The sequence below is a fragment of the Nomascus leucogenys genome, chromosome 2 (assembly GCF_006542625.1).
Source record: "Nomascus leucogenys isolate Asia chromosome 2, Asia_NLE_v1, whole genome shotgun sequence".
In the NCBI taxonomy this organism is placed as follows: Eukaryota; Metazoa; Chordata; class Mammalia; order Primates; family Hylobatidae; genus Nomascus; species Nomascus leucogenys.
In genome coordinates this window covers 82079485-82223663 of record NC_044382.1, presented here as the reverse complement: position 1 = coordinate 82223663, position 144179 = coordinate 82079485, and the positions used below count along the sequence as shown (strand labels likewise).

Here is a 144179-nt window from a genome sequence, read left to right as displayed (position 1 = left end):
AAAAAGGCAGGGGTTGCAATCCTAGTCTCTGATAAAATAGACTTTAAACCAACAAAGATCAAAAGAGACAAAGAAGGCCATTACATAATGGTAAAGGGATCAATTCATCAAGAAGAGCTAACTATCCTAAATATATATGCACCCAACACAGGAGCACCCAGATTCATAAAGCAAGTCCTGAGTGACCTACTAAGGGACTTAAACTCCCACACAATAATAATGGGAGATTTTAACACCCCACTGTCAGCATTAGACAGATCAACGAGACAGAAAGTTAACAAGGATACCCAGGAATTGAACTCAGCTCTACATAAAGTGGACCTAATAGACATCTACAGAACTCTCCACCCCAAGTCAACAGAATATACATTTTTTTCAGCACCACACCACACCTATTCCAAAATTGACCACATAGTTGGAAGTAAAGCTCTCCTCAGCAAATGTAAAAGAACAGAAATTATAACAAACTGTCTCTCAGACCACAGTGCAATCAAACTAGAACTCAGGATTAAGAAACTCACTCAAAACTGCTCTACTACATGGAAACTGAACAACCTGCTCCTGAATGACTATTGGGTACATAATGAAATGAAGGCAGAAATAAAGATGTTCTTTGAAACCAACGAGAACAAAGACACAACATACCAGAATCTCTGGGACACATTCAAAGCAGTGTGTAGAGGGAAATTTATAGCACTAAATGCCCACAAGAGAAAGCAGGAAAGATCCAAAATTGACTCCCTAACATCACAATTAAAAGAACTAGAAAAGCAAGAGCAAACACATTCAAAAGCTAGCAGAAGGCTAGAAATAACTAAAATCAGAGCAGAACTGAAGGAAATAGAGACACAAAAAACCCTTCAAAAAATTAATGAATCCAGGAGCTGGTTTTTTGAAAAGATCAACAAAATTGATGGACCGCTAGCAAGACTAATAAAGAAGAAAAGAGAGAAGAATCAAATAGATGCAATAAAAAACGAAAAAGGGGATATCACCACCGATCCCACAGAAATACAATCTACCATCAGAGAATACTACAAACACCTCTATGCAAATAAACTAGAAAATCTAGAAGAAATGGATAAATTCCTCGACAAATACACCCTCCCAAGACTAAACCAGGAAGAAGTTGAATCTCTGAATAGACCAATAACAGGTTCTGAAATTGTGGCAATAATCAATAGCTTACCAACCAAAAAGAGTCCAGGACCTGATGGATTCACAGCCGAATTCTACCAGAGGTACAAGGAGGAACTGGTACCATTCCTTCTGAAACTATTCCAATCGATAGAAAAAGAGGGAATCCTCCCTAACACATTTTATGAAGCCAGCATCGTCCTGATACCAAAACCTGGCAGAGACATAACCAAAAAAGAGAATTTCAGACCAATATCCTTGATGAACATTGATGCAAAAATCCTCAATAAAATACTGGCAAACCGAATCCAGCAGCACATCAAAAAGCTTATCCACCATGATCAAGTGGGCTTCATCCCTGGGATGCAAGGCTGGTTCAACATACGCAAATCAATAAATGTAATCCAACATATAAACAGAACCAAAGACAAAAACCACATGATTATCTCAATAGATGCAGAAAAGGCCTTTGACAAAATTCAACAACCCTTCATGCTAAAAACTCTCAATAAATTAGGTATTGATGGGACGTATCTCAAAATAATAAGAGCTATCTATGACAAACCCACAGCCAATATCATACTGAATGGGCAAAAACTGGAAGCATTCCCTCTGAAAACTGGCACAAGAGAGGGATGCCCTCTCTCACCGCTCCTGTTCAACATAGTGCTGGAAGTTCTGGCCAGAGCAATCAGGCAGGAGAAGGAAATAAAGGGTATTCAATTAGGAAAAGAGGAAGTCAAATTGTCCCTTTTTGCAGATGACATGATTGTATATCTAGAAAACCCCATTTTCTCAGCCCAAAATCTCCTTAAGCTGATTAGCAACTTCAGCGAAGTCTCAGGATACAAAATTAATGTACAAAAATCACAAGCATTCTTGTACACCAATAACAGACAAACAGAGAGCCAAATCATGAGTGAACTCCCATTCACAATTGCTTCAAAGAGAATAAAATACCTAGGAATCCAACTTACAAGGGATGTGAAGGACCTCTTCAAGGAGAACTACAAACCACTGCTCAATGAAATAAAAGAGGATACAAACAAATGAAAGAACATTCCATGCTCATGGGTTGGAAGAATCAATATCGTGAAAATGGCCATACTGCCCAAGGTAATTTATAGATTCAATGCCATCCCCATCAAGCTACCAATGACTTTCTTCACAGAATTGGAAAAAACTACTTTAAAGTTCATATGGAACCAAAAAAGAGCCCGCATCGCCAAGTCAATCCTAAGCCAAAAGAACAAAGCTGGAGGCATCACGCTACCTGACTTTAAACTATACTACAAGGCTACAGTAACCAAAACAGCATGGTACTGGTACCACAACAGAGACATAGATCAATGGAACAGAACAGAGCCCTCAGAAATGATGCCGCATAGCTACAACTATCTGATCTTTGACAAACCTGACAAAAACAAGAAATGGGGAAAGGATTCCCTATTTAATAAATGGTGCTGGGAAAACTGGCTAGCCATATGTAGAAAGCTGCAACTGGATCCCTTCCTTACACCTTATACAAAAATTAATTCAAGATGGATTAAAGACTTATATGTTAGACCTAAAACCATTAAAATCCTACAAGAAAACCTAGGCAATACCATTCAGGACATAGGCGTGGGCAAGGACTTCATGTCTAAAACACCAAAAGCAATGGCAACAAAAGCCAAAATCGACAAATGGGATCTCATTAAACTAAAGAGCTTCTGCACAGCAAAAGAAACTATCATCAGAATGAACAGGCAACCTACAGAATGGGAGAAAATTTTTGCAACCTACTCATCTGACAAAGGGCTAATATCCAGAATCTATAATGAACTCAAACAAATTTACAAGAAAAAAACAAACAACCCCATCAAAAAGTGGGCAGAGGACATGAACAGACACTTCTCAAAAGAAGACATTTATGCAGCCAGAAAACACATGAAGAAATGCTCATCATCACTGGCCATCAGAGAAATGCAAATCAAAACCACAGTGAGATACCATCTCACACCAGTTAGAATGGCCATCATTAAAAAATCAGGAAACAACAGGTGCTGGAGAGGATGTGGAGAAATAGGAACACTTTTACACTGTTGGTGGGACTGTAAACTAGTTCAACCATTGTGGAAGTCAGTGTGGCGATTCCTCAGGGATCTCAACTAGAAATACCATTTGACCCAGCCATCCCATTACTGGGTATATACCCAAAGGACTATAAATCATGCTGCTATAAAGACACATGCACACGTATGTTTATTGAGGCACTATTCACAATAGCAAAGAGTTGGAACCAACCCAAATGTCCAACAACGATAGACTGGATTAAGAAAATGTGGCACATATACACCATGGAATACTATGCAGCCATAAAAAATGATGAGTTCGTGTCCTTTGTAGGGACATGGATGAAACTGGAAAACATCATTCTCAGTAAACTATCGCAAGGACAAAAAACCAAACACCGCATGTTCTCACTCATAGGTGGGAATTGAACAATGAGAACTCATGGACACAGGAAGGGGAACATCACACTCCGGGGACTGTTGTGGGGTGGGGGGAGGGGGGAGGGACAGCATTAGGAGATACACCTAATGCTAAATGACGAGTTAATGGGTGCAGCAAACCAACATGGCACATGGATACATATGTAACAAACCTGCACATTGTGCACATGTACCCTAAAACCCTAAAGTATAATAAAAAAAAAAAAAAAAAAAAAAAAAAAAAGGTCGGGCACGGTGGCTCATGCCTGTAATCTTAGCACTTTGGGAAGCCGAGACGGGTGGATCACTTGAGGTCAGGAATTCGAGACCAGCCTGGCCAACACAGCAAAACTTCGTCTCTGCTAAAAATACAAAAATTAGCCAGGCATGGTGTCTCATGCCTGTAATTCCAGCTACTTGGGAGGCTGAGGCAGGATACTCGCTTGAACCCGGGAGGTGAATGTTGCAGTAAGCCAAGATCGCACCACTGCACTCCAGCGTAGGTGACAGAGTGAGACTCTGTCTCATAAAAAAAGAAACATTAATTTTTAGTATTCCTGCAAGAGAGGGGTTAATAGTATAGACTCCAAAGTCAAACAGAACTCCATTCTATCACTGAGAACCCTCTCCCTAAACCTCATTTTATGTCTCTATTAAATGGGAAGAATAATATTGCTTACTTTACAGGGTTGTCATGAAACTGAAATAGGTAAAACATGAAAGACACTTAAAACAGTGCCTAATAAGTGCTTAATTCTGTTTTTCCCTCCAGAACTCAGCATATCAGAAGCCCCCAATTAAGCCTTGTCCTTCCAACTGACACTTCATACCTCTCCCACCATCATCTCCCAGTGCACCTGGGTCACTTGCTGGGGCCAGGATAGGAAATCCCAGATACAAACTCTCCCTCCAAGGATATTTTTTACCCCACCAGAGCTCTCCACTGCTCCAGGAGAAGAAACAAAGGATTGGGTCTGAGAGCTGGGTGAGATTACATTTATCTAAGAAGCTTCCAAATGAAAACTAGCATTTGTACTTATTGCATTTCACCTCCAAATTTGATTACATTTCTCTCCTGCTGTAAATCTGCCTTTCCTTCTGCCAAGTTATTATTAAATCCAGGACAGAATTGGTGGAGTGATACGTAAAATTTCCATCTTGGCTTTGACATTCCAGGAAGTTACAAACCAATTACAGCTGCTGAGCCTCAGGCCTTGATGAATCACAGAGCACAGCAAGGGATGGAGGAGGCCACAGTGGGGACGGGAGGGAGATAGTGAGGTGGGAATCAAAGGTCAATTAAAATAAAACAGTCAATTTTAATTTGAATGTCTTGCTTATATTCACATCCCATTCCCATAAGTGGAAAAGCAAATGAAGCTTATTCATTTGTGTGGGCATGGTGTGCGTGTGTGTGTGTGTGTGTGTGTGTGTGTGTGTGTGTGGACAATAAAGGCTTTGGAAATGGCTTCAGAGTCCCAGAGATTTGAAATTTGAAATGTCCCAGGGAGAAAACATGCAATCTGGTGACCTGCCCAAATGTCAGGGTAGCTGCCTAAACAAAGAGTCATCAGCATTAGCCTTGGGGCATGTGGGTCTAAATGACACCAGTTCTAGCTTTGGGAGTTGGATCTCTGTGTTTGAGCCCTCACTTCATCACTTAATATGAGGAATTTCTCTGTGCCTGTATTTCCTCATTGGTAAAATGAGGACAATAATACCTTTCCCTGTTGATTATTTTAAAGATTAAGATAACTAATACAGCTAAGGTGTCAAGCACGACGCCGCACAAGGCAAGCGACGTTATTTCCTTTCTCCAAGGAAATAACCGTCAGTGGGTCCCAAGTCCAACCAAATGAGCTCAAATGCTACAGTCTGACTAGACCTTGATGTACTGTATACTTTCCTAATGGTGGCTTAGGTTCCAAGACAGTTGGTTTTCTTTTCCTTCATGTGAACTTCTTTTCCCTGGCCCTCTCCTAAGGGCAAATCGTTGGTTAGATTCAGCACCGTGGACAGCAGAGATGCTGCCAGCCAAGGTATCAGAGTTCCATTCACGGACCCTCATCCTGTGGCCCCTTCCTGTTAGCTCATGGCTCAGACATCCTGTGAGCTGTACAGTTGATTTGGTGTTAGGTTGCAGTCTTAATCTCTGACTTTCATCAGTATGGGAAATTTACTTTCTTTTTTCTTTTTTTCTTTTCTTTTTTTTTTTTTTAGACAGAGTCTCACTCTGTCACAAGACGCACATGGGGAGAGCTCAAGAAAAGCCCTAGCTGAGGAGGAGGTGATGGTGTTAGCCTGGGATTGAAGAGAGAAGAAGGCAGAAAAACAATACCCATACATAATACACTTCTGCCAAACAGTAATCAACACCTGCTAGTTCATCTTCAAGGTTTGGTTCCTGGGAACACCTGCTCCTCTTTTCCTTGAGCATCTGATGTTGTCCTTGAAAGAAGAATGCCAGCCTCCCAGGGAGGAGCAGAGACACCAACAAAGAGCTGGCAGAAGTCACCCAGCTGGCCCTCTCTCCTACTGTCAGCCCTGGGCCTTTGTTTGCGAGGGCCAACCCACAGGCTGCTTTCTCCCTCTCCCTACCGCTGGGACCCCCTCTGCAGGAGTCCCTGGTACTCATGTTTTTTGAGGAATCCAGCCTCACTTTGCCACATACACTGAGTGATCAGGTGAGGACTCCAAGCCAGCAAAGGGGAAATCAGAGGGCCCCCTCCCCCCCCCATCTCCCTCCTGGACTTCTGCCCAGGTCTCTCTGTGTCTGCCAGTAGTGCTCCCAGGTCTGGACTAGGTCACACTTGAAGGAAGTTTTCTCATTTGTCTCTGTATCTGTGGTTTTCAAAGTGTGGTCCTGGGATTTGCAGCATTACCTGGGAGGTTTTTAGAAATGCAAATTCTTCTTGAAAAAATTTTTTGTTTCCCTGGGTTATTGGGGAAAAGGTGGTATTTGGTTACATGAGTAGGTTCTTTTGTGGTGGTTTATGAGATTTTGGTGCACCCATCACCCAAGCAGTATATACTGCACTGATTTGTAGTCTTTTATCCCTCACCCCCTTCCCACCCTTTCCCCCTGAGTCCCCAAAGTCCATTGCATCATTCTTTGCCTTTGCATCCTCATAGCTTAGCCCTGACTTACGTGTGAGAATACATGATGTTTGGTTTTCCATTCCTGAGTTATTTCACTCAGAATAATAGTCTCCAATCTTGGGCTCCATCCCAGACCTACTAAAACAGAAATTCCAGAGATGAGGACCAGCAATCTGTTTGAACAAGACCTTCAGGTGATTTCGATGCACACCATATGGAATTGTTCTATTGTTCACCCCAGTTGGTAGATGCCTGGATTAGTTCCATTTTTTTTCTTACGACAGCAAAAAGTCTGTATTGAACATTCTTTCAGGTACACCTTCATGGACCCATACAAGTATTTCTACATGACACATTCTTTAAAAATGATTTACTAGGACAAATGATGTACCTACTTAAATGTTCATAGATATGCCAGATGGACTTCCTAAAAGGTTGCACCAATTTGCATTCCCACCACAGAGAATGAAGGGGTGCATGTCCCCACAGCCTTTCCAGCTTCAATTAAGTATATCAGATGTTTTCACTTTCTGTTCCAATTTGAGAGGTGAAAATTATGTCTCGTTTTGATTTGCACTTCTTTAAGAGTGAAATTGAGCATATTTTCCTATATTTATTAGCCATTTTAGCATAGTACTTTTTTGGTTGTCTCTATTTTCAGCAATCAATAAGTATGACTTGCATAACTTTTTTTAAAAAAAGAAAAAATATGCTAGTCCCCTCTTTTCTGCAAAGTACAGTCTTATGAAGGTGCCAGTGCAGGGTCAAGTGTGGGGTGACCAACCATAGTGATTTGCCCAACATGGAGGGGTTTCTACGGACATAGGACCTTCAGTGCTAAAACCGAGAAAGTCCAAAGCAAACCACAATGAGTTGGTCACCTAGGTGGGTAACTTGCTCAGAGTGTCACACAGAAAATCAGCAGCCAGCCTGAGGGGAGGTTCCCAAATCCCTGATCCCCTGCCCAGGGCTCCTTCTCCTCCAGGCATCTCTCAGGGAGAAACAAAAATGGAGACACAGAGGAGTTGGGTGACATGACTTGTGAATCTCTCCCAACTAGACAAGAAGCTCCTTTCGCTCATTTACCTCTTTAGCCCAGTGTTGATCACAGAGCCTGGCAAAGAGTTGGTAGATAGATTTACACTAAAGGTATTATCACAGTGTTGAGGAAGGGGAAGAGAGGCAGTACCGCAGTATCCACAAAATCACAATCTGCACACAATCAGGATCCATCTCATGACTTTTGCAGGGAAATGCAGTTGAATGGCCATGGGCTTTGGGAGGACAGACTTATCTCTAATCATCCCAGTCTCATCACTTACAAGCTGTCTAACCTTGGAAAACTGCTCTTCCCAGTACTTAGTTTTCTCCTAAGATGGGACCAATAATATCTACATCTTAGCAGAATGGTTAGGACATGAAGCAGACACAAGGAAGAGATGATGAAGAGGGCACGTCATTCTTTCTCTCAAGGATAGGAGAATGAGCGCCTGGAGTGGCTCAGCCAGTTGCCACAAGACAACAAGTGGCCTCTGCTTCAGGGCTCCACACAAAAGAGCTTAGCCAAGGTCTCCTACTGGAGGATAAAATATAGTCCAGTCTCTCCTCACCAAGGAAGGCTCCCTGGCACAAGGCTGAATGTGCCTGGAGAAAGAGGTACGTTTTCTTTCTGGAAGGAGCCATTTCACTGCCAAACTGAACAGCTGTGGGAATGTGTCTACCCAGAAGGAGCACATTTTTGCAAATTCACACAAAGCACCAAGCCCTGACCTATATTAGCCCCATGTATCGGAGCCCCTCTGATCTCTCCTATCCCTTGGAACACAAAGGAAATATTTCCCTTCTGAGGACCCCAGCGCCAGGCCAGGCTCACCCTGACAGGTCATTTGAAGAGCAGAATCTTTTGCTCATTATGAATAATAAATCATTTGCAGAATAGGAAGTTGCCTCAATGCTGGCATGAGGTCACTGGGAATCACTACAGGAGGCAGAAGGGCTGCCTGTTAAGGAGGGAGCTGGCCATCAAGGATTCAGGTGAGCCTCCAGCACAGCTATATGCACAAGCTGAGGTTCAGGATCCAGACGCTGAAGCATCTTCGCCCTGGTTTGGCCATGTGTGTTTACAGACCATCAGGAGCCCAGCTGCGGATCTCAGGGAGGTCTTTGTGCAGAATACCAATCCTCCTGGCAGCCAGCCTTTGCTCAATTAAGAGAAAAAGAAAAGATGACTGCTAAATGTTCAGTTTACTTCCTTCACTACAAATATCCAACCCAAGGGAGAGGGTAATCTAATATATTCTGAGATGATTTAAACTCATTTAAATAAAAAAAAATTCTGCAGCAGTGAGCTGCACAGAGAATGGGGGTTTGATGACTCCACAGAACACGCTGAAAATGTGGCTCAGAAAAGAGAGAAAACCAACAGAGGTAACTTAAAATCTGACCACTCAACCAGCTAGCTGACCGACTCAACAGACAGGCAAGCCCAGACCAGGAGTAAGCCACAATGCTGTGTGAAGCCAGGATGGATGGTTTTTATTTCTGTTGTCAATGTTCAACCTGAATAAATTATCCTGGAGGAGGGAGAGCTGCAATCAATTAAACCAAAATAATGTGCTGATAAAAGAGCTATGTGATAATAAAAATTAAGTACATTTATTTGGGTGTTGCCCAAATGTTTCACACCCTGTACTCAAGGCACAGGCGCCTCATCTGTCACATCTAGGCAGATGTAATTCATGCATTCCCTCTGTTGCCATCGGATACAAAATATCTTATTCTTCAGCATGCACACCACTCATCCAGAGACCATCCAGAGATGGCACCTGCACACGCAGATCCCCCACACTCACTGACACATGCAAGCTCATCCATTCACCCACCTCAGAACTCCACATATACCAATGGTCAACCATCTGTGCTAACAAGATTGTGAAATATTCTGCAGCTCTAGTGGTGTCAACTCTCACTCCTCAGGAGGGTTCTATCCCCCGTGATCTCTGTGATGCTGGGTCCAGGTCACCACAACACAAGGGCGGCTCTGTTCTGCTCAAGCTGTAAGGTCGCTGCCGACTCCTGGGGCCCCAGGGTGCTCATCTGCAAGTAGGTGCCCGTGTTCTATCCCAGACCACTGGGGACCCAAGAAAGACCCACACCTACCTCTGTACTCTGGAAATCCTGCTTGTTCTGTTCCTTAAATCAGAGGATCATTAACACAAGAGGTAACCAAGAGCCAGCCTGGTGATATAAACAAGAGCAGCTGGCCAGGGGGGCTCAGGTGGGTGTAGACCCTAGCCCCACTTCAAGAAGGCAGTTGCTGCTCAAGCCCTAGGTAACGAAAAGCTACGGTATTTCCAAATCAACCCACCCATTATTAAAATGCTGTCTAGTAATTGAAGACCAGCCTGGCCAACATGGCAAAACCCCGTCTCTACTAAAAAAACAAAAATTACCTGGGTGTGGTGGCGGGTGTCTGTAATCCCAGTTACTCACAAGGCTGAGGCAGGAGACTCGCTTGAACCCGGGAGGCGGAGGTTGCAGTGAGCTGAGATCGCACCACTGCACTCCAGCCTGAGCGACAAGAGGGATACTCTTGTCATAGCCACAGCAATATCTCTGATGGAGTATTTTCCACACATGACAATTGTCTTGGACCTAAGCACAGAAATCTGCTAACCTGTGCTCTTTTCTAATTTTTCTTTTTCTCTACTCTTGTGGTCCTCCCTGCCTTCACACAGTGGTCTCAGCCTCCCTGCTGCCTGTACAAAAGATGTCCTGAGGAAACCCTGCGCCACTGCAAAGCAGAATTTCCCACTAGTTGTTTGAATGACACTGGCACCAAGGGAAATACTGCTTATCTAGCCATATAAGCAGAAAACTCTGTACTCCCCAAAGAGATGATACCTAAGCACAGAAAAGAGCCAAAGCTTTGCTGGCCGGGTGCATTGGCTCACACTTGTAATCCTAGCACTTTGGGAGGCCAAGGTGGCTGGATCACTTGAGGTCAGGCGTTCGAGACCAGCCTAGCCAACATGGTGAAACCCAGACTCTAATAAAAATACAAAAATTAGCCAGGCGTGGTGGTGGGTGCCTGTATTCCCAGCTACTTGGGAAGCTGAGGCAGGAGAATCACTTGAACCTGGGAGGTTGCAGTGAGTTGAGATCGCGCCACTGCAGTCTAGCCTGCGTGACAGAGTGAGACTCCATTCCCCTTCCCTGCCCAAAAAGAGCCAAAGCTTTACAACAGACTCACCTGATTTTGAATCCTAGTTCAGCTATTTGCCACCTATGCAATCTTGGGCAAGTTACTTAACATCTCTGGACTTGGTTTCCTTACAGGATGAAATCAGGCTATTGCTATTGATCTAACTGAATTGGAATGGGGTGCTTCATTCATTCCACAAATATTTATTGAGGATCTACTATGTGCCAGGAACTATTCTAGGTACTGGGAATACAATGGTGAGCCAGTGTTAAAATACCTGCTTCCCTGGGACTCACTGGCCAGTAGGTTGGGTAAGATATAATATTTATAAAGAGCTACCACGGTGCCTGGAAGACAGCAACACTCAGTAGTTTTCTGTTCTCTTCTGTCTTGCTCTCTCTCTTTGCTGGTTGACAAGACGTTAGCACTGGGGTTAGGGCTATTCATCTCCCTGCCAAGCCTTTGCCGAACAGTTTTTCACTCCCAGCTCACAGCTCGTTTGACCTTGCTGCACCCTATATTATACTCCCAGACATTTGTCAAGAGCCTACAATCTTCTATCGATCCTCTCTCACTGCATACATAAGGAATAAAAGGACTGTGTAGATTCGGCTATTAGTTCAGCTGCTATAGAAAAGGGATGCAGAATAACAGTGGCTTTAAAGGTTAGAAATTAATTTCTCTGTCATAAAAAGTCTGGACAGGCAGTCCGTGGTTGGTGTGGTGGCTGCTACTTCCGTCTTGTCGCTCTGCCCGTCTCACCAAGTGACTTCCTTCTTGTGACCCAAGATGGCTGCTTCAGGTCCTACCATCACATCTACCTCCTGGCCAGGAGAAAAGGAAAAGAGGAAGTGGGGAGGGTATGCTGCTCTCCCTGTCAGGTCATAAGTCAGAAGATGCACCCAACATATGGACATAAAGATGGAAACAATAGACATGGGGGGATGCAAGAGTGGAGAGGGAGTGAGAGGGGCAAGGGTTGAAAAATTACCTATTGGGGCCAGGTGTGGTGGCTCATGCCTATAATCCCAGCACTTTGGGAGGCCAAAATGGGCTGATTGTTTGAATCCAGGAGTTTGAGACCAGTCTGGGCAACATGACAAAACCCTGTCTCCACTAAAAGTACAAAAAATTAGCCAGGCACACACCTGTAGACCCAGCTACTCGGAAGGCTGAGGTGGGAGAATCACTTGAGCCTGAGAGGTTGAGGCAGCAGTGAGCCAAGATTGCACCACTGCACTCCAGCCTGGGAAATTGGAGTAAGACCTTGTCTCAAAAAAAAAAAAAATTACCTATTGGGTACTATGCTCATTTCCTGGGTGACAAGTTCAATTATACGCCAAAACTGAGCAACACACAACATACCTTTGTAACCAACCTGGACAAATATCCCTGGAATCTGAAATAAAAGTTGAAAAAAATTGGAAAAACAAATAAAAATATGTACCTACTGCTTATTCCCACATCCCACTGGTTAGAATTTAGATACATGGCTACATTCAGCTAGCTGCAAGAGAGTCAGAGAAATGGAGTCTTTAGCTGGGAGCCATGTGCCTTTCAGACCCACTGCAGGGACATTTGGCTATTTGTCTCTGCATTAACCTTCAGAGTGTTATAGATGTTTGTGAATGATGGGTCTTTTCATGTCTTGTAAGATTTGGTGGTTGTCATCTACTGGAACAACTTTTCACATATTTGCAATGAAGAGGGTATAAAAAAGAGCTTGGAAAGATGGGGGACTTTCTAAGGGAGGCAGCCTTCCTGAGTTCCAAAAATCCTTATAGGGTGGCATTTGCTTTGGTGAATCCCCAAGGTTCACAGTCCAGTTCTCAGCTGATTAGGCTGATATGTTGTCTATCCCCTCACAAAGCATTCACTTCTCTGAGGTGGACTCACATGAAACTGAGGCTGCTGTGTAAACTATAATTCCAAAGTATTTGTTTACAATGAGAAATACAATTGCTTACTCAATCCCAATGGTCAGCACATTCTTGGCTATGGAGAAAACCACATGGGGAGGCAAATTATAATCAACAGTTTGCTTACTACAAATAAAGCTAGCTTGGCATGGTGTCACATGCCTGTAATCCCAGCTATTCAGGAGGCTGAGGCAGGAGGATCACTTCAGTCCAGGAGTTTGAGACCAGCCTGGGCAAAATAGCGAGGCTTCATCTCAAAAATAAAAAAAAACTGAACAAAATGAGCTTGATTAACCTCAAATATGGTGGCCACAATGAGTTTGGCCAGAACTCAGGACCTCTGACTTCTTGTTCTGCTGCTGAAGATTACCATGGGTTCTCAAGGGAAAGGATGTTCTAGGCAAAATCATACTGTTTTTCTACCAAAAGGCATTTGTCCCAAATATAAACCTTATGCCCCATTCTAGGGACATGCCAAAGTCCTACTCCAAAGGACGTGACTGTGAGTCTTCTTCCCTGGTTCCTTCCCCCTGTGTTTACTCCTTGATCTTGTGGAAGAACATGGCAATGCACTGTTCAAATCCCCCTTAGAGAGAAAACACACAGCCCAGCATCAAGGAGTGCAAATAACTGACAGCCTCCATCTGGCAGCAACTTCAGGATGCTCAGCTTGTGAACCAAGGCATAATCTTCTTGGGGTGGACCCTGGCTAGTGACTGAGCAAGATGGAGTACTAGGACCTGGCCATTTCTGCCCAATGAGGACTTCTGTAATGGCCATCTGTATTAGTATATTCTCATGCTGCTAATAAAGACATACCTGAGACTGGTAATTTATAAATAAAAGAGGATTAATGGAATCACAGTTCCACATGGCTGGGGAGGCCTCACAATCATGGCGGAAGATGAAAGAAGAGCAAAAGGACTTTTTACATGGTGGCAGTCAAGAGAGCTTGTGCGGGGGAACTCCCATTTATAAAACTATCAGATGTCATGAGACTTATTCACTACCACGAGAATAGTACGGGGGAAACCACCCCCATGATTCAATTATCTCAACCTGTCCCCACCCTTGATACTTGGAGATTATTACAATTCAAGTTGAGATTTGGGTGGGGACACAGCAAAACTACATCAGCATCCTTTGCTCCAGAGCTCCCTGCTAGGCTGGTAGAGACCTTGTGAGGTCTGCAATGTGGTTTTACAGCTCCTCTAGCACAACCCTGTCTCTTCCCATTTTGCTTTCACAAGTGTTACTCTCCTCAAACCCTTTTGCCCTCTAACTCCACTACAGCATTCTAAAGAGACCAGCCTGCAACAGTGCTCTAGATCAGAGGTTGGTCAGCAAATCACAACTCATGGCCCAATCCTGGTTTATAACTTGTTTTTATAAATAAGCTTTTATCAGAACTCAACAATACCTGTTTGTTCATTTACTTATTGTCCATGGCTGCTTTTGCACAACAATGACAGCGTTGAGTAGTTGTGTCAGATTAATCTAACATTTAAAATATTAGCTTTCTGGCCCTTTACAGAAAAAATTGCATGAGTCAAAAGGTTCCCCATTTTGCTTAAACCAATTTGGGTTGGGTTTTCCATTTTTCACAACACCAAAGACCTGGCTTAGATTAAGGCTATCTCCAAACCATATCCTCATGACACACTGAGTAGTCCAGAGAGGAGACTGGGATGCCTCAAGACAGGAAGAAAGATGTTGAGAGGGTACCAGGAAGAGGTGACATGAGTTTGTGCCTCCACGTTCCAAAAGGCCTGGGCAGGAGTCCTGGCTTCAAGGACTCAGACCTCAGAGATGGATGGCATCTTCATCCCAAAGACCTCTCCTGTGATTGTGGTGCCCTGAGCACGTATGTTCCCAATTGCAGTGAAGCAATGCCTTCATGAAACAGTCTGAAGTTATTTCCAAATCTTCAAAGCTGAGCAACTAGGGGAATTTTATTAGACATATTTATTCTATAATCCGGCATCTCACAAGACATCCAGGGTTTTCTTTTAAGCTACTTCTCTTTCCTCCCAGACAGGATACTCGTGTTGCTTCTCAGATATCAAGAATAAGATGAAAATGTCCCTGTTGTGTTGGTTCAAGCCAGCTTAACTGACAGATTCCTCTCCTGCTTCCCCAGCCACTGGTGGACATGCCTTCTGCCTCCATCAGATCTGTGCTAAATCTCCTTATCGTGACTACATAAATGTTAGATTGAACAGAATGAGATTCTCAAATATGAAGGCTTATGCAAAAACATTACTTTTTTTGAGATGTTTGGGCCCCTGAATGTGCTGGACAGGGGATGAAGTGGGACCCTTCTCCAGCAACATTTGGAGGAGGATGCAACTCAATCATCCTTGTGGCTGGGAGCCTTCATCTGCCATGGTCAAACTTTAGATCTGCAAGGCCAAGGAAATGTTTGAAATGCAACATAAAACTGCACTATTTATATTTTCATTTCTATTAGACCTGTATAATGATGCCTTATTGAACTGAAGCTTAAATGGCTCAAGACTGATCATAATAGACATTTAATTGTTTGCTTGTCTAACTCTCTCAGCCCTAATTAAATATTGTTTTTCATTGAGTGGGTTATACAATGATGTTTATTTGCTGTTACTGTAGAGAGAAGGGGACTGAGGCAGAATTTAGATGAGGCAGGCTCACTTCGTGCACTCCTCCTACTCCTTTTTTTGGTCCAACAATGGGAAGCAGAACCCTCTGTGGGGAGACTTAACCCTGATCCAAGGAACAGCTTTTGGAGATGATCTCATGCAAGTCCTCAGAGAGGAAGAGGAGTTATGAGAGATCATGTTGTCTTGTGGGGTTTCCTGTAGAAGGCACGGGTTCTTGATGTTCAAAGCTGGCATTGGCATCTTTCTAACTCCTCTTTCTCCCTAACATCCATCCCCACAGCACTGCCTTTGGTATCCCTGGAATCTAGCTACTTCTCCTCACCTCTGTGCCATCATCCAGGGCCAAGCCACCATCACCTCTCATTTGGGTCATTGCAGAAGCCTCTTAACTGGCTGCCTGCACTTACCTGGGCTTTACCGCAGTCTGTTTCCAACCCATCGGCCACTGGAAGGCCCTGTCCCTCCCCATCTCAGAACCCTTCTGTAGCTCCCAGCTCACTCACAAAAAAGCCAAGGCTCCATCTAACAATACCCTGCATCCTGCTGTTACCTATGACTACAGCTCCAATGACATTGCCCTTCACTCATTCAGCTCCATCTAAACTGAGCTCTTTGCTGTTTTCTCGAATAGTCTTCACAATGCTTCCTCTTTAGGGCTTTTCATTTGTTGTTACCACTACCTATAATATGTCTCCCTCAGAAATCTGCACAGCTCACTCATTCACCTTCTTTGTGCCTTTATTCGAATGTCACCTGTCAGGGGGGCTTCTAACTGCCCTATTTAAAATTGCAATCAACTCACCCTCTCTATCCTTCATCTATATTTTTCTCCATGGATCTTACTACTATTTGACATATATTTCAGTTGACCTATTTATTGCATTTATTGTGTATCTCCCCTTCCAAACTGTGAGCCCCAGGAGGTCAAGGATTTTTCTCTCTTGGTTTCACTGCTGAATCCCCAGTGTCTAGAAAAACACCCAGAACAAAGTAGCTGCTCAAATAAATATTTTTGAGTGAATGAGTAAACAAATAAATATAAACATGCACAAATGAATGAACAGTCTGTCATTTCTTTCTGGCCATGAATTCCAGTGGTCAAGATCTACTCTAGGCCAGGAGCCTGGATATATTTGTACCTTGCATTCTAGGATTCTAGGCATTCCAGAGGAAATCTTCCCATTGGAGATGGAGCTGCAAAGGGCAGACTGAGATCCAGAGCTCAGAATTGCCCCAGCCTTCCCACCGCAAATGCTAATTCTTCTAAGACTATGGCAAAATGGTGAAAGAGGTGGGAGCTTGAGCCTGAGCTCAGAAAAAGGCTCTGATTTACAGCAAGAGAAGAGGCAAATTGACACAAGAAACTTCTCTGGAAGCATCAGAGACCAGAGACAATTTAGTGAATGAATAAGGCACCACTGTAACCACCCATAGAGTTCGTGGGTACTGGGGATCCTGGGAATAATTTTATCTTTTAGAGCATGAGGACAATCCAGCAGAAATTTCTGGAAGAGGAAGAGGGAAGGGAAGTGGGATAGCCAAGACCGTCTCCCTTGTACTGGATCTATAGGATCATGGGGACCAGGCCACGTGGTCGATTTGCAGGACCAGAATGATTAAGATGCATCCTCCTCTGAATGCTGTTGAAGAAGGATCCCACTTCATACCCTGTTCAGCAAGTTCAGGGGCCCAACTTCTCACAAAAAAAGTAATATTTTTGCATAAGCCTTCACTTTTGAAAAGCTCATTCAGTTCAATCTAACATTTATATATTCATCACATTTTCAAGGCATGCATATTGGACATTTTGACAGGTGTGTCAAACCACTCACCAAAAATGTTGTGCCAAGGTATGCTGTCCTTTTCTCATGCCTTACACTGAATATCTGTGTTTTCTTTTGTGTCGGGGGGATTAAACTTTCCAGAGATTTGTCTATTTTATTCTTCAAAGTTCTGGTTCTTGATTTGATTAATCAGCTCCACCAACTTTTGTTTTGTGATTAATGTTTGCTCTCATCTCTATTAATTGCTTCCATTCACTTTACTTTAATTTTGCTGTTCATTTTCTACTTATTTCGAATTCTTAATTCAATTATTCTCAATAACCATATTTATTTTAATAATAACAGCTTTCAAATATGGATTTTGCTAAGAATAACTTTAGTCCCATCCCCTCATATGTATTTTTAGACAGTGGGTTTCATTGTCTTAAATGTCTAAATAGCCCACTCTTTCAGTAGTGATTTCCACCTTGATAAAAGGTTACTTTTTACATTTTTAAATTTCCAAGCAGCTATCATTTACCTTAATTTAGGCATACTCTTGCTGTTAATGAGATCAGGAAATACAGTTTATAAACTTGTAACTTGGAGAATTTGTTACGGGCTTCTCTATAACCTGGTACACAGCATTGCAACAGTCAGGGTAGGTCAGGTTAGGCTGCAGTAACAAACGACCAAAAAAATCTCAGTGGCTTCAATAACATGCTCATGCTACATGTTTCTAAGCAGTCAGCTGGGAGTTCCTCTCTTTAGAGTCACTCAGGGACTCAAGCCAATGGAAGCTCCATCTTGGCATGTGCTTCTGTGATCACAGATGTGGAAGAAAGAGAGGCTGGCTCTTAAAGCCACTCCCGTGCACATTTCATTGACCAAAAAAATTCAAATGCCCGTGCTTAAGAGCATGAATTTCTTGTTCTGTAAAAGGAGAAGCACTGAATATTCCTGAATATTCTACCATATGCACTTAACAGATGTCTATAAAGAGCTATGGAGACACCTCCTGCTTATACCAGGGACTGCCTGGCAGATATTGTTAGTTGGTGACCCCCCTTCCATTCCATTTCCAACCCTCTATTTCCCATCTACTTTCCAGCAAGAAGTGGCTGTGACCCAAATATTAGTAGAAGAGGCGGGTGGCAGGGGTCTCAAAGAAGCGTTTTGCTTTTGCTTTTCTGCTGTTGATGCTGCCCTGTCTCCCTCCTCCTCCCTCCTGCCTTGACTGCTAATGTGAAAAGGCCAAAAGAATACCAGAAATATTTGCTTTGACATTGTTGAGCATCTGAACTAAGGCCAAAGGTGCCTCTCTCCAGATTTCTTATATGAAGAGAAAAAATGAAATTACTCAGATGCAGTGGCTCATGCCTGTGATCCCAGCACTTTGGGAGGCTGAGGCAGGTGGATCACTTGAGGCCAAGAGTTCAAGACCAGTCTGGGCAGCATAGCAAGACAACATCTCTAAAATTTTTTTTTTAATTAGCCAGGCATGGTGGTGCAGGCATGTAGTCCCAGCTGCTCAGGAGGCTGACAAGGGAGAATCACTTGGGCCCAGGAGTTTGAGGCTGCAATGAGCCAAGATTGCACCACTGCACTCCAGCCTGGGTGACAGAACAAGAACCTGTCTCCAAACAAACAAACAAAGACTCATATTTGTATAAGCCATTGTGGTTGAGTTTCTTGTTACTTTCATCTGAATGCATTTCTGAGCGATAAAAGAATTCAGCATGTAAACAAGACAGACCGTTACCACCCTCAGTGACTAATAATCCTTTGGAAGTATTCTGTGGGCAACTGAAAAGGGTGCTAAATATGCATTTCTAAATACAGCCATACCTCAGAGATATCATGGGCTCAGTTCCAGGCAACCACAATAAAGCAAATATTGCAACAAAACAAGTGGCATGCATTTTTTTTTATTTCCCAGGGCATATAAAACTTATATTGGGCTGGACACAGTGGTTCACTCCTATAATCCCAACACTTTGGAAGGCCAAGGCAGGAGGATTGCTTGAGGCCAGGAGTTCGAGACCAGCCTGGGCAAAATATAAAGACCCTGTCTCTACAAAAAAAAAAAAAATTTAATTAGCCAAGCACAGTCACACATACCTGTAGTCCCAGCTACTTGGGAGACTGAGATGGGGGGTTCACTTGAGCCCAGAAGGTCGAGGCTGCAGTGAGCTGTGATCGTGCCACTACACTCCAGCCCTGGCAACAGAATGAGACTATCTCAAACAGGCAAACAAACAACAACAACAACAAAGTTATATTTATATTATACTGTAGTCTATTAAGTGTGTGATAGCATTATATCTTTTAAAGATGTACATACCTGAATTTAAGAATACTTTATTGCAAAAAACATGATAACGATCATCTGAACCTTCAGCAAGTTGTAACCTTTTCGCTGTTCAAGGGTCTTGCCTCGAGGCAGATGGCTGCTGACTGATCAGGATGGTGGTTGCAGAACGTTGGGGTGGCCGTGGCAAGTTATTAAGATAAAACAACAATAAAGTTTGCCACATCAATCGACTCTTCCTTTCAGGAAAGATTTCTCTGTAGCATGTGATGCTGTTTGATAGCATGTTACCCACAGTAGAACTTTTTTCAAAATTGGAGTTAACTTTATCAGACTCTGCCACTGCTTTATCAACTGAGTTTACAAAATATTCTTAATCCTTTGTTGTCGGCCGGGCTCGGTGGCTCACACCTGCAATCGCAGTACTTTGGGAGGCTGAGGCAGGTCGATCGCTTGAGCCCAGGAGTTCAAAACCAGCCTAGGCAACATGGTGAAAACCCATCTCTATAAGGGGAGGAGGGAGGGATAGCATTAGGAGATACACCTAATGCTAAATGACGAGTTAATGGGTGCAGCACACCAACATGGCACATGTATACATATGTAACAAACCTGCACGTTGTGCACATGTACCCTAAAACTTAAAGTATAATAATAAAAACTAAATAAAAATAAAGAGCAGATTGAGCTTTAAAAAATAAAAAAAGACCTCCCCCCTCCAAAAAAAATTAGCCAGTTGTGGTGGCATGCATCTGTAGTCCTAGCTACTCAGGAAGCTGAGGTGGGAGGATTGCTTGAACCCGGGAGGTTGAGGCTGCAGTAAGCCAAGATTGTGCCACTGCACTCCAGCCTGGGTGACAGAGTGGGACTTTGTCTTAAAAATAATAAAAATAAAAATAAAAATCCTTTGTTGTCATTTCAACAATGTTCACAGCATCTTTACCAGGATTAGATTCCATCTTAAGAAACCACTTTTTTTGCTAATCCATAAGAAGCAACTCCTCATCCATTCAAGTTTGATTATGAGATTGCAGCAATTCAGTCACATCTTCAGCCTCCACTTCTAATTTTAGTTTTCTTGCTATTTCTACCACATCTGGCACAATCACAGCTTGCTTCCTCCACTGAAGTCTTGAACTACTTACAGTCATCCATGAGAACTAGAAACAACTTCTTCCAGATTTCTGTTAATGTTGATATTTTGACCTCCATGAATCAAGAATATTCTTAATGGCATCTAGAATGGTGAATCCTTTCCACAAGGTTTTCAATGTACTTTACCCAGATTAATCAGAGGATTCACTATCTACAGAAGCTATAGTCTTACAAAATGAATTTCCTAAATAGTAAGACTTGAAAGTCAACATTACTCCTTAATCCATGGCTGCAGAATGGATGTTATGTTAGCAGGCATAAAAATAACATTAATTTCCTTGTTCATCTCCATCAGAGCTCTTGGGTGACTAGGTGTACTGTCTATGAGCAAGAATATTTTGAAAGCAATCTTTTTTTTCTGAGCAATAAGTCTCAATAGTCAGCTCAAAATATTCAGTAAACCATGCTATAAACAGATATGCTGCCATTCAGGCTTTGATGTTCCATTTATGGAGCACAGGCATGGTAGATTTCACATAATTATTAGGGCCATAGGAGTTTGGGAATGGTAAATGGCTTCATCTTAAAGTCATCAACTGCATTAGCCTCTAACAAGAGAGTCAGCCCATCCTTTGAAGCTTTGAAGCCAGGCTTTGACTTCTCTCTACCTCTAAAAGTCTTAGATAGACAGCATCTTCCTCCAATAAAAGGCTGTTTCATCTACAATGATAATTTGTTGTTCAGTGTAGCCACCTTCCCTAAATGATCTTAGCTAGATCTTCTGGATAACTTGCTGTAGCTTCTCCATCAGCACTTGCTGCTTCACCTTGCACTTTTATGTTATGGAAATTGCTTCCTTGCTTGCGCCTTGTGACCCCTACTAGTTTCAAACTTTTTTCTGTGGCTTCCTCACCTCTTTCAGCCTTCACAAAATTGAAGAGAGTTAGGGCCTTGCTCTGGATGCTCTGGATTAGGTTTTGGCTTAAGGGAATATTGTGGCTGGTGTGATCTTCTATCCAGATCTTTCTCCGTATCAGCAATAAGGCTGTTTCTCTTTCTTATCATTTGTGTGCTCACTGGAGTTGCAATTTTAATTTCCTTCCAGAACATTTCCTTTGCATCCTGAAGTTGGCTGATTGTTTGGTGCAAGAGGCCTAACTTTCAGCCTGTCTATCTCAGCTTTCTACATGCCTTCCTCACTAGGCTTACTCATTTCTCGTTTTGTTGTTGTTGTTGTTTGTTTTGCTTTTTTTTAAATTTATTTTTAGAGACAGAGTCTTACTATCGCCCAGGCTGGAGCACAGTGGTACAATCATAGCTCAATGCAGCCTAAAACTCCCGGGTTCAAGCGATCCTCTCACCTCAGCCTCCCACGTAGCTGGAACTACAGGTGTGTGCCACCATGCCTGGCTCATTTCTAGTTTTTGATCTAAAGTGAGAGACGTGAGATTCTTCCTTTCACTTGAACATTTAGAGGCCATCGTATGGTTATTAATTGACCTAATTTCAATATTATTATGTCTCAGGGAATAGGAAGGTCTGAGGAGAGGGAGACAAACCAAGGAACAGTGGGTGGAGGAGTCAAAGCACACACAGCATTTATCATTTAATCAATTTATCAATTATATGAGTGTGGTTGGTGGCACCCCACCCCTCAAAATTACAATGGTAACATCAAAGATCACTAACTAACAGATCACAATAACAGATATAATAATAATGAAAATGTTTGAAATATTGTGCAAATTGCCAAAGTGTGACATAGAGACATACATACTGTTGGAAAAATGGTGTCGATAGAGTTCCTCAATGCGGGGTTGCCACGAACCTTCAACTGGTAAAAAACACAGTATCTGCCAAAAGCAATAAAGCAAAATGCAATAAAACAAGGTGTGTCTATATGCAAAAGAGTTTATATGGTTTCCAGATTATCATTATCTATTAAAAACATACTATGAGAGAAAACAAGATTAGCAAACTATTGACAGCTGTTGAGCTGAGTGATGGGTAAATATGGATCCATTATATTTTTTATTTTATATATGAAAATTTTTATAATAAAATATATATTTTCTTTACAAAAATTCAACTTTTTCCAATAAAACATTATCAGTTATAACAGGCTTAACAACCATACTAATTTAGCCAACTCTAACTTTCACTGATTTATTGACTCAACACTATACCTTTTTAAAATAACAGCTTTATTGAGATATAATTCCCATACCATATAATGCACCCATTTAAAGTATACACTGCAATCATTTTTACTATATTCAAAGTTGTGCAACCATGCTGTAGAATCTACAACAGATTCTACAATCTATTGTAGAATATTTTCATCACTCCAACAAGAATCCCTGTACCTATTAGAAGTACTTCCTATTTCAACCCGCTCCTCTCTCCTTCCTCCTCCCTCATCCCGCAGCCCTGGACAACCACTCATCTGTTTTTCTTTCCCTATGAATCTGCCTATTCTGGGTATTTCACATAAATGAAATCATAAATCATGTGGTCTTTTGTGACTAGCTTCTTTCAGTTAGTAGGTTTTCAAGGTTCATCCATTTGTAGCATATGTCAGTACATCCATTTCTTTTTATCCTGAAAATGATTCCACTGTATGACTATAGCACTTTTTTTTTCAACTTTTAAGTTCTGGGGTACATGTGCAGAATGTGCAGGTTTGTTACAAAGGTAAACGTATGCCGTGGTGGTTGGCTGCACAGATCAACCCATCCTCCAGGTATTAAGCCCAGCATCCATTAGCTATTCTTCCTGATGCTCTCCCTCCCCATCCCCAGACAGGCCACAGTGTGTATTGTTCTCCCTGATATGTACATATGTTCTCATCATTCAGTTCCCACTTATAAGTGAGAACATGCAGTGTTTGGTTTTCTGTTCCTGCATTGGTTTGCTGAGGGTAACAGCTTCCAGCTCCACCCATGTCCCTGCAAAAGAAATGATCTCATTCCTTTTCATGGCTGCATAGTATTCCATGGTGTATATGTGCCACAGTTTCTTTATCCAGTCTATCATTGACGGACATTTGGGTTGATTCCTTGTCTTTGCTATTGCGAATAGTACAGCACATTTCTTAATTCATTCATTGGTAAATGGACATTTGGTTATTTCTTTTATGTATGTATTTATTTTGGCTATTATGAACAGTGCTGCCATCTGCGTACAAATTTTTGTTTGAACACGTTTCCAATTCTCTTGGGTGTATCTAGGAGTGCAATTGCTGGGTTGTTTCATAACTCTATGTTTAACTTTTTGAGGAACTGCCAGGCTGTTTTCCAAAGCATCATTTTACATTTCCACCAACAGTATATGAGGGTTCTAATTTCTCCACATCCTCTCCAACCCTTCTTATTATCTGCCTTTTTAATTATTTTCATTCTAATGGGTGTGAAATGGTATCTCATTGTGCATTTAACTTGCATTTCCCTGATGGCTAATGATGTTGACATCTTTTCATCTGCTTTACTGGCCATGTGTATATCTTCTTTGGGGGACTGTCTATTCAGACTATTTATCCATTTTTAACTTGGGTTATTTGTCTTTGCAAAATTGGGTTTAAGAGTTGTTTACATAAGAGCTAAAAATAGAACTACCATTCAATCCAGCAATCCCACTACTGGGTGTTGACCCAAAGAAAAAGAAATCATTGTATAAAAAAGACACCTGCACTCGTATGTTTATCGCAGCACTATCCACAATAACAAAGTCACGGAATCAACCTAAGAGTCCATCAATCGAGGATAGGATGAAGAAAATGTAGTATATATATACACCATGGAATACTACTCAGCCACATAAAAGAATAAAATCATGCCTTTTGCAGCAACTTGGATGGAACTTGGGGTCATTATCCTAAGTGAAATAAGTCAAAGTCAAATACCACATGTTCTCACTTATAAGTGGGAGCTAGACACTGGGTACACATGGACATACAGAGTGTAAGAATAGACACTGAAGACTCCAAAACGTGGCAAGGTGGGAGGGTGGTGAAGGATGAAAAATTATCTATTTGGTACAATGTACACTATTGAGGTGATGATTACACCAAAAGCCCAGACTTCACCACTGTGCAATATACCCATGTAACAAAACTTCACTTGTACCCCCAAATGTAAAAAAATAGATTTTGTATATATGCTTGTATATAAAGAGTTTTTCAAGTTCTTTATTAGACATGTGACTTGCAAAAACTATGACCATCCCATTTTTGGTGTTGCCTTTTCACTTTTTGATGACGTCCTTTGAAGCACAAAATTGTAAATTTTGATGATTGTCAGATTTATCTGGTTTTTCTTCTGTTGTTTGTGCTTTTAGTGTCATATCTAAGAAACCATTGTCTACATCAAAGTCAAAACACATCCGTTTTCTTCTAAGACATTAATAGTTTTAGCACTTACATTTAGGTATTTAATCCATTAACATTTAATGTTCTTATGGATATAGCTGGAACTATTTTCTGAATATCATGTCTTCCCTTTGTTAATTACTTATTTTGATTTTTAGAATTTTTGTGGAGAGGCACCAGTAAATTTCTTATATGTGGATGGTATCTTTTATGAGTTCTTGACTGTCTAAAAATATTTTTTTATCCTTGTGCAAAAACAAAAGTTTGGGAGGGTATGGAATTCTGGGGTCATAGTCCTTTTTCTTCAGAACTCTGTAAACCCTTTCCCATTGCCTTCTAACATTTCGTGTTGCAGGAGAACAATTCCATGCCAGTCTATTTTTTTCCTTTTTTAATAGTTACATTTATACTTATCTGATTTTAATATTTTCTTTTTATGTTAGAATTTATTAAAATTCACAAACTATGTCCAAGTGCAGTTCTTTTTTCAATTAATCTTGAACATAATCAGAGAGCCCTTTTGACATAAGGATTTAAGTATTCAGATTAAGAACATTTTCTTCTCTGATTATTTCTTCTCTTCCATTACTTCATTGTGTATTTCTTTGTTTTTTTTTCATTGCCATTCTTTCTTATTATTATACTTTAGGTTTTAGGGTACATGTGCACAATGCGCAGGTTTGTTACAGATGTATCCATGTGCCATATTGTTTTGCTGCACCCATTAACTTGTCATTTAGCATTAGGTATATCTCCTAATGCTGTCCCTCCCCCCTCCCCCCACCCCACAACAGTCCCCGGAGTGTGATGTTCCCCTTCCTGTGTCCATGAGTTCTCATAGTTCAATTCCCACCTATGAGTGAGAACATGAGGTGTTTGCTTTTTTGTCCTTGCGATAGTTTGCTGAGAATGATGTTTTCCAGTTTCATCCATGTCCCTACAAAGGACATGAACTCATCATTTTTTATGGCTGCATAGTATTCCATGGTGTATATGTGCCACATTTTCTTAATCCAGTCTATCGTTGTTGGACATTTGGGTTGGTTCCAACTCTTTGCTATTGTGAATAGTGCCGCAATAAACATACGTGTGCATGTGTCTTTATAGCAGCATGATTTATAGTCCTTTGGGTATATACCCAGTAATGGGATGGCTGGGTCAAATGGTATTTCTAGTTCTAGATCCCTGAGGAATCGCCACACTGACTTCCACAATGGTTGAACTAGTTTACAGTCCCACCAACAGTGTAAAAGTGTTCCTATTTCTCCACATCCTCTCCGGCACCTGTTGTTTCCTGACTTTTTAATGATGGCCATTCTAACTGGTGTGACATGGTATCTGACTGTGGTTTTGATTTGCATTTCTCTGGTGGCCAGTGATGATGAGCATTTTTTCATGTGTTTTTTGGCTGCATAAATGTCTTCTTTTGAGAAGTGTCTGTTCATGTCCTTTGCCCACTTTTTGATGGGGTTGTTTTTTTCTTGTAAATTTGTTTGAGTTCATTGTAGATTCTGGATATTAGCCCTTTGTCAGATAAGTAGGTTGCAAAAATTTTCTCCCATTCTGTAGGTTGCCTGTTCACTCTGATGGTAGTTTCTTTTGCTGTGCAGAAGCTCTTTAGTTTAATTAGATCTCATTTGTCAATTTTGGCTTTTGTTGCCATTGCTTTTGGTGTTTTAGACATGAAGTCCTTGCCCACACCTATGTCCTGAATGGTATTGCCCAGGTTTTCTTGTAGGATTTTAATGGTTTTAGGTCTAACATTTAAGTCTTTAATCCATCTTGAATTAATTTTTGTATAAGGTGTAAGGAAGGGATCCAGTTTCAGCTTTCTACATATGGCTAGCCAGTTTTCCCAGCACCATTTATTAAATAGGGAATCCTTTCCCCATTTCTTGTTTTTGTCAGGTTTGTCAAAGATCAGATAGTTGTAGATATGTGGCATCATTTCTGAGGGCTCTGTTCTGTTCCATTGATCTATGTCTCTGTTGTGGTACCAGTACCATGCTGTTTTGGTTACTGTAGCCTTGTAGTATAGTTTGAAGTCAGGTAGCGTGATGCCTCCAGCTTTGTTCTGTTGGCTTAGGATTGACTTGGCGATGCGGGCTCTTTTTTGGTTCCATATGAACTTTAAAGTAGTTTTTTCCAATTCTGTGAAGAAAGTCATTGGTAGCTTGATGGGGATGGCATTGAATCTATAAATTACCTTGGACAGTATGGCCATTTTCACGATATTGATTCTTCCAACCCATGAGCATGGAATGTTCTTCCATTTGTTTGTATCCTCTTTTATTTCATTGAGCAGTGGTTTGTAGTTCTCCTTGAAGAGGTCCTTCACATCCCTTGTAAGTTGGATTCCTAGGTATTTTATTCTCTTTGAAGCAATTGTGAATGGGAGTTCACCCATGATTTGGCTCTCTGTTTGTCTGTGATTGGTGTACAAGAATGCTTGTGATTTTTGTACATTGATTTTGTATCCTGAGACTTCGCTGAAGTTGCTTATCAGCTTAAGGAGATTTTGGGCTGAGACGATGGGGTTTTCTAGATATACAATCATGTCATCTGCAAACAGGGACAATTTGACTTCCTCTTTTCCTAATTGAATACCCTTTATTTCCTTCTCCTGCCTGATTGCTCTGGCCAGAACTTCCAGCACTATGTTGAATAGGAGTGGTGAGAGAGGGCATCCCTGTCTTGTGCCAGTTTTCAAAGGGAATGCTTCCAGTTTTTGCCCATTCAGTATGATATTGGCTGTGGGTTTGTCATAGATAGCTCTTATTATTTTGAGATACGTCCCATCAATACCTAATTTATTGAGAGTTTTTAGCATGAAGCATTGTTGAATTTTGTCAAAGGCCTTTTCTGCATCTGTTGAGATAATCATGTGGTTTTTGTCTTTGGTTCTGTTTATATGCTGGATTACGTTTATTGATTTGCATATGTTGAACCAGCCTTTCATCCCAGGGATGAAGCCCACTTGATCATGGTGTATAAGCTTTTTGATGTGCTGCTGTATTCGGTTTGCCAGTATTTTATTGAGGATTTTTGCATCAATGTTCATCAGGGATATTGGTCTGAAATTCTCTTTTTTGGTTATGTCTCTGCCAGGCTTTGGTATCAGGACGATGCTGGCTTCATAGAATGTGTTAGGGAGGATTCCCTCTTTTTCTATCGATTGGAATAGTTTCAGAAGGAATGGTACCAGTTCCTCCTTGTACCTCTGGTAGAATTCAGCTGTGAATCCATCAGGTCCTGGACTCTTTTTGGTTGGTAAGCTATTGATTATTGCCACAATTTCAGAACCTGTTATTGGTCTATTCAGAGATTCAACTTCTTCCTGGTTTAGTCTTGGGAGGGTGTATTTGTCGAGGAATTTATCCATTTCTTCTAGATTTTCTAGTTTATTTGCATAGAGGTGTTTGTAGTATTCACTGATGGTAGATTGTAGTTCTATGGGATCAGTGGTGATATCCCCTTTTTCATTTTTTATTGCATCTATTTGATTCTTCTCTCTTTTCTTCTTTATTAGTCTTGATAGCGGTCTATCAGTTTTGTTGATTTTTTCAAAAAACCAGCTCCTGGATTCATTAATTTTTTGAAGGGTTTTTTGTGTCTCTATTTCCTTCAGTTCTGCTCTGATTTTAGTTATTTCTAGCCTTCTGCTAGCTTTTGAATGTGTTTGCTCTTGCTTTTCTAGTTCTTTTAATTGTGATGTTAGGGTGTCAATTTTGGATCTTTCCTGCTTTCTCTTGTGGGCATTTAGTGCTATAAATTTCCCTCTACACACTGCTTTGAACGTGTCCCAGAGATTCTGGTATGTTGTGTCTTTGTTCTCGTTGGTTTCAAAGAACATCTTTATTTCTGCCTTCATTTCATTATGTACCCAATAGTCATTCAGGAGCAGGTTGTTCAGTTTCCATGTAGTTGAGCGGTTTTGAGTGAATTTCTTAATCCTGAGTTCTAGTTTGATTGCACTGTGGTCTGAGAGACAGTTTGTTATAATTTCTGTTCTTTTACATTTGCTGAGAAGAGCTTTACTTCCAACTGTGTGGTCAGTTTTGGAATAGGTGTGGTGTGGTGCTGAAAAAAATGTATATTCTGTTGATTTGGGGTGGAGAGTTCTGTAGATGTCTATTAGGTCCACTTTGTGCAGAGCTGAGTTCAATTCCTGGATATCCTTGTTAACTTTCTGTCTCGTTGATCTGTCTAATGTTGACAGTGGAGTGTTAAAATCTCCCATTATTATTGTGTGGGAGTTTAAGTCCCTTTGTAGGTCACTCAGGACTTGCTTTATGAATCTGGGTGCTCCTGTGTTGGGTGCATATATATTTAGGATAGTTAGCTCTTCTTGTTGAATTGATCCCTTTACCATTATGTGATGGCCTTCTTTGTCTCTTTTGATCTTTGTCGGTTTAAAGTCTATTTTATCAGAGACTAGGATTGCAACCCCTGCCTTTTTTTGTTTTCCATTTGCTTGATAGATCTTCCTCCATCCCTTTATTTTGAGTCTATGTGTGTCTCTGCACGTGAGATGGGTTCCCTGAATACAGCACACTGATGGGTCCTGACTCCTTATCCAGTTTGCCAGTCTGTGTCTTTTAATTGGAGCATTTAGCCCATTTAAATTTAAAGTTAATATTGTTATGTATGAATCTGATCCTGTCATTATGATGTTAGTTGGTTATTTTGCTCGTTAGTTGATGCAGTTTCTTCCTAGCCTCGATGGTCTTTACAACTTGGCATGTTTTTGCAGGGGCTGGTACCGGTTGTTCCTTTCCATGTTTAGTGCTTCCTTCAGGAGCTCTTTTAGGGCAGGCCTGGTGGTGACAAAATCACTCAGCATTTGCTTGTCTGTAAAGTATTTTATTTCTCCTTCACTTATGAAGCTTAGTTTGGCTGGATATGAAATTCTGGGTTGAAAATTCTTTTCTTTAAGAATGTTGAATATCGGCCCCCACTCTCTTCTGGCTTGTAGAGTTTCTGCCAAGAGATCAGCTGTTAGTCTGATGGGCTTCCCTTTGTGGGTAACCCGACCTTTCTCTCTGGCTGCCCTTAACATTTTTTCCTTCATTTCAACTTTGGTGAATCTGACGATTATGTGTCTTGGAGTTGCTCTTCTCGAGGAGTATCTTTGTGGCGTTCTCTGTATTTCCTGAATCTGAATGTTGGCCTGCCTTGCTAGATTGGGGAAGCTCTCCTGGATAATATCTTGCAGAGTGTTTTCCAACTTGGTTCCATTCTCCCCGTCATTTTCAGGTACACCAATCAGACGTAGGTTTGGTCTTTTCACATAGTCCCAAATTTCTTGGAGGCTTTGTTCATTTCTTTTTATTCTTTTTTCTCTAAACTTCCCTTCTCGCTTCATTTCATTCATTTCATCTTCCATCAGTGATACCCTTTCTTCCAGTTGATCGCATCTGCTACCGAGGCTTCTGCAATCTTCACGTAGTTCTCAATACTTGGCTTTCAGCTGCATCAGCTCCTTTAAGCCCTTCTCTCCATTGGTTATTCTAGTTATCCATTCTTCTAATTTTTTTTGAAAGTTTTTAACTTCTTTGCTATTGTTTTTGAATTTCCTCCCGTAGCTCGTAGTAGTTTGATCATCTGAAGCCTTCTTCTCTCAACTTGTCAAAGTCATCCTCCGTCCAGCTTTGTTCCGTTGCTGGTGAGGAACTGCGTTCCTTTGGAGGAGGAGAGGGGCTCTGCTTTTTAGAGTTTCCAGTTTTTCTGCTCTGTTTTTCCCCCATCTTTGTGGTTTTATCTACTTTTGGTCTTTGATGATGCTGATGTACAGATGGGTTTTTGGTGTGGATGTCCTTTCTGTTTGTTAGTTTTCCTTCTACCAGACAGGACCCTCAGCTGCAGGTCTGTTGGAGTTTACTAGAGGTCCACTCCAGACCCTGTTTGGCTGGGTGTCAGCAGCGGTGGCTGCAGAACAGCGGATTTTCGTGAGACCACAAATTCAGCTGTCTGATAGTTCCTCTGGAAGTTTTGTCTCAGAGGATTACCCAGCCGAGTGAGGTGTCAGTCTGTCCCTACTGGGGGATGCCTCCCAGTTAGGCTGCTCGGGGGTGAGGGACCCACTTTAGGAGGCAGTCTGTCTGTTCTCAGATCTCCAGCTGCGTGCTGGGAAAACTATTACTCTCTTCAAAGCTGTCAGTCAGACAGGGACATTTAAGTCTGCAGAGGTTCCTGCTGAGTTTTTGTTTGTCTGTGCCCTGCCCCCAGAGGTGGAGCCTACAGAGGCAGGCAGGCCTCCTTGAGCTGTGGTGGGCTCCACCCAGTTCAAGCTTCCTGGCTGCTTTGTTTACCTAAGCGAGCCTGGGCAATGGCGGGCGCCCCTCCCCCAGCCTCGCTGCCACCTTGCAGTTTGATCTCAGACTGCTGTGCTAGCAATCAGCGAGAGTCCATGGGCATAGGACCCTCCGAGCCACGTGCGGGACACAATCTCCTAGTGTGCCATTTTCCAGGCCCGTTGGAAAAGCACAGTATTAGGATGGGACTGACCCGATTTTCCAGGTGCTGCCTGTTACCCCTTTCTTTGACTAGGAAAGGAAACTCCCTGACCCCTTGCACTTCCCAAGTGAGGCAATGTCTCGCCCTGCTTTGGCTTGCACACAGTGCGCTTCACCGACTGTCCTGCACCCACTGTTTGGCACTCCCTAGTGAGATGAAACTGGTACCTCAAACAGAAATGCAGAAATCACCTGTCTTCTGTGTCGCTCAGGCTGGGAGCTGTAGACTGGAGCTGTTCCTGTTCGGCCATCTTGGCTCCACCCCCATTGTGTATTTCTATAACTCCTTTTACATAAATATTTAATCATTTGACCTAGTCTCATATTTGTCTTTTATGACTTTTATGTCTTTTTTTTTACTAAGTTCTAGAAGAATTTCTTGATAAAGCCTTTCATTCATTAATTTGATTACACTATTCATTTTTTTCCAATAATAGTTTATGTGTCTCCAAAAATTCTTTTGCATCTCTGATAATACCATGGTCTCTTGCTTTTGCTTATGTCATTGCCTTATCCTTCCAAATCTCACTGTAGTCACTTGGCTTTACAACATGTTACTTGTTTTCACAGTAGTTCCCCTTTTATTCTGATGGACTTTTTCACGTATCTGGAGATTTTTCTCAGAAATAAGGTCAGGATAGTTCAATGCCAGTAGCTGAGAGTGTGCTCCATTAACAATTCTTCATGTTGAGGAATTCTGAGACCAAAGAGAAGGAAATTCTATGTTGTTTTTTTTGGATTGTTTATCTAACTGACCTTAGTTGCAGAAAATTGAGATAAACATATTCCTCACTTTATGCCATATTCTTAATCTTCAGTCTGTGAAAAGCCTCCTCCTCTTATTTCACTTATAGATGTATTTCGTTTTTCCCCTGCCGAGTGTTTTCATAACTTCTTCCACTGACTGCCTGGAAGGTCCTAATCCTAGCAGGACCCCCACTCTCTGCCTTTACAGCTTGAGTGCAGGTCTATCACTGTGGAATCCCCACTCCCCCTAGAGCCTCCATCCACTATTGGAAGCTCAGGACTTGTCCTGTTGGTCATTCTGCACTTACTAATCCTTGTGTCTATCCCCTTACTGATTCAACAGATGCCATGGGGTTTAGAGAGGTTGGAGGTGAGGGAATCATTTTACCACTTTCCTGGCAAGTATTCAAGTATCTTCTCAAGGCAATGGGTTTCAGTGGCCCATTCCGTCCCAGACAATGAGTTTGCTACTGATGCCTTTTGTGGTTTTAGGCGTGGAAGGACTCCACTTCTATTTCTACTACTGGCTTAGAGCTTCTCCTTTTATTTAAGCTGGGACACTTCAATGGGAGACTGAAAGAGAGGAAGAGTCAGGTGCATGGCTTGAAGTTATCTAGTCTGTAAAATCCTTTTTGCTAGCTTATTTCTTCACTATACCATCAGAGGGGAAAGCCTAAATCATAAAAATTAAAATGATACTAAAATTCCCCCCCTCGTTATTAAGAGAAAGGCTGCTGATGGCTAATATTCCTCTCTTATTTTTCTGATATACCTGAGCAAAGTAGAAAAATACAAATGCTTCTGTGTGAATGATGTGGGTCAATGGGGTTATTCAATTTATATCTTCCTCTCCATCTGACTGTAAGCTACATAAAGGCAAAGAACATATCAGTTTTTGCTCTACATTATAGTTCCATGGTTTAGTATACCGTAGTTGATGCCTAGTAGGCGTTCATGGAATATTTGTTGGATGGATGTGCAAATCACCTTCAGCAAAACCACGGGCAGCAAAACCATGAAATTGACAATGAAATGTATGGCGTTTGCTGGAACTGCAGTTCCATGTTTTGTCCACAGGAACAGGGCATGAAGTCTGACTGCAGATAACTGTTTCCTAGTGGCAATGGGACAAAGGGGTCAAGGAACCATGTCCTGTTCCCCCTGCCCTGGCAGGCTTTGGACAACAAACCTAGAACCTGAGCCCATTGAAAGCACACCTGCAGGAGACACAAGGGCCAAAAAACTGTGTGACGTGGCAGTTGTGATCGATGCTGTAAATCAGGGTGCAGGAAAGAAAGAGGCATTTGATAGTGCAGTTGGAGCGGGGGTTGGCCTGGTCACTGAGTCAGGGAAAGCTTTCTTGGGACTTGGGATTCAGATCCAGTAGGTGACAAATGGAGAGAGAAGCCTTTCTACTCTTTCCTTCCGGCCTTACTCTCTTCTCTCTCCTCTTTCTACTCTTCCCGCCCTCTTCCTAGAATTTGGGAGGGTGGCACATTTACTGCCAAATGGAGTTGGGTATTGACCCAATAATATGATACATTAAATAAAATAATCGGCTTTTTTTTCCCTCTCACATGCCCAGATGGAAGTAGTCCAGACCTGGGAGACTGCAATAACCTCCCCGACATGTGGCTTCCATTTCTGGGTCCTGGGCAGCTGCTCCAGGCATTGCCATTTCTCCCCAACCAGCAAGAATGGGGAAACAGAGGAAGAGAAGGGCACCCAGCTTCTTTTTAAAGACGTGATCTGGAAGTTGGACATATTAAGTCCTTTCACATCTTCCTGGCCAGAATGTAGTCACATGACCATACCTATCCACAGGAAGGCTGGGAAATGTGGCCTCTAGCAGGGAAGACAAGAACGGATTATGGAGGAAAACCAGCAGTGTCTACTGCAGTGGGCAAGATCTTCAGCCAAACAATTATTTTTTAATATATATATGTTATATATTTATATATGTTACATATAATCATACATAAAACATATATAATATATATTTATATATTATATATTTTATATATAACTAGTTTATAGTTATATATATTTATATGTTATATTTTATATATACATATATATAAAATTAAAGCAAAGAAATAAATTTATCTCTCAATGCCTCTGATATGGTTTGGCTGTGTCCCCACCCAAATCTCACCTTGAATTGTAATAATCTCCACGTGTTAAGGGTGGGGCCAGATGGAGAAAACTGAATCATTTCCCCCATACTGTTCTTGTGATAGTAAGTAAGTCTCGACATTTGATGGTTTTATAAATGGGAATTCCCCTGCACACGCTCTCTTGCCTGCCACCATGTAAGACATGCCTTTGCTCCTCCTTCACCTTCCACCATGATTGTGAGGCCTCCCCAGCCATGTGGAATTGTGAGTCCATTAAAACTCTTTCCTTTATAAATTACCCAGTCTCAGGTATGTCTTTATCAGCAGTGTGAGAACAGACTAATACAGCCTCTTAACACTTGCCTAAATGTCCCCAGAAGTTCCTATTTCTTGGGCTACAGCAGGAAAGCTGGTGCCCCATCCAGCCCCAAAGCACAGTGAATGCTGTCCCCAAGTTTTCTCAAACCCCTGCCATTTTGAACCACTTTTACCATTCCTACCACAGTTTCACCCATGTCCCATGCAAAATCACATCACAGCCCTTATACCAAAGGTGCACACATCCCTCCTGTCAGGCCCACACACCTCCTGTAGATTCTCCTCACTCATGCATTACCTCTTCCCTTGTGTAACAGAAAAAAAAATGTATTCCAGAATTAAATATTGCAATAATCAGAGTACTTTAAACCAGAGGTTCTCAACCCCCTCTGAACATCAGAACCACTTGGGGAACCATAAATATATACTACTACCCAGACCTCATCTTAATCAGATCAGAATCTCTAGGTAAGTTTCTAGACTTCAGCAATTTTTAAAAACTCCTCAGGGATCCTAATGTGCAAGAGGGAAGATATTCAGTGCATTAACATTCAGAAATAATACTACATTTCCACAAAGGGCAGAAAAGTTGTGTTCCTTTCTACTGCCTAAGAAGAGCGTGCCTTGCCTGGCCCTGGCTTGTATGCAGGTGGTTCATCTCATAAACCCAACATCACTCTTACGCTGGTCCTTGCTAGGGAAGAGAGGCAGGAGGCATCTCTTTTCTTCAACAGGTCGACAAGACAGAAGAGGATGTCAGTTTTTCCCAAGGCCACTGGGCAAGTCAACAAGCTCCTAACTCACACTCCAAAACTCTAGCCACATGACGCTTTCTACATAGCCCAAGGCTAGGTCTCTGAGTCTCATACCCCCTCCTCATCCACTCACCTTGGATGATCATGAGGGAAATAATAACCACGAATGCAACTAATACCAAGCACCAAACATTTTTCTACATACTTTACACATATGAGGCTGAGGCACAAAGATGTTAAACAATTGGCCCAAGGTCACAAAGTTACGAAGTGGTGATGCTGGGATTTGAACCCAGGCAGTCTGGCTCCAGAATCCACAATCTTTATCACTATACCAGACCATTCCTGCTGCAGGAAGGAGGTGGCTATTTCCACTGCTGTGACCATAAATCAGAAAAAAGCCAGTATTGGATTCAGACTAAACCAAAATTTGTTGAGCATCTACACGTGCTGGGAAACTTCCAATCAATCTACCTCTCAAGAAGGTTCTTTTTTTTTTTTTTTTTTTTTTTTTTTTTTTTTGAGATGGAGCTTTGCTCTTGTTGCCCAGGCTGGAGTACAATGGCATGATCTTGGCTCGCTCACTACAGCCTCCACCTCCCGAGTTCAAGTGATTCTCCTGCCTCAGCCTCCCGAGTAGCTGGGACTACAGGCATGCACCACCACGCATAGCTAATTTTGTATTTTTAGTAAAGACGGGGTTTCACCATGTTGGCCAGGCTGGTCTTGAACTCCTGACCTCATGTGATCCACCCCCCCCCCCCAGCCTCCTAAAGTGCTTGGATTACAGGCGTGAACCACTGCACCTGGCTGGCATCTCAAGGAGGTTCTGAAGCAACAGATGCTCAAGTAATCCCAGCCTCTCATCCACCTGTCCCCAGGTAGTTCTACACAGGAGCCTTTCTAGAACATCTCTGCCCTTGACTACTTTCTGAGAATCCTTGGGGGCTGGGAAGGCTGCCTTCTTTCTCCTCTTCTGTATCCAAGATGGCTTAGCAAAGACTGGTCACCCAACTCTGACCACAGTGACTTCTGCCCTCACTGGGTCGGGAGGCCAAGCAAACTCCTGAAACATGGCCTGAGCTAACTGCCCAGAGACAGGCTCTCCACCTTCAGCCTACAGGAAGGGTCTGGCTGCTCCATCAGCCCCAACACGCAGGCTCAAGAGAAGGCATTCAGGGAACACGAGAGTGGCTGTTAAGTAGAAAGGACCACGCATGTTACCCTTTTGTTATTCCCTTTCTGCACTGTCACTTTGGCAAGCTCTGCCTGACACAGGAGCATTAATTTTTCATGCCGCCCTGCCGCAGACACATAGATTTGTTTGGAGTGATGATAAATGAAATGCAAATGTGGCTGGAAGCCCCGTGCTGAGATGCTGAAGCTACAGGTCACATCATGCTCCCACCTCATCCCCTGTCCCCGCGACACTTTCAGCTGCTGCTTTACATCTGCTCCCGTGGCTCCGTGAAGCAAAAGGTGGCTTCCTGGCATAGCGAATACAATATTCTCAGCCGGAAGCAGGAAAGTTGATTAAGAAAAATTCACTCCCCCAATACGGCTTCTGATCTCCGGTTTATCTTCATTTGAACCATCCTGGGTAGATGTGTTTTCATTGCCAGCCACTTTCATTCTTTTTCTGGAAGCAGGCAGGGCATACATTATAAAATAAATAAATGATTAAGAAACATCTAATTATTGTGATTAGTTTCTTACTTGAAGGTACTTCCAAGCTGCTTCTTATTAAAGTCATTCATCAAGGAGCCACCGTGCCCTTTGCAGAGGCGCCACTTCCGGGACCAGTGCAGGACTTGCTGCCTCACGTAACATGCACACTGCTTAATAAACATGGAGAATATTGATGACTGCGAATTCCTCCCTCAGCCTAAATTCCAGCATGATGGATTGATGCTTCCTAAACATGGCGAATATTTCTCCGGCCATTCATCAGCCCTACCACAAATACAGGTGTCAGCCCGAGCAGACGTCAGACTCTAACCGCCTCTTCCAGAGCATACGTAGAGAGAAAAGCCCGCATTTCCCACACAGGGACATCAATTTTTCATGTACTGCAGTCCCTCGACTTATTAAATATTTATAACAATGTCATTATTTACCAAACAAGCTACCAGGCTGCATCTGAGGTCCCAGGTGCAAGAGTCCTGAGTGTACAGAGACCTCCCTTCAGCTCCCCTGTTCCTCCAGGGAAACCTTTTTAGTAGAGGGGGTTGGGTCTAGCAGGCAGGTTCCTCCTAAGGATTTTTCAAGGCTTTGGCACAGGCAGCTTCTGGGCCAGAGGTGCAGCACCCTGCTGGAGGCTAAGGCACCATGAAGCAAAGGGGGTCCTTGAGCCAGGAACTCTTCTACCAGGGACCCACCTCTGTCACTCAGGGTTGTCACACTGACCTCACCACTCCTCTGATCCACTCTCGAAGTCATTCTCCTCTCTGGATTCCACATTCAAGAGCCCTGATGCTTGCAGGGAATGGCAGATTAGAAGCCTCTAGGCAACTGACAACCTCACTCACTCCACAAAGATCTACTGAGTGTTGGCAGGTGCAGGGCACTGCCTCGGGGGCTGGGGGTGACACAATGGGGCACAGCCAGTAGGCTGTGTCCCCAGCACTCACTCTCCAGTGTCTTCTGGGCCAGAGCCCGCCCTCCACCCCCAGCACTGGCTAGAAATGCCAGATAGTTTGCTTTCCTTGCAACTTGGTCATGGGCAGGTGATCTGAGAGAAGATTTTCAGGGAGCAGAGGTGGTTCTGGGCAATATTTTCCTTTCTGGACCTAGGTAGAGAAAGGACCCATCTTCTTCAGCTGGATGTTGTCATGTTAACAGAACCATGGCAGCCACCGAAGGCCAAATGTGAGAACAAAAGGCCACTATGCTGAGAACAACAGCAGGAAGGATAAGACCCTGGGTCCTTGGTAACACTGCTGAGGCGCACAGCCAGCCTCTGCACCTGCCCTGCCTCTGGCCTCCTCATTAAGTGAGGCTTTTAAAATGTCTTTCTCTCACCATTAGAATCCCACAGTCATATAAATTGTTGCAGGCAAGGTCCACTGATGGATGCTAAAATTAGGAGGTCAATGTTTGAGGAGAAATAGGGTATTTGCATGGTCTAAAAATAGTATCTCTGCCAAGATATATATTAATGATGAAAGATAAAATAGTACCTTTACAGTGATGAAACCCACCTGAACCAAGTGATCAAGGTTAATATCACCAGTAATGAGACATACTGATGCCTTGCTGCCTCATTTGAAGCACTAAGAAGGGCATATTGCTTTTGATATTCTTGCCCTAAAATGCAAAACTTCAATCTAATCATGAGAAAACATGAGACAAACCCTAAATTGAGGGATATCCTATATAAGTGGCTAGTGCTCTTCAAGAGTGTCCAGGTTGGCCAGGTACAGCAGTGGCTCATGCCTATAATCCCAGAACTCTGGGAGGCCAAGGCGAACAGATTGCTTGAGCCCAGGAGTTCAAGACCAGCCTGGGCAACATGAGGAGACCCCATATCTACTAAAATAGAAAAAAATTAGCTGAGTATGGTGGTGCACACCTTTGGACCCAGCTAACTAAGGAGGCTGAATTTGAGCCTGGGAGGTCAAGACTGCAGTGAGCTATGACTACACTACTGTACTCCAACCTGGGCAACAGAGCTAGACTCTGTCTCTAAATAAACAAACAAACAAATAAATAAATGTCAAGGTCATGAAAAACTGAGCTGTCACAGATTGCAGAAACTGAGGAGACAGGGTAATTAAATGCAATGTGGAATCTGGGATTAACTTCTAGAACAACAAAAAAATTAGTGGAAAAACTAGTGAAATCCAGATAAAATCTGTAGTTAATAGTACTGTACCAATGTTAATTTCTGGCTTTGATAATTGTACTACAGATATACGAGCTGTTGACATTAGGGGAAGCTGGCTTAAGGGTATATAGGAATTCTCTCAACTATCTTTGCAACTCCTTCTATAAGTCCAAAATTATTTTTAAGTTGTAAAAAAACCAAGGAGGCTCTCCTAAATTCTGTTACCAAAAAGTAGACATTGCATCACTTCCTGAATTTGCTGTAGTAAAAGTTGCTCAGGGATTACAAAGAAAAGGACTATATCAATCTAGAAAAATTCCCCCATCTAGTAATTGCTTTACAAAATGCAGTTGCATATGTTTAAGTTTTCCTATTTAATATAGCATAGGGTATTGAAGGAATACGTGGAAAAAAATAAAAACTTCAAAATAAAACAGGCCTAGGTTAATATTCAAAACCTACCAGTTATTTCCTGTGTGACTTTTAGATGGACTACTGTTGGGGACTCAGTATGCAAAAGTATAAAATTAAAATAATAAAGCCTACATTGGTTGGAGATTCTGTTACTTATGGCTGAAAGTATCCAAAACGACACAAGTATCAGAGAAAAGGCAGGTAAACGATTTTTCTCTCATGCTAACTACATTCCAGGTGGGGGAAGACAGATGACAAACCAGTGAACTAATAAATAAGAATTTCAGAGACTGCAAAATACTATCAATATAAAAGAGAGTCCTGACATAGAGAATGAGTGTAGAGTGAAAGGGTAACTGTGGTTATGGTGGTCCAAGGAGGCCTTTCTAAGGGTCCATTTGAGATGAGAAAGAACTTGCCCCGTGACCATCTGGGGGAAGAGTATTTCTGGAAGAGGAAAACAGCCAAGGTCCTGTGTTCAAGACAATAAAAGGTGGGTTCTGTGCCCAAAGTGAAAGAAAAGTGACATAAGATGGTGCTATAATCTGAATGTTGGTGTCTCGCTCAAATTCACACGTCAAAACCTAACCCCCAGTGCAATCGTATTAAGAGGTGAGCCCCTTAGGAGGTGTTAGGTCATGAGGGCAGAGCTCTCATGAGTGGGATAAGTGCCCTTGCAGGCAAGGTTCGAGGGAGCCTGTTTGCCCCTTCCACCATATGAGGACACAGCTGGAAGGTGCCATCTATGAGGAACAGGCCCTCCCCAGACACTGAATCTGCTGGCAGCTTGATCTTGGACTTCCCAGCCTCCAGAACCATAAGCAATACATTTTTATTGTTTATATATTACCCAGACTAAGGTATTTTGTTATGGCAGCAGGAACAGACTAAAGATGGAATTGGAGAAGTGGACAAATTTAAGAGGCTGATACAGGAGCCCTGTCTAGGTAGGGATCATGTGACTTGGACTTGATGTTATCAGTGGAGAGAAAGAGAAGTGAGGCACATTGAGAACATAATTGTGGAGGTAGGACTGGACGGGGCTTGTGAACGGATTCGACGTAAGGAGGGAGTTGAGGGGAAAAGTAGCATCAAGGATGGATCCTTAGTTTCTGGACTGAGCAGCTGGACTGGATGTTGTCATTTACCAACACAGGAAGGCTGGGGTGTGGGAAGAGAGCAGAGAATCATGTTTTGGTGTGGTATCTCCACACTGTTTTAATACCAACTTACCTCCACATTTCTGTTCCTTCTGGAAGCTGGTCCCAGCTAAGGTCAATTATTATTATTAATTATTATTAATTTCTGGACAGGTGAACTAGAAGATAAACTCCACTTGAGGAAGGGGTGTGCTGATGTACCCCATGCCCAGGCCAGTGCTTGGCATAGCAGGTGATCCACAAATATGTGTTGAATGATTAAATTAATGCTCATTCTTATGTAAGATGACCTGAAGGCAGCAGAGTCTTAGAACAACTACAACCCAACTTTGAGTCCACTCAGTCCCTAGCTGCCGACCAGGAAATAGGGTGAATTCTCTCTGGAGGCAAATATCATCAGCCAGAGCCTACACATTTTTTCCTACACACTGCCTAGCATTGATCAAAAAGCACACCAAGAAGTAGAATAAAAGAAAAAAAAACAGACAATAGAAAGAAGTCCACATGACTAGATACTAGTGTTATCAGATCCAAGCTTTAAAATAGCTAATATGTTTAAGAAAATAGACAATCAAATGAAGAATTTAACCAGAGACCTAGAGTCTCTGAAGAGCTAATACAAATTCTAGAATTGAAAACACCATAACCAAAATTAAGAATACAATTAGGTGGGTTTAATAGCAGATTAGACTTAGCTAAGATGGACAGAACTGGCAAATAAAAACAGATGTCCAGTTAAATTAGAATTTTAGATTAACAACAAATAATTTTTCATATAAGTATGCTCATTCAAAATTTTGGACATGCACTAAAAAATTATTCACAATTTATCTAAAATTCAACTTTAATGAGATGTCCTTTATTTAATCTGGCAAGATTAGACAGAACTAAAAAGTTTCATTCAGTAGAAACTATCTAGACTGAGGCATGGGGATCAAAAAGAATAGGAAATACAAAAAAGAGTGAAAGGAATATTTGAGACATGGCAGAAGTCTAAGATACATGAAACTGGAGTCTTAGGAGAGGGCAAAAAAAAAAAAATGCATCAGAAGCAATATTTAAAGCAATAACACCTGAGAAGTTTCCAAGTCTGATTTATGAAGTGAAGGATAAAAACAAAACAAAACGCCATCCTAATAAAACTGATGGAAACCACAGAGAAGCATCTTCAAAGCAGTTAGAAAAAAAAAAAACCCCAAACCACACATATCTTCAAAGTAACAGCAATAAGACTGATAGCTGACTTACGAACATAAACAGTGAAAGGCAGAAGGCCATGGAATGAAAATGAAAGAAAGTAATTTCCAACCTAGGATTCTATTCCCAGTGAAAATGCCCTTCAAGAAGACCAAATAAAGGTATTTCCAATCAAATAAAACTGAGAGAATGCATCGCTGACACAGGCTTAAAAAGAAATAAGGGAGTTCTTCAGGCTGAAGGAGAATGATCTCAGGCAGAGTCAGTCAAACACTGGATTGAAAGAGTGATGAGCAATGGAAAGTAAATATGTCAGTAAATCTGAGTGAATATTGACTACTCAGGATTACTAATAAAGTTAGATTAGACGATGTGCATAGAATTAGAATGCAAGACAAAAATAGCAAGTGGTGGAAATGGGTAAATGGAATTAGCGTCCTAAATAAAGCCCTTCAAGGGGTAAACAAATACAAATTTTTCCTGGAATCTTTTTTTTGAAGGGGGGAGGGGGGAGAGAACAGAGTCTCGTTCTGTCACTCAGGCTGGAGTGCAGTGGCGTGATCTCGGCTCACTGCAACCTCCGCCTCCTGGGTTCAAGCGATTCTCCTGCCTCAGCCTCCCAAGTAGCTGGGATTACAGGCGCCCGCCACCACACCCAGCTAATTTTTGTATTTTTAGTAGAGACGGGGTTTTACCATGTTGGTCAGGCTGGTCTTGAACTCCTGACCTCAGGTGATCCACCTGCCTCAGCCTCCCAAAGTGTTGGGATTACAGGCGTGAGCCACTGTGCCTGGCCCTTTTCTTAGAATCTTATAAATCAAAAGTGCATGTTGAAATTACAAGGATAACCACAAAAGGAGAGTAAAAAAATAACTGAGGAGAAAAATTAGAATAAAAAAATACTTTGTTCTGTGGGTTAAGAAGAAAAATTTTAAAAATTTTAAAAAATGCTTGATACATCTCAAAGAAAAGCAAGAATAAAAAATATAAAATAAGCAGGACAAATATCCAAGAAACAGTTAAGATAGTACCAAAAAAACCAAATACATTAGTGATTATATTAAATGTAAATAAACCAGGCACTCCAGTTAAGCCTCGTGATGATCATGTAGACGTCGTTATCCGCATTTCATAGGTGTGAAGAATTTGAGCTGTTGAGTAATCCGCCCGAGATTGTCCAGCTAGCAAGTCGTGGTACCAGGATTCGAACCCCGCAGCCTGCTCCTGGACCATGAGCACGGTGCCTTTCCAAGTGTCTCCCTTCTCCAGCCACCCAGCACTGCTTTCGGTCAGCCCTTCCACACACTCTACCCAGACTCCTGCAACCGGCTCCGAACCGGCTCTCTCATGACACATCTTGTCATGGTGACCATGAGAAGGCGCAAACTGGATCTCCTCTCCCCTAAATTAAAATCTCTTCCTGGATTTTCACTTACTACAGGACAAATGGAGCAGTTCATAAAAGGTCCCTCTAGATGGGATCTCCCGCCCCCTTCATCCAACGCTTCCTGCCTTCCTGCCCTACATTCCAGGAAGACTGGACTCAGGGTTTCCAGAGAGTGCAAGCAGTTTCCCCTGCCTGGAAAGTGTGAGTTATGGCCCACTGCCACCTCCTTTGACCCCAGGAGGGTCGGCCCCTCCTCCTCATCACTATTGTTATCATTACAAATGGCTCCATTCAGCCAGCGCTTTCTCTGTGCCAGGCACCGTGCTGAAGGCTCTATAGGCATCATTCCCATCTAACTCTCACCACTCTATGATGCAAGTACCAGTATCCTCCATCTTCTGGATAAAAAGACTCAGGCAGATTACTAATTCAGCTAGTATGTATTTACTAAGTAACTGCTATAAGCTTGGCACCCTCTTAGATGCTGAGAAAAAGAGCAGTGAATAGAACAGGCAAACCTCCCTGCTCTCATGTAAGCTCACCAATCAGCTCACATATGTCCTATGGTAGTTGTGATAAACGATATGCAGAAAATAAAATAGGGAGGACAGAGAGTGTGTGAAGCAGGTTGCAGTGTTCTAAAAGGGTAGTAAGGGAAGGCCTCAATAAGGTGATATTTGAGTAAAGATGTGGAGGAGATGAGGGAATGAGCCGGGCGGGCATCTCAGAGAAGAGCATTCTAGAGACAATGCCTTGAGGGAAGAGCAGGGAATAAGTGGCAAACTTGCTGAAACGTTATCTGTTGGCCAACCTGACCTCCTGACTGGCCAGTGAGCCCCTCCAAGTATGGTCACATCCCCAGCAGCTGAGCACACAGAAGACATTGCTAAATGAAGGAAGCTGGACTCCGATTCTGAGTGAAATAGCAAAGGGGCACCTTCCTCACCACAACTTTTGTGGACTTGGAACCCTGAGGCTGGTGCCATTCATCCTCAGTCCCCACTGCACAATCCCCATACACTGTCCACTCCACACTCTCGGAGAAGACATATTACACCCTTTTCCCTGTGTCTCTGGAACTGGATCTGTGCACTGTGGGCCTCTCTGGAGTCCTCCTAAACAAAGGGAAGGCACAGGGGTGGTGTGCTGGATGCAAGACCCCTGAGACCCCACCGGGGGCAGGGAGGCCTGATTCCAACTAGGCACTGCAGTCTCATTTGCACCATCTTCTCACATTTCACAAGAAAAATGGAGCGTTAGACATCCAAAGAGCAAGTCAAACTGATATCAAATCCCTGAAAGCTCTAAGAAACGGGTGCAAGGCCACTGGGTTATATGGCATAATGCAAAAATGCACCGCCAAGGGAGAGGACAGCCCTGTCCTCTGTGTATAGCAGGTGTTGGCAGGGGGTGAAAAACGTAGCTAAGGCCAGACCAAATCAAGACCGAATTCCAGAGGGGTTTGCAGAAGGTAGACCCAACCCACCCAGAAAGGTGAAATCTACCAGATGACCCTCGTGGAGAAGCCTAAGGAACAGGGTCGCAGGGAGGAAACCTGAAGCATCCATCTGGGAGAACCCAGGAAGGAGTGAAGAGCAATGGAAAGTGAATGTATTAGTAAATGGAAGTGATAAACCGTTCAACATGTTATGTTAGATGACGTACACAGAATTAGAACATATGACACGGAACCCAGCTGGGAAAGAGAAAGGGGATACTGGGGTGGGGGAGGACCTCAAGCTGCATCCCACGGAGTCAGAGTGGCCTAGAATCACCCACGGGGCAGTTTAACACACAGAACATGCCGCTCTGGGCAAGCAAGGGGTGTTATCACACCTTTGCTTTCTTCAGGAAGATTTACAGGGACCTGAAAAGTATTCAGAGAGACGTTGACCATTCAAATATTGAAAGATAATCTTCCAAATCCTAAGGAGACAGGCAAAATGATCCTTAAATATCTGCATAACTATTAAATCTACATATTTTATGACATGTGAACACTTTGTGGCATAATGAAGCCTCTTGAATAATCAGCGTACTACATGGTTAAACTCTCTAACAGAACCTAAGCGAAATCTTACCATTTCAAATTAGAGAGCTTTAGAAGTGCTGTACCTAGCACGGCATGTGGTTCACACTTGTCAGAAACATCAACTTCCCCCCACCCCAAACCTAAACCATAATGCTGTGCTTTAGGAAAACAAGATCTGTCCTGATCTGTATTCAACACTTTCTGGGAACAAATGATGGCTGGTGGCACTCCCCTAAACAGAAACCCCTGTTCACTGATACCGTACTCCCCAACTCATACTGAATAAACATTTCCACACTCAGAGGCTAACCACCTGCAGGCTGGACTTTTAATACGCATCATAGAAATCTTTAGTGCCCCCACGTGGCCATAGGTGATGTGACATCCTCAGTAGGGAGTACTGTCCTGAAGGGTGGGAAGGACAGCTGGAAAAATGTTGTTTGTATCAAAGATATTAAATATCCAGGGTATGAGACAGACCAGGAAGAATGGTCCCTTCTATATTGCTATTTCTTCCCATCATAAAAGTTTGGTAAAAGGGGGAAAATAATGCGAAATGTTGAAAATCTGTTGGATTGAACCGGAAAGTGAGTTTTTGTCCAGTTCCACGGCCCACGACAAACTGTCTCTGATCTGTCATGGAGGAAATGGGAATAACCGTCCCTGATTGTGAAAATTATACAAGCATGGATGTGATTTTTTGTTTTAAACTTTTACACAGAAAACATATGTATACATCTTTCTGTAACTTGTGTTTTAAACACTGCAATTTTAAGGCATTTTGTAAAGACTGATACAGTACAATTATTATTATAGTCAACACGAAAAAGATATCAGTTGGCAAGGGGGAGAAAAGAGGAATGTGACTTGAAGAGGACATCATGTAATAAATTTATTATATTTTGTTACATTTTCCACTTTTCTCTTAATTCCAACTGTATACTATATAATCAACGCTGTTTCAGAAATAAAATGTTTCAAACATAAAAATATAAATTCTGCTTCTTAAAAGTGCATACACTTTGAATAATAAAACATACAAATAAATAACAGAAATCAGTGACACATCTCATGCACTTGTTCTAAAATAAATTTAAAATGTACGATACACTTTTCTTCCAGCCTCTAGGAAAGACAACCTGCCTTCCATATTACTGTACAACTGAAAATGAAAACGACATAGAAATCACTATCCACGGTGCATGAATAATACCAAAGCACTTTGTGTACAGTGACGTGACATGCAGCTTTTAAGACTATAGAAATTCCAGTGTAAAAACTGAAGAGTTCAATCAAGTAATGATTTATGTCAATGGGGCTTAAATTCAATTTTAACCAGTGGTGAGAGGCACAGTTGGTGAGCAGACCTCTATGGAACGAAAACACATATTCGAAATGCCTACAAAGAGAACTCCAACTTCGGAAATACTGTAACTGCTTTTGCATTTGGTATGACACCACACCGTTTATTATAGCACCTAGGAAATTTCATATTGCATTTGGACGACTGCAACAGGTATCACTATTCTGGGTGGCCTTTCTAAAGAAACATTTCCAACTTGCATGTTTACTTGTATCTATTCCTTAAAATGTTGAAAACACCAGGTAAATTGTGGTGTTTTGTAGGCAGCATGAGGCTCGACAGAATGAAACCATCAGATTACTTCGAAGGTGTTGTAGTGCATTCAGCTCACCACAGATTAAAAATAAATTTTATTTGCCTCCACAGTTAACACAGAGTGCCAAATTCTGGGATGTGTATTACTTAATGGTAAAACAAACAAAAAACAAAACAAAAACACGAAAAAAATAGCAACAAGGGTTTAAAAAAAAAAAGACACCAAATAAAATGTTTCACATTCATTTTCAAACTAAAAAAAGAATTCCTGAAACCACATTCTGGATAAGATCCTAGAGAATGAGCAAAAGTAGGAAATTCAGCGGCAGCCTGGGGTTTGCTACTGTAATTTCTACAAAAAGGCAATAAAATTCTATCAAAAGCAGGGACAGGTTTTCCAAGGCTAGGAAGGTTGTTTCTTTTCTTCTTCGACAATTTCTATCTCAGAGTGACTTCCCTATTCCCCCATGGGTCTGGGGAAAAGGCTCTGGGGACAGATGCAAACCCCACAGGGACACTCAGCCTGCTCCAGCAACTAAGACCACCAATTCCCACCAGACTGGCGAGTGCTAGGCCATTCACAACATGCTCCAAGCTCCCAAACTGGGCCTTGAATCAGAAGGGCCCATGTATTTCAAATGGGAGTTTGATATCAGTATCTCTCAATTCTTTTTATTCTTATTTTTTTGCCTCTCCTACACAACTGAGGAATCAGTCACTCCTGAGTAATTCAAACGGCAGTGATTCTCACCATAATTCTCAGTAAAGGGATGACATATCATAGTGCTTCTCAATCTGACTGCAAATTAGAAACACCCAGAAGCTTTTAAAATACATGGTAATTCCTGGATCCCACCCCTACATGAATTAGATCAAAAGCTAGGGACTGGGACCCAGGCACTATATTTTTAAAAGTTCCCCAGCTGATTCTAGTCAATTCTAGTCTAGTCTTCACTATCTCAGACAAGTTATTCAGAAGAGGCTTAAAAGAATCTTGGGGAAAATACATGTGTGAGATTCAAAAAAGCCTCTCAAATCTGCTGTGCACCCCTTCTCCTAAAAATTGGGAAACACTAGATTTAAACAAATGTACGACGGAGCTAGAACCGAATCCACTGCACAACACTCCCAGAAATTCCATGGGCTTAGTCTAATTGTGATCAGTGGCTGGGAAGCCCCAAAGCTTTTCAAAATAGCTCTAAGTCTCTACAAAAGTATTTTTAAATTCTTAGCACTATTAGAAGCCACATTCTTTCCTTGTGACCACAATAGAACCCTTGAAGATATAAAAAATTAAAATCTATAGAAAATGGCAGGTTATTTTTAGAACAAAATACTTTAGGAAAGTCTTCAGGTTAAATACAGTATGTACACCAATGATGTATGTTCAACATATCCAATTCCACTTCTGCTTGCAAAATACTTTACAATCTCGCCAATGATCAGAAAAACAGCAGAGAAATATATGCAGAGCAAAACAAGAAATCACATTCATGCTCTTCTACACAATGATGAGTAAGCCACATTTTGAAAATCACAAATTTAAAAAGAGCTCCATAAATGTTGCCTTTTTTTTTAAAGACTTAATATTTCGTGTCTATATGTTTTATTGGTTGCTTGCATAGGTAGTAAGAGCATGCTTTCTGAGTTATATGGAGGCCACACACAATTGTTTTTACTTGGGGAAAAAAAATGTTCATGCTCAAAATGCACCTGCAAAATACTTTGAAAGTTGATCAAAAGGCAGTGTGAGGCAGTGTTCATTTAAATAAAAGCACTGTATTTCTCCCCAAAACATGTAGTAGGGTTTAACAATAATGTACCCTTTATGAAATGAAAGTTAAAGACAGCCTGCACAGTAACAGCTACTTTTTGTGTTTGTTTATGATAGGTACTGGTTTGTCAGCAAAGTTTGCCTTTCTCAACTACAAATAATACAAAGTTCCACACACCTCCAGAATACGTGTTTTATTGAAACTGTGCTTATGATTTGCACGCTATTTCAAAAATCCAACCCAGAAACACTAGTTATCTTTGTATCCAATAATTGTAACAACCTACACAGGAAACAATCACTTCAGCTGTTCAGTAATTTGTCCGAATGAAATGTAACGTCTGATGCCCCTGTGTGAAATAAAGCACGTTTATTTTAAAAAAATGAGCTTTGTTCGCAGCTCTTCCCTGCTCCATTTTCCCTAAAGGCTGCCACTCTTGGTCCCTTTACATACTGTTGCTATTTTTTTATGATAGTTATTTTAGAGGAATGACAATGTTCCCCTCAAATCCCACATCCGTCTCATACAAACATAGATGACCCAATGTTAATGTAAAGTGACTGTGTAATGGATTTTCAACCCCTAAATAGTAGAGACAGCTCAGTGTGGAAAGGTGGATGGAAGAGTAAAATATCTCCAAAGATAAAGGGCACTTTTGGTTTTCAGACGGAACAGACTCGCTCAAGAGAACCACAAGCCTTAGCCGATTTGACCGGAATCCACGTGATCTCTTTTTCCAGGAGAACTGTCACTCCATTTAGGACACCATCACATCCCCTGCTTGATGGGCTGTGCTCCCAGGGCTCCTCAGCTACAGCAAATCCCTGAAGCTTACAGTTTTGCCTCTGTGCTCAAAGCAGGCCCTCCAAAAATGTTTGCAGAATGCATGATGAAAACAAGATTGCAAAGGCATGTCAGGCAGCCTCACAGATAATTACAGTATTTTAGCACACCACAAATACTCCCACATCCGTTTCCACTGGTCCAGCATATTATTACTTACTTTCAGTTCGGCTGCTTTCAGGATGAGAAAATACAAAACGGATGGGAAATGGTCTAAGATGACTGGAGCCTAATGGTTTGAGTTTCCACATTATCTAAGGGATTACCAAGGCAAGATGTAGGGCTGTCTTAAGGAATGATATGGCCTCAGTGCAATGGATGTTTACAAGAAATCAAGAATAAAACTTTTTTTAAAAAGCAAACAAACATTACAGATACAACATTACTGTTGGTGATTATTTTGTGCCTACCAGGAGATGACTGCTCTAATCAGGCCCATCTAGATGTCAACCAGAAACCCAGGCCTATCATCCCTAGCAGATAATTTTTAACCCCAAAGCACATACATGCTCATTGTACTAAATATTGTTGGAAAAATTAAAAAAAAAAAAAAAAAAAAACAGAAACCAACACCAAGTCCCCAACCCTACCAATGAACTAAATTGAATCAAGTAACTATTTTCCCCCAAGACACTTCCCACCTCAAAGAGCACCTCCAAACTTTTGGGCCAAATAACCTTTCCTGTGGCCTAAAGTTGTGCCTAGTAGTTGGAGATAATGAAATTTTCAGTTTACCAACCATGGAAATAAAATAGCTTGATGATGTCTAGACAATGCCATGATACTTCCTGATTTTTTCTATTAAACCTGAAACAAGGACTAAACTCCATGACATACAGTTTATAGACACTGACATTTTATTCTAGATCCCATGGAACACCAAAGGGATTTGTAGAAACTTTTTTCCTTTTTTTAAGTCACTAGACATCATGGAAAATCCATTCCTAGATAACTCAAGAATAAAAATATTTACCACTGTGAAAATTAAACTAGTTTCTATTAATGCTTGACTACAGCAAAAAAAGAAGTGTTATTAAAAACCTTTGTCTAATCAAACTATAATTGTTTCAGAAATTCAGACAGGAGACTTCAAATGAGATCTACCTATTAAACAAAAATGAGAGGCTTGAGTTAGACATTCAATTCCTGATATAGATGATCTCTTATTTGGTGCATCTTTTTCAGGAGATAAAAGCGATACAGAAAAACAAGAGCGGTGGCTACACACTGATGGGGCTGTGATGTGCTGGGCTGAAAGCAGTGACAGCATCGAAGGCAGCCAGTTGCCACAGTTGTACTGAGCAGATGAGAGTGGTGCTGCTTTGAGAACCCACCAAAATCTGAACAGTAAAACCAGGACAGCGAGTGAAGAGGTGAGTACAGGGCTGAGTGCAATGGACAACAGGCTCATGGTCAATGAATCACATGGAGCACTGTGGTAACTTCCACAAGGCTAAATGTCTAAATATTAAATATTGCCAAGGGTCTAAAATTCCAGCTACCCTCAACGTTAAGTGGCCTCCAGACTTGCAAGTTACCAGCTAATGCGCAAATTAGCAGCAAAATAAAGTTAAGTAACCTACTAAAAACTTTTCCCAAGAGATATTCTTAGGGGGAAAAAAAGAAAAAAAAAAGGTAGTGCAGAATTCATAGCTATGCATGCATACGTGTTGTAGTTACTTCACACACAGCAATACTGAAAAGGGAGGTTATATATGGATCTGTGCACCAAGGGTTCAAGAAGAACTTGAAGAGTCTGACAAAGAACGCTAATATTTAAAAGCACATAAACTTAGCATGCTGTATTTACTGGCAAAGTGACAAATGCTATTCAGAGAGAATCAAGACCCTCACTCTCTCGACATTTAAAAAAAAAAAGGAAAAGCTAAAAATTGAGCAGGAAAGTATTGCCAGGAGACCTTGAAAAAGCTTGCAAAACTATATATTTTGCTTATCTGTGAGGTTTTTTTTGTGAGGTTCTCCTTTTTCTTAGTAAGAAATGCAATTTGCACTGACGTGGCCAGATGGAACACACTCCAAAGCCTGCTTGTGAGTCCTGGGCATGAGATGAAATCTTAAGAACAAAGAAGAAATAATAAATGAGTTACTGAAAGGCAGCCCTAACAGAGACTGACAGACAGGATCTGAAGTGCATAGGTAATACTTGATCACACATCGCTTCAACATGCCACCATTGGCTTTTGGCAGAAGGCAACTTCTTTCCTCTCCAAGCTACAAGATGAGGAAACATGAGCCCACAGACACAGGGCATCGTGGAGCTTCCCACCTCTAATGGAAAAATGCAACACCTCACAAGGAAAATGATGTCCAGTCTTTCACCCACTTTAGAATCTAGAAGTTTTTTTCCAGGAATCTGTCAAAGGTGTTAACTGCTCTACTACAGTGCAAAATTCCAACGGCCTTAGCTAGTAATTTCAGAAGGAAAAAAAATGAAACGAGTGACTGGCTTTCTGGCTATCCAATCTGCCACCTCTTAGGACCTATCCCAAGAGTCAAGACAGGTTTTGGTGCACACGTCGCTGCAGATATGAAGGTGGTGAAAGGCTTCATTTCTACCTCGAAAACATCTATCTGTGGCAGTAGGAGAAATGACACAGTCACCCACATGGCACCTTCCTCTTTAATCCATTTACTGGTGTGCATCCATCCTAGACTAGCTGAGTATATACCTGAGAAACATTAGTGTTAAAATATTGCCCTTTACAAAGACTGGTAGATGGCGCAAAAGTGCAGAAAGCAAGAGTTTTTCCCTCGATTTGTTTCGTTGTTAGAGTCACAGTTTTTAGAGCTCCTGGTGCCACCCACAATCCACAGTAAGGACAAGTCCTGCTCAGAAGAAACACGAGTCAGCTCCTTCCTCTTTCTACGCACTAATGGTAGCTTTACTGGTTCACAGGTTTCAAAACCCTCATATCCAAAGAAAGTCATTAGAGTTCTCTAGAAAGAAATATGTACAATTGCTAAAGGGGCCGTCCTGGGTATCACCTACAATTATTCCAGTTAGCTTGGTGTCAATGTTTTGCCTATGGCTGTTATTTGGTTCAATGGCAGAATAAGGCGACGCTTTGAACAATTTGCAATTGAATTAGACACACACACGCATACACTCACACACAGAGTCGGGCATGTGACTCAAAAAAGTACAAAACAAAAGCACAGGAGGCTTTGGTGGGAGGGCAGGGGTTCTAAATAAATAAACATCTTTACAGATAAAACACTTTGATTGCAGAAATATCACTGAGGTTTTTGAGAAGGCCGTGCAGAGGTTTGCATGCTAGAAGATAACTTTTTTGAGGATTTCTCTGCAGACTGCCTGCCACCCGGAGACGAGGGAACTCCAGAGTCTAGTTGGGAAGACTTGGATTTGCGAGCGGACAGCAGGGAATGTTTGGCAGAAGCAGGGTCCTTGGAGACAAGCTGCTCTTTTCCCGTTGCATTTGCATTTGGCTGCTGGGAAGCTGGAGGCTGGTGGCCTTTCTCCACCTTGTCATCCCCGGTGTTCTTACAGACGGACTTAACAGAGCTCCCACCAGCCTTTTTAGAGAGCAAGGCTGTCTTGCCAAGATCCGTCGAGCGCCGGGTTTCCTTCTGTCTCAAGGCTGATTTGAAGAAGGACAGCCCCTTGTCCTCAGACTTGCTGTCCCTCTTCAAACCAGACTTGATGCTTGTGCTGGGGGAGCGCAGGCTGGCCATGGAGGAGCTCCGCACGTGCTTCCCGGCCCCCCTGCCCTCCCCTGCTCGGGCCTGGCTCACCCGAGGGGAGTTGGGTTTGGAGGCGGAGGTGGCGCTGGCTCTGTCAGAACCCAAGCTTTGTCTGGAGCCCTCTCTACTCAAGCTCCGGTCTGAAGTCCTGCTCTTCCCAGGTGGGAAGGGGCTCCTTGTGGCAGGGCCCGAGGCCTTTTTGGCAGATGTGGAGGAAGCAGTGTAGGTGAGGGCCGAGGCTGACTTCTGCTTCTGTGGTGAAGGAGATGACACGGAGTCCTGAGATTTCGGGGATGACTCCTTTTTGGGTTGGGCAGGGGCAGGGGATGAATGCCGTCCACTGCCCCTGGAAGAAGAATCTGCTTTGCTGCGGGAGCGGGAGGGCTTTAGAGAGACTTTTACAGGAAGAGGAGAAGAAGGGGATGTACTTGAAAGGGATGACTCCTGGCTTGCCAAGGCTGGTCTCCCCTTCCGCAAGCTTTTCTCTGGCTCAGAAGTGCCTTTGGAACTGGGGGATCTCTTGGTTGTGCTCTCTGGTTTCTTTGCGATTGAGCCTGGGTGGCTGGGGGGTTTCACCTCTTTGACTGGAGAGCTGTCTACGGAGTCGCTCTGATCCACATAAGCGATCTGATTATTGTTATCAAATGGACCACAGAGCGGGGTCAGGCGGTCCCCTTGTGCTGAATGTTTGCTCTGTGTATCTACGACACTGGAGTTCAATCTGTGGGTGTCCGATTCATCTTTGAACACACCTTCCATGACAGCCAGAGGGGCCCGGCCCACAGCCTTGTGCTCACGGCGACTATGACTGTCGCTTGGTTCCTGGTAACTGCTAGAAAGGTTCCGCAAGCTACCAAAGCAAGAGATGGAGACCTTGTCATCCGCTGCCTCCCCGATCTTCTCCAAGGTGGAGGCAGAGCTGTGAATTGGCGAATCCCCTGAAAATCGGGATGGAGAATTGGAGCGCATCTGCAGCTTAGCAGACAGGGACCATGAAGGTCTCATGCAATTTTCATTGACGGCCAAGGGGCTGGTGACAGAAGATCTGGAGGACAAACTCTGACGCTGGACACTTCTCACAAATGGTCGAGTTGAAAAGCCTCCTGAACACAGTAAAGAGAATACTGTTAAGCTAAGCCAGTGAAGACATTCTAACAACACTGTAAGACACTGAAGGTGAAACGAAGTAGCCTCATGGGATGAAACGAGCATGACCTTCAGAGCCAGCCCATCTGGGATCAGGGAGTCCCTGTGTGGCTTTGACTTCTCTGAGCCCAGTTTCCTTATGTATAAAATAGGGACACTCTAACTCAGGATCACTCCAACACAGCAAACTTCTATTCGCCTCCTTGCCCTACATCAGGGCTCGGTATAACTTTTCCTGTGAAGGCCTAGACAGCAGATGTTAGGCTTTGCAGGCCAAACATTCAACTCCGCCACTGTTGCATGAAAGCAGCCACAGGTGACACGTAAGAAAACGTGTCTGACTGCACTCCAAAAATCTTTACAAAGAAAGGCAGTGGGCTGTATTTGGCCTATGGGGCTACAGTTTGCTGACCTCTGGTCTAACTCACAGGGCAAGTGTGACGATTAAATACAATCTTACAAGTCCTGTGCCCAACACAGCACCTGGCACTCCAAAGATGCTGTGAGCTATTGACCCAGCTTCATTACCTTCCTGAAGGTGATCTGGGGTTCACAGAAATGAAGTCCTTGACCAAGATTACACAACTCATTAAAGGAAGAGCTAATACCAGAACCCAGAACCCCTTGACTCCCCGCACCACTCAATTCCACATGTAAGCTGGCCTGTAATTGTTGACTACAGATGTGGATCAACGCAAAGAGCTAAAAAGACTTGGATATCATATACTCCTATTTCCAGTGACTTAAAACTTCCAAAACAATATTCATAATCAGAGGCCGGGCGTGGTGGCTCACGCCTGTAATCCCAGCACTTTGGGAGGCCGAGGCGGGCGGATCACAATGTCAGGAGATCAAGACCATTCTGGCTAACATGGTGAGACCCCGTCTCTACTAAAAATACACAAAAAATTAGCCAGGCGTGGTGGCAGGCGCCTGTAGTCCCAGCTGCTGGGGAGGCTGAGGCAGGAGAATGGCGTGCACCCGGGAGGTGGAGCTTGCAGTGAGCCGAGATCGCACCACTACACTCCAGCCTGAGAGACAGAGAGAGACTCCGTTTAAAAAAAAAAAATACTCATAATCAGAACCACATACTCCTATTTGGTGTGGCTCAAAACGTCCTAAGAAAATATTCTAAATTAAATTTTCTACACAATGATACTACAGTTGTCATATTTACAAAATTCTGTCTTTATAGAGCCTAAGAAATAGGCTCTATTCTCTGGGCAAAACCCAGCACCATTATACAATGATGATGCTTAAAAGGATATTGATTTCACCAACTGCACTGCTTAAAAATAGATTGAGGCAAACCTTATTGAGGCTTATTGTTAAAATGACAGTGAATTCTAAGTTTAAAGGCAGTACTGAAAATAACCTCTGCCTAAACAAGCAAAGGTTCACCAGTCAGTTTTCCACAAGATGTGAGGAGCCGGAAGGAGCTTAGGAATTGCAGTCCAGTGTTTTTATTTTACAAATAAAGAGGAAGAGGCAACAAGCCAGAAGAGGTGGCAGAACTAGAGCTATGGTGCAGCTCTCTTCGCCTGGCATTCTTCTTCCAGACTCTTGCAATTTTAACTCAATTTCATTTTCTCAGAATTATCCATCACCACTAGAAGCAGATTACAGTGATCGAAATGCTGGCTGCAGACTAAGACTTGTTGGCAGATTGAGTCACTGTGCTCATTACAGAAGCTGCACTCACTCCTCCTTCCAGCTCCCAGTACTGTGGCTGCCCGGTCCTTCTCACACCACCTGGGTCCCTGTAGAAACTAAGGTCTATCCTGCCATTACCCAAGCAGAAAGTGAAAGTTTAAAAAGAAAAAAAAAGAGTTCAATTTTTATCAGACTTTTTACTATTTCTATGCAAAGGCAACAACAGTTTTTGTTCTAGACGCTTCTGTACTAAAAAGAACATTCCACAGCTTCCTCCCTGGGGAGCAGCATGGTGGAAAGGTGAGGCACTCCTGGGGCCAAGAGAGCCAGGGGCCTCTGTGCCAAGCCTGGAGCCGACTCCCCACCAGGTGGCCTGGGCAAAGCACAACCTCTCTGAGCCTCTTCCAGCTATTCTGCTTTTTAAAACACTTTGGGAAAAAAAAAAAAAGGTATACATTGGTATATAAAGCTCCAGCCTCCACAAGAGACCTTACAAGTGGAAAATAATGAAGTGGAAGGAGAAAGTACTGGGACACAGGAAAAGCAAATGACTCTGTTAATACAAAATGCTTCTTAGGATCATAACTCACAGCTACACAGTTCCACTCCCTGTAGCTCCCTTTGGGTTCTCCTACCATCTCCTTGGGACTTAGCTCCTAGGAAAAACACGAGGGACTCTGCTGTGTCTGTGAGTTACCATTCTGGAAATTTGTCACCAAAACCCACACCCACCATCATCTTCACTCCTTTCTCCAGTCATCTCCACCGACTCAGAGAGCGAGGCCAGGGAGGTGCGTCTGGAGGAAGCTGCAGAGGTCACACTGGCTGGCTTGCTGCCCGGGAGCCGGCTCACCCAGTGTTCACACAGGGAAGAACTCGTGGAGCCTGCAGAGAAGAAAACAGGCATGGAGGTCAGGTTGGGATCCCTCGGCCAGCCCTGAGCCACACACACCCTCATGAAGGTGCCACGAGCTGAGCTGGGGGGCGCTGATGTCCTCACCTCGAGGTCAGCATCAATTCCCAGACCCTGTGTCATGTCGTGCCTGCCCGAATATCCCCAGTTAAGATGAAAAGATGTAAGTCCAGACTTCTGGACACATGAAATTTATAGTACTAAAATGCAAGGATAGGGATGAATACTTTATAATGTAAGTCTGAGTCTAAAGAATTGGCAAGAGAATGGAATAGACAAGCATTCATACTTTCACTCTACAAATATTTATTAAGCATCTACATGCCAGGCACTGTTCTAAGCAATTGCAGTAATATTTCTTACACAAAGAGAAGAGAGGATGCGGCAGTGTACTCTTTTCCTCTCAGCCTCACTGTTTTAAGGAAATTTGTAACCATTTTCATAATATTAATAAAATACACACACACAGCTATATGTCAATCTGCCCTGTCTGTTCCAGGGATGCCCTTAAATATTTATTAGGGCAAGAGAAATTGCTCTTGAAATGGAGTACATGAAGCAGCATGACTGTCTCAAGTAGACCTCAAGAAAGTGTCATTTCTGAGCACATCTGAGATGGGTGGAAGAGCACTGGAGTTCCCGCTCTGTTAAGTGAGTGAGTGGCTGTACACTGGGTGGGCTTGGCCCCCAGCAGGGTGTCATTCTGCTTGAGAGATGCCTTGTTTTCACTGCTTTGAACTCACCCCCTGCAAGCTTCAAGAGAAGCAAGGATTCATAGCTCCTAACCTGATTGCACATTACCACATTCTAATCCTCTGTCACGCTCTCTTGAAGTCAAACTCTGCATTCAGAAACGTGTGTCCACTTGTTTGGATTATGTGTGGCTGCATTCATATTGTGTGTGGGTACTGGTCCCTGCGTTTATCAAACACAACAGGCTGGATGTCATCTGGCTAAACCCAAGCCATCCAATATTATCACAGCCATCAATCCCTCTCCTAACAGAATAGGCCAATCTTCTCACTGGAAAAGCAGACTATTTCTAATGGTCCTTTACCCTTTACAAAATGTTTTAACACACATTTACCTAACTGGATGCTTACGACGACCCCATGAGGTAGGCATTATTACACCTGTATTATAGATGATTGCTATTGCTATGTGGCCCAGGTGGGACAGGCTCCAGGATAACCCCAGGACAGGGGGTAGTATGCCACGCTGCTTTTCAGCTCATCCATGTATTTATCCACAAGAACACATCATGAGCTTTCTTTGCGCCAGGTCCAACCCACTGTCCCCGGTGAACTCCCCTGGGCCACAGCTGCTGTCACATTCCTCCCCAACTTCCTTGACTGAAATCATTTTAGTTTCTAGATTAAATGGAAATGTAAGGATTCATCTGATCAAACTGACAGAGTCATGAGAGCCTCCAGAGAGGTCCTCTAGACCATTCATTACAATCTTTTGCTCTGGAAAAAACTGCCCAAGAACAAGAGGGGACCTCACCTGCCACCGAGCTATTGGCTGACCATGACGGGATGGCTGTCCGCCTCTGGTAGAAGAGGATGTATGCTGTCTGCGTGCAGACCTCATCTTCTGACAGCTGCTGCACATCGCTGTCATCGAAGCAGTACCAGAGGCCGTCCACAGAGTTCTTACAGTACGCTGCCAAAGAGAGCCTGCCATCAGCACCAGGGGAGGCTGCACCAGCCACTTCATGCGACCCACAGACACCATCTCTTTGGCTCATCTAATTAACTCAAGAACGTTTTAAGGCTGCATGTAGCAACACAGAAAGAGGTTTAAAAAAATTATAAATTCTGTATCACACTCGAGCAAAATGTCTTGAGAAATTCCAAACTATTCCAAGTAGATGCAGTTCCAGTTGATCTTAGAAAACACACACTTATTTAAACCAATGGGTCTCAACCAGGGAACTGTGTCCGTGGCAGGGGGAGTGGGATTTGGCAATGAATGGAGATGTTTTTGATTGTCACAACTCAAGGGAGAGGTGCTACTGGCATACTGGCATCTAGTGGGTAGAGGCCACGGATGCTGCTAAACATTCTATAATGCACAGGACAGCCTCCCGCAACACAAAATTGTCCGGCCAAAATGTTAACGGTGCCAGGGTGAAGAAACCCTGAGTTCAGTGTGTTACAACATTTTAGTGTCTATTAGAAATAGAAAATAATATGAATAGAAATAACAATATAATGATATGATAGCAGATAATATTTAACACTTATTATGTGCCAAGCATCTCATTTAATCCTAAGATTTGTTCTCTTATTACTCCCAGTTTCCAGAGGTTGAAAAACATTAACCTGCTTGCCCAAGGTCGTGCAGCTGGTGAAAGGCAGAAGCCCAGCTCATTTCAGGTTTATAAAGTCCTTGGCTTGCACTTGAAGCCCTATCCTGCCCTGCTTCCCTCAGGGAGGAGCACAAACCAGGCTCCACGGAAGTTCCCTGGCAGACTGAGAACACATGAGCTCATGAATGCAGGAGGACTTCTTTCAGTCCAAATTCTAAGCCTGAGCTAGAAATAAAGAACATTCAAGTAGCAGCAAGAACAGACAAAAACTTAGAGTTCACAAAGCCAGTCATCCTGCAAGGATATATCAAAGGGTGTTATAAGCTTGATCCAGAAAAGTACATTATGATCACATTTTCTAAAAATATGCATTTATTTGGGGTGAGAATAAACGAGTGCTAGAATATTTAGCTGAATGCTGGAAAAGACTCAGGATGGCCCCAGGGATGGGGCAGATAAGGTCCTGAGAGGCACCAGGAGTGATTCCTTCAATGGGCCATAACCATTTCCACAAGTATGGAGCCTTAAGGGCTAAAAGGGACTCAGGTGAGAAAGGGCTACACCAGACAAGTCCCCCAAATGGAGAGCAGAATAAGAACCTATGAATGGAGGCAGGGAAGTTATTTGCAGCTGAGAACTTGCCAGAACCAGAAGGGAAAGAAATTAAAATGTAAGCGGCAAATGGAGCTCTAAGAAAACAGCAGTTGTTTGGCCAATGGCGTCAGGTCAGGCTTGATGCACACATGACCCAGCTGGGGAGCAGCTGCTCTTCTGGAGTGGTGAGTGGGAGCAGAGCTGTGAGGGACATGCCCAAGAGGAGGAGACAGAACAGCCTTGCCTCCTTTCAACCTGCTCCTCTTCAGAATGGTCTCTTCTCAGTCACAGTGTGGAAACTGAGGCAGCACAGCAAACTTGTTAATTACAAAATAATTATACTTGCTTTTCTTCCTAGAACTATTTTCTGAAGTATTTTCTAGGCCAGTGCTACTAGAATTATGGCTCACGGACTGACACGAGCCCATATGAGAGAAGCATCAAAAAGGAGAAAAGCATTAAAAAAACTTTTATAGCAATCTGATACTGCCGTGATATTTTTATTGTAACTTTACAAATGCACTAGTTGATAAAGGATTGGAAATTTTAAAGTAGAAAAAACCAAGTTCTTCATCACAGATGGTGTGAGAGGCACTGTTCTAGAATCCTTATACAATCAATTATATCATTATACCAACAATTATAGCTAGAAACAGTGCAAAATAAAGATTACATCAAAATAAACATTCCAGGCTGGGCACAGTGGCTCATGCCTATAATCCCAACACTTGTGAGGCTGAGGCAGAGGACTGCTTAAGATACGGAGTTTGAGACCAGTCTGGACAACATAGTAGGCCCTGACTCTAGAAAAAAAATTAAAAATTAGGCAAGTGTGGTGGCGCACACCTGTAGTCCCAGCTACTTGGGAAGCTGAGGTGGGAGGATCTTGAGCCTGGGAGGCTGGGGCTGCAGTGAGCCACGATCACACCACTGCACTCCAGCCTGGGTTGTGACAAAGTGAGACCCTGTCTCAAAAAATAAAAAAAAATAAACATTCCAAATGAAAACTTAAAAACGTGGGTGGGGGATGACAGAGCATCAGGAAGAATAGCTTAATGGATGCTGGGCTTAATACCTAGGTGATGGGATGATCTGTGCAGCAAACCATCATGGCACATGTTTACCTAAGTAACCAACCTGCAAATCCTGAGCACGTACACCTGAACTTAAAAGCTGATGTTTAAAAAAAAAAAAAGAAAAAACTTAAAAACAGAGTATCTTTAATTCAACAATGCTAAGAATATTTAAAATGTTCTCTAATCTAAGACTCTAAACATCTCATATACTAGAAAAGTGGTGGTAGGGCCTCAGCATGAGAAAGGGGAAATAATACAGAAACATCTGAGCACATCCTGGGTAATAGGTCCCTTGAGGTCAGCATGACCACTTTCTGGCTCACTAACTTGGTAGCCAAATTAGTGGACAGTTACCTGCCCCAGGACACAGAGCTAGAAAGATGTGTCTGGCTTCTAACCCAAGCTCCTTCCACCAAACTGTACTGCCTCTAAGGTAGTTGGAGGTTTCCAGGCATTTTCCAAGATCTGTTCTCTATATAAAGAGCAACACGATGCTAAAGTCTAGCCCTGTCTTATTCTTCCCAACAATTTCTTCCCAGAAACTATGTAACAAGCCAGTCCATATTTTCTTGAGAAATAGTGTTATAAATGGAAAACGCATTCTTTACCAAAGCTGAGCTGGTGAACATCAATCAAGGACACTGGCAAAGGTGTTACAACACCGGGTGAGTTGTAAAGTTAAATGACCTCCATGTCCCTTTCCATTCTACCAGTCCACAAGTATAGAATTCCATCACTCCGTACCAAAGAACACAGACATGACTGGTAATGCCACAAAAGCAAAAATCCAACAAAACACAATATTTGTACACATGGCCCCCATAAAATAGAAACCTAAAATATGTAAGATACCAAATATACTATTATCATCACTGAAATATGGTTTAAACCAAAGTACAAGGCAAAATATACCTAAACATTTAATTCACATTAACTTGTGTCTTCTATGAAGTGAGAGCATCTTTTAAACTTGTCTAGCTTCTTCCTCTCCTTGAAAGTGCTTCCTAGAGCAGGCAGAGGCAATCTAAGCCATTCCATTACGAGATGCGCTCAAAGTTGGGATCACTCCTCTCACAAACAATTGCTGCCTGCAGCATTGAAATATTTAAAGAACTTCTGGCAGTAAAATGAGTTTGAAAAAAAGAAAAATATCTATTTAAAGAACTTGAATTAAAAGGGTTTCAAGAATAAAAGATTATTGTATCCAGTAATCTTCCCCAACCCCTGCCCTCCTGGAAGGGAACACAGCAGACTGAAAGAGTGAGTATGAAAGGTAGCAAGGCCAACGGACTCCTCTGCCTTGGGTGATGGGGAGGGAGGTTCATGGCTAAATACTAGAGAAAAGAGCCCCAGAGATTTAATAGTACCCAGGATTGGGCAGACCCCACCCTTCCTCCACCTCTCCCTACCTTTATAAATCAATGGTCAGCACTAGCACTCAGGGTCTTGTTGCAAAAACCACTGAATTAATAAAGTCCCTGAGAAGTATACATGTATAACACACTGAGTGTGAAGGATGCAGAAATCCAAATCCTAGCCACTCACACGGATAATCAAATTAATCACATCAACCCTCACATCAACAAATAAAGCCCTAAAATCTGCCTGGCTCCCAAAAGGCTCATGCAGGCCCTTAGCCCAATGATTCCATTTCCAAGACTCAATCTCAAGGAAATACAGAATTAAAATCCAGAAAAAGTGAAAGAGCATAAAGATATTCATCAATGTTACAGGAAAAGTTAAAAACCAGAAACAGGCCGGGCGCGGAGGCTCACGCCTGTAATCCCAGCACTTTGGGAGATCACAAGGTCAGGAGATCAAGACCATCCTAGCTAACACGGTGAAACCCCATCTCTACTAAAAATACAAAAAATTAGCTGGGCCTGGTGGCGGGTGCCGGTAGTCCCAGCTACTCGGGAGGCTGAGGCAGGTGAATTGCTTGAACCTGGGAGGCGGAGGTTGCAATGAGCCTAGATCATGCCACCACACTCCAGCCTGGTGAGACAGTGAGACTCCGTCACAAAAAAAAAAAAAAAAAAAGTATTTATAAAAAATTAAGTGTCCACATCAAGCTACTTCTGTTATAATACTAGGCGTGAAGATGAGGATGCAGAAGCGCATGCGCCACTCACCCCTCACTGTGCTGCTGTGCTTCTGAATTTGTGACCTGTCTATCCACCCCGCTGGCCCATGAGGTGAGGCAGCAGGTTCCTTTCCCCAACAGCTGGCCCTCCCCCTCCAGCAGGCTCTGACCACTCTCTCCTCTGGCTCCGACCTCTGCCCACTGCTTACACCTCCAACACAGAACCCTTTTTAAACCATATCTGTACCCACATCTCCCCCTACTTGATTACACTCTCAGAAGATAGACGCTGGGGACCTACTGATCTCTGCTGTTATCGATAGAGCCCAGGGCAAGCAGGATGTGAGGGGCTCAATAAATGTTCACTTGAACAACAACAACAAAATGCCAGTATAATCCCAACAGTGGAAAATAATGGCAAAAACTTAAGAGAAAAACACGTCAAGTATATACTACATACCGAAATAATACCTATATACAGTGGAACATTATTCAGCCCTAAAAAGGCAGGAAATTCTGATACCTGCTACAACATGGATGAACCTTACAGACATTATGCTACATGAAATAAGCCAGTCACAAAAGAACAAATATTGAATGACTCCATTTAAAAGACGTACCAAGAGTAGTCAAGTTCACAGAGACAGAAAGTATAGTGCTTGTCACAGAAGAAAAAATGGGAATTAGTGTTTATTAGATACAGAGTTTAAGTCTGGGAAGATTAAAAAACTTGTAGAGATGGATAGTGATAATGGTTGCACAACAATGTGAGTGTGCTTAATGTCACTGAACTGTACACTTAAAAATGGTACATTTTGTTATGTATATTTTATCGCAATTAAAAAAAAATGTTACCAGTGGTTATCTCAGTGATAAGCCCATGGATGATGGTATTCTTTCCACCTCTAGCCTCTAAATTTCATGATGAACATAGTTGCTTTTATAAATGACAAGGTCAATTTAACCTTAAAACAAAAAGAAAAACCCTTCTAAGTCACTTTAAAGACACTATAAAAGTGTCATGCACTTGTATCCCAGCTACTCTGGAGAATGAGGCAGGAGACTTGCTTGAGCCCAGAAGTTCAAGGCTGTAGTGTGTGATAATCACATCTGTGAATAGCTACTGTACTCCAGCCTGGGCAACATAGCAACAGCTCATCTTTAATTAAAAAAAAAAAGTAGTTCACAATCATTTAAAATGAGAGAGAAGACAGAACTCAAGGAACTCTATCTAGCAAAACCATAAATGGGGAGTGCAGGTTAGGTAAACAAAGAGCAAATCCTCAGTTGACCAGACAATGCCATCTGCACATATCACTCCCCAATCAGTCGGCTACCTACTGGACGACCCCATCAGGAAAAGGAGGAAGAATGTTCGTTTATTTGCTCTTGGGCAGAGATCCAGAGGATGGAAACTGCCCTCACAGTTGGCACACTGCCTACAGGAGGGGAAATGAGGCTCTAAAGTCAAGTCACCCTGTCACAAGCAAACCCGTCTGAAGGACTCGCCAGCACAGACACGCAGCCTCTCACACTGCAGACCTGTGTAGTGCCCCCCTTGCATGGTGCCATGGTGATTGCACACAGCATACAGGTCATAGATGTAGTCCTCAGGGTCCCTCCCGAGTCCATAGGGCCGTCTCCACGGGGACCAATGGGATGGCAAACTCCAGCTGCTCTGGCTCCTCTTAACCACATGAGGTGTCATGTCCAGGCCAGTCAAGGGGAACTTGACCATGTTCTGAAGTTTCATGCGCCTGTCTCCTTCCTGTTGCAAGAAGAAAAACAAGTTCTGGTGATATTTTAATGCAAGCAGATGGCAGATCACTTTAGGGGGGAATGTGGATCCTATCAGATAAAGCGTTGTGAGTTACCTATCTGATGTTTCCCAAGACATACAAATCAGGGAAACAGATGACAGTTTTAGCTATCTAGAGGAACAGGTTTTAATATCAGCTAAGGTGGAACCAGTAAGGATCCATATAGAGGGGGTAAATGAGCTTCTCTGAGTCTTCCTTTCATCTGTTAAAGGGCTTTACAGCATTTGACTTACAAAAAAAATGACAGTATCAGGTGGCTCTTCCTGATACCTCTGTCAAAGAGACATGAGAACTAATGATGTGATGGCTCTGTGAAGGGGAAACCACAGCGCCTGGTGCAGAAGAGCCTCTCGATAAGCAGTGCCTGTTCCCCTCCACCTCCTCCAACAGGCACATCACAAGGCAAAACTGACTTAGCTTAACATATCCACTCAGTGGCAATCTTTGGTAATCTGTATTTTCCATTAAACCTATAGGGAAATGCTTTGAAATCCAACCATCAGTTGAATAGATATTGACTGAGTGTTTCCTGTGTCTATGGGAACGTTAAAAAATTAACCAGGCATAGATATGTCCACCCTAAGGAGCTACATATGGGTCTGTGAAGGGAAGAAAAATGTTCATGAGAGAAAGGGACGATGGGTCCTGGGTGGTCAGGAAGGCCAGCCTGAAGAATCTGGATTGTATCCTCTGAGGCTTTTATGGAAAAGGTGATGTCACCAGAGTTGTGGGTGAAGAACTGTGTAAGCAGTGCACAGAATATGTTAGAAATAGGAGTAATGGAGGTGAAGAAATCAATTAAAAGTCATTGCAACAGTGACCAGCTGAAAAGCAACAAAATGTCTGAACCAGTACGGTGACAGCAAGAATGGGGAGGGGACACACAGGAGTCAATGAAGAGGCATGGCCATGCCTAGATGAGAGGGACAAGAAAGAAGAGTCAAAGAGGACACTGCAGGTTTGTGTCTGGATTGCTGGAAGGGTGGTGACATGCCTTCAAAAGAAAACAGAAAGCCCAGGAAATTACTCTGTGTCTGGGGAAGGAGGCACAGCAGGCTGGGATCCAAACCCTTAGCCAGCTTTCCACCTGCAGATCCCAAAGGAATACACAGTGGGTGCCAAATGCCCACTCTTCACTCCCATAGGAGCTGAACCTCAAACCTCTGTGTGAAAGCCCCAGACCTGGGGACCATGTGTGTCGCCCCTGATACCTCCGCCTCCTCAGACAGTCCTGAACATCTCTCCATCTCTACTGCCACAACCTATCCCATCCACTAGCAGTCCACCCTGGATGATGGCAAGGGCCTCCTTCAGATCTCCCCATCGTCATTCTTGTAGCCTCTAATACATTATCTACACAATAGCCAGAATAATATTTTCAAAATACAGATGTGGTAAGGTTGCTTCTCTGCTTATAACCCTTCATCAGAATCCTACTCCACCCACGAAGGGTTCCTTGGACAACCAGCATCCACCCACGTCTTCCATCAACTCCCACCACTGCCCACCCCTCTGGAGTGCCTGCCCACCTGGCCTGCTCCCAGCCTCTCGTGCAGGCTGTGCTTTCTCCACTGCCAGGCTTTGCACACACTGCTCCCTCTGCCCCCGTGTGGGAGATCCCTGCTTCCACCTCACCTAGTAAAAGCTTGCTCATCTTTCAGATACAAACTTAGAGCCAGGCCTCCTGGAGTCCGCTAATGTTTACTTCCCATTTACCTCTTACAATGAGACTGTCTAGACAATCCTAACCTCAGGGAATAGACAGCCTTTTTGGAAAAACTGACTCACAAAGCAATACAATTCAAAGCAGATTTTCTTTGTATTTATTTATGACTCATCTCCCCAACCATACAACATCTTCTCAGGAGCAGAACACCTGTATTACATTAGGTAGAAGCAGAATTCTACCTCCCCCAGAAAGGATCTCTACTTAGTTCTTTTTAAATCCCAGAGTACAGTTAACAAAATTTAAGCACGACATTTACAAGTCAAGAACAAAGTAAAATATCTGCAATCTGAACTAAAATCAAATTTTGCCTTGGGAAAGAACAAAACATTACCCTAAACACAGGGGCAAAAGTGTGTCTATAACATACACAGACAGGACTCACTGGATCAAACAGGTATACCAAAGAACCCCCACAGAGCCCATCAGCAGGGGGCATAAGAAACTTGTCACAACTTGTTTGTTCCTGAGGATAGAGGATTTCCATACCTGCCGAAATCTCTTTAGATGTATAATAAGCACATCAGGCAGAGTCCAGAGGCTTAATGTAATGCTTCCCTGCTGCAGCTGCTTACAGTGTGGGCAACGCCAGGCATCATCGGGGGCAAGCTGAAAACAGAAGCATGACTCCCGTTAAGTGCCACTTAATGCAAGACTGTGTTACGGCTGGACTAATGCCTTAGCCAGGGCATGGTGCAACTCAAAATCTCTCTGGAAACTGCAAATGCTGGGCATCAATGGAATAACACAATCAAAAGTGGCCAGAGCTGGCACCCAAACTCTAAACGGATTCTGGCTTGTTGGATAGATTATCCCTCAAAGAGGAATGACTAAATCGGTAAATACTATATAAATGTTAAATATGTTACTTTCTTTTTTTTGAAACAGAGTCTCACTCTATCACCCAGGCTGGAGTACAGTGGCGTGATCTCGGCTCACTGCAATCTCCACCCCTCAGGCTCAAGTGATTCTCCCACCTCAGCCTCTTCAGTAGCTGGGACCACAGGCACACATCACCACACCCAGCTAATTTTTGTATTTTTGGTAGAGACGGGGTTTTGCCATGTTGCCCAGGTGCTCTTGAACTCCTGGACTCAGGCGATCCGTCCACCTCAGCCTCCCAAAGTGCTGGGATTACAAGTTTGAGTCACTGCACCCGACCAGATGTCACTTTCTATGTGCCATACACTGCTCTGGATAATGGAATTATTTAGTGATCAAGACAGATGGAGTACCTGCTCTCATGGAGCATATACTGTCTCAATTCTGTCCCTCACCTCCTGTCCTCCAGCCATACTGGCTTCATTTCTGTTTGACAGTCTTGCCAAAGGGCCTTTGTTTCCTACTCCAGAACCTTTGCTTCCTTTATTTACTTGTTCCACTAGACTATAAACAGCATGTAGGCAAAAATGTTGTTTATGTTGGCCCCTGCTACTTCTTCAGTACCAGCACGATACCTAACATGGTATGTACTCAAAAAACACCTACTGAATGAATGAGCTCCTGTTAAAAGGTATCTGCTAGCATTCTAGATCAGTGAGATGTGTTGTGGAATACTAGTGCTGCCATCTAGTAGATTTGCTCATCCATTATCTTTGTGCCATTATCAAACATCTCCAAAGTCATTAAAAAAAAAAAAAAAGCTAAACAGGGCAAGGTGTCATAGAGAACATACAGTCAACCAATTCCAAACCCAACTATTTCATAATTGAGTGCAAAACTGGGAGGAAAAAAAAAGGGGGGGGAAAAAACCCATGTCTTATGAAAAACTATTATTAAAGGAACTAGCTAAAAACAGTGTGGGGCAGAGAAGACTCGGTGGAAATACAAAAGCTATTTTCAAACATTCGAACAACAGACAAAAATAAAATTAGGACTTCTGAGTCGTAATGAATTTAAGACAGAGAACAACTGTTGGCTACAGTAACCAGTGGACATATTTCAGGTTAACTTCAGTCACCATCAGAGCCATCCAGAGAAAACATGGTCTATCTCTGTCTTAAGGAGGCAAACCACCTCATAACAAAAGATATTCAAACTCAGGCTAAGCAATCACCTATTTGAAATTAAACAGAAGAAGAACCCAACCACTAGAATAGAAGAGTTTTAACGTCCCCTTCAATCCTGAAATTGCATGACTCCCTCTATTTAAGAGTTAAGAGTTACAACTAGTAGTCAAAATTATGATCCTAGATATCAGTGCAAGGTTAGATGACTCCAAGTACTCTCGTCAATGTTTATAAGGTGCATAAAAATCACACAGGCCTCGGCCCCACCCACAGAGGCTTATCTATCCATCTCTCTGTCCATCCATTCATTTAAATACTTACTGGGTCCCTACTACCTGCAAAGCCTTGCTGTCTACTTTCTGGTCTATATCTACACTGTTCAATATGGGACCCGCTAGCCACCATGTGTCTGCCGAGCACTTGAAACATGACTAATGCAACAAATGAACTGAATTATTTACTTCACTTAATTTTAATTAATTTTTTAAATTTAATTAATTTAAATTTAAATAGGTCCTGGCACCTAAGTTCTTAGTACCAAAAGGTCAAGAATCACTGTTAAAGTTACTAAGGAAAAGATCTTAAAACTTCTAAATTGAGAAAGAAAATCACCAAAACTTGATCATTAACCATTAAAAAGAACTAACTATGAAAGTTCATTTCCAGAGTACTTCAATTAATCAATGTTTTCTAGAAACTTACAACTTTTTCTTAAAGTCCTAAAAGCAAGAGCATTAAGATGCTCATTACATGTGTGGACTTACATATATGCAAAATCCTGCGGCGACTTCTGGGGCATGATTTGTTTCTCACTGTCACCTTGCCATGCCCCACTCCCCACTGCCCTGAGCAACCAAGAAATGCTGCCCAGCCTCTTACCCGCTCCTCTTTGGTGTAGAGTTGGAAACACTGGGATAAAGTGCAGGTTTGAGGCTGATGATGACGCTCCCTTTGCAGACGAACACTTTCTGCATCAGGAATATACTCATCCTCAGTATTTACAAACAAGCTGCAATTACGGGGAAAAGCATCTATCAGAGAATGTCTTGCAAAACAGAAGGAAAAATACAATTATGGCTTCATGAAGTGACTACAAACTCATAACCAAAGGGAAAAAAAAATCAATGTGTAAGAAAACAAAAGTAGTGACCCAACTTTTCTATATTCCAAAATGTTCTCGAGAAGTTCTCTGTATACAAAGTTATTTCCAGAACTAACTTGATTTTTCTGGGTTTGGCCATGAACTGTACTGGTTAAACCACATATTCCTGTCCTTTACATATAAGAACACACATCTGACATCACTTTCTAGAATTAATGGGCCCGTAATAAAAATCAAAGTAAATTGAACCTATATAGTAGTTAATGAGTACACAGCTTCTCTTTCAGCAGTGAACAAATGTTCTAAGGTTCTGGGATTGGGAAGAGAGAATGTACAGGAAAGGAATAATAAACTGCTTAAATAAAGGGTTAACAACACACCTGGATACTTAGCTAAAGAGAAGAGATATTTGTGTTTCCGCTCATTTAACATATCAAAGGTGTGCTATAAAAATGATAATTAAAACAATGTTTCTATAAATACTAACTTTAAAAATACTCACAAATCTCTTGTCTCCTTGTCCCACTCGACTACTAATTTCACATGAGCAGTGCCACCTGGTCCACAAGATTTTAATGCCCTATAGAACCAGGGAAGTGGAGAGGGAAGCCACATATTATTTTCTAAACAAATGATTTTACTTAATGTGATTATGTCCTACCCGAAATCATAATGTGATGAATGAAAATCTTCATCATAGTTCCCCATCAGAAAAAAGTTTTCAGCAAGACCACTATAACCACTGATTTAATAACTACAGTACAACTAAACTGAAAAACCCTTAAATTAAAAAGCCCAATACAGTATTAATAATAAAGAGGTTGGAAGAAATTTAGTGCCATGTTATAAGGTTGATGATCACTCTCAGATAGTCATTATGACCTTCCCAACTTCCTGCCCAATTTTTCACCCACCCAAACAGACACTGGACGGTAGTCCCCTGGGAACAAAGTCACCCCGTGCACCTTTCTACCTCTCCACCAACATGCCACGCCTGCTCTAGACTGCACCCTTCTTCCTCCTTCCTCCAAAGCTACCCCCGTCCCAAGTTCACTGGTTTCTTGCCATCTCCTGAGAAACCCAGAACTCAGTTAATATTACCCATCTCATCTTGTTTATGTTGTGCAATATTTTGGATTGTTGTCTACTAACTCTCATCTCTAAACTCAAACAGTGAGCTTTCAAGCAGGACCATGTTGTATGCATTTTTAGAATCCTGAATTACAGGCACTACAATATTTGTTGAAAAAATCATTATAATTTTTATTATAAAAAATGTGAGTTTTCATATGTATATTATATATTCATAGACACATAGTGTGTACATATGTATATTATTTTATTAATACAATAGAGTATTATAAATATAACAGATTTAGACAGCACAGAGGTAGCAGAGTAGAGTGACTAATTCTATGGGGCAGCTTGCCAGGGGTGGGAGGAGGAAGAGTATAAAAAAGGGCTTAAAGGAAAGGAATTACGGACAGAGGAAACCACACATGCAAAGCATGCGTATAAAATAGTATCGCCTGTTCAAACAATCATCTGTACTTTAACGCTGCTGAAAGTTTGGGATAGTGGGGAGAGGAAGAGCAAGGCCTGACAAAAGTGAAGTAAGCAGAATTCAAACTGTGAAGAACTTCTTACATTGTGGAACACGGGCTTTATCTTTTAGGCCACAAGTTGCCATATAATGGTTTTAAGAATGTGGACTGATTAGAATGTTACTTTACAAAACTTCATTCCTGGTGACTATGAAAGTGTAATTTATCTGCAGTCGTAGGACATACGTTAATTTGCTTTCCTAACGCAAGTCCTCCAGGGCTTTTCTTATTTCAACAGAGATCATCAAACATATACCCAAGCACGAATCAAAAGTAAAATAAGTACTTAATTTCGAAATGAGCCTAAAGAACCCTGCACATTTATGTGGAAATTATATCAGACATCACTTGAAATCACACATGAACATATGTGAGATTGTAAAAGGTCATTTTTTAAAAAAATTTTTTTTACCTTTCTACCGTTGGGTGGCACAAGGGCTGCTCCTCCTGGGGCAGCAAGTATGTTATTCCAACAACACTAACGACACGCAAGCTGAATGGACACACCTGCATCAGATGTTACATGAGAATTAAGCCAAATTTTTCTTCAAGGACATCTGTTTCACAGTGGCGTTTCCAAAACAGATTAGAGTTACAGTAAACTGTTTATTCTGCAAAATGCTTCTCCATAAGATTCTATAAGGTTGTTGAGCCACTCTAATACACTTTAAATATTATTTACCCAAATGCGATTTACATATCAATATGTTATGCAAGACAAGTAACACATTGCCTTTACTAAACATCAGCTTAATGGTCTTCCATGGATACCTTAACATAGTAATAATTTTTAAAATATACAGATAGACATTCTACTAAATCCTTTCCAAGCTGATCATGTACTAAACGTTATTAGATAAATATTATAAAGGAATATGCAGCAGTTCAAGGAAAACCTTGCAGTGGCTAGCTCTTTCACAAAATGAGGGATAAATTCTCAGTCCTGGAAATCCAAACACAAGAAACTCAAATTTCATTGTAATGATTGTTTCTTCACTGAGTACCCATTCTATGCTGGAATATCGAAATGCTTACAAACCTGAATGCAAACCGTGGGCCTCAAGAAATACTTCATCTTCTCCAAGATTTCCTTCTGCAGAAGGTCCCAAGCTATTGTCTTCTCTAAGTGTAGCACAAAAGGCAGTCCAAATCTAACACACATCAACAATGTAATCACCTTAAAGTACGGTAATTCCTTTAACACTGTTATCTTTTGTTCTTGATCTCTTAAAACAGAATCACAATATAATTGGCTTTAGGACAGTTCTCAAAATAAAACGAACAGGAAATTTAATGGTAACTCTTCATAAGGAGATGAACAGCTTGGATTTCTAAATGAAATTTAATAGCCAATATACCAAAATGGCTTCTAGGGGAGTAAGGTACTAGGACAGCAGGTGGCAACCGGGCATGATCAGTGAAGATGGAGAGCACAGGGGGTGGGAGTGGACATGAGCCTGGCAAACAGCACAGGTCGAACTCATAAGGGGTTGAGTGACAGAGGACTAGATAGGGCTGGAAGGTCTCACAGACAGGCAGCCACATTCTCGAGTCTCTGACAACAAGGGAGGCACTGGAAAGCAAGTGACAGTGAAAGTCAGCTCCAGAGCTATGTCCCACAGAGTCCAAGCAGTACTGTGGTTCTTGGCCTCAGCTGCACAGACCGAAGACCAAAATCACCAGAGGAGCTTTAGAAAATAATGATGTCCAAGTCCAGCACCCAGAGATTCTGATGAAATCAGTCTGGAATGTCATCTGAGCACTGAGATGTTTTCAGGGCCTCCCTGGGTGGTTCTAATATGCAGCCAATGTTAAGGACCACTATCCTAGCCTCAACTCTCATCCATGCCCAGTCATTCAAACCTGAATTCCCTGAATGTGTCCTACTCTCACACATCCATGTCTTTTTGTCAGGGAACTCCCTCTGCTTGGAATACCCTCCCCACCCTTCTGAGTCTAGGCTGTCTCCTACTCACTCATGTGAAGACCCAGTGGAGGTATTCTTTTCCAGGAGGCACCCTGTTGACTTGTTCCCTGTGTACACTGTGCTATAAACAATGCCTGCTTATTTTTCTGCCTCCACCAATAGGCTGTGAGTTATTTGATAGCAAGCACTGTGATTTATTTATCTTAGTAGCGCAAACAGACAATGTCTAGAAAATAGAAGATGAATGAATGAACAAATGATCTAACAGATTAACTCTGACTCAGGCCCAGAGGGAAGTAGAGGTGCTAAGATCACCAAGAAACCAGTTTCCAACAACTATCAAACTGTTTGCTCGTAGTGGTGCTTAACAGTGAACTGATCTTCCTAAAAACTACTGTGATGTGAAATGAGTTACAAGCACATGTAAATCACCCAATCATATTTTTTTAAAATAATGACTTCACTCTTTGAGAGACTAACATCATGAAGGGAATTCCAAAGCTTCTTTACTTCATTCCTTCTGTGCCTGACACACACCAAGCTCCTCCTAGTCTTGTGTGCATGTACCAGGTGTTCTCTCTGCATGGGATCCTTTCCCCTCATGTTCACACAGCACACTGGGGCTCAGCTTGGCTGCGGTCTCTTCAGGGACGCCTTCCCTGACCTCCCTGCCTAATGTAGTCATGCCAGCCTCCCACCATCACACTCTATCATTCTAGTCTGTTTTAGTGCCTTCGATGTGGTACGGACTGTCTGAAGTTAAAGACGTGTGCTTGTTCACAGTCGGTCTGTCCTAGCTAGGATGGAAGCTCCATGAGGACACAGACCCTGTCTGTCTTGTTCCCTGCTGAATCCCCAGTGTTTAGAACCGTGCCCAACACACTGTAAACGGTAAATACCTGTCAATCAATAGCATAAATATGCATATCAACACATTTTACATTTATGTTATTTACTATGCAGGGAACTTACTTCAAAGCAAAATTTTCAAAGACTAACATAAAGGCTATTCTAACAAATGTTAAGAAACACTGAGTCCTTTCTCCTTGAAACATATCTGTCTCTTGTTAAAACCCAGGTTACATTCCTACTGTGACACAGTTACTTTAAAAGATAGTCTAAAACACCCATACACTCTTACAGAGGGCATTAGACAAATTTGAGAGAGATTTCTGACTCCCAAATTTCTGACTTACAAACCTGAATGAATGTGTGGTGCCATTTGCCAAGATGGGAAATACTGGAGAGCTAGTTTTAAAAGGAAAGAAAACTTGGACATATTTCAATTCAACTTGGGACATAACACATAAGTTCAATTTGGGACAGAAGACTGAGGGACATGCACCATCCAAGTAGACATGTTAAGAACTAAAAAAATAAAAATAAAAAAGCTGTCAGGAAAGCAGCTGGAAATGGGTCTAGAGCCCCAAGAGAAGCCTGAACTGAAAATACACATATGAAATCGGACTTTAAAAACTAGATTTCTGGCCAGATGCAGTGGCTCACGCCTATAATCCCAGCACTTTGGGAGGCCAAGGTGGGCGGATCGTCTGAGGTCAGGAGTTTGAGACCAGCCTAACCAAATGAGGTTTAGTAGAAACCTCATTTCTACCAAAAATACAAAAAATCCGCTGGGTGTGGTGGCTGGTGCCTATAATCCCAGCTACTCAGAAGGCTGAGACAAGAGAATCGCCTGAACCTGGGAGGCGGAGGCTGCAGTGAACTAATATCGTGCAACTACATTCCAGCCTGGGCAACAGAGCGAGACTCCGTATCAAAACAACAACAACAACAACAACAGAAAACCCAGATTCCTAATTTTACTCTCCCCCGACCAACCCCCCAAATCAGGTCAACTTGTACATGTATTCTTTCTAAGTATCAGAATCAAAAATTAACTACTAAAAGTAAGAACTTTTTGCCCATGCTTTTTAAAATGTTTGAAAATACTGAACTTTTACAGTCTAGGTACTTACTGGAAAATAATCTGGTTCTCACCTTTTCCCTTGTTGCCCAGTGCAGGCTCGGTTACACACCAACAGGACAATCTTGTCGCTGCCTGCTCTTGAGGTGGGCGAATCCATTTTCCCTTGCTTTGCTGCTGTTTGTGTAGGAGAAGACAGTCTATGATAATCTAAGCCAAATTTCAAGTGGTTTAGGTTGTTGTTTAAATGAATTCCTGAAATAGAATAAAAACAACTCATTTTATCTCTTCAAAATTATTTTTATTCACTCATTATGAAGAAATTTACCCAACAAAGAAAAATTTTTTTAATGTCATTATGTAAATTAAACTGCAATCAAAAAAAGAAACATCCTACTTGGATTACTCATCTAGCCGTTAGAGAATTTCTTTAGCATCCATTATTATTTCCTTTAAACTAGCCTTACCTACCTTAAAAACTGAAAATTAAAACTGCTCTTCAGTGAATGTTAGATACAGTTTTAGAAGGGCATGTGTGCTGAGATGATTCACCAAGAAAATTTAGTGAGGTCATGCAACCAGTAATCAAACAAATTTTTAAAAAATAAAGACGAGAATATGTGGAATGTTCTTCAATATTCAATAGCAGTTTCTTCTCCCTGATTAAAGAGCCAGACTTATAAGAAATAAAAGGTAAATTACATACTACACCTACTAGACTCAGAGCCATCAGGAGAATCTTCCAACTTGGAATACAGTCTACTAGACTGGATCAATCCACATTAAAGTTAACAAAAATATATATTTGACAGACACAGTACTGATCCTCCCAAATGCCCCAAAGCAGAGCTCCCTGTCAATCAAAGTACCCAGCAACTCAGCACCCAGCACAACCCCAATAAATGCCTGACTACCTGTTCATTCCTTTAATCCTTTGGAAGTACAGCCTAGGGAAATGACACCCCAGCTGGAGAATAGAAGAAACCCCTCCTAACACCACCATAAATAACACCACCACCAGAAAGAGAATAAAATACAAATGGCCTACACAAAAGTATTTATAGCAGAATGCTGGCAATAACCTCAATACTCAGCAATCTAAGACTCACTGAACCTATTAAGATACCTCAACTTTGTAACAATTTAAAATGACAAGCACATAGTTAATGCCAATATAAATTCCAGATAGAGTTTTAAAAAACAACACATACAAACCAGAAATAAGAAAAAAGCTGAATCTTTGTCAAGCCACTAGAGGGAAGAAACCTTTTTAAGCTTAAACACCATAAAGAAATCACAAAAGGAACAGGAGTAGATCTTACTTCCTAATCATTTTAAACTCTGGTATGAGAAAATAAAAATAATAGATATCTGAAGTTGAGAAAATAAACTGTTTCCGAGGTTCTTGGCAGAGGTAAGGGTGGGAAGACCTGTTCTCCTAGAATTGATGAGGACTCCTGATGAGATAAGGGGATGCCACATTGTCAACTGCACAGAAATCAAGCTCTGTGTTCAAACTGTGGACCCATTTACTGCCAGCTGTGTGAGCTGGGAGTGGTTACTTCATCTCCAAGTCTCAGCTTCCTCACAGGTAACGTGGGGAAAGCAGTAGCCTCATTATGTATTGAACAAAACATCTGTTAAGGCCTTAAGATAGAGGCTAACACGCACTCAATAAGGCAGTCTCTGGCTAGAATACAATAACCTTTGGATTCACCAAATTCACTTATAAATAGAAGCTCAGTGTTAACCCTAAGCAACTGGGGTGGGAACAGGATTTTGAGAAACTTTCAGTTGAACAAACATTACCTGGGCTCTTGCTGCATATTAAGAACTATACTGCACTGTTGGGTACAGCAAGATAAAGCAAAATGTGGCCCCAGCTCCAGAGAACTTCACAGTGTGGTGGGAAGGACAGAGAAGAAAACAAATCATTTCCACATAACATGCTGGTGTGAGAGATTAAAAGAAGTTACCCGCCCAGAAGAGCAGGAGTTCGCCAGCCAGCCTGCAGGTAAAGGGAGTGAGGAAAGGCTCTCTGGACAAGATAATTTAGGTATTTTTTACTGTAATGCAATAAAATTAGAAACAATCCAAACAAAAACACATACAGGCAAATGTAACAACTGGAAAAGAAAGACAAACAAGCACCTGGGTCAAAGAAGAATAAGTGAAATAATAGACTATCTAGAAAATATTGTAAATATGAGTAGACCAGAGAAAACTGAATTGTAAGCTGGCATTGGAGAAAGCTGGCCAACCCAATATACAGGATCACCAAAAGAATCAGAAACTGGAGGCGCCAGAGGCCTCTGGAAGTAGAGGGTGAAGTAAAAGAGGAATTAAAATAAGGACTTTCAACAAGAGCACCAAGACCATTCAATGAGAACAGTACAATCTCTTCATCAAATGGTGCTGGGACAAGTATTATATTTACTTGCCCCAGAATGGAGTTTGGTCCCTACCTCATACAATTTATAAAAATTAACTTAAAATGTATCAACAACCTAAATATAAGAGCTAAAACTACAAAACTCAGAAGAAAACACAAGAGTAAATCTTTATGACCTTGGATGTGGTGACGGATTCTTAGATATGACAACAAAATTATGAGCAACAAAAGAAAAACAGACTTCATCAAAATGAAGAACTTTTGCATATCAAAGAACACTATCAAGAAAGAGAAAAAACCCAGAGAATGGAATAAAATACTTGCAAGTCATATATCCCATAAGGTCTGGTATTATACATCCTTACAAAGAATTCTTACAACTCAACAAAAACAACTCAACAAAAAGATAATGCAATTTAAAATGGGAAAAAGACTTGAATAGACATTTCTCCAAAGAGAATATATAAATGGCCAAACAAGCACATGACAAGATGTTCATCATCATTTACTATTAGAGAAATGCAAGTCAAAACCTCAATGAAGTAACACTTCACATTCACCAGGATGGCTAAAATCAAAAAGATGAAAAATAAATGTTGATAAAGATGTGGAGAAATTAGAACTCTCATCTATTGCTGGTGGAAATGTAAAATGATCCAGCTCCTGTGGAAAACTGTTTGGCAATTCCCCAAGAAGATAACCATAGAATTATGATATGATCCATCAATTCCACTCCTAGGTATATACCCAAAAGAACTGAAAACAGATATTCAAAGAAATACTTGTACACAAATGCTCATAGTAGGACTATTCATAATAGACAAAAGGTAGGAAAAAAAAACGCCCATCAATAGATTAATGGATAAACAAAATGTGGCACATGCACATGTATGCATGGAATAATGTTCTGCCATTAAAAAGGAATGAAGTGGATCCGTTCCAAGATGGCCGAACAGGAACAGCTCTGGTCTGCAGTTCCCAGCATGATCGACGCAGAAGATGGGTGATTTCTGCATTTCCAACTGAGGTACCTAGTTCATCTCATTGGGAGGTTGGACAGTGGGTGCCGCCCACGGAGGGTGAGCTGAAGCAGGGTGGGGCGTTGCCTCACCCGGGAAGCTCAAGAGGTCAGGGGATTTCCCTTTCCTAGCCAAGGGAAGCTGTGACAGACTGTACCTGGAAAAATGGGACACTTCTGCCCAAATACTGCGCTTTTCCCAAGGTCTCAGCAACGGCAGACAAAGAGATTCTCTCCCGTGCCCGGCTCGGTGGGTCCCACACCCACGGAGCCTTGCTTACTGCTAGCGCAGCAGTCTGAGAAGGAACTGTGAGGTGGCAGCCTGGCTGGGGGAGGGGCATCCACCATTGCTGAAGCTTGAGTAGGTAAACAAAGCGGCCAGGAAGCTCGAACTGGGCAGAGCCCCCCCGGCAGCTCAGCAAGGCCTGCTGCCTCTACAGACTCCACCTCTGTGGGCAGGGCATAGCTGAACAAAAGGCAGCAGACAGCTTCTGCAGACTTAAAGGTCCTTGTCTGACAGCTCTGAAGAGAGCAGTGGTTCTCCCAGCACGGCATCTGAGCTCTGAAAATGGACAGACTGCCTCCTCAAGTGGGTCCCTGACTCCCATGTAGCCTAACTGGGAGACACCTCCCAGAAGGAGCCAACAGACACCTCATACAGGCGGGTGCCCGTCTGGGACGAAGCTTCCAGAGGAAGGATCAGGCAGCAATATTTGCTGTTCTGCAGCCTCCACTGGTGATACCCAGGCAAACAGGGTCTGGAGTGGAACTCCAGCAAACTTCAACAGACCTGCAGCTGAGGGACCTGATCGTTAGAAGGAAAACTAACAAACAGAAAGGAATAGCACCAACATCAACAAAAAGGACATCTACACCAAAATCTGTAGGTCATCAACATCAAAGATCGACGGTAAATAAAACTACAAAGATGGGGAGAAACCAGAGCAGAAAGGCTGAAAATTCTAAAAACCAGAGCACCTCCTCTCCTCCAAAGGATTGCAGCTCCTCACCAGCAATGGAACAAAGCTGGATGGAGAATGACTTTGATGAGTTGACAGAAGTAGGCTTCAGAAGGTTGGTTCTCTGAGCTAAAGAAGCATGTTCAAACCCATCGCAAGGAAGCTAAAAACCTTGAAAAAAAGGTTAGACGAATGGCTAACTAGAATAAGCAGTGAAGAGAAGAGCTTAAATGACCTGATGGAGCTGAAAACCATGGCATGAGAACTTTGTGATGCATGCACAAGCTTCAATAGCCAATTCGATCAAGTGAAAGAAAGGGTATCAGTGACTGAAGATCAAATTAATGAAATAAAGCGAGAACACAAGGTTAGAGAAAGAAGAGTAAGAAGAAATGAACAAAGCTTCCAAGAAATATGGGGCTATGTGAAAAGGCCAAATCTATGTTTGACTGCTGTACCTGAAAGCAATGGGAAGAATGGAACCAAGTTGGAAAACACTCTTCAGGATATTATCCAGGAGAACTTCCCTAACCTAGCAAGGCAGGCCAACATTCAAATTCAGGAAATACAGAGAACACCACAAAGATACTCCTCGAGAAGAGCAACCCCAAGACACATAATTGTCAGAATCACCAAGGTTGAAATGAAGGAAAAAATGTTAAGGGCAGCCAGAGTGAAAGGTCAGGTTACCCACAAAGGGAAGCCCATCAGACTAACAGCAGATCTCTCAGCAGAAACCCTACAAGCCAGAAGAGAGTGGGGCCAATATTCAACATTCTTAAAGAAAAGAATTTTCAACCCAAAATTTATATCCAGCCAAACTAAGCTTCATAAGTTAAAGAGAAATAAAATCCTTTACAGACAAGCAAATGCTGAGAGATTTTGTCACCACCAGGCCTGCCTTACAAGAGCTCCTGAAGGAAGCACTAAACATGGAAAGGAACAACTGGTACCAGCCACTGCAAAAACATGCCAAATTGTAAAGACCATCAATGCTAGGAAGAAACTGCATCAATTAACGGGGAGAATAACCAACTAACATCATAATAACGGGATCAAATTCACACACAACAATATTAACCTTAAATGTAAATGGGCTAAATGCCCCAATTAAAAGACAGACTAGCAAATTGGATAGAGTCAAGACCCATCAGTGTGCTGTATTCAGGAGACCCATCTCATGTGCAGAGACACACACAGGCTCAAAATAAAGGATAGAAGAAGATCTACCAAGCAAATGGAAAGCAAAAAAAGCAGGGGTTGCAATCCTAGTCTCTCATAAAACAGACTTTAAACCAACAAAGAACAAAAGAGAAAAAGAAGGCCATTACATAATGGTATAGGGATCAATTCAACAAGAGGAGCTAACTATCCTAAATATACATGCACCCAATACAAGAGCACCCAGATTCATAAGGCAAGTCCTTAGAGACCTACAGAGACTTAGACTCCCACAAAATAATGGGAGACTTTAACATCCCACTGTCAATATTAGATCAACAAGACAGAAGGTTAACAGGGATATCCAGGACTTGAACTCACCTCTGCACCAAGCAGACCTAATAGACATCTACATAACTCTCCACCCCAAATCAACAGAATATATATTCTTCTCAGCACCATATCGCACTTATTCTAAAACTGACCACATAATTGGAAGTAAAGCACTCCTCAGCAACTGTAAAAGAACAGAAACCACAACAAACTGTCTCTCAGACCACCGTGCAATCAAATTAGAACTCAGGATTAAGAAACTCACTCAAAACTGTACAACTACATGGAAACTGAAGAACCTGCTCCTGAATGACTACTGGGTAAATAACAAAATGAAGGCAGAAATAAAGATGTTCTTTGAAACCAGTGAGAACAAAGACACAACGTACCAGAATCTCTGGGACATATTTAAAGCAGTGTGTAGAGGGAAATTTATAGCACTAAATGCCCACAAGAGAAAGCAGGAAAGATTTAAAATCAACACCCTAACATCACAATGAAAAGAACTAGAGAAGCAAGAGCAAACACATTCAAAAGCTAGCAGAAGGCAAGAAATAACTAAGATCAGAGCAGAACTGAAGGAGATAGAGATACAAAAAACCCTTCAAAAAAATAAATGAATCTAGGAGCTGGTTTTTTGAAAAGATCAACAAAACTGATAGACCGCTAGCAAGACTAATAAAGAAAAAAAGAGAGAAGAATCAAATAGACGCAATAAAAATGATAAAGGGGATATCACCACTGATCCCACAGAAATACAAACTACCATCAGAGAATACTATAAACACCTCTACACAAATACACTAGAAAATCTAGAAGAAACGGATAAACTCCTGGACACATACACCCTCCCAAGACTAAACCAGGCAGTTGAATCTCTGAATAGACTAATAACAGGCTCTGAAATTGAGGCAATAATTAATAGCCTACCAACCAAAAAGAGTCCAGGACCAGACGGATTCACAGCCAAATTCTAGGAGCTGGTACCATTCCTTCTAAAACTATTCCAATCAATAGAAAAAGAGGGAATCCTCCCTAACTCATTTTATGAAACCAGCATCATCCTGATACCAAAGCCTGGCAGAGACACAGCAAATAAAAGAATTTTAGACCAATATCTCTGATGAACATCGATGCAAAAATCCTCAATAAAATACTGGCAAACCGAATCCAGCAGCACATCAAAAAGCTTATACACCATGATCAAGTGGGCTCCATCCCTGGGATGCAAGGCTGGTTCAACATACGCAAATCAATAAACGTAATCCATCATATAAACAGAACCAATAACAAAAACCATATGATTATCGCAATAGATGCAGAAAAGGCCTTCAACAAAATTCATCAGCCCTTCATGCTAAAAACTCTCAATAAACTAGGTATTGATGGAACGTATATCAAAATAATAAGAGCTATTTATGACAAACCCACAGCCAATATCATACTGAATGGGCAAAACATGGAAGTATTCCCTTTGAAAACTGGCACAAGACAAGGATGCCCTCTCTCACCATTCCTATTAAATATAGTGTTGGAAGTTCTGGCCAGGGCAATCAGTCAAGAGAAAGAAATAAAGGGTATTCAATTAGGAAAAGAGGAAGTCAAATTGTCCCTTTTTGCAGATGACATGATTGTATATTTAGAAAACCCCATCGTCTCAGCCCAAAATCTCCTTAAGCTGATAAGCAACTTCAGCAAAGTCTCAGGATACAAAATCAATGTACAAAAATCACAAGCATTCCTATACACCAATAACAGACAAACAGAGAGCCAAATCATGAGTGAACTCCCATTCACAATTGCTTCAAAGAGAATAAAATACCTAGGAATCCAACTTACAAAGAATGTGAAGGACCTCTTCAAGGAGAACTACAAACCACTGCTCAATGAAATAAAAGAGGACACAAACAAATGGAAGAACATTCCATGCTCATGGATAGGAAGAATCAATATCGTGAAAATGGCCATACTGCCCAGGGTAATTTATAGATTCCATGCCATCCCCATCAAGCTACCAATGACTTTCTTCACAGAATTGGAAAAAACTACTTTAAAGTTCATATGGAACCAAAAAAGAGCCCGCATTGCCAAGACAATCCTAAGCAAAAAGAACAAAGCTGGAGGCATCACGCTACCTAACTTCAAACTATACTACAAGGCTACAGTAACCAAAACAGCATGGTACTGGTACCAAAACAGAGATATAGATCAATGGAACAGAACAGAGGCCTCAGAAGTAACACCACACATCTACAACCATCTGATCTTTGACAAACCTGACAAAAACAAGAAATGGGGAAAGGATTCCCTATTTAATAAATGGTGCTGGGAAAACTGGCTAGCCATATGTAGAAAGCTGAAACTGGATCTCTTCCTTACACCTTGTACAAAAATTAATTCAAGGGGGATTAAAGACTTAAATCTTAGACCTAGAACCATAAAAACACTAGAAGAAAACCTAGGCAATATCTTTAGGGACATAGGCATAAGCAAGGACTTCATGACTAAAACACCACAAGCAAAAGCAACAAAAGCCAAAATAGATAAACGGGATCTAATTAAACTAAAGAGCTTCTGCATGGCAAAAGAAACTACCATCAGAGTGAACAGGCAACCTACAGAATGGGAGAAAATTTCTGCAATCTACCCATTTGACAAAGGGCTAATATCCAGAATCTACAAAGAACTCAGACAAATTTACAAGAAAAAAACAACCCCATCAATAAGTGGGCAAAGGACACTTCTCAAAAGAAAACATTTATGTAGCCAACAGACACATGAAAAAATGCTCATCATCACTGGTCATCACAGAAATGCAAATCAAAACCACAATGAGATACCACCTCATGCCAATTAGAATGGCAATCATCAAAAAGTCAGGAAACAACAGATGCTGGAGAGTATGTGGAGAAATAGGAATGCTTTCACACTGTTGGTGGGAGTGTAAATTAGTTCAACCATTGTGGAAGACAGTGTCGCAATTCCTCAAGGATCTAGAACTAGAATTACCATTTGACCCAGCAATCCCATTACTGGTATATACCCAAAGGATTATATATCATGCTCTAAAAAGACACATGCACATGCACATAAAAAATTAACTCAAAATAGTTCAAAAAACTGTAATATAAGAGCTAAAACTATAAAACTCTTAAAAGAAATTATGGGGTAAATCTTTATGACTTTGGATTTGATAAAGTGTCAGATATGACAACAAAAGCACAAGCAACAAAAAAAAAATAGATAAACTGGACTTCAACAAAACTAAGAACTTTTGTGTTTCAAAGGACATTATCAGGTAGTTAAAAGACCACCCACAGAATGGGAGAAAATATTTGCAAATCATATATCTGATAAGGGTCTAGTATTCAGCATATGTGAAAATTCCTAAAACTCAACAACAAAAAGCAAACAACGCAGTTTTAAAATGGGCAAAATATTTGAATAGACATTTTTCCAAATATGATATATAAATGGCCAACAAGCACAAGAAAAGATGCTCAACATCATGTCAGTCACAAACACAAATCAAAACCATCATGAGATACCACTTCATACCTACTACAATGGCTAAAATTAAAGAGTCAGATAATAATCAAGTGTTGGCAAGGATGTAGAGAAACTGGAACCCTCAAACACTGCTGATAAAAATGTAACATGGTGCAGCCACTTTGGAAAACAGTCTGTAAGTTCCTCCAAATGATTAAACGTAGAGTTACCACACAGCCCAGCAGTTCTATTCCCAGGTATGAAGAGAAACGAAAACATAAGTCCACACAAAAACTTGTGTGGAATGTTCACAGGAGCATTATTCATATTAGCCAGAAGGTGGAAAAAACCCAAATATTCATTAACAATGAATAAACAAAATGTGATCTATTCAAACAATAAAATATTATTTGGCCATAAAAAGGAATTAAGTATGATATATGCTACAACATGAATGAATCTTGAAAACATCACACTAAGTAAAGCCAGTCACAAAATACCATATATTTTATGATTCCATTTATATGGAAGTCTAGACTACGGAAATCTGTAGAAACAGAAAGTAGAATAGTGGGCTGGGTGTGGTGGCTCATGCCTGTAATCCCAGCACTTTGGGAGGCTGAGGCAGGTGGATCACTTGAGGTCAGGAGTTCGAGACCAGCCTGGCCAACATGGTGAAACCCCATCTCTACTAAAAATACAAAAATTAGCCAGGTGTGGTGACATGCACCTGTGATCCCAGCTACTCAGGAGGCTAAGGTTGCAGTGAGACAAGATTGTGCCACTGCACTCCAGCCTGAGTGACAAAGCAAGACTCCGTCTCAAAAAGAAAAAAAAGAGAGAAAGTAGAATAGTGACTGCTTAGAGCTTGGCAGGATGGGGAGACTGCAAGGTACCTTGGAGAGACAAAGTAGGAGCTAATGAGAATAGAAGCTGGAGAAGTGAATCCTCAGCACAGCAAATGGTAGGGAACATGGAAAAGCACATGGCATGTCTGAGAAACAAAGAGTAACCTGAAAGAGAAGACCCGAGGAAGGAGAGGAAATGGAGTAGAGAGACTGGAAAGAAAGGCAAGGACCAAATCATGGTGGGGGAGGAGGGGGTTATGCTCCTTCTAAGGTGTTTAGATTTGATCTTAGAAAAGGGGAACCACCGGTAAATCAATAGCATGTAACATGATCAGAACTGTGTATGAGAATAAGTCTGTGGAGAAATAACTAGACAGGAGAAAGCTCAGTGGTAAAGATAAAAACTTACTGGAAAAGCTCAGCTGGGACTGGCCTGAACTACGTCAGTGGCAGTAGAATAACGGGGAAAAATGCAGTGTGTGTCAACAGCTCTATGAGAATTTTGAAGGAGAAGTTATCAAGCTTGGATCCAGTTTGAGTAAAGAGGAGGATAGCAGTGCCATTATTTCTAGAAAAAATGCAGGAGCAACCAATCTAAGAAAGAAAGGCTAAGGGTAAGATGCCTGTAGGATTTCTAAGTAGAAATTCCAGTAGGGAGGTGGAAGTCAAGGAATGGAACTGGAATCAAAAGAAAAGTGGAGGCTGGGGGGGAATTCAGTTAAAAAAATCAAGGTGTGGAAAATCCTGGTAAGAGCGGCAGTTCTCACTTTAGCTTGCATCACGATTACTAAAGGGCTTGTTTACCAGAGTTTCTCCTTTACTAGGTGTGGAGTAAGGACCAAGAATTTGCATTTCTAACCAGTTCCCAAGTAATACTGATGCATCAATAACCACCAGGGTAGAGCAAAAGAAGAGGAGCCCTAGGAGGAACCCTGAAGAATGCTGTGGCCAGGAGCAAAGTCTGAGTTGCTTGGTAACTCTTAAAATCAGAATAAACCCGTAACTCCAGGCACAGTGGGGAGACAAGCTAAGTTCCAAATCACAGCCCAAACCGCAGTAAGAGGAACAATACTGTCCAGGGCTTTACTTCATTTTGCTGCCTATCAGTGAAGAGTTACATGCAAATTTCTTAAAAGCAGGTACCAAGAAAACATTCTATAGCAAAAATATTAGAATCTTAAGAGCTGACAGCAAAATTAAAAAAAACAAAAACAAAAAACCTATGGCACAGTGTATCCTCCTGAATGTCATGATAAGATGCCAAAAAGGCTACTTAAAGGAGGTCACAGTCAGTCCTGAATCTCAATAAGAGGTTTTCCCAACTAAACTATGGATATATCTTTGCCTAAAACAGTAAAAGCTGCCTTCTTCTACAAAAATATTACTATAAGATTTTTACCATTATACCATCATAAAAAAATTATGTGTATTTTACAATTTAAAAAAATGTATATTGTTATATAACAGACAACTAAAAGGGTAGACTATAGTTAAACCTGCAAACCCAGGTGGTATTATGGAAACGGGAGCTCACTTACCTCTTTGACTGAGAATTCCTTCAGGCCTAAATATTTCGGGAGTCTCAAAGGCAAAAATGCAGTCGCTTTCATGGACTGTTTCCAGATCGTCTGTATCACAAAAGGAACGATGGAACCCATCATAGTACATTTCTGTTAACACAATCTAAAAATAGGAAAAATGTAAACAGTTGGGTAACTGGAAATTTGATACTAATTGATCTCCCAATTCTATGAACTTCTCCAGACCATCAGGACTGGCAGTGGTCTGAGAGAGCTCTGAAACATCTCGCAGAGCCCACTTTATTTGCCTTTAATGAGAGAATCCTGGAAGCACAGTAGCCTCTGTAATTATATAACAATATACAGTCACCCCTCCATATCTGTGGGTGCTACATCTGTGGATTCAACCAACTGCAGATCAAAAATATTCAGAAGAAAAAAAAAGGATGATTGAATGTATACTGAACAGAGAGTCTTTTTTTCTTGTCATTATTCCCTAAACAACATAGCATAACAACTATTTACATAACATTTACACTGTATTAAATATTATAAGCTATCTGGAGATGATTTAAAGTATATTGGAGGTACAACTATTATGTATCCATAAAATAAAAAGTAAAAATAAATAAAGTATACAGAATGATATGCTTAGGTTCTATGCAAATACTGTGCCATGTTATAAAAGGGATTAAAGCACTGTGGATTTTGGTATCCTAGTGCAAGGGTTCCTACAACCAATCCCATGGACACTGAGGGACACCTGTACTCTGATGCAGAACTCTATGACTCTAACTCCAGAGTTTCTCTAAGTTCTAGTGTAGAAGAGAACCAGGAGATCATAATGTCTAACCTCCGTTTCACTGAAAGAAGAGAAGCCAAGAGACTTGACTAAAGTTCTACAACGATTCAGCCTCATGTCGAGGACAGAATCCACATCTGACTCTGAGGCTTTCTCCCATATCATTTCATTTTCTATTTTTCAAGCCTAAACCATGGATATTTGTATTGAAAAAAAAAAAAAATCAACTCAAATGTCCAAAAATACTAACTAGTTAGATGTAGTATAGCCTTACTGGAATTATAAAGCTACTAAAAAGAATAAACTATATATATTTGCACTAACATGCAAAAGTCTAAGTAAATACAAAGCAAGGTAAAAATAATATGTGTAAATGATTCTACTTATATAAAATAATGTATATATGCATGGAAAAAATCTAAATGAATACTATATAACATAGTATTAAAGTTAGTAACCCTTAGCATTAAGATACCTAGTATGAGACACTTCCTCTTTCGGTTATATTTCTGAAATGGTTATTTTACAATAAAACAGAAAAACAGGACAGGCATGGTGGCTCAAGCCTGTAATCCCAGCACTTTGGGAGGCCAAGACAGAAGGACTGCTTGAGGCCAGGAGTTCAAGACTAGCCTGGGCAACATGCCAAAACCTCGTCTGTATGAAAAATACAAAAATCAGCTGGGTGTGGTGGCATGCGCCTACAGTCCCCACTACTTGGGAAGCTGAGGTGGGAGGACTGCTTGAGCCCACAAGGTTGAGGCTGCAGTGAGCCATGATTGCACTAATGCACTCCAGCCTGGGCAAGAGTGAGACCCTGTCTCAATCAATCCATACGTACATACATACATACATACAAACAAACAAACAAAACAGAAAAACAAAAGATGGAGAGGAGAACACTGGAGACATTTAAAGACTTCATTATATGCTCAGCCGCGCTGTCTAGTGAAAAAGCACTGGATTGGGCATGCAGGTTCCAGTCCGGCCTGTCACCAACCAGCCCTGCAAACCTGAACAAGTCACATGGCTTTTCTGAGCCTCTTTCAAATAAGGCAGTTGGACTGGACCCCTGAGGTCCCCTCTACCAGCACTAACATTCTGCAAATCTACCAGGTAAAAGGGGTTGGTGGTATATTCCACAAATAGTCCAGCAAAAATGTTCCTGGCACATTTTCCTTCTAATGAATTTAATGACCATGTTGTTTTTCTGCCGGTGAACATGCAAGTAAAATTCACTCTCTTCAGCAAACTGAGGTCAACAGCAAACTTATAATTATTTCACCAATTTAAACCACATGCAAAAGGAGCCAAACAGTGCTAGAAGCTCTAAAGATGCAACCAGATTTGCCCTGGACACCACCGAAGCCTCGCTCCCTCCCTTTCTGCCTTTCCCTCATCCTGAAGGGAAGAAAGAGCCAATGGGCTTTTCAGAGTAGGAAAGAATATGAACATTTTATCAATATGCCAGTACTTGGCCTGCAAAAATATGAGATATTTGCCATATTAGGGCAACACTGCTGGCTGTATTTGTTTTACTGTGGTAACTTCTCAAATGAGGCCACATGAGGCCAAAGTACAAAACACCTTTATTATTCCAGGGATTACATAGTAGCTTCCAGAAGCTACTATCTAGGGAAAGCAATTTAGCTACTGAGTCATCTTTCCTTAATAAATCTTAAATAAGGAATGTTTTTCCAAATAAAATAATAATAGTAAATTGAGTAAAAGCTATATGCAAAAACATGTCAAGTCCAAACAGGTCAAAAGTATTTTTGGTCAATTTCAACATAACTGCTTATCAAACATTTACCCAAAAAGGGATGCGGCATGGGCACAACTTTCCTTTCTCTTCTCTAAACAAGAGACTCTGATCCAGCCATAATGAGAAAACAAAACGTACTGAGCATCTATTACATACAGAACACTGTACTAGCAAGATATCCACTCATATCACCACAATGGGAAGGGGTTTTCTAGTGTCACTGCTCAAGTTTTCAAAGCCTCTTTGACTATCAAACACTGCGAGGACGCTCCATTGCCCACGTACACATCCACAGGAATGATTTAAGAAGGGTTAAGTAATTATACCTTATGAACAAAGCTACAAGAAGGTCTTGGTGTAAAGTCACAGCTTCTTTTAAAATTATATACACAATTAAATGAAACATGAAAAGTTTCTCTATACATTTTAGTCTTTGGGGTCTTGATTTTTTTCCCTCAACTCTAAATGCAACTGGTTTTAAATTTCTATCTAACCATACTCGGCCAAGAACTATAAAAAATTCTAAGAGAACAGAAAGCAATACTTTTGTGGCTCATGTGTACCTGGTCTTAGCAGACTTATTACCTGATCAGTGGGGATCTTTGTTTCCATAGACACTGCTTCCCGAAGTCTGGCGACAGTCCCAGACAGAGGTACGGCCACACCAATCCTCATGCAGTGAGAACATTTCCCTTGATACACTACCGTGACATAGAGAGGCCTGTACAGATCAAAGTCAGATCTTCTCATTAGTCACTTATTTCAACTAAAATATAGAAGATGCAAAATAAACCTGAGCTGAAATCAACAAAAAACTAAAGCTAACCCACACTGTTACTCGGAAGCCCAAATGGAAAAATTTCACTTGGCTCTAAGCAGAACTATCAAACAATCATCAAGATCTTTGGAAAAGGCAATCTTCATAAAATGAACATTCTATGAAGTGAACAAAAATATATCTACACTTGATTCTGTGCTTTGTATTTTCTTTAGAACAGCGTAACTCCTGGAAATGTTGAGAAATTGTTCAAAATAAAGCAACTAAGAAACAAGAAATGTAAAGTTAGGTCTCTAGAGAATCCTGAAGTCACTCAGCAGCCCTCCCCCTCCCCCGATACTGTGTGGATGACAAACCCGGCCAGACTACACAGCCCCTGCTTGCCTCATGTGCCTGTTCACCCTTAAAACTCAGGAGGGCATTTATTCTTGTAAGGTTGTAGCAATGACTGTATTCAATCCCATTATTAATCCCATTACCTGTCTAAATAAATAAGACAACCTAATAGAAGCCTACAGAGGAAAAGGAATACAATAAGAAAATACAGTCTTCATTTTACTAAATCCATTCTTACCTTGTGTGGGGTAGAGGAATAGGCAAAGAAATGCAAAGGAAAGGATCAAAAGTGTTGCTCTGTTTCTGACAATGAGGACACGTCAAAGAAGATCTTCAAAACAAAAAGGTAAGATGCTTGACATTAAAATCACCCAGAACGATGTCAGGTAAACAAAATAAGTAGGAACATCTGATTTGCTCATACCTGTATTGGGCTTGAAAGAGTTCTTGTACAAAAGTGCTACAGACAGGAAAAGATGGTCCCTCAGGCATCATATCAGTCTCTGACGGTGGCTAAAAAAAAAAAGAAAATACAATTTCACAGACTAGAAAGACCAATTCTTGGTTGAAGATGAAGCTAGAGAATCACAAATGACCTTGACTTCCTTTACAAGCTATGCATCAAGTGCAGATACTTCAGTGACGGGCACCTGCTAAAGGAGCCAGAACACAGCAGGTAGGATGTGGGTCGCGTGGACTCATCCCCTCACACAGACTCTGCCAGTGATTGTCTCTGCACGGCACTCAGCCGGGCAGCTCCCCTTCCCCAGGATGCTCCAGTTTCCCTCCAATTCTCAAAGCCCCCATCCCAATCTCCTCTAAGAAGTAATCCCCAACCACTTTAAAAGTACTAATACTGGCCGGGCGCAGTGGCTCATGCCTGTAATCCCAACACTTTGAGAGGCCGGGGTGGGTGGATCACTTGAGGTCGGGAGTTCAAGACCAGCCTGACCAACATGGAGAAACCCCATCTCTACTAAAAATACAAAATTAGCCAGCTGTGGTGGCGCATGCTTGTAATCCCAGCTACTCCGGAGGCTGAGGCAGGAGAATCACTTGAACCCAGTTAGCAGAGGTTGTGGTGAGCCGAGACTGTGCCATTGCACTCCAGCCTGGGCAACAAAAGCGAAAGTCCATCTCAAAAAAAAAAAAAAAAGTACTAATGCTTCCCATGCCTAAATTCCCTAGTACCTATTAACTGTGCTGTGTATGTTGGTGCCTAATCACACTCTACTTCATGTTGTATTTAACTTTTCATGTCCCTCCGCCTAACAACTAGTTACTGAGCACCTGCTACCACATGCAGAGAGCACTGTACAGAACATTAGGATACAAAGATAATAAGACCCAGTGCCTGACCTTGCGGATGTCTCAATTTGGTGGGAGAGTCAGCCACACGCATATAGTCATATGACAGAATAGAGTGTTCAGGCACAAAAGGACCTTGAATCAGAATAATTTAACAACTTACCAAACTTAGAAATTTAAAATTTGAAGTACAGAGCAGAATTACCAAAAACTTTAAAAGCTGCCCAAGGGAAGCAACTCTTTAGTCTAAATTTTTTCCATTATATGTCATTTTATCCATATTTGTAAGACTACATGTATAAAATTAAGAATTAATCACTATGTTTCTCAATAAGACATTCTGGGGCTTCTATGGTCAAATCCAATCCCAACAGCAGAGAAAATCCATACATTTCCTTTATGATTGTGTATTCATTCCAGTGAACTACAGAGTATGTGTCTTACTAGAATAGAAAACAAACATATTCTGCTTTAAAAACAGTTTAGTGAAATGGAATCACTTTTTTTAATCTGAAGCTCATCATACATGCAAATGTTTCCCCTCTCATTAGACTATAAATTCCTTGAGGACAACAGCTCTTGTATCTTACACTGCCAGCACAGTAGTAAACAAAAGGAAATGTCCTTTAAGTAGCCACTGAATCTTATACTCACCCAGAGCTTAGTCAATTTCACTGTATTAACGCAATGCAACAAGTCCTCAGTAGAAGAATCTACATGCTCTCATGGCTAGCTGACGGCCCTAGGGGAGCATGCGTCCTTACCTTCAGAGGAGGCTGGCCGCTCTGCTTCACTGAATGGTTGAGGTCTTCATGAACTCGGTCCAAAAGCCACAGCAGAAACTCCTGGGCATCATGCTGGGAATTTCCCCGGTACTGCAGTGCATTCTTTGACACAATAGTCTATGCAGGTAAATAAATCAGCATGAACAGCTGTGAGTTCCTGGCTTTAAAGAAAAACTATTTATTCATAATCCCAAAAGGGATGCAAGATCTCAAGGGTGTTAGAGAGTACTTCCCAGAAGGAGTGCAAAGTAAAAACAGATGCCAGTGTAAAAACCTCACCCCTAGAAACATGTGCCAGAACCCTTAATACACTTAATCCAGCAATCCTACTTTTAGGAGTATATCTAAAGAAATCATCAGAACAGCCTGTCAAGACTTCTAAGAAAATATTAATCAGGGTTTATAAAAGCAAATAATTGGTAATAACTTGGACATCTTAAAAAAGAGAATTGGTTAAGAGTAGGAGGAGATGAAACAGTAAAGACAAATTATGATACAACTACATGACATCCTTAAGAAATACTATATTAAGTGAAAAAAGGTTATAAATAAATAGTGTGAAATGTGAATGTATTCTTGTAAAAATCGTTTGTGGGAGGTGTAGACATATTCATACAAAGAAAAAGTTCTAAAATAACACATACCTACATATTAAGTATTGTCTCTGGGTGATAGAATAACAGGTGCTTTTTTTCCTTCTCACTTTTCGTATTTTCTACAATGAACACGTTACATAACAAAGCAGTTAAAAGTTCTGTTTCAAACTTTACAAGATTGATTTACATTGCTTTTGCTAAAATGCTAAACTTTTATTATGTAAGATACATAACAGCTTCAAGATTCATCACTCATCAACAAAGATTTAATAAGTGTCTAAGATACTAAGAGCCTAGTGAGGGGGAAAGGGAGAAAGTCCACACTTACAGTGTAGCTAATGGGATGATGGTGGTGATGGATGCCAAGTTTCTCATAGTCAGAGAGGGAAGTTACAGATAAGCAAGGAGGGAAGGCAATGAATCAGCTGAAGTCGGTATAAACTCCTATTTAGCTTAATATAGAGATGAACAGATAAATAATTACAGATATTTATATAAACTTGGGTTAATATCCATGTATCTGTACACTGAAAGGCAAAGAAGTAGTGACACCCCAGTAACAACATGCACATCCAGTGCCCATATCTTAGTTTCTAACACCATTTTCCAATATAAAACTAGGGCTCCTTGGAGAAATGGCTGATTCGAGGACATTGGGACAGGGGACATGTCAAAGGGACACAGGAACCAATCTAAAAGAACTCCCAACAGCCAAAGCTGGAACAATCTGATCAACAGAATAAACAATATTGGGTTATAACCCAAAGTATAAAAAAGTATAAATTGATATAATTAAATGACTGAATGAATAAATGATGGAGAAGAGACAAATCTTCCTTACAGAGGAATTCCAAATAATTTACATCAATAATCCCCCCTCCAGGAGGTAGAGCTTACCACTCCTACACCTTCAGTGTGGCTTGTGATAGTGACTTACTTCCAAAGACAGGAGAATGGAAAGAGGAGTAGAAAGTAACTTATAGTTACTAACACAGTAACTAACACTGCTTCAGAGAGCTGGGCAAGGTTGACATCATCAGTGGTAAGTCACGTTGCTAGCATGTGCACTTGATATGTGATGAAAATAACCGTTTACCTCTGGCCTTCCTCCCAAAAACCCATGGCCTCAGTCTAATCATAAGGAAAACATCAGACAAAACCCAAACTGAGGGACATTCTGCCAAAAAAAAAAAAAAAAATGTGACTGGTGCTTCTCAAAACTATCAAGGTCATCAAGGATAAGGAAAGTCTGAGACACAATCACAGACCAGAAGAGACTAAGATGTGACGACTAAATGTAATGTGTTATCCCATGGGAGCCTGAAACAGAAAAAAGGCACAAGAGAATAACTGAGGAAACCTGAATAAAGTATCAAATTTAATCAACAGTAATGTACCAATGTTAGCTTCTTAGTTATAACAAATGCACTACAGTGACATAGGATATTAACAGAAGGGAAACTGAGTATGGGCTTTGCGGAAACTCTATGCCACCTTTGCCACTTTTCTGTAAATCTAAAACTATCCTAAAAGTTTATTTAAATATGAATATATATATTTACAAACTTTCTATAAATATAAATATGGCAGTTGTGTATAAGTGTATCACAGGAAAAGAATAGAGGCTAATTAAGAAGTAGGAGGACGGTGGTGTTAACTAATGGACAAGAAACCCTTCCAGGAGATGTCATTTGAGCTGGGCCTTGAAGATAAAGAGGCAGGGATTCAAGACTGAGGAAGCAACATGCACAAACACACAAAGGTACAATATGACACCTTCAAGGAAGACAAACAAGGTAGAAATAGGCCTGAAATTCCAGGTCTATTAGACAGAATGGGAGAAGATCAAACAGTAAACAGATTAGGCAGAGTAGGAGGAGATGAAACAGTAAAGTCAGAGGCCAGCTCAGGAAAGATTTTAAACGCCACTCAAACACGGCACAGGGAGCCGTAAATGAACTGGTAAATTAAGATCATGGGCTCTGGAGCATACGGCCTGAGTTCAGATCCCTGTTGCCCCACTTCCTATTTGTGAGGCCTGGGTCTACTCTCCTCCAAAGTAAAATGGATAATAATGGCTCGGTGTGATGAATAGATTTTGAGAATGCATGCCAAACATTTCATTTGTAAATGAGATACAACCAGCACTCAGATTTTAGCCGTATTATGTATGGGAGTAAAGAGAAATCAGGGGGCCAGGTGCAGTGGCTCACACCTGTAATCCCAGCACTTTGGGAGGCCAAGGTGGGTGGATCACGAGGTCAGGAGATCAAGACCATCCTGGCTAACGTGGTGAAACCCCGTCTCTACTAAAAATACAAAAAATTAGCCAGGCATGGTGGTGGGCACCTGTAGTCCTAGTGACTTGGGAGGCTGAGGCAGGAGAATGGCGTGAACACAGGAGGCAGAGCTTGCAGTGAGCCAAGATCGTGCCACTGCACTCCAGCCTGGACGACAGTGAGACTCCGTATGAAAAAATAAATAAATAAAAATAAAAAAGAGAGAAAGCAGGGGAGGTAACTGCACAATGGGAGAGCAGTTAGGAAACAAACTAAAGAGGCAAGAAATAACGACAGTCTAAGCTAAAGCAGTGAGGACAGAATGGGAAGGCAGATTTGGGAGAGATTTAGGAACTTGAGTAGTAGAATCAATAGGATTTGTGACCTAATGAACGTGGAGAGGGAGGAAGGAGGCATTAATGTCATTCAGGTGTCTTACCTAGATGAGCAACTGGTAGTATCCTGCATCAAGACAGAAAATAAAAAAGGAGGAAGTCCAGGAAAGAGTTCCCAGAATGAGTCCCCCCTTTCAAATCCATTGTAGCTAAAGTTCTACGGAAGCTCTGAATGGAAGTTATCTGATAAACAACTGAAAAATACGGATCTGTGGGCTCACTGCAGGAGTCTGTGCTAAGGACGAAAATTTGGAATTCAACAGATGGGTGGTGGTAGAAACCTCAACTAAGACTGAGAGTGCCCAGACATCATCTATGAGAGATCGATCCAGAGGACAGAATGCAGAGGTAACCTATATTTAGGTGGGGGGGCTCAAAGAAGCCCAAGAAAAAAACCATCAAAGATGTAGTGAGAAAATCAGGAGAATGGTGTCCAAGAGTCACATGAAGAGAGTTTCATGAAGAAAAGGGTGATCAACAGTGTGAAATGTTGAAGAATGATAAAGGAGGCCAGAGAACTAAAAACTGTCTACTATGTTCCAATTAAGACAACGATAACAGAGGTGAAAAAGAAGGAACAGATTTGCAATTTGCATCACAATCTGATGATCAGTTTGATGTGAATCAACAAGAAAATATTCATTTATAGATCTTGAGATTCAGATTCGGGAGGAAAAAAACAAAGGGATATCACAGAGAATATGGAGGTGTCACTGACACAACTTACTGAACAAAATGAGCAAGGGAGAAGGATCCTGATAACAACAAAGTTTCAAATACCTGGAAGGGACCACTGGATGCCATCTCAGAAACAGGTACACAAGGAGGAACAGGCATGATGGGAAGTCTTCACCACAGTACAAAACCTCCCCACTAAATCACCAAATCCAAGTGTTTTTTTTCTCAGTCTTCACGTCTATCTCCCTTTAGCATTTCATATATATATAAACGGCCTGGGCATGGTGGCTCACGCCTGCAATCCCAGCACTTTGGGGGGCTGAGACAGGTGGATCACCTGAGCTCAAGAGTTCAAAACCAGCCTGACCAACATGGTGAAACTCATCTATACTAACACAAAATTAGTTGGGCGTGGTGGCACATGCCTGTAATCTCAGCTACTTGGGAGGCTGAGGCAGGAGAAATGCTTGAACGAGGGAGGCAGAGGTTGCAGTGAGCTGAGAACGCGCCATTGCACTCCAGCTTGGGTGAGAAGAGTGAGACTCCATCTCAATAAAAAGAATAATAATTTTAAAAAAAATCTTATTCCATCTTGAAATGGTTTGGCTTGTGGCCTTATGTTCCCCTAATTTAGAAGAATCAAAACCAAAGGCATTAGTATATATAATGGAAGAATGTGAGCTACAGAAGAGAAGATTTCCTAATTTTATTTATTTTTTTTTTATTATACTTTAGGTTTTAGGGTACATGTGCACAATGTGCAGGTTTGTTACATATGTATCCATGTGCCATGTTGATTTCCTGCACCCATTAACTCGTCATTTAGCATTAGGTATATCTCCTAATGCTGTCCCTCCCCCCTCGCCCCACCCCACAACAGTCCCCGGAGTGTGATGTTCCCCTTCCTGTGTCCATGAGTTCTCATTGTTCAATTCTCACCTATGAGTGAGAACATGCGGTGTTTGGTTTTTTGTCCTTGCGATAGTTTACTGAGAATGATGTTTTCCAGTTTCATCCATGTCCCTACAAAGGACACGAACTCATCATTTTTTATGGCTGCATAGTATTCCATGGTGTATATGATTTCCTAATTTTAAAAAAATGAATAGCCGGGTGTGGTGGCTCACACCTGTAATCCCAGCACTTTGGGAGGCTGAGGTGGGCGGATCACCTGAGGTCGGGAGTTCAAGACCAGCCTGACCAACATGGAGAAATCCCATCTCTACTAAAAATACAAAATTAGCCGGGAGTGGTGGTGCATGTCTGTAATCCCAGCTACTCAGGAGGCTGAGGCAGAAGAATCACTTGAACCCAGGAGGAGGAGGTTGCAGTGAGCCGAGATCACGCCATTGCACTCCAGGTTGTGCAACAAGAGTGAAACTCCATCTCAAAAAAAAAAAAAAAAAAAGAATTGATAAAAAACATCATTAGCACTAATGAAACCTTGGTTGACTCGGGATGGAAGACAAACATGTAGGTGTCACTATACTGACAGATCGAAAGAGGAAAGGAGATGACACCAAGGTCTCCCATTTCTGACTTAGGTAGATAATGAAACCAGGAACAGAGGAAGAGATTAGGGGACCACAGTTTTGAACAAGCTGCATTTGAGGTATCAACATGATCCCAAATGAGGTTAAATCTGGTGCTCAGGAAAGAGATCTGAGCTGGAAATTTGAATCAGAGCAGCACAAGCCTATCACATGAGACAGAACCCAGGGAACATCTGGTGAGAAGAGGAAGCAGCCGGGACAGAATCTTGAACACTGGAAAAGGTCACAGAAAAGTTGCCCGTGAAGAAGCAAAGAGGTGGCAGCCAGGAGAGAGAGAGTGGCATCATACAAGTGAGGACAGACAAACCTCCACGGAGGTGGAAGCAACAATGAAAACCACCGCAGAAAAGGCAAGTCAGACAGGCTTTGAGACAGATCCTCTGGAATAGCAAATTAAGAGTTTGCTTGCTCATGTAATCTCAATGAAGCAGAATATTTATCAGAGAGGGTTAAAAGAAACAAGGCAAGGGATTGAATGACTGCCAGAGATCATTCTTCATCACCAAGGAGCTCAGTTATAAAAGGATGGAGGAAAGATGCTGTGACCATCTGGAGGGGACCTTCAGGAGCAGAGGGACCCACAGGCTAAGCGAAGCAGCTAACAGAAAGGAGATATCTGAATAAAGATGATTCTTCAGGCTGGGTGCAGTGGCTCACACCTGTAATCCCAGCACTTTGGGAGGCTGAGGCGGGTGGATGACCTGAGGTCAGGAGTTCAAGATCAGCCTGGCCAACATAGCGAAATCCCATCTCTACTAAAAATACAGAAATTAGCCAGGCGTGGTGGTGGGCGCCTGTAATCCCAGCTACTCAGGAGACTGAGGCAGGACAGTTGCTTGAACCTGGGAGGTAGAGACTGAGTGAGCCGAGATCGCGTCACTGCACTCCAGCGTGGGCAACAGAGCAAGACCCTTACTCAAAAAAAAAAAAAAAAAAAAAAAAAAAAAAAAAAAGGTGATTCTTTGGTAAGGGGAAAAGGAGAGATTGATTTAAAAGAGGCTGCAGAGGAACTGGCCTTAAACAGAAGGTAGGCAGGAGAGATGGAAGAGAAGGAGGTAAAGATAGTCCTGGATGCAGATAAGCTAGAGACAGGAAGGCAGGGAACCTGGTTTTTTGAGTTTATTTTGTAAAGAAAGTAGAGGACAACTGCCAAGAAGAGCTCTTAGGTGTAACAGGGATAATGACAATCTCATGGCACAGAGTTGGGCCAAACTGTCAGAAGTACAGCAAGCTTCTGTTCTGAATCCTCTCTCTTAACTGACTCCCAATGGGGAAAAAAATAGAAAAAAAAAAAAAAAAAGTTTTCAACATAGACATTCCAAACAAATTAACTGAAATCAAACTCTTCATTATATTTCAAAGCAGATATTTTATACACAGCATCCATTCAGATTTCAGGGTGGAGACTACGTTCAATTATCAGGACTGCATTAAATTTATTTACGCTTCTGTCCACTCTCATTTCAACTCATCCACACTTAATCCACCAACTGCTGTGTTCTAACGCAGAGTGCCAAGGCTGCTCAACAACATGTTTGTTGGGCACGACCAAACAGGTAACAGAATGTCCACAATCCTCTTAACTAGGGCAAAAACCATTCTGGGTCAACCCCACCCTAAATCACTATATCACACCCGAAAGGAAATTTAAGGAAAAGAAAATCTCAATACACAAATACAAAAGGTCCTCTTTCTGCCTCTTTTTACCCCTCACAATGGTAACTTATTCCCACTGCAGATACCCAGGGGACTACTTATCTTACCTCTTCCCCAGACGAAACAAAACACAGAAGAATCTAATGGCCAATCCTTTAGTATGTATCACAGAAAAAAGAAAAACAGTAGGAGTAAAGAATCCTAAGCTCAAGCTCCGGCTCTGCCACAAACCAATAGTTATCAGAGGCAACTCACTGAACCTGTGCTTCGAATCCTGGTTCATCAAATGAGCAGATGAGACCCCTGCATCCCAAATCTTCACCCAAGCCCTTCCCCAAGAGTCCCAGCAAGTGATCTGGTTTACGTTTTTGGTCACATCTGATGCTGCTTTGATTTGCCTTTTACGATTTTTTTCATAATTAAACCTTAGTTTATTTGATGTCCTAAATTAATCTTTCTGTATGTTTGCAGTTTTGAAAAAGTTGATTATCAATGTCCTCTGTGAACAGAAGCATTGCTACAATCTGAGAAATTATTTAAGTATGTCATTTCTATAGAAAATAGAATGTGGGCCAGGTGTGTTGGCTTATGCCTGTAATCTCAGCACTTTGGGAGGCCAAGGCAGGAGGATGGCTTGAGCCCAGTTCAAGACCAACCTGGGCAACACATCGAGACCCCCGTCTCCATTTAAAATAAATAAAAAGAAAATAGAAAAGAAAAAATAGAACATGCACCTTCTTAAAATTAGTCTTACATATTTGTGTCTATTTTACAGAATTTGGGTATAGTGTTTCTGTTTGGAAAAAATATTAAACTGAGTCTCTTGGTCTCCTGGCTTAAATCCTATACATCCTACTATAAACAAGTTTGACCCCTGCTCCTATTTTCCCCTCAGTTGGGATGATCCTTAGCATATAGTTACTAAATAATAAAGTAAAAGGCAAAACACTTACCGGGTTTTCAAGTTTCACAAAATTTCTCCTTACCCTTCAAAAATAGAATGTTTTTATTTTTTTCCCTTAAAGAAAAAAAAAAAGTTGGAAACATGGGTCAGAAAAGAGCCATAAAATTAGACATGAGGGTCTTTCTTCCTGTAGAGCCCTAATAAAGAGGCCAAAGCATCCCAGGCTCCAGGGAAAAGATACTGACTGGTCCAAGACATCCTGCACCTAACCCCCAGGAAGGAGAAGAAAAAGCAATGGTCAGTCACTGGTGATTTCCACCCATGGGAAATGGATGTGGCAATACTGGTCTGACATGAATGATCGGGAGTTGGGCTCCTCTTTTGGGAAGAAGAGTAGCTTGCAAGACTCATCAAACCCAATCATTGCCCACTTTCTTTGATTCTATGCCAGAAGAAACACAAAATTTGTTTCCAGTGATCATGGACAAAAAAAAAAAAAACAGAAGAACTCAGGAGGACAATAGTATTTACATTTTTAGAAAAATAAATAGATGAAATGCAAACAGCTGGGTGGTATCTAAAAGTGAAATCTGGTTTATGGGCTGCTGCTGGAAATAAAATAATGAGCACTTGTCTTGAGAAAAGTTTCATCTTTTGAATTTTACTTTCAGGATGCCTACTAAGTTGATGAAGAATAATTAGCTAAAACATAAGGGATAAAATTTGTACAAATAGATGAACACTGTAAAAACAGATACGACTCACGAAAAACTGGTAATATAGTGTCCATGCAATAGTATGACATACTAGGACACAGAATAAATACGGCCTTCAGTGCCCTTCATCCATTCTTCCTCTTTATCTTCTCCTCTGAGGGGAGACGAGACAAATAAGACTGACAGGCCCCTAATATTTCCTGGCTGGGGCAACAGGCCCTTGAAAGGGACCCTAAGGCCTGTAGGCTTTCATATGTACTTCCCCTAGGGCTGGAATGCCCTCCACCACACCCTTCAAACCACTCTCCCTCCTCAGAAAGATAAGCAGGGGACCCTGGTGGGAGAGGAGAGAGAAATGAAGCACAGGGAAAGGGAGCTTCCATCCAGGATGGAAAGACAACCTGATGAGGACAGGAGCAAATGCCACACACATTCCTTGGACTCTGTTCACATTTGGCCACGGAGAAAAGCATGTTATTCCTGGTACAGGTTGAGTATCCCTTATCTAAAATGCTCAGAACCATAGGTATTTCAGAGTTCATATTTTTTTTGGATTTCTGATTATTTGTATTATACTTACCAGCTGAGTATCCCAAATTTGAAAATTCAAAATCCAAAATGCTCTAATGAGCATTTCTTTTGAGCATCATGTGAGTGCTCAGAAAGTTTCAAATTTTGGAGCATTTCAGATTTCAGATTGTCAGATTTAGGATGCTCAACCTGTACAGAGCTCCTGATCCTTCCAGGCACAAGGGCCAAGCATAGGATAACTCAAATATAGGTGTCCATCATATCCAAGTTCTCAGGATCCAAACTCAGGAACCAAACAGATTTGGATAGCAAAGAATACCTGCACTGCTATAAGATTAGTGTCAGATTTTAAGCAAATTCATATGTACCATAAAGACCTGGTGGCAAGGACGCATTGCTGAATAACGACTAGTAAAGTATGCATTCCTCACCTAAAAGAAAAGACTATAATAAAGGGGTTGAGTAATGGTTACTGCATTTCAAGAAATTATAACTGACTCATGAAACCACAAAACTAAGGGTTGAAGTATGGTCAAGAGCCAGGATAAAAGGGAGAAATAGTGAAAGGAATATCCTATAAGTGGATTCAGCCAGATGAACAAGGAGCAAAAGTTGTCCCAACAGATTATACAAGTAGCAAGAGAAGACCTCCAAGTAAGTATTTACACAATGGTAAAAACTTTCTGCTAGAAATGCAGTAGAAAAAGACTGGATTATGGGTACCAGGGTTCAAGTTCTCATTCTACTACTTCTGATTTTTTTCCTTTTTTTTTGTTGTTGTTGTTGTTGAGATGGAGTCTCTCTCTGTTGTTGTTGTTGTTGAGATGGAGTCTCTCTCTGTCTGCCCAGGCTGGAGTGCAGTAGTGCAATCTCAGCTCACTGCAACCTCCGCCTCCCGGATTCAAGCAATTCTCCTGCCTCAGCCTCCAAGTAGCTGGGACTACAGGTGCACGCCACCATGTCCTGCTAATTTTTGTATTTTTAGTAGAGATGGGGTTTCACCATGTTGGCCAGGCTGGTCTTGAACTCCTGACTTTAAGTAATCCTCCCATTTCAGCCTCTCAAAGTGCTGGGATTACAGGTGTCAGTCAATGTGCCCGAACTTTCTACCATTTTTTACTTAACGTGTTTCTCTGAGCCTCAGTCATCTTTTCTGCAAAACGGGAATGGTGATAGTAATGCTTTTCTAAAAGGATTACTGTAAGGCTTTAATGAGATCATAAAAGCATTTTGTAAAGTCTAAAACTCTGTATAGATGCTATTACGTTAGTTTTGAAAAATAGCATAAAAAAAGAAAAGAATCACCCTATGATATTACATAATCCTTAAAAATGCCAAAGAGAAAGAACATAAGAAAATATCTAAAGCATTAGTTCTCAATCCTGGCTGCACATCAGAATTACCTGGGGAAAGTTAAAAATAAAAACCATGTCCTGGCAGCAGCCCACTGCTAATTTTTTTTTTCAAGTGTGACTTATTTTTAATGACTATTTCTAATGTGAAGCCAAGTCTGAGAACGAACACAGCCACATTGGAAAAGCTCTGGAGTTTCACTTCCAAAAGCACCAAAACTTATGGGAGGCTCCTTTGTCAAAGTGCATTATATGACTTCTTACATTACATTTTATTAATATCTCCAGGACATACCATCTCACATGCATCACTGGACAGTGAACAGGAATAATGTCTTACTCAATATTACTTCCCCAATACCTAGCAAATACAATGCTTGGTGCAAAGGGTAACAATAACAGTTAACACTTATTGAGTGCTTATACTGTATCAGGCATTACGCTTATTGCTTATAGATGTTATTTTCTATAAAATTCACCCTTAATGGTTGAGTATAGTGGCTCATGCCTGTAATCCCAGCTATTCTAGAGGCTGAGGCAGGAGGATGGCTTGAACCCAGGAGGCGGAGGTTGCAGTCAACTGAGATCACACCACTGCACTCCACCCGGGGTGACACTGCAAGGCTCTGTCTCAAGAAAATAATAAAATAAAATAAATAAATTCACCCTTACAAAATTCCCTATGCTGTATTCTTATTTATAGATGAAAAAACTTAGCCTCAGAGAAACAAAGTAACTTTTCAAAGTTATCACTCTTCTTTTTTTCTTTTCTTTTTTTTTTTTTTTTTGAGACAGTCTCGCTTTGTCCCCCAGGCTGGAGTGCAGTGGCACAATCTCAGCTCATTACAACCTCCGCCTTCCGAATTCAAGCAATTCTCCTGCCTCAGCCTCCCAAGTAGCTGGGATTACAGGCACATATCACCATGCCCAGCTAATTTTTGTATTTTTTGTAGAGACAGGTTTCACCATGTTGGCCAGGCTGGTCTCAAACTCCTGACCTCAAGTGAGCCACCTGCCTCAGCCTCCCACTGTGCTGGGATTATAGGCATGAGCCACCATGCCCAGCCAGTTACCACTATTCTTCAACCTCAGCTGATTAAAAAAGGCTTAAAATATTTTTGCCCATAATCTTTCTTCAACAAAGTACCTTGAAATGATTTGTCCCCATATACGACTCAGCATCATACAGGGCTCAGGTTCTTCATTCTAAATGTCAATTCTCAATTAGACATAAAGCACGACTGAACTGCAGCTGCACCAACCCTGAGGCTTCAGGGAATTTATCTGCTTTTAAATAAATCCTTGTTAAGCAGTTTTTGTTTTGTTGCAATTTGTATTTCTTCCTATGACTGAAATACGGCCCAGAAACAAAAATGCCATTTATCTAATTGGCATGTTATTTGAGAAATAAGGAGGAATGCAGATGATGTAGAAAGATCAAGTTGCAGCATGTGAAGAACTATGTCCTGCCCTAGTGTCCCAGGATGCTAGAGAAAGCAAACACACCAGAGACAAAGATCTGGCTTTAGGGAACTCCATCCGTCTCTCATCAGTAATGTAAAGGGGGTGTTCTTCACCTTAAATGCTCAAGCTGCTCTTCTGGTGGAGATTAATTCCACCAACAGTCCATCCTTCCCCGCACAACTTAAGTGGCCAAGACTTGCTGACTCCAAGTTTAGAGTCAGCTCAGGTCACCAAAATGTATTTAACTACCCAATCAACTAACTCAAGTAAGTCAAAAGTACCTTCTTTTTGGACTCTTTCTCATTTTTCCAACACAATCTACAATTCAAAAGTATAGTAAAACAAATCCTTTTTTTGAGGAGGAAGGGGGGAAATTTTGACTTACAATCAACACAAAAAAGCAAACGTCCAGTCCCAATGCAACTTGGTCATCATACAGGAAGAATGATAATCTGAAAGAGTTAAAAGTTAAAACTGAAAAGCCATCTAAATATCTAATAAATTATTATATATTCCTATCATGACACATTACAAATGGTTGAGGGTTTAAAAAGCATCAAGTTGTACACTTTAAATATACACAATTTTTATATGTCAATGATATCTCAGGCTGTTTACAAACAAGAGACAGACCTATGGAGCTTTAAACCAAAGTTTTCCATTTATAGTAACTCTAAACCCTAAGCCCAAACCAACCTCTGGATCTTAACCACTGGGGAAAGAGACAGCAGCCAGCATCAAAGAAAAATTAGAGAGAGAAAAAGAATGTATCCCTACAGCTACATCCAGCGGCCTTTTCAGGCCATCCTGGCTTGGCAGGTGGTGGGAGATGAATGCTTAACCCGAGGAAGAGAAAAAAAGAATGGCAGTGGCAGCTTTCTGAGCAAGTAAAAGAAGGTAGAGGAGGACTATACAGACTTACGAACTCAGCAAAATGGCCCTGCCCACAGGGCAAGAGCCAATCAATGTTCTTCACTGAGTGGCGCTCCTCTCCAAAGTGGAAGTAAAGTGACCTATACATCCCAGGAGGCAGAATAAGGTGGGAAAGGCAAGGACTTGAGGAAAAATGAGATAAGGCCTTGAACTACCCCAAGCCAAAGATGCATATATTTCTTCTATAAACCCACACAGATTATATATACACACACAAGAGGCAAAATCCTCTTGATTTTGAATATATTGACATTTTATTATAACAGACCTAAAATGTTTTTGACTGAACAGCCGATTTTATAAGGGGATCCAAAATATTCTGGAAATAACCTTGTGTTGTCTCATTATTCTGCTATTGCATTTTTATAACTGCAACATCACTTAGTAGTAACTAAGGGAGATTATTCATAAGCAGATCCAGTAAGTTTCACTATAAATTATGCATTCACATCGCCATAAACCCAGAGTACTCCCAGTAAATTTTAACTGCCTGAGATGCTTGCAAGTCACAGACCTGCTGTGGCACTCTACACAGCCAACCCTACGGATACTTGACAGGCAAGCCAGGCTGACTCTTAGGCCTCCAATCAATCACAGCCTCCGCCCATTCTTTCAATCCTGGACACAAGAATCAGATCTCCTAAAAACCAATACAGACACCTCCAGCTCATCCTGGCTCCAGTCTTCTCCTAGCAAAGTACAATTCAGAACCTTCCCAGCCTAGGCCTGGCCTGGCCCAGCCCAATCTTTACCAATTCTACTCGGTTCAGGCCTTGGTCATCTGCCTCTCTTATGTGGATGCTAAATGGATGAGTGTGTGAATATACAGACAGCAAACAAAGAGAAGAGTGTGAAATCAAAATAGGGCAATTCCCTAGTATCAAAATGTTACTATCATATAGTAACTTCAAAGAATAGATCAAGCTGTTCTCCCTCACTACTAACCAAAGAAATGCAAATTCAAACAATGAAATGCTATTTTCTACTTAGCAACTTAAAGATTTCTTTTTTAATTACAACAGTGGGGTACTACACATTCTTAACAATGCTAGTGGTAAAATCCTTCTGTAAATAAGGTAATAATATGACTTAAGAGCCTTTGAAATAGGTAACTACTGAAAGGAATTTCCTCGTTTTATATAGCCTCAAGAAATGATCAAAAGTGAAAGACTTATGTACAAAATACATTCATTACAACCAGAAGCCATCTACATGTCAAAAATAGGTTATAGTACCTTCATATAATGATCTGAAAAGTTTTTATGATGAAAATTACTCATAAGACAATATGAAATAAAGATCACATGATGAAAATCTGGATATATGGTTTGATATCAATTATGTTATACACACACAGGGGAGGGGAAGGCAAATAAGTCAATTTTATTATTTCAACGTGCATATATTTTCCATGTTTTCTACAAAAATTTAGACACTACTCTCACAGAAATAGATGTTATCTACTATCAAATTTTAGCAAAAGAACCCAGACACAAAAGAATATATACTTATTGCAAACCAAAACCACAATGAGATACCACTTCATGTCTACTCAAATGGCTATAATGAAAAAGACAGACATTAACAAGTGTTGATGAGGATATGGAAAAACTGGAACCCTCACACAGTGCTCGTGGGAATAAAATGGTGTAGCAACATTGGAAAAGTGCCTGAGAGCTCCTCAAACAATTAAACACAGTTACCATATGACCCAGCAATTCCATCTCTAAAATATACCCAAGAGGAACAAAAACATATCTCCACATAAAAATCTGTATGTGAATGTTCACAGCAGCATTATTTATAACAGCCAAAGTAGAAACAACTCAAACGTCCATCAGCAGATGAAAAACAAAATGTGAAATATTCATATAATAGAATATTTTGCTGCTATAAAAAGGAATGTAGTACGATATATACTACAACATGATTAACCTTAAAAATATCGTGCTAAGTGAAGAAGCCAGATACAAAAGGCCACATATATGATTCCTTTAATCTGAAATGTCCAGACTAGATAGAGACACAATGTAGCTTAGCGTTCATGTAGGGCTGGAATATTCCAGGGAAACAGGGAGTGACTGCTAATGAGTATGGGGTTTTTTGGGGGGATAATTAAAAATGTTCTAAAAATGATTGTGATAATGTTTGCACAACTCCAAGAATATAACCGAACTGTACACTAAATGGATGAATTAAATCGTAGGTTAACTGTATCTCAATAAAGCTGTTTTTAAAACAATATATACTTATTTCACTCATAATAAAGTCCAACAACAGACAAAACTAATCGATGGTGTTAGAAGACAGTCTATGTTTAATCAATGGTGTTAGAAGATGGTCTAATGGATGGTGTTAGACGACAGTCCAACATTCCAGAAAGGGTACCTTCTGGAGTGTTAGAGATGTCCTATTTCTTGATCTGGGTGACAAATTATCACTTTAGGATAATACATCAAGCTGTACACTAACGACATATATATTCTTCTGTATGTATGCTATACTTCGTTCAAAAAGTTGACATCAGGCTGGGCGCGGCAGCTCACACCTGTAATCCTCGGACTCTGGGAGGCCAAGGTGGACGGATCACCTGAGGTAAGGAGTTCGAGACTAGCCTGGCCAACATGGTGAAACCCTGTCTCTATTAAAAATACAAAAATTAGCCAGGCATGGTGGTGCACACCTGTAATTCCAGCTACTCATGAGGCTGATGCAGGAGATCACTTGAACCTGGGAGGTGGAGGTTGCAGTGAGCCGAGATCATGCCACTGCACACCAGCCTGGACAACAGAAGAAGGCTGCATCTCAAAAAAATAAATAAATAAATAAAAAATAAAAAAGTTGACACTAAAAAGGAAAAACACTAAAGTTTCTTAATTTAGTTAGACGCTCAGACTCTAACTCAGTTTAGTTAGTCTTATTTAGAGCCGATTCTATTTATCTAGTTACTTAACTAAAAAGCAGATTAGAAACTGCAAAACAGTCAGGCATGGTGTCTCATGCCTATAATCCCAGCACTTTGGGAGTCCAAGGCAGAAAGATCGCTTGTGGCCAAGAGTTTGAGACCAGCCCAGGCAACAAAGAGAGACCTGGTTTCTATCAAAAATTTAAAAATTAGCCAGGCATAGTGGCGCACACCTGTGGTCCTGGCTACCGGAGAGATAAGGTGAAAAGATCACTTGAGCCTGGGAGATAAAGGCTACAGTGAGCCATGATCACACCACTGCACTCCAGCCTGGGAGACAGAGTGAGATTCTGTCTCAAAAAAAAGAAGAAAAGTACAAGAGGAAGTAGGAGGTACAGGATCCCAGAAATAGGATAAAGCAAGAGAAAAGTAGCATGAAGATGGTAGGGAGCAATGAAAGGAAATATCATAGCAGAAATAAGAATTCAAACAATACAGCAATCCAGAACCACTCAACAGGGCCTATGTAGTCCCACTAGCCCCAAAAGAAACCTCCATATTACCTAAAAGGAGATCAAGCAATGATGTTCATTAACAACCCTAAATCACCAAGGAACAACTGAGTGTGTATGTCTAGGATTCTCACCCCGGCAACGAGTACAAAATAATATGATCAAGCCATCTAATCAAAAGAAAAGGTTAAAATTGTAAGGATCTGATGTTCAAATAAGTAGTTACCTCAGAAGTCACTTACGTAAAAGACTCATTCCCCAAAATGCCAGGCACATGGATTATCATTGTGTTATTCAACGATGATACAATGGCACAGAATGTATCATACTGAGAAGTGAGTGTCCTCTCCGGGACATACTCCTCAGTGAGTCATCCAGCACTAGAACACTGGAGATATAAATAAATACCACCTCTTCAAAAACAGTCTGCAATTCAAGTGGTCATAACCTAGAGCATCATGGCCAGGCATGGTGGCTCATGCCTGTAATCCCAGCACGAGGCTGAGGCGGGTGGATCACCGGAGGTCAGGAGTTCAAGACCAGCCTAGCCAACATGGTGAAACCCCGTCTCTGCTAAAAATACAAAAATTCGCCAGGTGTGGTGGCGGGTGCCTGTAATCCCAGCTACTTGGGAGGCTGAGGCAGGAGAATTGCTTGAACCTGGGAGGTGGAGGTTGCAATGAGCCAAGATCATGCCACTGCACTCCAGCCTGGGTGACAGAGCGAGACTGTCTCACAAAAATAAAAAAATTTAAAAAAACCCTAGAGCATCTACGCATCAAAGGTAAGCTATAAAACAATCAGACTTGCAAAGCTAGACCCAGCGAAAGTGTAGAGGTGGAGCGTACTTCTTGTCAGCACTTGACTATGGTGATATTTTGCAAGATCCTTTCTACACCTCTGTCCTACCAGCATCCCTTTCTTATATCCCAGACCTGCTGTCACAGGCTGGGTTGGTTGGTGTGTTGGTTGGTTGTTCTTGCTAAAATATTTTCACCACTCAGGTGTAAAGGAGCCAATCGTTGTTAAACACCACGATCTATGAGGCTGGTATTACTATGTGGCAATGAAAAGGAAAATATGGAAACTGAGGCTCAGTGACCTGCCCAAGATCTCAGCTGCACTAGGAGTCTCACTACATTCAAAACTCATAGGCTCACAGATTTTCAAAAGGAAAAGAGTAGCCTCTGACCCTGGATGCCCTCCTCCTCCCCCAGCTCTACCCTCTGAAGCTTGACAGAATCCGGGAAGGGGTGGGGGAAGCTACAACAGCTTAACCAGCTGCCTGACATCACAATAGAGCCTGAAGGGTAACTAACCCCTTCCTCCAGCTGGATATAAAATAAAAAGCAGCCAATACTCCTTTCTTTCCCATCTGAAGGGAAATGAAGCTACTCTTTCTTCCTGTCACTATTAAAATTGTGAAATCATTAACTAGTAGATATTTTCCATAAGCTGTTGATTTTAAAGGAGTTTGTCCTTTTCCTTAGCTACCCTAGTTTATTATAACTTCCATGACACAAAGACTCTAAAATGAGGAAGATTTACCAAGTTGTCACTGTACTGTTAAAAAGGAACTCTTATTTTTAGAAGATTAAAGAACTTTCGGGCCGGGCGCGGTGGCTCACGCTTGTAATCCCAGCACTTTGGGAGGCCGAGGCGGGCGGATCACGAGGTCAGGAGATCGAGACCACGGTGAAACCCCGTCTCTACTAAAAATAAAAAAAAATTAGCTGGGCGTGGTGGCGGGCGCCTGTAGTCCCAGCTACTCAGAGAGGCTGAGGCAGGAGAATGGCGTGAACCCGGGAGGCGGAGCTTGCAGTGAGCCGAGATTGCGCCACTGCACTCCAGCCTGGGCGACAGAGCGAGACTCCGTCTCAAAAAAAAAAAAAGAACTTTCCAACTTAATGTATTTGTGTAATTACTGGGAGCAACTCTGGTCAGGGAATAAGTTCTTACTATTATTCTTCTCCAGCTACAGAGAGCCATAACCTTCAAATAAAGAAAGCATTGAATTTCCTTCTCTAGAGTTTGGAAACAGCCTTTCTCTGCTCCCATCATTGCTCAAGATAAATAGAGAAGTTAATTCCCTGCTCATTCATTTGCTCATGAATATGCACACAAGGGTCACAACTAGTTACTATGGGGGTTAAAGGGAATCATAGCAGCCATACACAGTGCCTCATGCCTGTAATCTCAGCACTTTGGGAGGCCGAGACGAGAGGATCACTTGAGGCCAGGAATTCAAGACCAGCCTAGGCAATATACCAAGAATCTGTCTCTACAAGAAAAAAAAAAGTTTTAATTAGCTGAGAGTGGTGGCAGGCACCTGTCGTCCCAGCTACTGCAGAGGCTGAGGTGGAAGGATTGCTTGAGCCCAAGTTTGAGGCTGCAGTAAGCTATGATTGCACCACTGAACTCTAACCTGGGTACAGAGCAACCCTGTCTCTTTAAAAAAAAAAAAAGGCTGGGCGAAGTGGCTCACGCCTATAATCCCAGCACTTTGGGAGGCTGAGGCGGATGGATCACAAGATCAGGAGATGGAGACCATCCTGGCTAACATGGTGAAACCTCGTCTCTACTTAAAAAAAAAAAAAAAAAAAAAAATTAGCCAGGCATGGTGGCGGGCACCTGTAGTCCCAGCTACTTGGGAGGCTGAGGCAGGAGAATGGTGTGAACCCGGGAGGTGGGGCTTGCAGTGAACCAAGATCACACCACTGCACTCCAGCCTGGGCAAAAAAGTGAGACTGTCTCAAAAAAAAAAAAGAAAAAAGAAAGAAATAAAAAACGGACTCAGAGAAGTAAAGGTCTATACAGAAATACCTGTCTCCAACTATGAAACAGAAATTGTAACACATGCATCTACCTTACAACATTATAAGGAGCAAATAAAATAATCCACTGTGCAGGGCATGTGATAAGCACTCATACGATAGCGATACGAAAAAAGCAAGAGGAGAAAATTATCCATAGTGTGCTACCATTTATCTAAATAAGAGAGAACATGAATACACACCCATATATGAATACACACATATATTAATATATACCTACACATACTGCCTTATATTTAAACAATGAAAGAATAAATCATAAAATTTAAGGAGAAAGGCAATAGAGTGGAAGGACCAGAGACAGAGCTAGATTTCTGAATAGATCTTGTTTTGCAGATTTGACTTCAGCCATATATTGTATTTTTTAATATAATTATGATGCAACAAAATCAAATTTTAGGAACCAATCTATCAAAATCAAAAGCAAAAAAAGAAACAAATGGGCCAGTGTGGTGGCTCACTCCTGTAATTCCAGCACCTTGGGAGGCCAAGGCAGGAGGATTGCTTGAGCCCAGGAGTTTGAGACCAGCCTGGGCAACACAGTGAAACAGTGTCTCTACAAAAAATAAAAAACTAGCTGGGCATGGTGGTGAGCACCTGTGGTCCCAGCTACTCTGGGGACTGAGGATCACCGGAGCCTGGGAGGTAGGCTGCAGTGAGCTATGATCGCATCATTGAACTCCAGCCTGGGCGACAGAGCAATATTCTGTCTCAAAGAAAAAAAAAGAAAACCTCATTTTAAAAAAGATTAAAAAAGAAAACTGATTTTTTTTGAGATGGAGTCTCCCTCTGTTGCCCAGGCTGGAGTGTAGTGGCACGATCTCAGCTCACTGCAACCTCACTGCAACCTCTGCCGCCTGGGTTCAAGTGATTCTCCTGCCTCAGCCTCCCAAGTAGCTGGGATTACAGGCACCCACCTACCACTGCGCCTGGCTAATTTTTGTATTTTTTTTTTTTTTTTTTTTTTTTTTTTTTTTTTTTTTTTTTTTTTTTTTTTTTAGTAGAGACTTGGTTTCACCATCTTAGCCAAGCTGGTCTTGAACTCCTGACCTCGTGATCCACCCGCCTCGGCCTCCCAAAGTGCTGGGATTACAGGCGTGAGCCAACACGCCTGGCCGAAACAACTAATACTAACTATATATCCAGTGATGACAAAACCACATAGATGCTATGGACAAAAAAACTACCAAATAAGTCTTAAGCCATTTTCAAATACTAACACTGTTGGTGGTAGTACTGGGATTATTATTCTGAGACTTAGGAGCATACTGTGGGATAAGGCAAACGAGAATTTACACTGGTGTTACAAATAGGATTTTCAGCACGGGAGGAACAAGCCACAGATATAAGACCAAGGAGGGTCAATAAAACCCCGAAACCCTGTATTGGAATAATCAATGTGAATTCATGATTTAGCTTTAAAAGAAATCACCGCTTTCTTAGAAACCATGTGCATCCCTCATGCCTCAACTGTGGTCTCTCAGAACCACTGTACCAAAGGAACCTGATTCCAGTATCTGGAAATGACTGATTCCAGATCTGGTGCAAGAAATGATAAGCCTGGAACATCTTAACATCTTTGCACTCTCGTTTGACATCCCAGGCTACTAGTACAGTGTCAAAAGGACTTGAGAATTGACTTGTCCCACTGGACAAAAATGGGACAATTTTGAGCATCAATAAGGTTAAAAACTATGACTGAATACATCAAATATGCTTAAACCCATGAGTTCATAAGGTTACAAAAATTCACTAAACACAATTGGAAATCAAGTAATTATTTTGAAAACTGGAAAATAAAGGAGGGGGAAAAATCAAGCTTTTATCTAGCCTTTCTTCTGCAAAATTTACTTCAGGGAAACCAAGTAACTGGACAAGAGTCTCTGTAGAAGTGTTTCAGCTAACAAGTAAAATAGGAATGTTAGAATTACAATTTCACCACTTTCAACCCTTAATAAATTAACGAGTCAGGGAACAATTACCAGTGATTCTTGGCACCACAAGAGATAGAACCAAACAGCGCAGGCTTTCTGATGGAAGTTTATAACACTACGCACAGAAAGTTTTGCCAAAAAGAGAAGGAGAAAAAAACCTCAAACTTGAGTCTCTAAACCTCTAGCTCTAACCACCAATTTACAGGAAATACATGGACAGAGGAACATCTTAATTGAAGCTACTGGAATATAATACAAAAAATCAAGACTATGAAGTTTCTGTTGCCAGTCCATGATGAGATTATAGAAATTGAGAGTAAGCATTTAGAAGTATTTACAAATTAAACCATAACTTTATGTCTTCTGAATTTAACAATTTTTTAATGGGGCTGGTCTTACATACGCCTTTTTTATGTCACTTTCTATTAATTGATTTGTATTGTATTTTACAAACAGCCCACAATAGATTGGAAATTTTAAAAATTAGTCCTAAACCACAAATAATTTGAAAAGCTCTGCTCTACTAAACAAACACGCATTCAACAAATAAACTGCCAGAGGAAAAACAAAATAAATGAGAGAGAGAGAATGTGAGTGACAACAGATGTTATCAATCCATTGAAATTTTGGAAACTTATTTGGATCCTTATATAAAGAGTAGGAAATATATATGCACAGTTGTACACATATATGTGTACATATATATGTATGTGAGAGACAGAAACAATATCAGAGAAATATGAACACTAATTAAGGAATATTAGTCTTCCTTAGGCAGATAAGGGCATTATGATTTTTCTAAAGCATCCTTATCTTTTAGAGATATATACTTAAATATCTATGGATGAAATACATTTGGAAGCTGCTTCAAAAGTTTGGGGAGAGTAAAGGCAAAGGTTATACAGATGAAATAAGATTGTCCACAAATTGGTAGTTGTTGAAGCTGGGTGACAGGGAAATGCACGTTCATCGTACTGATCTCCCCTCTTAGTTATATATAGTTGAAATGTTCACAAAGAAAGGTTTTCTGACCACTTGGCTATTATTACTACTATTTAAACATAACTAAGAAAGAAGTGTACAAGTACTTTAACATGGTTCCATGTAAAATGTTATCTGCTTTCGAATGAGGAAGCCATAACATCCAACTACAGGGGTTAGGGGAACTTTAATGTAAGAGTAATTTCTAAAACTAGTAAAGTGGGGGTGTACTCTGGACCCAGGAAGGAGAAAACAGAAAAAGCACTACAGGTGGGAGGGTATAGGGCACAAACAATAGCCAGCAAAGTAGTCAGGGGACTGTGAAGTAATAATGCTAACAGATTTCTCTATACCAGGCACCGTATTAGGCACTTTACATACATTTCTCACCTATTCCTGGTTATCAATCCTATGAAGAATGCATCACTTGCCTCAGGTCTCAGAATCTGAACCAAAGTCTCTAATGCTACAGCTCTTTCCCTGTGTTCCTCTGCCTTTCCTGGACAGGGGGGAAGACAAGGTTTCATCATGAGAAAGCTTAAATACCAAGCTAAGAAATTTACATGGTACTTTCTGTATAAAAAAACAATGGCAATTTTTGAAAAGAAAAATAATGTAATTTCAAGTAAACTTTAATAAGATTCATCTGGCAGCAACCAAAACTATCAATTAGGCCAGGCATGGTGGCTCACGCCCATAATCCCAGCATTTTGGGAGGCCAAGATGGGAGTATCACTTGAGACCAGGAGTTCGAGTCCAGCCTGGTCAACAAAGTGACACCCCATCTCTAATATTTTTTAATAAATAAAATTTTAAAAAAGAAAAACTACCAATTAGAAAGGACAGAGTTTAGCAATAGCGGAGGGGCTAGAAGGCTACTGCAATTGTGTGACTGAGACATAATGAGGGCCGGAACTACAGGAGTTGGAATTATGTGCAAAGACAAATGCTTTCTCTCAAAGTAATCCCCTCTCCCTGCTGAAAGACTCCCCTAGGGAGTCTTCCACCACCAACTCTAGACACACTACAGTTTGTCAGCCCAGAAATTACATGATATCCTAGGTTTCCAGAATGACACGTAAACATAAAATCCTAGGTGTGGTCTGACAGGAACAGCACTATCACCCATCACCCCAGATCAAGATACTTCTTTGAAGGTGGCATAAAAACCTTAAACATTTTTGGCAGATGCATCAGCGTAAGTCACGAGCTAGTAACACACCCAGGTCCTTTCACATAGGTGCTATGGGGTAGTTAGTTCATTTTTGGATCCAAATGCAAGATGCAGGATTCTATTCCATTTTAGCTGTTAATTTTAATTAAAGATCTTAACGGACCTGCATTCTCTAACTTGGAGTATATGCTATACCCATCAAGACATTTACAAATTCAGCTGGGCGCTGTGGCTCACGCTTGTAATCCCAGCACTTTAGAAGGCCAAGGTGGGAGGATCACTCAAGGCCAAGAATTTGAGACCAGTCTGGGCAACGTACCCCATCTCACAAAAAAATACAAAAATTACCCAGGCATGGTAGTGTGCACCTCCAGTTCTAGCTACTCAGGAGGCTGAGGCAAGAGGATCTCAAGCCCTGCAATTCAAGGTTGCAGTGAGCTATGATCATGCCAGTGCACTCCAGGCTGGGCAACAGAGCAAGACTGTCTAAAAATAATAACAATTTAAAGTTGTATTTTATTTTAGTTTTGTAGACACAGAATCTTGTTATGCTGCCCTGGCTGGTCTTGAACTCCTGGGCTCAAGCAATCCTCCACCCTCAGCCTCCCAAAGTGCTGGGATTACTGTCCTAAGCCACCATGCCCAGCCAAATTTTTGTAGAAGACATTTACAAATTCAATTAATATACCTAGGTTAGGTCCTCATCCAACTCACTGGCAAAAATGTTGTTGGGGACAGGATCAAACACAGAAACCTGTTGCGTCACTAGAGTACTAGAGGACCGAAATGAGCAAGCAATAAAATGAGTGTAGCAATGAATGGGAGGGCATTTGATGCTAAAGAACTCTAATGAACCATAAAAGGCACATGGAACCTGCCATCATCAGCTTGCTTTTCTCTCTGGGCTTGTGTACGTGAATTCACTTTGTAAATGATATGGCCCTACACAAATAAGTGGCATTTCCATCACTGTGATTATTATTGTTTCTTAAATCTCCTGACAATCAGATGGCTCTCTACCTTGCTCTTCAAGATTAAAAGAATACCAAGAATTAAAGCCAAAACATGTACTGAGCTAGTGATGGGTTTACAAAGAAGGGTTCCTTCCAGTAGAAGCAGATACCAACAAAGGCATTTCCTGACCAGTCCTATGAAATCTTCTAAAGCGTGAACTGTTTATTTGTGGACACATTGTTTGCTACCATCCGAACCCAACAGCTGGAGGGAAGAAGCAACAGATGTTCAGTGACTGGCCAATTGCTCTAGGAACTGCCACAGTCCATGGCTTAAAACAATGATTTCTAAATAGAGAAAGATTACAGTCAAATGGAAGACAAGATATCTCGATGTGCTCCACTGCAAAAATGTTGTTTGTTAAACATAAAAGGTCATTTGAGGAACAGCCAATGAACAATTAATTAGCAGAGCAAACAATAATATTTTTGAAGGAAGAAGCAACAGAGGACACAACTTTAAATTACTGAATTTTGAATGATTTCTTTTCCCCTACTAAATATAAAAGGTTTTTTTTTTTGTGGAAACTATGAGGTCATTGTTTTCCAGAGTCTTTACTATAGGAAACAGCTGTGGGGACTACACAAACAGAGAACACTGCCCTATTTAGTAGCCCCTCATTGTGACAAGTGTATAGATGGGGACAGGAAAAATCCATCAAGCCACGCACAAATAAAACAAAACTAGCAGTCAAACTAAAAACTTTAAGTCACACAAAGGAAGATGTAAAACAACTAACTCAGGAAAAACATCTATATGATTACAACTGTATCTTGATTTAAGAGATAGTTCCATGTTTAGACTAGATCAGTTCCTTTCTACATGGCTCACCAAAAACTTAAATGATTCACATTGCACAGTACCTGAAAATGGTAACATTTTAATAAATATAGCTTTTAATAAAAGTTTTCTTGGGATTCTTATGTTCAAATACTATATGACCCAACCAAAATGAAACTTATCCACCCACCTCCAGAATGGCCTTCCATTTTATTTTTCCAATCGTCAAGAGTGCCATCCCCAAACACCCTGTTTCAAAACCTCTGTTATTTTCATCTCCTCCTCCTCATCCACTCTTCACACACCCATAAAGCTGCCAAACACTGTCAACACTGCTTCTAACATACATTTTTATAAGCTCACAAGTCAGAAGAAAGGAGCAAGAGACAAAGCAAAGAAAGTAAGTGAATCCAGCCCAATCCACTATGAGGCATGTGACTGCCCCCTACAGTATCACCCAAGACTCTGCTTAAGCCTGTGCGATGATAGGAAAAATACTATTATGTGAGGCAGCTCATCCTGTTTTCAGACAACCTGCTCATAAATCCTGTATACGAGGCCCGCCATTTCCTTTTCTAATTTCTCCTCTCCCCTCTCAAAGCTTAAAGCCCAAGAGTAATCACAGTCCTCAAGTGAGTTCTGACCCAAGCCCACAACAGAACTGGCCCCACCACCAGCACATCTACATTTATAACATCAGAGGCTGGGGCTGGCTGCTCTGCAAGCTGTCTTTGGTTGTGGCATGTTCCTCTCAGATTAATCAACACGTTGTACACCTCCTACAAACCAGGCACAGAAATTCGACGTTGAATAAGACATAATCACTGCACATGAGGGAGTTGGGGGGAAGACGGCAATAGATTTAGGAAACTGAATCATTTTGCCTCTGAGAGTGATTTTTCTATGTTTTTAAACAGTTCATACAACATGGGGATTATCTGATCCTTGGAAAAATGTATGAAAAAATCCATCCAATCCTGCTGCCCTTTGAGGGAACAGGCAGTTCTTTAAAAGCTTTCCATTTCTTCCTCAGTTATCAGTCAATTCAGGCTTTCCTACTATAGCATTTTTAGTTGATATCTTGTGGAAAGTTACTGATTTTATCAGTGACAGGCAGGCATTCAGCAAACGTGGTTACCTGCCCCAAATTAATGCATATATTTAACATTAAAATTCACGCAGATTGGCCAGGTGCAGTGGCTCATGCCTATAATCTCAGCACTTTGGGAGGAAGAGATGGGCAAATCACTTCAGCCCAGAAGTTCAAGGCCAGCCTGGGCAACACGGCAAAACCCATCTCTACAAAAAAATACAAAAGTTAGCCAGGAGTGGTGGCATGCACCCGTAGTCCAAGCCACTCAGGAGGCTGAGGTGGAAGGACCACTTGGGCCTGGGAGGTCGAGGCTGCAGTGAGCCAATATCATGCCACTACACTCCGGCCTGGGCAACACAGTGAGACCCTGTCTCACACACACACACACACACACACACACACACACACACACACACACACACACAAATCGAACAGATTACTTTGTTTTTGAAACTTGACAAAATGATTCTAAAATTTGGAGAAACTTTAAATAGCATGAGAAAGAAGAATAAGCAACAATAACACTATACAGCACCAGTAAAAGAATTGATGAAACAGAATACAAAATTCAGAAATAAACCATAACTCTAAATACAGAGAAACCTTCTGTAAATAAGCAGGATGATCATAAGGTTGGAGTAACAATGGTAACAACATCAGTTAGCTCTCAGTGAGCCCTGATGGCATGCCAGGCCCCCTGCCAAGTTTTTCTCTCATTTGTTTTCAAAACAGCCTTATGAAACAGATATACTCTTATCTCCACTTTACAGATGAGGAAATTAAGCCCAAAGAGTTAAGTGCCAAAGGTCCCGAGGCTAGCAAGTAGTGCAGCCAGGATTTGAACACTAACCACTCACTATACTACACGAGATGGGAAATACCAAACCTTAAAGGAAATCCTCACTGTACACATGCACCAAAGTAAACTCCATATTCTGAAGAGATAAATATTTTAGAACACAGTAGAAAAAAAGCTAAAAAAAAAAAAAAGAAAAAAGAAAAATTATCCTATATACAAGAATACCATTTTCAGCTATATAGTAACAAAAGCAGTAAGGGAAAAGGTCAGGTTAAAAAAATATTAAAAAATATAAATTAAAACTTTCTGTAATATACAAAAGTACCAAACTAAAAGAGCCAGAGAATGAGGGAAATATTTTTATCAAATGTAACAAATGTTTAAAGTTGTTATCTTATAAACACACACACACACACACACACACACATATTCTATACAGAACTCTTATAAAGTTTAAAAATCAAAAACAGTCTTCAAAATCTAAATAGACATCATAACCAAATGGGATTTATTTCTAGAATGAAAGGAGGTTCAACATATGAAAATTGATCGTAACATTAACAAAATAATGAGAAAAAAGCAAACCATGATCATCTCAGTTGATGCAGAAGAAAGCATTTGACAAAATTAAACACTCTTTCATGATAAAAAAAAAAAAAACACCCTCAACAAATTGGGAATAGAAGGAAACTTCCTCAACATGGTAGAAGTACCACGTAAAAAAGCCCCCAGCTAACATCCTACTCAATGGTGAAAGACTAAAAGCTTTTCCTCTAAGCTCAAGAAACAAGACAAGGATGCCTACTTTTACCACTTCTATTCAACATAGTATGAGAAGTTCTAGCCAGAGCAATTAGGCAAGAAAAAGAAACAAAAGCCGTTAAAAATGAAAAGGAAGAAGAAAAATGATCTCTTTTCACAAATGACATGATCTTGTATGTAGAAACACCTAAAGAATCCACACCAAAATCTGTTAGCACTAATAAATAAATTCAACAAATTGCAGGATACAAAATCAACATGCAAAAATCAATTGCACTTTTATATACTAGTAATGAACAATCCAAAAATAAAACAAAATAATTCCATTTGCAATAGCATCAACAAGAATAAAATACTTAGGAATAAATTTAACCAAGGAAGGAAAAAAACAGTACACTGAAAACCACAAAACATAGCTGAAAGGAATTAAAGACATAAATAAATGGAAAGACATCCCATCTTCATGGCTTAGAAGACTTAATATTGTTAAGATGACAATATTACCCAAATCAATCTACATATTCAAGGCAATCTCTGTCAAAATCCTAATAGCATCTTTTTGAAGAAATAGAAAAGTCCATCCTAAAATTTATATGGAATAATCTCAAGACGCTGAAGCAAAACAATCTCGAAAAAGACAAAATTGACGGACTTACACTTCCTGATTTCAAAACTTACTACTGCACACAGCTACAGCAATGAGAACAGTGGGGTAAAGATACATAAAGATAACACCTAATAAAAACAGACATATAAATCAATGGAATAGAACAGAGTCAAGAAATAAACCCTCGCATATATGATCAATTGATTTTCAACAAGGGTACCAAGATCATTCAATAGGGAAAGCACAATTTTGTCAACCATGGTATAGTCCTGGGAAAACTGGACAGCCACATGCAAAAGAATAAAGTTGGACCCTTACCAAAAATTAATACAAAAATTAATTCAAAATGGATCAAAAACCTAAACATAAGAACTAAAACTATAAAATTCTCAGAAGAAAACATAGAGGCTTTATGACACTGGATTTGGCAACGATCTATTGAATATGACCAAAAGCACAGGCAACAAAAGAAAAACTAGAAAAAGTGGACATCATCAAAATTAAAAACTTGGCTGGGCATGGTGGCTCACACCTGTAATCCCAGCACTCTGGGAAGCCGAGGTGGGCCGATCACCTGAGGTCCAGAGTTCGAGACCAGCCTGGCCAACATGGTGAAACCCTGTCTCTACTAAAAATACAAAAAATTAGTTGGGCGTGGTGGTGGGCGCCTGTAATCCCAGTTACCCAGGAGGCTGAAGCAGTAAAATTGCTTGAGCCTGGGAGCCGGAGGCTGCAGTGAGCTAAGATTGTGCCACTGCACTCCAGCCTAGGCAACAAAGCAAGACTTCATCGCAAAAAAAAAAAAAAAAACTTCTGTGCCTGAAAAGGCCCTACCAAGAGAGTGAATGACAGAATGGAAGGTAACAGCTGCTATTCATATATCTGATAAGAAATTAACATCTAGGGCCGGGCGTGGCGGCTCGCGCCTGTAATCCCAGCACTTTGGGAGGCCGAGGCGGGCAGATCACGAGGTCAGGAGATCGAGACCATCCCGGCTAACACGATGAAACCCCGTCTCCACTAAAAATACAAAAAATTTAGCCAGGTGTGGTGGCGGGCGCCTGTAGTCCCAGCTACTCGGGAGGCTGAGGCAGGAGAATGGTGTGAACCCAGGAGGCAGAGCTTGCAGTGAGCCGAAATTGCACCACTGCACTCTAGCCTGGGCGACTGGGCGACTGGGTGACAGAACGAGACTCCGTCTCAAAAAAAAAAAAAAAAAAAAAAAATTAACATCTAGAATATATAAAGAACTCTTACAATTCATCACCACCACTAAAAAAAAATAATTCAGAAATTAGCAAAGACCTGAAGAGACATTTCTCCAAAGATACACAAATGACCTATATGCACTTGAAAAGTGCATCATTATTCATTAGGAGAATGTAAATCAAAACCACAATGAGGCCTAGTGTGGTGGCTCACACCTGTAATCCCAGCACTTTGGGAGGCCAAGGCGGGTAGATCACTTGAGCCCAGGAGTTCAAGACCAGCCTAGGCAACATGGTAAAACCCCATCTCTACAAAAACACAAAAATTAGCCAGGCATAGTGGCATGCACCTGTAGTCTGAGCTACTCAGGGGAACTGAAGCAGGAGGATCCCTTGATCCCAGGAGGCTGAGGCTGCAGTGAGCCATGACTGAACCACTGCACTCCAACCTGAGTGACAGAGCAAGACCCTGTCTCAGAAAAAAAAAAAAAACACAATGAGATACCACTTTACACCCACTAGGATGGCTATAATCAAAAACAAATGGAAACTAACAAATGTTGGTGAAGATGCAGAAAAATCAGAACCCTCATCCATTATTGGTGAGAATGTAAAATGGTGCAGTTAGTGGAAGATAGTTTGACAGTCCCTCAAAAAGTTAAACATAGAATTATATGAGCTGAAAAAAGTGAAAACAAGAACTCAAACAGATACTCGTACATCAATATTCACAGGATCATTATTCACATAACCTAAAGGGGGAAACGATCCAAGTGTCTACTGACAGATAAAAGAATAAAAACCTGTTACATACAAATGATGGAACAGTATTCAGCCATAAAAAGAAATGAAATTCTGATACATGCTATAACGTGGATGAACTTTGAAAACATTAAGTGAAATAAGCCACACAAAAAATTTTTGCATATTATATTGTAAAATTCCCTTTTTATAAGATATCTAGAATAGGCAAATTCATAGAGACAGAAGAAAATAGAGGTTACTGAGGACTAGAGAAGAGTTACTGTTTAATGCATACAAAGTTTTTGTTTGGGATGATGAAAAAGTTCCTGAAATGGAGAGATGGTTGTACAACATTGTCTGTACCTAATACCACGGGATTGTGGGTTTTTTTTGTTTTTTTGTTTTGTTTTGAGATGGAGTTTCGTTCTTGTTGCCCACCTGGAGTGTAATGGCTCAATCTCAGCTCACCGCAACCTCTACCTCCCAGGTTCAAGAGATTCTCCTGCTTCAGCCTCCCTAGCAGCTGGGATTACAGGCATGTGCCACCACGCCTGGCTAATTTTGTATTTTTAGTAGAGACGGGTTTCTCCATGTTGGTCAGGCTGGTCTCAAACTCCCAACCTCAGGTGATATGCCCACCTCGGCCTCCCAAAGTGCTGGGATTACAGGCGTGAACCACTGCACCCAGCCAGATTGTATACATAAAATGATACATTTTATGTTGTGTATATTTTACTACAATAAAAAAAGTTTTTAAATGCTAAGAGATAAATGAGCAAAGAATGGATATAACAAATTTAAATTACAAAACCAAACTCATTCTACAAATGGTTTGAGTAACCAACATGTACCATTTACTGTGCTGGGTGAAGTTTATTATCAACTAGCAGCACTGTAATTTTTGTAATTTCTTTTCTTTGCAACGTAATATAACACATGAGAAATCAAAAAGATGTCTATATGTTTTTGATGTTCTAAGGGTATGTCTGGAAATGTATCCTAAAGAAACAATCCAACAAAGCAAAAAGCTATTAACACGATTCATGTTCATTATAGTAAAACAAACAAAAAAAAAAAACAGTAGGGAGGAAAGTGTCCAAAGGAAGAGGACAGGATAAGTAAATTATCACTTAGCAATGTGATAATACCATATAAATCATTAAACAGTATTACGAATGTTCTTTAGAAACATTTAAAAAATGTTTTACAAGTTGCATTTAAAAATCATAATCCAAAGTGGTCTGACCAGAATAACCATATAAAATATCGTAGTGGACAAGAAGTACAAAAATGTAAATCAATGGCACCTTAGGGCAACGTGTTCCAGAGTAAGAGCATGTATGTCACGCTGCCCTAAATTCAAGTTGAATCTCTGCCCCTGCAAATGTGTAAAGAACCAAACTAGGTCAAATCAGAATGACAGATTTAGTGCTAGTTTACATCGTTGGTTGGGAAGACATTTTTTTTAAATCTCAAAATTGGAGTTTTATAACAAATAGAAATCTCTAGCCAAAACTATATCCTAAACTACCAAATATTTTCCCTCATAAATTACCATGGGACCACAAATAAAATATGTCTAAAATAGAATTTATCATCTTTGAGAAGTTCTAAATTGCTTCAGTTTCCCAAATGTGACCAGTTTCAAAGAGGCTAAGATATACACTGTTTGTCCTGAACCAGGTTCTGTCCCTTCCCCTCTGTCATCATCACTCAACCTATCCTCCATGTCCCTAGCCTCTGAGCGACCATTCTTTTAAAAATAAAAGAAAAAAGACAATCATACCACAAGCTTGTCTAAAATTATTTGGTGCCTGCCTTAGCGGAATGCCATTCTGCAACATGGCACCGAAGGACTTCCAGATCCAGCCCTGCTCAAACCATCACTCAGTGGGCCTCCTCCCATCCTACCTTGTACCTTGTACCCTTCTGTTACAACCACCCTAAACCTTGAAATTTTCTGAAGAAGCCATGTTGCTTGAGGTTCCAAACCTTTGCACTTACGGGGTTTGCTGCCCTGCAAAGGACTTTCCCACCTTTCCCCTATCCACCTAGAAAATTCCTACCAAATCCTTCAAGACACGGAGCAGGCATTGTTTCTTCAGTCACCTCACAGGCCCCATTCCTCCCTCAGGTGACCTCACCCCCAGGTTTGCACAGCACTTTTGTACATAACTCTGTCCCAGCACTCATCCTATCCTATTGCAATTATTTTTATACCCATTTGTCTTCCCTTCTAAACCCTGAATTCCTTGAGGGCATGGGCCACTTCACTCATCTTCATATCCCCAGTGCCTTCTAATGCAGGACCAGCACAGGAAATGTGCTCAATAAATCTGTAGACTTAATAAATCTATATCCTGTCTGCAAAACACCAACCTGATTTGTTTCTTAATGGGCATAAATTGATATTTCAGGCTGGACACGGTGGCTCACGCCTGTAATCCCAACATTTTGGGAGGCCGAGGTGGGTGGACTACCTGAGGTCAGGAGTTCGAGACCAGCCTGGCCAACATGGTGAAACCCCATCTCTACTAAAATATAAAAATTAGCTGGGCACAGTGATGCACACCTGTAATCCCAGCTACTCGGGAGGCTGAGGCAGGAGAATCACTTGAACCCGGGAGGCAGAGGTTGCAGTGAGCCGAGATCACGCTAATCACACCACTGCACTGCAGCCTGGGCAACAGAGCAAGACTCTGTCTCGAAATACAAACTAAAATAAAATAAACTGATATTTCTGCAGCTCTACACTGTATTCAGCGCTAAGAGCAGGTAGTCAAACTGTAAAGCAAACCAGGTGTCATGATTCTGCCTTCCTGGTTTTCCTGCTACCTCTCTGACTTCCCCTTAAGAGGGCCTCTCTCTCCTCCTGTCCTCTCATTTTTAGTTTCCCTCAAAGGCTTAGTCATGGGCCTCAGACCTTCTAAATATGCTCCTGGCTTCAATTATCACCTCTATGCAGCTAAATCCAAGTCTATACAGCTAGTCCTAAATTGCACCTGATTTCCAACTGTCTATTAAGGCTACCTCTCTTAAGTGGGAAGGTCATATCCTATGACTCCCAACTCCACATATTCAAATTAAATGCACAATCTTTCTGCTCCTCATGCTCCACAAACCATTTCCCTTTCTAAGCGCTCAATTTCTATCAGCTATTAAATTTACATCAAATATCCCTATTATTTCTTTATCACCTTGGCCTGAAATCTCAGTATTCCCTTTACCACTCCGCCTCTTGTAGTTTTCTTAATAATGTCCAATGTCCTCCAAAATGTCTCTTGGATTCACCTTTCCTCCTCCTTTTCCTCACTTCATTCCTGTGATTTTCTCCCTGTATTTATTTTCTCCTCCATTTGATTCATTTTCACTCACCATCAGACCCATTTTTCTAAAATCGTTTTCATCAAATCAATCTCTCTGCACAACTCAAGGCGGCGCAATTGAATCACTACTGACTGCAGCCTCAAGGCGAAACTGTTGTGACAGACTCTCAAAGCCATCCATAATGTGCCCCCTCTCCTCTCCCCAGTCATCCAAATTTATCTCCCCTTCATTCCAAATCAGTGGTTCTCAATTTTCCTGCCCAGGGACATTTGGCAGTATCTGGAGACATTTTTTGACTTGGAGTAGGGGGGAGTACAACCACATCTAGTGGGTGAAGGCCAGGGATTCTGCTAAACATCCTACAGTGCCAGGACAGCCCCCGACAACAAAGAATTAGCCAGCCCAAAATAGCAACAGTGCCAAGGCCGAGAATCTGCTCCAAATCAAGGCTCTCTGTCCCCAGACCATGCTATATCTATACCTCTGCTCAGAATATTTCCCTAGCAACCTAGAATGTCATCTCTCTTCCCCTTAACTATCAATGTTTTATTAATCTTCAAATCGCATTCTAAGTCTATAGCCCATGGCTTTAAATACCATCTACTGGTGACGACTCCAAAATGTTTAACTTATCTTCTGAGTTCCTTACCCAGCTGCCTACTCGACATCTCATGAGTGTACTATTTAACATATCTGAACCTGAATTCCTGACTCCCCCAAAACTGCTTCTCCTCAAATAGGTATACAGCCCCAGCAATCACCCAGTTGCTCAGGAAAACAGGTGGGAGTTATTCTGGATGCTCTCCTCAATGTTCTCTGCTCCAGTGTCTTGCCACAAATCAGTCCGTTAGCAAGTTCTGTCAAGAGTCTACCTCTAGACACATCTTAAATCCATCCACTTCTCCACCTCCCTCCACCATCCCTTGTACCCAGTCCATCACAAAAACCTCCCGACTGGTCTCTGCCTCCATTCTACTCACTATCCAGTGCCCAGAATGACCACTTCGCATTTTCACAAGATCATACCAGGACTCTGTTTAAAGCCTACAACAGCCCCCATGTCTCTTGGAATAAAATCTAAACCCCTTACCTTGGTCTATAAGACACTATAGCGACACAAGGCAGACTCGGCCTCTGCCTACCTGGCCCCTGCCTCTCCACCTCCTCCATCCCACTCTCCTCCTGGCTCTCTAGCTACAAACAAGATCTGTCAGACTTTTAAGTGTACCCTCAGTTCTTTCCAACTATAGTGCCTTCTGCATTTTACTCCTCCTGCCTGGTCACACCCATTATTCCCTCTCATACACCTATCTCTCTTTAGCACTTATATAATAATTTTTTTTTTTTGACACAGGGTCTCACTCTGTAGCCCAGGCCAGAGGGCAGTGGCACAATCTCAGCTCACCACAGCCTTGACCTCCTGGGCTCAGGTGATCTTCCCACCTCAGCCTCCGAAGTAGCTGGAACCACAGGTGTGTGCCACCACGCCTGGCTAATTTTCGTACTTTTTGGAGAGACAGGGTTTCGCCTGTTGCCCAGGCTGGTCTCGAACTCCTGGGCTCAAGCTATCTGCCTACCTTGGCCTCCCAAAGTGCTGGGATTACGGGCGCACGCCACCATGTCTGGCCTACTGTAATTTTTAATTTCATATTTACCAGTGTTTATTGAATAATATCTGCCTCCTCTGTGGCAATAAAAGTTCCGTAAAGGAAGGGAACACATGGCCTTTTACAATTTTTTTACCATTATCATATCACTTTGTTTTCCACTATATAACAAATGACTTGTACAATATGTGGCATGGAGTTAGAAACTCAAATTTGTAGATGCTTAACTGCTGACAACAAATAAAAGGATGAATAAATGAAATCTTCCTACTTACACTTTCATACACAATGATCTCACCTCTCTCTGAGCTCCCAGTGAACTTTCCTCATCAGTACAACTTAAAACAGCTTCTCTATAAGCAGCTAAGTTCTCTGAGGGCATGAACCTAGTCCTATAACCTTTGTACTTAATCCTCTATTCCCAGCCCCTTACTAAACTAACAATAACTGTGCAGTAAATGTGATTCAGGTCCAAAATATGGAGTTAATAATTATCCCATGTATTTTTATTCCTCAGTTAATCCTCTTGGAAAATTTGTTATAATTCTTACACTTCACTTTTACCAAACTTGGTAAGATGTGGCAAACATCAGCTCAAAGCTTACTGGAGAGAGATCCACATGTGTTGATATATGTGTTGAAACAGTCTGAAAGGAATGTGTTTTAAGAAAGACTTCCAAAAACACCTAAGCCTGAGGAGCAATGGCACAAACGTGAAGCTAGCTGCCGATGACCTTATTTTCACTCCAATTCAGCACCACAGTCTCAGAGGAAAAAATGTTACACGTTTCAGCACGTCCCCTCTGCCCATGGATGTGTTATGTTGAGACCTGTCATTTCATTGCTTGTACTGATAAGGCCACCCCAGGCCCAGGACCCAGTTTGTGCACGAGCAGTGCAGGGTTACACAGAGTTGACAGTCAGTGGAAGTCAGAACTCTGGTTCTGCTCCCTCAACCTCTAGCCAGTGGGTGAACTCAGTTCCCTCATCCTGAAAGGCTAGGGACTACTCACACCACATCCGAGTCTCCTTCCAAGTCTAAAACTTCATGATTCTATCAACTTTCTCCCTCAGAGATGTGGAGCTTTGCTAAAACTCAAGTGATGGCATTTGATGGACCAGAGAACTGACCAGGAAGGGATGTACTTTCTATTTTATACTCTGTCACAAAGCTAAATGTGACCTACACAATTTCATTTTTCCCCCCAAGGGACACCCTGAAGTCAGTGTGCTTTGTGGAAAACACTGAAATGTCAATATACTAAAGAGCTTGACACAAACCAGAAAAAAACTGTGTACCATGGGTTTGCAGCACAGCACCAGAACTCCCAGCATGACTGCATGGAAAAGCAGGCTGGGAAACTCAGCAAGTGTGAGCCTCCGATTGCCAGGTTGTTCACCACTAGTCTCTTATACAAGTTTATTCCTTTTGTGACTTGAGAATTCTCACTAATAAATAAGCACCACAAGGCACCAAAGTTCAAGGAAAAAAAATATGGGAGAGAGAATTCTATTCATCAATTACGATTTGTTTCACTGCAAATCTAGAAGGAGTCCCCACAATCCTTTTATCAATAGATCACTCTGTGCTAGCTGTTCTTCGCCAGCACAGTTTAAAAACTGCTGCCATAAAATTTATCTTTCTTGCTTGAAAGATGACCATCCATCTTTTTACTTGTTGCAAAACGGCTCTGAGCACTAAAACTCAGAAAGCATTTGTAAGAATCTGGGGCACCCATGCTCCTATGAAAGCAATAAGCTGATTCCCTTTAAAATGGCATATTATGTATTCAAAGTCATTTATTTACTCTCACTATTTTACTAAGAAAGTGATGCAAGGGTCCTGCCAGTGAAGCCCAAGTTTTACCCTAGTGCTGCTGCAAACACATATACATACTCAGAGACAGAGAAGGAGAAAGAGAGAGGGAGAGGTTGTGGAGGACAGAGAGAGAGAGAGAGAGAGAGATAACAAGGTAACCATTTTAAAGGCTGGGGAAGTAAAAGGAACTTTACGCTGAGTCTCCAAACCTTCCTCCAAACAGTTTCTCAGCCTCAGCACTATTGACACTTTGGGGTGAAAATCCTTTATTAAGGGGGGCTATCCTGCACATTGTGTGACATTTAGCAGCATCCCTGGAATCTACCCACCACATGCCAGTGGCACCCTGATCCCAGCTGTGACAACCAAGTAGGGTTCCAGACATTGACAAATGTCCCAGGGGGTGGGAGCAGGGTGGGGTGAGGACAGGCAAAAGTGCCCGTGTTGAAAGCCAGTGCTCTAAGAGTAGGAAACAAACAAACAAAAAAATCTGTGTAAAAAGAGAAAGGATAAAGGTAATGGCTAGAGATGTTTTTTAAAGCATATCAAGGTTGAGCTAGTCAACTCATTTCATCCTGGGAAATGAAAACCCAACTTTAACAACAATCTAGCCCATCCAAAACCAAAAACCATCTACTTGGCAAGCTCCTAAAACTCCAGTCAATGTGGTTAGAAAGGAAGAAAGAATTCTAGTTGAAAAACTTACAAAGAAGCATTAGTAACTTACAGTTTTAAGATAATAAAAGCACAAAGACGTAGTAAGTGCTTTTCTTTTCTTTTTTTTTTTTTTTATTATACTTTAGGGTTTTAGGGTACATGTGCACAATGTGCAGGTTTGTTACATATGTATCCATGTGCCATGTTGATTTCCTGCACCCATTAACTCGTCATTTAGCATTAGGTGTATCTCCTAATGCTGTCCCTCCCCCCTCCCCCCACCCCACAACAGTCCCCGGAGTGTGATGTTCCCCTTCCTGTGTCCATGAGTTCTCATTGTTCAATTCCCACCTATGAGAGAGAACATGCGGTGTTTGGTTTTTTGTCCTTGCGATAGTTTACTGAGAATGATGTTTTCCAGTTTCATCCATGTCCCTACAAAGGACACGAACTCATCATTTTTTATGGCTGCACAGTATTCCATGGTGTATATGTGCCACATTTTCTTAATCCAGTCTATTGTTGTTGGACATTTGGGTTGGTTCCAACTCTTTGCTATTGTGAATAGTGCCGCAATAAACATACGTGTGCATGTGTCTTTATAGCAGCATGATTTATAGTCCTTTGGGTATATACCCAGTAATGGGATGGCTGGGTCAAATGGTATTTCTAGTTCGAGATCCCTGAGGAATCGCCACACTGACTTCCACAATGGTTGAACTAGTTTACAGTCCCACCAACAGTGTAAAAGTGTTCCTATTTCTCCACATCCTCTCCAGCACCTGTTGTTTCCTGATTTTTTAATGATGGCCATTCTAACTGGTGTGAGATGGTATCTCACTGTGGTTTTGATTTGCATTTCTCTGATGGCCAGTGATGATGAGCATTTCTTCATGTGTTTCCTGGCTGCATAAATGTCTTCTTTTGAGAAGTGTCTGTTCATGTCCTCTGCCCACTTTTTGATGGGGTTGTTTGTTTTTTTCTTGTAAATTTGTTTGAGTTCATTGTAGATTCTGGATATTAGCCCTTTGTCAGATGAGTAGGTTGCAAAAATTTTCTCCCATTCTGTAGGTTGCCTGTTCATTCTGATGATAGTTTCTTTTGCTGTGAAGAAGCTCTTTAGTTTAATGAGATCCCATTTGTCGATTTTGGCTTTTGTTGCCATTGCTTTTGGTGTTTTAGACATGAAGTCCTTGCCCATGCCTATGTCCTGAATGGTATTGCCTAGGTTTTCTTGTAGGATTTTAATGGTTTTAGGTCTAACATATAAGTCTTTAATCCATCTTGAATTAATTTTTGTATAAGGTGTAAGGAAGGGATCCAGTTGCAGCTTTCTACATATGGCTAGCCAGTTTTCCCAGCACCATTTATTAAATAGGGAATCCTTTCCCCATTTCTTGTTTTTGTCAGGTTTGTCAAAGATCAGATAGTTGTAGCTATGCGGCATCATTTCTGAGGGCTCTGTTCTGTTCCATTGATCTATGTCTCTGTTGTGGTACCAGTACCATGCTGTTTTGGTTACTGTAGCCTTGTAGTATAGTTTAAAGTCAGGTAGCGTGATGCCTCCAGCTTTGTTCTTTTGGCTTAGGATTGACTTTCTAACCTCAAGGTAAACTATCTCAAGATGGCAAACTGGTTTTATCCCCTCTGCCAACTTCAACCAACTGGTGGTGGCTGCCTGGGGCCCTTCTAGAACTGAGCAGGATTCTAAGGCTGAATGTGAGCGATCTGAAAGTGAAGAATATCTGAATGAAATAACAATGTCCATCCCAAGCAGGCAAAGCACAGTGAGGTATGCCTCAGGTCCATCTTCTGGTGTTTAACTTTCTTTTTTTTGTTTTCCTTTTTTTGAGTCAGGGTCTCACTCTGTCACGCAGGCTGGAGCGCAGTGGTGTGATCTCTGCTCACTGCAAACTCCACCTCCTGGGTTCAAGACATTCTCGTGCCTCAGCCTCCCGAGTAGCTGGGATTACAGGTGTGTGCCACCACACTCAGCTACTTTTTGTATTTTTTTAGTAGAGACGGGGTTTCATCATGTTGTCCAGGCGGGTCTGGAACTCTTGGTCTCAAGTGATCCACCCACCTTGGCCTCCCAAAGTGCAGGGATTACAGACATGAGCCACTGCATCCTGCCTTAGCGTTCAACTTTCTTTATACTCAAAATAATACCCATCAAATTTAGCTAAAATAAAATCTTTTTTAAAAAAGTAATCAATTTGCCGGAGTTATCTAACTGGGGGAATAAAAAGGGGAAACGAATCTAATTATATCACTTCCTTGCTTAAAAATCACCTCTGGATTTTCAATTTGCTGAGGATGAAATCCAAACCAGCATAGCTCACGAAGCCCTTCACAGTGCGTTTCCAACAATCTTCTCCCAGGCTTCTTGCACCCCCACTGCTCTCTATGGTGCAGCCAGCCACTAAATGTCTATTCCCCAAAACCACACGCCCTTTCATGCCACTCCGCCACTTCCTCGCCCTGCAAATTTCTATTCATCTTTCTGAACACTGCTCAGGAGCCACCTTTTTGGTAATGCTTTCCTTGTTCTTTGGTGCCTGCTATACACAGGATGGTCCTTGAGCCAAAAGCACTGGCATCACCAGGGAGCTTGTTAGAAATGCAGAATCTTGGGCACCACTCCAGCTCTACCGAATCTCAATTTGCTTTGTAGCAAGATCCCCAGGTGAATTATGTGCACACTGACGCGTGAGAAGCGCTGTCTCAGGGAACTTCCTAGATCTTACTAGACTCAGCTCTTCATAGCTGCCTGGGAGGTAAACCCCTCCTTTACTCATCTCCTCTATGAAGACAGGAAAACCCAAATACCCACCCTCCAGCCTCCGTGACAGCCAACTGACATGGTTATAGCCAATGAGATGTCAGCAGAAGCCTGCTGAGGGGGCTTCTGGAAGAATTTTCCCTAATGACTTCCTGCCGTCCTGGGTAGAATGCCGGGTGCTGTGGCTGCCATCATTGGACAACCATGAGGTGACGAATGTAAGAACAAAAAGCCAACGATAGCTAAAAAGACAACAGAAGGAAATACAGAAATGGTCTGGATCCTTGTTGGGCCCAACAAGCCACTGAACCATAGAACCATCCACCTCCAGAATCACTGTGTGTGCCAATTGCCAATTGCAACGTTTTTATTGCTTAAGGCACTATCATTAGGGATTTTCCTTTCTTGGGCTGAAGGCATTCCTAACTGATTAAGTAAGCCTTCAATAAATGGGAGGTGAATGAATGAATGTAGAGTGAAACCTACTAAAGGTTCAGGAGATTACATTTTTTAAAAAGCCAGGCCTCTAAGAATCTGTTCATGTCTGCCAAAGCATGCCTATAAATCAGTCTCCGTACTTCTAGAATTATTGACCCATTTCTGTTCACAACTTAATGGATAAAAAAGTGAACACAAACTCATAAAAAGCAATGGAAATGTTCACATACAAAGATGCTGTAGAAACTGATTTTCACATTTTGGAAAAGAGGAGAAAACCAAACTTAAATACTAGGCTCTGACCTCGAAAAGTTTACAAATGCTGTGGCTACTTACAGGCAATTAGAGGGGAGGGGTGGGGGGGGTGGGGGGTGGACCTACAGTAGTCAGTTCTGATCATTCTCCCTTTCTAATTTTGAGATCTCAGCTGGGCACGGTGGCTCATGCCTGTAATCTCAGCACTTGGGGAGGCCGAAGCAGGTGGATCAAAAATTAACTGGGCATGTAGCTGGCGCCTGTAGTCCCAGCTACTCGGGAGGCTGAGACAGGAGAATTGCTTGATTGAACACTGGAGGCAGAGGTTGCAGTGGGCCGAGATCAGGCCACTGCCCTCCAGCCTGGGCGACAGAATGAGACTCCATCTCAAAAATAATAATAATAATAATTTTGAGATCTCTGACATATATCTCATTTTTTTCCAGTCCCTATGTCAGTCAAGTACTTCCATTCAAATTGCCAAGATCAAACAGCAAAGATTTTTTTCCAAGAAAAACAGCATTGGGCAGCATAAAATATAAGTAAAAAAGTGTTAAATGGGGAGAGATGCACACTGGCCATGTAGTTCGTCAGCAAGAAAGCAGGACCTTAACAAGTACAGCTCCTCAGCTACATCACCTTTTTATATTTTAACAAAACCATCTCCTTTTACTTAAATATTGTTATAAAGAAGCTTTATAGCACCAATGGGAAACCAGTACCTTTTGCCATGAATTGAAGACAAACGGAAACCCAATAAAAACATAACCTTATTAAATTCTAGCTACTGTTGCCTGCCAACGCTTCTAGACTTGAAGCTTGTTCTGTTTAAAAAAAAAAAAAATGAAAAAAAAAATGGGTGGCGGGTGAACAAGAGGTGTTAAAAACAGGCTAACATCAAGCTGAGACTTTGTCCTGGGCAAGATCAGGATAGGGAAAAAAAAAAAAAAAGGAATTAACCTTCTCCCTGTGTGACTTCACGCTGTTTTTGTTTTGTTTTGTTTTGTTTTTAGAGATCGTTTCCTGTTGCCCAGGCTGGAGTGCAATGGCGCGATCTCGGCTCACCACAACCTCCGCCTCCCGGGTTCAAGCAATTCTCCTGCCTCAGCCTCCTGAGTAGCCAGGATAACAGGCATGCACCACTACGCCCGTCTAATTTTGTATTTTTAGTAGAGATGGGGTTTCTCCATGTCAGGCTGCTCTCGAACTCCCGACCTCAGGTGATCCACACGCCTTGGCCTCCCAAAGTGCTAGGATTACAGGCATGGGCCACTGCGCCCCCGCCCGATTTCATGCTGCTTAATACCATATTCATGTCCCATCTAAAAGTATCCCTTACACAATCTCACATCATGTTCCCCTTCTGCTTAGAGTAACAGCCCAATTTCTTAATGCATACTAAATGGTCCCATACCATCCGGTCCCAGCCCACCACTCGGCTCTCAAATCACCCTCTCACTACACTTGCAGCCCCACCAGCAGACAGCAAAGGAGGGCTCGGCCAAGGGCCATACATATCCCCCAGGAACGTATAGCTCACCCTTGTAATCCCAGCACTTCGGGAGGCCAAAGCAAGGAGGGTGGCTTGAGGACAAGAGTTCAAGACCAGCCTGGGCAACACAGCAAAACCCCCGTCTCTACAAAAGTGTTTTAAAAATAAAAAATAGCTAGTTATGGTGGTGTGTGTCTGTAGTCCCAGCTATTAAATACTCTGGAGGCTGAGGCGGGAGGATTGCTTGAGCCCAGGAGTTTGAGGCTATGTGAGCACTGCACTCCAGCCTGGGCAACAGAGCAAGACCCTGTCTCTAAAAATAAAATAAAAATAAAAAGTAGCCTGTCAGCACATCAATCACATCAGCAGGTTTTTCTTTCTTCAAACTACTATCTGATAGCAGCAAATACACATGATATTGAAGCATTTTACTTATCAGGTTGAACCCTATAAAAGTGCCAATCTGTAAATAAAAAACGGTGAAATATGGGTAATTCCACAATGTTCGACCTAATATACCAACTTGTTTACAGCTCACAACCACCTTATAAAGTAGGTCCCAGATGAAGAAACTGTAAGCACAGAGAGGCAGCTTAACTTGCCCGAGGTCACATTGCTAGTAAGTGGCAGAACCAGGATTTGAACCCATGCTTAACACTCCCACCCCACAAAAATGCAAGTTCCATGAAGGCGGACAGTCTTGTTCATTGCAACGTCACTCCCATTGCCTATTATCACAGAGTATGGGCACGTATGTAGTAAGCTCTCAATAAATACATGTTGAATGAGTGAGTGAGTCAGTCAGTCAGTGAGTGAATGGAATGAATGAACGAATGAATGAATGAGTCTCCTTACAATCACTGGTCGATTGCCCAGACCACTCGGAGCAACCAATGCAGAAGCCTGCCGGGCCAACAGGAACCGAGGGAAGGAAGACCTGGGCGGGCAGGTGCCCCAGGGACTCGGGGTGCAGCCGGGGCACGGCGGCGCGCGGGCTCACCTTGAAGTCGCGGCTGTGCTGCGGTGTGTACTCCAGGGTCCAGAGGGCCCGCACCAGGTGCGCCAGCTGCTCAGTGACCTCGCCCTGACCCTGCGCGTCGCGGCCCGCAGGCTGCTCGGGGTCAGGCGAGGGCTCGGGCCGTCCCGCCCGGTACTGGCCCAGCGCCAGGTACTCGGCGAAGAGCTCGGTGTTGCTGAGGCACTGCAGCGTGGCGTTCATGAAGCACGTGTTGCCGTGGTTGCGGAGCCCCGCCACGCCGGGCACCGGCTCGGCGGCGCAAGCGGGCGGCGCGGGAGAGGCGGGCGGCGGCGGGCACGGCGGCGGCGTGGGCGCGGCGGCCGGCCCGGGCGGGAAGCAGCTGCGGAGGCCGCCGCGGTCCGGGGCGGCGCCCTCAGAGCTAAGGTGCGAGAGCGTGGACAGCGTCTTGAGAACGCGGCTCATGAAGCTGCCCACCGAGCGTGCAGAGGAGGGCGAGGAGGGCGAGGAGGGCGCGGCCGACCCGGACGCCACGGGGCCCCCCGCGCCGCTGCCGCCAGCGCGGCCGCTCCGAAACAGCCGCTTGCTGAAGGAGCGCTTCTCCTTCCCGCTCGCCGCCGGCGGCGGCCCGGAGCCGGGCGCCGTTACCTTGGACATGGCGGCGGCCGCAGACACTCATCACCGCGCCCGCCCGCCCGGCCCGCGGCCCCGCCACGGCCGCCGCCGCATCCCGCAGCGCCGCGCCTCACCGGGCCCGGGGGCTCGACGCCCCACACACCTCAAAGAGCACAGCCGAGCCAGCGAGCAAGCGGCGGCCGGCGGGGCTAGCGGGCGCGCGCGCGGTCCGCCCAGCTGGGCCGCTCACGTGACGCGCCTCCCGGCGCCGCCCGCCCCGCGCTGAAGCCGACTCGGCCGCCATGTTCACTGTGGGACGGTAGCTGCCTCTCCAGCCGGACGCGATGCCTGGAGGCTGCGGGCGCAGTCCTGCTGCGTGAAGCCCGAGGGAGGCCATGTCTAGTGTGGGCGCGGTCCCAGCTTGGAGGAAAAGGCTGGGCTCCCGTTGGATGGTGGATCCCCGGGGTGGGTCTCTGTCTTTGCTGATCAGATGGCAGAGGCGAGAACGTGCAGGAATCAGGATGCTGTCAGTTACAAGACCGTGCAAGAGCTGGTGGACATGGCCCTGACAGGTCCTGGGCAAGTCAGCCCCGTCTGGCTCCCAAGGGACGTTGCAGATACCTACCGTCTGGGTGCCACCGGAGCGCAGTCACAGAGCCTGGCACGTCCCAGCGGGCTTTTCTTCCTGGCTGCACCTTGGAGTCCCAGAGAAACGCTGTTATCATAACTACCTTCCTTTTCATTCCAGCCTTTAAAACTCCGCTGGGCTCTCCCATTATTCATCCATCCATTCATTCATTCACTCACTCATTCATTCAACAGTTACTGGGGATATTGCAAAGAATTAAATCTATTAAATTAGAATCAAATGTCATATCCCCAGCGGATTAAATTAGCACGGTTTCTACTTGCCCTCTTGCAGCTTACATTCCTACTGGGTGTTTACAATAGCTATTGTGTTCCACACATTATGCCAAGCATGCAATATTTTCTTTAATCTTTAATTCACCGTCTTTGAGATTGGTACAGTTCTTATCTGATTCAAACCCAAGTTTTATTCACAACCCCTATACTTGACCTCTAAACCAAAGGTCACGAATCTACAAATATCACAGGTCACAAACCCACAAATGAGTGAAGAATCCTGGTGTTTGAATCATCATATTGACTTTCAAGTGACTTGGTTCTCAGTGTTGGGGGAAATATAAGGAATGATGGGGACTATAGCAAACTTCAAATTAACATCTTTCTAAAGAGGTGGCTGCCATTCAGCTCCAGCCAGTTGTTCCCATGTGAGAACAGGAGCTCAGCGTTACCAGATCATCCGATGTTTTAAGAGAAGGCAGAAATCCTATTTTTAAACGTTGGTTCCATTAAAAAAAAATAGTGCAGGGAGCAAAAAATAGTACATCTTTGGGATGCCTTTAGTCCAAAATCAAGTAGTATATGACCTCCTCTCTATAGGCTCCCCTCTGCTAAAAGGGCTAGTCTGAGTCCTGAGGCAGAAGAGAGAAATCAGGGAAGGGAGAGCCCTTCCTCCTTTTTAAAACATGAAGGCCACCTTACACCACGTTTCAAAGTACATGGTTTTTACCTTTGACCTCCCTCCGCATTGCAAGTAGGGCTCTATGATGACATCTCCAGGGTGCTCTGCACTGTCCTTAATCACCTCCACCCGCCTCTTAGTCAAAATTCTTATCTGGACACCAGGAAGAAAGCCATCTGATTATTCACACTAAAATGTGAATGCAATGACCCTCAACTTCTGGGCAGTTTGATCCAGAATCGAGGGACTTTGCCGGAGCTGTTCCCTCTCCCTTGAACTTTTCCTTAGCTAACTTAGAACCTTTCTACTTAGCTAACTTCGCTTCATCCTTAAAGTCTCACCTTAGATATCACCCCCTCCAGGAGATGTCCCTTCCACAGGCTCTCTTGGCACCTCTCATTCATGACACTGACTTGACCATATTGCAATTCAGTTTACAATCATCACCTTCACTAATATGTGGGCTTCAACCCAGTAGAGACCCATCTTACTTATTATTGGGTACCCAGTAAGGTAGCCATCATATAACAGGTTATTTGGCAACGTTATACCTAAACAATGTCGTGTGTGTGTGTGGTGTGTGTGTGTGTGTGTGTGTGATGGAGTCTCACTCTATCACCCAGGCTGGAGTGCAGTGGCAGGATCTTGGCTCACTGCAACCCCCATCTCCTGGGTTCAAGCAATTCTCCTGCCTCAGCCTCCCGAGTAGCTGGGATTACAGGCACTTGCCAGCACACCTGGCTAATTTTTGTTTTTTGTTTTTTGTTTTGTTTTGTTTAGTGAGCAGCAGCAAGGTTTATTGTGAAGAGCGAAAAAACAAAGTTTCCACAGCGTGGAAGGGGACCCGAGTGTGTTGCCCTAATTTTTGTATTTTTAGTAGAGACCGGGTTTCACCATGTTGGCCAGGCTGGTCTCGAACTCCTGGCCTCAAGTGATCCACCTGCCTCAGCCTCCCGAAGTGCTGGGATTACAGGCGTGAGGCACCGCGCCCGGCCTCTAAACAATATGTGAACTTCTCGGTGGGATACCTAAGAACTGCCTTCCCAGTCTGGGCCCCTCTCACTAAGCTTATAGGTCTCCACTGAGCCTCAAAGTTTGACACAGGCTTGAAAAAATTCCTCATTGGAATGTTCAGATGATCATTCTTAAAGACTCACCTTGAACATTCTGTAGTGAATCTTTCATTGCCCCTCTCTGTACCACCCCTTACTCCCAAGCTCGGGAAACATAAATTAGAAACAACAGTGCAGTGAATATTATCATGACCTATACCTTGTCCATCCTGCAGCTATCTCCTTAGGCTGAAACCTTGGATTAAAGGGTATGCATATTCCATATGTGACACCTATTGTCAAGCTGACCCCCCAGAAAGGTTTTATCCTGCCAGCCATGAATGGGAAACGCACATTTCCCAATCCCAACATACTGTTGAGTTTTCCAGTCTTTTTCACATTGACAAGTTTGATGAACAAAAGATGGCATATTAATGCACTTTTTGTTTGTATGAGTAAAGTTGAACATCATGTGCCAGTCTCTCTGCTATCCAACATCTAAACCAACTTCCTGTCTGCAGGGGATACCAAATTAGGTAGGACAACTCAAGTTCCAGTTATGAAAACTGGGTAGGGTGGCGGGGAGCAGGTATGCCTCTTCCTACCCCTGCAAGCTAGAGCCCAGGAAGATGACCTAAAAAAGACCACCGCCGGGTTCAGTGGCTCATGCCTGTAATCTCAGCACAGGCAGACAGAGACGGGAAGAGTTTGAGACCAGGCTGGGCAACGTCGCGAGATCCCATCTCTAAAAAAAATAAACAAATAAGCCTGGTGTGATGGTGCACTTCTGTAGTCCCAGCTACTCAGGAGGCTGAGGCGGAAGGGTTACTTGAGCCTAGGAGGTGGAGGCTGCAATGAGCTATAGTCGTGCCACTGCCCTCCAGCCTGGGTGACAGAGCAAGACCAACTATATGTTCCTACCTATACTTTGGCTCTGGAAGTATTGATACACGGTTCATTGAAGATAATGCAGTGAATTAATGAATCTAGCAGCTATATATTTAGCAGTGTGACAGTACAGTGGTGTACAGTGTGGGGTGGTAGCAGCAAGTGTCCAGCTGCTACTCTAGTGGCAAGTTCTTACTGGTGTCTGCCTCTCTGGGTTTCTGCCCAAGCCTGTTTCTCCGGCTCTGTTCTTTCTGTGAGCTAACCTGATAGGTTTCCTGTAAATTCCTTTATTGGGGAAACAAACCAGTGTCAGTTTCTGCTGTTTGCAATCAAGAAAACAACTAGGAATACCTTTTAATTAGCAGTTTTATTTTTACTACTGTGATTCACCTGCACACACCATTTGCCCATTATTCTTTTCGGTGTATTCCTTTATAGATATTATCTCATAAAAGTTTTTTGTTTGTTTTGTTTTTGAGATGGAGTCTCACTCCATCGCCCAGGCTAGAGTGCAGTGGCACGATCTCAGCTCACTGCAACCTCTGCCTCTTGGGTTCAGGCCATTCTCGTGCCTCAGCCTCCTGAGTAGCTGGGATTACAGGCATGTACCACCACACCCGGCTAATTTTGTATTATTATTATTATTATTATTATTATTATTTTGAGACAGAGTCTCGCTCTGTCGCCAGGCTGGAGTGCAGTGGCATGATCTCAGCTCACTGCAACCTCTGCCTCCTGGGTTCAAGCGTCTCTCCTGCCTCAGCCTCCTGAGTAGATGGGACTACAGGCACGCACCACCACACCCAGCTAATTTTTGTATTTTTAGTAGAGACGGGGTTTCACCATGTTGGCCAGGATAGTCTCGATCTCTTAACCTTGTGATCTGCCTGCCTCGGCCTCCCAAAGTGCTGGGATTACAGTCGTGAGCCACTGCGCCCGGCCAAATTTTTTTTTTTTTTTTTTTTTTTGAGACAGTCTCGCTCTGTCACCCAGGCTGGAGTGCAGTGGCGCAATCTCGGCTCACTGCAACCTCTGCCTCCCGGATTCAAGCAATTCTCCTGCCTCAGCCTCCCAGGTAGCTGGGATTACAGGCATGTGACACCACGCCCGGCTAATTTTTTGGTATTTTTAGTAGAGACGGGGTTTCACCATGTTGGCCAGGATAGTCTCAATCTCTTAACCTTGTGATCCACCCACCTCGACCTCCCAAAGTGCTGGGATTACAGGCGTGAGCCACCGCGCCCAGCCAAATTTTTGTATTTTTAATAGAGATAGGGTTTCACCATTTTGGCCAGGCTAGTCTCGAGCTCCTGATCTCAAATGATCCGCCTGCCTTGGCCTCCCAAAGTGCTGGGATTACAGGCATGAGCCACTACACTGGTCCATAAAATTATTTTCTATATAAATTATATTATTTTTCAGTCTATACCATTCCCTACTTCCCTTTAAACCATGTTTACAGTGTTTTCATATCATATAGAGAACTTAAATTATTATTTTTATTTTATTATTATTTTTGAGACAGGGTCTCACTCCGTCATCCAGACTGGAGTGCGGTGGTGCAATCATGGCTCACTGCAGCCTTGACTTCCCGGGCTCAAGCGATCCTCCCACCTCGGCCTCCTCAGTAGCTGGGATTACAGGTGCATGCCACCACGCCCAGCTAACTTTTTGTATTTTTAACAGAGACAGGGTTTCATCACATTACCTAGGCTAGCTGCAAACTCCTAGGCTCAAGCCATCTAACCACCCAAGCCATCCACCCGCCTCAGCCTCCCAAAATGCTAGGATTACAGGTGTAAGCCACTAAGCCCAGCCTAAATTATTTTATATAGTGAAATAGATTAGTCTTTTTCATAAAGATTTACAATCTTTTTGACATACTTAGCCTTCCCCCACTCCAAGATCATAAGAATATTCATCTGTATTTTAATTTAGTGCAGTTCTGGGTTTTTTTCTTATTATTATGCTCTCCATCTGGAATTTATTTTTGCATGAGAAATGAGATAGGGATCTTGCCTTTTCTCCATGCTACATGGCTAGCCAATTGTCTCAGCACCATTTTTAAATGTAATTTTCCCACTACTTTAAAATGCTGCTTTTATCACCTATTAAATGCCCCATACATTTAAGATTTTTTAAAATTCTGTTCTATCCCATTGATAAGCTTCTGTATTCCAGGATAGCATAGGTTTAGAATATGCTGAAATGTTTGATAGAGCATTATCTCCTAGTATTTTATTATCTGTCTGTTTGCTTATTCTCTCAAATGAATTTAATCCTTTAGGGGGGTTAATTTATATAGATTAAGTTAGGGAAAACTGGCATCACCACAATGTTTATCTTCTTATCTGAGAATAAAGTCTGTCTTCAAAAAATTATACAAGGGTTTTTAATGCCCCTCTGAGTACTATAGTTTCCTCCCATAGGTCTCGCATAATACTAGTAAGTTTATTCCTATTGGTTGCTATTATGAATGGGATATTTTATGTCATTATATTTTCTGTTGTTTGTCTACAGGAAACAAAAATATTTTTGTAACCAGCCACCTTGATGTACTTTAGTTCTTTCTCATAATTTTCAGTTGATTCTGTTGGGTTTTTCAGGAATTTGTATCAACACACAAGATAAAAACCTTGCCACTTTGTTTATAATAGTTGTACCTCATCTTTTTTTTCTCTTGTCTAATTGCCCTTCCAGAATTTTGTCTGTAATAGTAAGGAGAGTAGGAAAGCCTGCATTGTTTCTGCCTTTAATAGCATTTCATCCAGTGCTTTACCATTAAGCATGCTTGCTTTTGGTTTGAGACCTATATTATTTACCGCATTAAAGTGGCATCCATTTATTCCTACTTAAGGAAGGGTTATTATCGGAAATGGTCTTGAATTTTATCAAATGCCTTCTGGGCATCAACAGAGATGAGCCTTTGCATTTTTCTCCTTTGACCTGTATACCTATTGTAAGTTCTTAGTTGCAAACAACATAAATGACTTTTGCTAAATTAAGCAGAAAAGGAGATCTTTAGAAGGATATCAACAGCTCACATAACTGTTAGAAAAGCATCGGAATCAGACTTAGGAAACCAAGGAAGACAGTACATAGCCAGGACTCTGCCCCAGAAAATGCCGCTTAAGATGTCACTGTTGGCGCCATCAGTGAAGCTGGCACCACCTTCAGACAGTGGTAGCCACACCACTTGCCTCTTAGTTCTGCTGTAGCCACTATGTAACCTTAACTTCCAAATGTCTCTGAACTTTTGCTTTCCTATCTGATATAGTTTAGATATTTTTCCCTCTCCAAATCTTATGTTGAAATGTGATCCCTGGCCGGGTGCAGTGGCAGACACCTGTAATCCCAACACTTTGGAAGCCAAAGGCGGGAAGATTGCTCGAGCCCAGGAATTCAAGACCAGCCTGGGCAACACAGAGGGACCCCATCTGTACAAAAAAATAAAAAAATTAGCCAGACATGGTGGTGCACACCTGTAGTCCCAGCTACTTGG

At 41.9% G+C, this 144179-nt stretch overlaps 1 protein-coding gene across 1 annotated transcript; it reads right to left on the bottom strand.

Annotated features, from left to right (window-relative positions):
* Positions 1-46342: 46342 nt before the first annotated feature.
* Positions 46343-137292, bottom strand: USP31 (ubiquitin specific peptidase 31). The gene is made up of 16 exons (XM_030799796.1): positions 136601-137292; positions 92799-92936; positions 91151-91239; positions 90965-91057; positions 90198-90333; positions 87064-87208; positions 75400-75580; positions 72514-72625; positions 71887-71981; positions 70373-70450; positions 69648-69777; positions 67249-67368; positions 64756-64981; positions 58653-58811; positions 56966-57118; positions 46343-54537 (listed from the first exon to the last, which is right to left on the bottom strand). The coding sequence occupies exons 1-16, from the start codon at positions 137231-137233 to the stop codon at positions 52967-52969; spliced, it is 4059 nt and encodes a 1352-aa protein (XP_030655656.1). The 5' UTR covers positions 137234-137292; the 3' UTR covers positions 46343-52966.
* Positions 137293-144179: the final 6887 nt, after the last annotated feature.

Excerpts from the sequence above, each read along its gene's own strand:
- USP31 (XM_030799796.1), bottom strand. The coding sequence starts at position 137,233 with ATGTCCAAGGTAACGGCGCCCGGCTCCGGGCCGCCGCCGGCGGCGAGC. Across the intron at positions 87,209-90,197 it reads CAAAGATCCCCACTGATCAG|ATTGTGTTAACAGAAATGTA; the intron begins GTAATAAGTCTG and ends TCCTATTTTTAG. Across the intron at positions 75,581-87,063 it reads AGGAATTCTCAGTCAAAGAG|GAATTCATTTAAACAACAAC; the intron begins GTAAGTGAGCTC and ends ATTCTATTTCAG.